General features: G+C 35.2%; 1 protein-coding gene across 1 annotated transcript; it reads left to right on the top strand.

The window, feature by feature from the left end:
- Positions 1–54,582: 54,582 nt before the first annotated feature.
- LOC149239348 (toll/interleukin-1 receptor-like protein) lies at positions 54,583–55,438 on the top strand. Its single transcript, XM_089369839.1, has 2 exons — positions 54,583–55,112; positions 55,216–55,438. Exons 1-2 carry the CDS (start codon positions 54,583–54,585, stop codon positions 55,436–55,438), a joined length of 753 nt encoding a protein of 250 aa, XP_089225965.1.
- The last annotated feature ends 88,741 nt before the right edge of the window (positions 55,439–144,179 follow it).

The raw sequence follows: 144,179 nt of genomic DNA, 5'->3' as shown, positions 1-144,179 counted from the left end.
TGACTGGGCCACTCCATGCCCTCACAGCCTGCAATAATATTTTCGATGATAAATTGCCCTTTGGTGAAACAAGTCTGCTCAGGTTTGATAATAATCATGAGAATATGCTTGATTATGAGTGTTGAGCTTTGGTAAGACTATTACATGAGACATTCAACGGAGTGATAGGCTTCCAGCTCATATTCACTTTGGAATCTTTAACATTGGGTATAAACTTGATAATGCCTTTGTTTAAGTTGGTTCTCAATGATTTCTGTGTGATGGATTCTTTGTAAACCTCTGCAAAATGTCTGGATTGACAAAGTACTAAGTAGCATTATAGAATTCACAATGGAATCTGTCTAATCCTAGGGCTTACCATCATCATTGTTCATGTTTGAGAGGGTAGCAGCTAGCTTACCCAAAGTCAAAGACTAGTCACACAGTATTCTTTGCGCTTCATAAAGTTTGTGACACAACTCCAAGACAAGGTTGCATGGACGTTCCTCATTTAGTATTTGCAATTGAAAAATCTTTTGTAGGGAGAACTGAGAAGTATATTGTTTCTCAATTTCATCTTTTAAGTAAGCCTACCCTTGGTTGATTTCGTAGTGGAGATTCTCTTCAAGTCTTCTTTTGATTATAGGGCCCCTAAAAAATTAAAAATCCTTTTGTAGGCCTATCGCCTGTTTTAAGCCATTGGATGATGGCCCTGGAATTGTGCCCCTTTGGCACTTTGAATCTTGACAATATTCAAATGACCATTGAGTGTGGCCACCCTGACTTGAAGTGCTTCATTGAAAAGGATATTCTGGAGGCATTGTCTTATAGATTCCCTTATTCTTTGATAACATTTACATTTTATTTGGATGGAAGCAATTTTCCCTCCCATAGGCTCTAAGGAGAGAGGTACCTCACAAGTTATATAAACATCTTCTTGCCAACCCCAATCAGAACTTATTCTTTAAGGTCTTTGGACAAGTTAAACTTCAGGCATGCTTTTCTGGCCCCTGAGGGTTGTAAAGTTTCTCAGGCCTGTGATAGTTAAAGTGAGTGAGAGAATAAGAAATATGTTTGTGGAAAGGCCAATATTGCATGGCTATCCCAGGGAACTTGATGCAAACACCAGGAAAAGACATAACTGTGTGTTTCTCTTCACTGAGAGTTTCTCATACCACCAGGAGAAGACAACTAAGGTGTTTATATGTACCGAGGATTGCTGGAAACACTTTCATCAAAAACAACTTTATTCAAAGAATAAAACAAAAAGGAAGCCCATGGTCAAGCTATGGGTAGTTTTCCAAAGCCATCTGAGACTCCCCTACCTCCTGCATCCATACCTTGATGATCATCCACAAAGGAATGTGGTCCATGAAATGGCCAAGCAATGCTTGTTGCTGATAATCAGCACACACAAAATTGTATTCAGAAAGCTAAATGACTATTGGAGTTCCATCAAGAAAAGATCCATTTCATTGTGGAAGACTTCCAAAATGAACTTCCTAGGGCATTTTGACCATTCAGGAATTTCTGTCCAGACACAGTTGCATCAACACTGGAATCAACAGTAACCAGAGCAGAATTGTCAATAGAAAGGTTGGATTCAAGGTTTGATTTAGCCATTATGGGCTCAGAGACTCCCCATGGCATGAAGTTAGGGAAATCAAAGCTCGCATGTGCCATCCAGGTGACAGGACAGTCATTGCATCATATCCTAAGCGTGTAAGAGCCAATATATTGGGTGATTTGTGGAGTAGGATTGTACTGAGTTTTTCTGAGAGTACTGTATTGCAGCATTACATGTGTTTGAAGTGTTAATGAAAGCCCCAATGTGAAACATATTGTAGCCGCCTAACATGTCAGTTATTTGTTACTGTTTGCATGGTATACAAAATGCTTGGAGAAATAATTTATCCATTATGGTTTGGCTTTATTCTTGTTTGCTTTTTATTGGGTTATTTGTCAAAGTTTTATGTCAGGAAAGGAGAGGAACCCGAACAATTATTCGAGAGAGCTATTTTAATAAATGCAAAATAAGAGATCTAGAATTTGTTCAAGAAATGCATCTCTTGGAACTGAAATCATGGAACATTGTTTCCATGCCATAAATTGCCAACATGCTTCACATATTTGAAGTAAAATCAAAAGGTGTATAAAACTTTAGGAGTTGAAGCCATAAAATTTTTTATGGTCATTTTGTTGAACTGTGTTTTAGCAATAAATGAGTCATTGATTGATATCTTTAAGATGAATTATTTGCTAAGAATTTGACCTAGTAGGTCTCATTAGTTCAACTAATATTGTGAGATTCATCGTTTTAGTGCTTTATATAGGTCCTGGACTCTTTCAATCCGTAAATCCAGAAATATAAATGCCGCAAAACTGTCATAAAACAATCTGTGATTGTTTTAGGTGTTCTAAACCAAAGCTATGACTATGTAACATAACTTTTATCCTTTTTGAAATCTTGAAACCTATAACAACACCCTTGCGACATGAATTGCTGGTTGAAATGTACTACAAACTTAAAACTGTAGTTTTGATTTCTCCATGCATGGATTTAGATGCATGGACTATTTCAATCATACCAACACTAGAAAAGCCTTTTTCTAAATTCTTAGACCTAGTATTGAGAGTTTGGAAATGAAAAGTTCTAAGTTATGCTGACAGAAGCCAGACAAAATCATTAGCCAGAGAAATCGATGTTATCAGAACTAGATTATTTTTGGTGAAACCATCCTGAACCAATCGGTTAGGGGTCCGTACTGGTTCTATTGAATGTTCCACACTGTAAATGGCTGGTTCCATACTGGAATTGGTGATAAATGTCAAAACTAACTGGTTCTGTACAGAACCGCCCAACTCCATTCTGTACAAAGCCATATAGCTGGTGATGGGGACGACTTGAATATTTAAAAAAAAATCGATAAAATATATAAAGGTTGAACATGAAAACCTAACCAGAGGCCCACCCTAATGCTATTTAAAGAGCTCCCCACCCTCCATTTGACTCACAATTCATTGCAGAAATTTGGAAATTTTGAGTTGAGTATCTTGGGTTGATTTGGAGAGCTGATTTGAAGAATTTGTTGGGCTGATTTGGAGAGTTTTAGAACATCTTTGTTGATGTATTTTAGTTTCAGATATGGATTGTACTTGGCGCTATTTTGGTTATATGCACCCTTGCTTGCTACATACATGAGAAACTTTGCATATTTGTGTATGATCGTTTGGATTCATATGGATGCACATGAATTTGTAATTTTTCCAAAAGTTGAATATTTTATCTATTTTTTGGTTGACTGGTTTTGTGGTCCAGTTCTGTTTTCATTTTTTGTTTAGTTTTGATTTCTGTTGTCGGTCAGTTCAATGATTGTTTCGATTTTGATATCACTAAGAGGAATTAATTGGATATTTTAGAACTGTTTGAAATGGATGAAGAAAGTCTCCAAAATTTTGGAATAAACCAGAAAACCATGCCATTGAAAAAATACACCTCAAGTTGGGCAAAGTAAATTCCAGAAAGGATAAGAAGATGATATTATGATGTTTATAGCAAGGATGGGAAGATGATGTCATCATATTTATCAGGAAGGATGAGAAGATGTCAAGGTAATGCCAGTAAATGACAAATATGATGATATGGAACTTTCTTGCTATCTTTCTAGCCCACGTAGCCTTACAAGTAGAGAATTGCTTACATAAAAATAAATTCTTATCAGCTAAAGAGTGGGACCCAACGCTCCATGAGAAGCATTCATCTCAATTTGGTGAATCGGGTGACACAGAATATTGAAAAACATCAGCTTATGACTGAATTTTAGAAAATAACACTAATCATTGTGCCCTAGTCAACCAATAAACTATAACTAATGCAGTAAAATGAACCAACAGGAATAATATAAGAAAGATTCCCAAATACTAACTGTCTCAATCAATCATTGTGGGGCACAAGAAGTAATTCAATTGAATTAGTTAATTAGTGAAATATAATTTTCTGTACCTTTTTTTGTGTCCCCTGTATTTCCTCTGCAATTAGTAGTTGTGCTTTTGCTTTCTCACATGTATCTGTTTATGCTCAATCTAAGTCACACATGACACTGACACTGGAACAGACGGACATGAGTTTTGGGCATGTAGACCATTGAAATGGGACATGTATATATATATATATATATATATATATATATATATATATATATATATATATATATATAGATATATATATATTTTGTTGGTTAGACCTATGAAGTTTTTTGTTTTTATTTATTTATTTTTCGTTTGGTTTATGTCTATGTGGTTGACAGACCCCAAAGATCGGTGACCGCTACATCCACAGAATATTTGTATTGGGAAGATACACCTGAAGGGATCACTTCTTGGTGGCTCAACCATAGAGGTCGTTATGCAATCTGCAGGTACCAAGCAATAATCTCATACTGCAATGTCCAGGTTTTGCTGGCATCTTATTAAAATCTTTTGTTTCTCCCCATGTAGGTTGACCATACCAATGTAAGGTTTCATTGTTCAAAAGTTTAGGGCCTCCTTAGTACAGCCATGCATGTCATATTCAGTGACTATGGCATACTTTGAGGTCGATTCAGTAATAAATTTTGTACATCAATAGAGTTTTGGCATTTTCTGGCTAAGCTAAGGCACCAACACCACAGCTGTTATGAATGATCTAGTCAAGTCTCAAGGGGGAGCCTCTTTTGTCTCATCACTATATGAATCCATGAAATGGTGGAGAGCCTAACAACCTTCTCTTTTAATCACTCAGGCTAGACCAAGTTGACAATCTGTATTCCTCCCTAACCAAACATTTGTCGTGTTTTTGCTTCCTCATAAAAGGAGGGCAGTCTAGGGTCTCTCCTGATGCAAAATTTACCTCTCGGAAGATTATGTTAACACCTTGTTTCAGGAGATTAACCCACTGGCCTTTGTTCTGTGGTGACTTTCCAAACCCAACAGCTCCTCCATAAGATTACTTGTACTGAATCTAAAACCTTTTAACTATGATTAATTGGTAGCACGTGCAATTTGCAAGGAAGGGTCACAGTTTCAGGTTTGGACCATTTAGTCAGGTTTATAGCTTAGATGGCAGTTTCATACTTCGAGTTAGACTATCTTTGACATATGTGATATAACTGACCTAGTCCATTTTTATGTCACTACTACAGCAATCCATGAAATGTGCATGCAAGGTCTAATATCAATGCTTAACTTGGCTTCCATAGTAAATGCTTTTGCTTTCTCACATATATTTGTTTATGCTCAATCTAAGTCACACGTGACACTGACACTAGGACAGACGGACATGAGTTTTGGGAATGTACACCATTGAAATGGGACGCATGTGTATATATATATATATATATATATATATATATATATATATATATATATATATATATATATATATATATATATATATATATATATATATTTGCTGGTTAGACCTATGCTTTTTTGTTGTTGTTGTAAATTTATTTATTTTTCATTTGGTTTATGTCTATGTGGTTCACAGAACCCGGAGATCGGAGACCGCTATGTATATTTTATTGGTAAGATCCACCTGAAGGGATCACTTCTTGCTGGCTCAACCACAGATGTCGTTGTGCAATCTGCAGGTACCAAGCAATAATCTCACACAACAGTGTCTAGGTTTTGCTGGCATCTTATTAAAATCTTTTGTTTCTCCCCATGTAGGTTGACCATACCAATGTAAGGTTCCATTGTTCAAAAGTTTAGGGCCTCCTTGGTACAGCCATGCATGTCATATTCAGTGACTATGGCATATTCTGAGGTCGATTCAGTAATAAATTTTGTGCATCAATAGAGTTTTGGCATTTTCTGGCTAAGTTAAGGCACCAACACCACAGCTGTTATGAACGACCTAGTTAAGTCTCAAGGGGGAGCCTCTTTTGTCTCATCACTATATCAATCCATGAAATGGTAGAGAGCCTAACAACCTTCTCTTTTAATCACTCAAGCTAGACCAAATTGACAAGCTGTATTCCTACCTAACCAAACATTTGTCATGTTTTTGCTTCCTCATAAAAAGAGATCAGTCTAGGGTTTCTCCTGATGCAAAATGTGCCTCTCGGAAGACTATGTTAACACCTTGTTTCAAGAGATTAACCCACTGGCCTTTGTTCTGTGGTGACTTTCCAAACCTCCTGATGCAAAATGTGCCTCTCAGAAGACTATGTTAACACCTTGTTTCAGGAGATTAACCTAATGGCCTTTGTTCTGTGGCGACTTTCCAAACCCAACAGCTCCTCCATAAGATTACTCTAGTATTGAATTTAAAGCCTTTTAAGTATGGTTAATTGGTAGCACATGCAATTTGCAAAGAAGGGTCACAGTTTCAAGTTTGGACCATTTAGTCAGGTTTCTAGATTAGATGGCAGTTTCATACTCCGAGTTAGACTATCTTTGACATATATGATATAACTGACCTAGTCCATTTTTATGTCACTACTACAACAATCCATGAAATGTGCATGCAAGGTCTAATATCAATGCTTAACTTGGATTCCACATTTGAATGGACTTCCCAAAAGATTGCATTCTTTTTATGTAATGATGCTTCAGGCATCTCTAGTAAAAACTAAGGGCTAGATGCCAAAGGTGTTTGTCAGATGTTGCTTATGAACGCATAGATAAGATTGGTGTATTTAATATATTCTCATTGCAATACTGAATGCTGGATCTAACTCTTCAATGGTCCATGGATTGAGTTTTAACTCGTTGAGATCTCTGTTTCTATGAAATGGAGCTCAGTAGCAGCATAACCCTTCGAGTGCTATTATTGATTAAGTTCTGTACCTCTTGAATTGGAATTGGGTTAGGTCACTACATAGCAACTTTGAGTTTTCTTCCAAGTCTAGGTACTTGTCAATGATTTCTGGCACATATGCAAGCTTTGAAAGTGTGAGAATGCGCAAGAATAAACTCCTGAGATAAATACCCATTTCATTATAAGGACTTCTCTTACATTGATGTCACAGTGTCAGCAAGGACATTTGCAGATATCTTGACACAAAGAAACAAGCAATCAAATTCCCCTAGAATGCACTTAACTTTCCATATGCCCAAAAGCAGAGGCAATAGCTAAGCTGGAATCCGATCCAGGAAAATGCCCCATGTTATCATCCTATGCTTAGTAATGCTTACAAGGAAATGGGTTGGGTATGTGTTTAGTTTAAAGTCTGTACAATAAAAAAGAAAGAATCTAAAGGTAGCCCCAGCAATCTGAACAGGGAACAAGATATCAGTTTACCATGTCAATCTAATAATATAGCATGTGTGGACTCATCTTGATATTGCTGCCTTGATTTTAATGGTTGTTTCACTTGTCAAAGTGAAGGATATTCCCTTCGATTATGTGTAATCAATGGGCCAGGATCTTGAGCACTAAGGAATCAGATGAACTTGCAGCTGATTTTATCTCACTAGAGGTAGCACTGGTGTATTCTAGCTGTGTAGGTGTCATTGGATGAGGTTGCAACTTTTCACATATTACAAAAATACGTCAATATATGGCAAGATATTTTGTGTGCCTGGTGGTAGAGGGAGTAAACTCCTTTAGCACCAGAAGACACAAGTACAATAGACAATGAAGATGACCAGTTTTTCTATCTTACTGATACAGAGACCCAGTTGTTACCATAGAAGTTCAGCGGCTAATTTAAGACTCCTGATTATAATAACACTTTCATCATGATCTCTATAAGGTAGTAACTAATAATCCTTTGCCTTGTTAAGTGAGGAAGCAAGAGAGCTCAAGTCCTGAAGTACCCTGAGAATTGTAGCACTAGACATTTGACTTGAAAGAAGCATGGCTTCTGCCTCAGCAAAAACACTGGAGTTCACACACTACAACCTTGGTCAACCTTTTTTATAGCATTTGGCAATTTGGTAATGAAAAGATGTCAATGGGGAGGTGGCAATTTCACTAACTTAATCAATACATCTACATGATGAGAATATTCAAGGTTTGACAAACCTTCACATGCCAGCAAGAATGATAAAAATCTAAACTCTGTTCCAGGAACACTGAGCAGCATTGTTCATAAAATGCCATGTCTCACCTCTGCACAAGCACAAAACTGAATCATCACTGTGGTGTACACCTGTGCTGAAGAAGCCACAAATGCACATCTAGATGCACACTAAATAGATGTGCTAATACCTTCCATTCATCCAATGAAGGTAGGTTGGCCCTCGGAGTTTTTTTGAGATTGCATGAAGAGAATACTAGTACTTTGTCTCTGAATTGAGGACCATTCAGCATAGTTGGAATGGAGAAGACCGAGGAGGTATAGGAATGAGTTTGTCTATTGGGTTTTGATGTATAGAACAATCAGATGACATGTGTTCTCCAAAAAATAAGTAGAAGCAGGCCTGTCTGGGAGACTGCCTTTCAAAAATTCACAAGGTATTGTTCCTATCCGTTAGAAAGCACATTCTCAGGTGCTCGAGAATAAATAATAGCACAGTTAGTTGGATAAACAGGTCTAATTTACAGAATCTCACTCAGATCTACTAGTATCATTTACGTGATTTAAATAATGAATGTAGGAGTCTTAATACTCCCAACCACTTAACATAAAAGCGACTAAGGCGGCCAGAGAATAATATCCCATGACTCTCATCATCATGCCATATGTGCCTAGGTCTAATTGGAAAAACACATATATTTTCCTATAACTAATTGAGCATGGTAGTCATTGCAAGTTATGGGCTATGGTCACTACCCTGGTATTGAAAGGAGTACAGTTTGTTCACCTTAATTGCACACATATCAATGCATATGCATATTTGAAACTTTAAGCTAACAGGGTTGTAAGTTGTAACTATTGCACAGGGATGGATATATATATATATATATATATATATATATATATATATATATATAAGGAATTCCAAGCCCATGAGTACATGATCAGCCTTGCTATAGAGCAGAGATTAATAATGTATATATATGTTATGATTCTACTACCATGAGTCTGCTTTATGTGATCCAACCGTAACACTAATAACCTTCCAGATGGGGTGTTGCATAATTTCTAGGCAGGTTAGTAAGTCAGCATTATACATGGAACCCATCATATGCTTATCAATAGTCTATGAACCATCAGCTTAAATTCAATCCAACACGAGTAAACCATGCTCAAGCATTTAGTGATCATAACAATAGGTTATATAACATGAAATTTCATGGCATATGCTAAATGGCATAGATACTTATCTTGAAGTATGGACCGACAACTGAGTCCGAGACTGCAACTCTCCACCCAACCTTAGATTGGGCTACACTATGGTCTTTCTTGCAATCCAAGACTCCAATCACCCTCGAGCCAGATTCCAGAGCATGAGTGAGGGATTTGCTCAAAAGATTAAAACCAGATCCGCCAGTTGAAACAGGGGTTCCAGATGTCCAAATACCTCCACCCATCAGCTGAGACACGAAAGTCAGATTGTGCACAGGGACCTTCAAAGATGTCAATGTTGTAACAATGCAACTTATTTATTAGCTTCTTATGAGCTATCGTGCTCAACTCCTTTCTTCTTCTACTTTGTGTTTTTTGACTTCGTTCAACCACTACATCAAGGCAAATCTATGGGAATGCACTCTCATAGCATAGCTCCCTCCAACAATGCTAGAATTCCTCGTCACTATTCACTCCAGCTCGTACTCTTCGCTCACACTATGGATGCATGAATTGTTTACATAGATCTTGGTTGAGCTCTTCTTCTCTCCCTAGCCAAACTTTCAAATGCCCTCCCAGGTTATCTGCATTCTATTGACAATCCAACTTGTGTGATGTTCAATTAGTTTTATTGAAAAGTGTAACTAGGTTCGGTCTTCATAATGATATGTGTAATTGTGATTTTATGAAAAGAAGAAAATAAAATTATCTATGTAAGCACTTGAATCATGGGTTTTATGATCAAGGGATTTTATTTTAGTTAAGGTTCCCATTGTGAACCTTTAGGTATTGTTATCTAGTCATAGAAGCCAAATTGAGTCAATGTCATGTATGAAGGACCCTTCTTGGGCATGTTACATTTTTGTACGAGTCCTTACATGTATAAGAGGGCCCTCCAAGATCAAGCAAAGGCACCTCCTACAAGTCAGCTACAAGATGGAATAAATAATCTTCAAAAAAGGACATATTGGCTCATCCTCTCTCAAGTTAGCTTAATTGACTGGGGAACAACTATAAATAGGCAGCTCAGCCTCATTCTAGAAGGCAAAATTTCGGTGAAGAATTCGGTATGATAAAGATATGCGAAGTTCACTTAAAAGGAAGCCTAATCATTAGCAAAGAAGGGAGAGAAGTAGAGCGAAGTCTTTGGCATCATTTGGATATGTTTTTGGGTCACTTTGATCTCACACATGCGAAGAAAAGGGATTGTCCTTGTTGCAAAAGAAGCCGAAATATTGTAGTCCCATTGGAAGGTTAAGTTAGGGAAGAAGCAAGGGTGTATCTCAAGCCGAGTTGACAAACAAGTAGCCTCCACCTAAAGCAAAGGAAATTAATGTTACAATCCTGATGATTCACACGTGCTAGGGTTTCTGAAGTAAGCTAAGTACAACATAAAATCGAAGTCTAAAGAGTAGCTGAGAAGGAAGGAAGAATTAGCAATTTGACCATCATTGACTCAAGGACGGAAAGGGTCAAGCTCATAAGCTTTGTGTATTGGTCTTAGAGGGCTCTTGGTCAAGGGTCTAGGTTTCGTATTCGTCTATTGAAGTCTCTATAAGAAGAATTCGTTTGGATTTTCCTCTGAAGTGGGAGAGCTTTAGGCCTTGTTTGATAGCCTATATTCTGTGTCTCTTATCTCTTTATGGTTTATGCATTGGTAACTGTTTGATGATGAATAACACTATAATAACATAAGTAAAAGAAGATCCTAACCTAAGAAGTAAAAAACATTCACAAGCAATTATCAATCGAAGAGAAATCACTTAATCTCAATGCTCTAGATTTCACAAGAAGTTTTTCTCCAACATTTTCAAGGGCTCTCGATGCTGTTTGTTCACCATTTAGACCTCTGTCAAACTTTCCCCAAGCTTCTTCGAAGGATCTCCTCTTTTGTTTACGACATAGTGTCCTCTACCATTGCTATTTATTCTCAATTTCTCTTAGGAGCTCACTACCTCCACCCTCTTTGCTGCTCCTCTCTTGCCCGTGTCCTCTCGACACTCCAAATTATGTGTTGTTCCCCCTTGTCTCCTAGAATTTTCTATTGTTACCACAGGTGGCCAACAATCCTATATGCACCTAGTCACAAATTGGTTCCTTGCTACGTGGCCAACTTTCCATTGGTCTTGTTGTCCCATGTTCAGTTACTCAAAGGCATACTCTTGCCCTCATCTTTAGCTGATATTTTTACAACATGTCCCTTGTCCACACTTGTCAGCCTCCATGGATGCTATCAAACAATCAATATCCTAGACAATTCCCTCCCTCCTTAACTCTGGGATGTGTCCCTAAACTCGACACATTTTTATTTAAATTAATTTACAATGCTTATAATAAATGGGAAAGGTAACGGGTGTTAAATGCAAAGTGCATGTATGTGTATATGTTTTGGGACCAAAGTATTGGTGGGCATATGCTTTTATATGTTTTGAGGCTAAAAAGTCTGGTGTTTATGCACACCAATAAACGCATTAGCACTGTAGACCAAATAAGATGAAAAGAGTATGGGGGGTAAGACCCCATGTGCATACAAAGCGGGTTTCATATAACTTAATAATTATGATAAAAGTGCTTCGGCTTCTAAAGAAAGTCCATGACATGACTTGAGGGGTTCTAGGTGTCAAAAAAGAGACATGCAAATAAAAAGTATGTGTGTGGGAGCTACTAAGGGTTAAAGTTGTTACGTGCTTATTTGTGCTGAAGGAATTCTAACATTCGTTAGATTTCTTTCATCTTACAATGTTGTTATTAGCAATACACTTGTGTTTATGATAGAATGAAATCTAGCATGTGTTAGATTTCTTTTGCTTCATAATGTTGTTGTTGGCAATAGGCTTGTGTTTTTGCTAAAAGTAAATATAACATATGTTATATTTTTTTCACCTTACATTGCTTTTATGTGCTTATGTTTGAGCTAGAAGGAAAGTTAGCATGCACTAGATTTATTTCACAATGCAATGTGGTGGTTGGAAATTTGGTTGTCTGTGCTAGAAGGAAATATGCTAGAATTCTTTGACCTTGCAATGCTGTTATTGGAATTTTGCATGTGATTGTCTTAGAAGGAAATTTAGCACATGCTAGATTTCTTTTATTGCAATATTGTTATTGGCAATATCTTTCAGTTTGTGCTAGAATAAATTTAGTGTGTTATATTTCTTTAACCCTACAATGTTGTTATGTTCTTGTGTTTGTGCTAGAAGGAAATCTAGCACGGGTTAGATTTCGTTCATCCTGTAATGTGCTTGTGTTTGTGTTAGAAAGAAATCTAGTATGCGCTAGATTTCCTTGCCTTGTAATGTTGTTGTTGTCAACATGGTTGTGTTTGTGGTAGAAGTAAATCTAGCATGCACTATAATTCTTTCACCTTACAATGTTTGTGTTTGCTTGTGTTTATACTAGAAGGAAATCTAAAACACATTAGATTTCTTTCACCTTGCAATGTTGTTATTGGTGATGTGCTTATCTTTGGGCTAGAAGGAAATTTTGCATGCACTAGATTTATTTCACAATGCAATGTTGTTGGAAATATGGTTGCTTGTGCTAGAATGAATCTAGCATGTGTTTTGTTTCCTTCAGCTTGCAATTTGCTTGTGTTTGTGATAGAAATTAATCTAGCATGCACTAGACTTGTTTAGTCCTACAATGTTGTTATGTGCTTGTGTTTGTGCTAGAAGGAAATATAACATGCACTAGATTTCTTTCAAATTGAAATGTGCTTGTGTTTGTGTTGGAAGAAAATTTAGCATAGGCTAGATTTATTCTACTCTACAATGTTGTTGTTTCAATGTGCTTTTATTTGTGGTAGACATAAATCTAGCATTTGCTAGATTTTTCACTCTATAATGGTTATGTGATTGTGTTTGTGCCAACAAGAAATCTAACACATTAGATTTTCTTTTACCTTGCAATGTTGTTATTGCTAACATGTTTTTGTTTGGGCTAAAAGGAAATCTAGCTTGTGCTAGATTTGTTTTGTCATGTAATGTTATCATTGGAAATATTTATATGTTTGTTTTAGAAGTAAATATAACACAGACTAAATTTTTCTCACCCTACAATGTTGTTATGTGATTATGTTTGCATTAGAAGGAAATATACTATGCATTATATTTCTTTCACCTTGTAATGTTTCTATTTGCAACGTGCTTGTGTTTTTGATAGGAGTAAATCTAGCATGTGTTAGATTTGTTTTGTCTATTAATGTTGTTGTTGGCAATATGTTTCTGAATTTGTACTAGAAGGAAATCTAGTACACATTATATTTTTTTCACAATGCAATATTAATTTTGAAAATATAATTATTTGTGTTAGAAGGAAATCAAATGCCTTGCATTGTTTTTATTTTGCAATGTATTTCTGTCTATGCTAGAATTTTTGAAAATATAATTATTTGTGCTAGAAGGAAATCAAATGCCTTGCATTGTTTTTATTTTGCAATGTATTTCTGTCTATGCTAGAAGGAAATTTATCATGCACTAGGTTTCTTGCAGTGTTGTTGTTGACAATATACTTGTGTTTGTGATAGATGTATATTTAGCACATACTAGATTTCTGACACCTTGCAATGTTGTTATGTGCTTGTGTTTATGATAGAATGAAATATAACACACATTAGATTTCTTTCACCTTACAATGTTATTATATGCAATGTGTTTTTGTTTGTGCTAGAAGAAAATCTTGTGGGTGCTAGATTCCTTTTTCCTTATAATGATGTTATTGGTAATATGCTCGTGTTTGCTCTAGAAGTAAATCCAACATGTATTAGGTTTTTTTAGCCATACAATAATGCTATTTACTTATGTTTGTGCTAGAAAGAAATATAGCATGTGCTAGATTTTCTTTTACCCTGCTGTAATGTTGTTGTTGACAACATATTTGTGTTTGTGATATAAGTAAATCTAGCACATGTTAGATTTCTTTCACCTACCATTGTTGATACAAGTTTTTTTTTTTTTTTGGTTTATCTTATGCTTAAATTTCTTTCCCCTCCAAATGTTGTTATTGGAAATGTTCTTGTGTCTGTACTAGAAACAAATCTAGCATCTGCTACATTAAATTTTCTTTGCAATATTGTCGTTGGAAACATGTTTGTATTTTTGCTAAACGTAATTCTAACACATGCTAGATTTATTTCACCCTACAATGTTGTTATGTGTTTGTTTTTATGATAAAATGAAATTTAACGTACGATATATTTATTTCACCTTGCAATGTTTTTATTTGCAATGTGCTTGTGTTTGTGATAGAGGGTAATATAGAACATTTCTTTTCACAATGCAATGTTGTTGTTGGCAACATGCTTATGTTTGTACGATATCCCATTCTTAGACCACATATTCCATATGAAGGGCCTTCAAGTAATTTGAGGGTTTAAGATTTTTTATATTGTAACAACAGTCTATGTAGGTATGGACTAAACCTCATTGTCTCTAAGAAGCAAGGTCAATTTTGATAAGCATGGAGATGTCTTAGGAAATATTATTATTGCAATGTTTTTATTGACAATGTGTTTGTGTTTGTGCTAGAAGGAAATTTAGCATGCACTAGATTTACTTTACAATGCAATGTTGTTGTTGGGAATCTTCTTTTATGCAATAGAAGGGAGTCTAGCATGTGTTACATTTCCATTGCCTTGCAATATTTTTAATGTCAACGTGCTTGTGTTTGTGCTAGAAGGAAATCTAGCTTGTGTTAGATTTTTTTTTTTTTGGTTTGCAATGTTTTTCTTGGAAATATGCATGTGTTCGTGCTAAAAATAATTCTAGCATGTGCTAGACTTATTTCACAATACAATGTTTTTATTGGCAATATCCATGTGTCTGTGATAGAAAGAAATCTAGGATGCAAATATTGATTTTGCTTTGCAACATTCTTGTTGGCAATATGCTTGTGTTTCTGCTAGAAGTAATTCTATCACATTCTCTATTTCTTTCACCTTACAATGTTGTTATGTGTTTGTCTTTGTGCTAGACGAAGATCTAGAAGAAAATCTAATGATTTCCATACTTAATGTTCTTTCATTGTATTTTGCTTTTATGGTTTCTAAAGCAAGCTAAGACTATACATGACTATAAAAGATAAATTTTGTGTAAATATGATGTTGTAGTTTCTACAGTTGTTTTTTTTTATTCACAATGTAATGTCTTTTGGAAATGTGCTTATGCTCGTGCTAGAAAGAAGGCTAGTAGGTGCTAGCTTGCCTATAGTCACGATTAAAAGAATATAATAAATTATTTGGGGGTGCCTTTTTTCTAATCAACACCATGATTAGATATTATTGTGAGTTATACACTTGTTATTGTTCTTGTTCATTTTGTTACACATATAATGATGCGAGTGGTTATAGTATTTATAAATTCATACTTTCTTCAATAATTCAAAATTGTGATAATAGTGTTTTTTTTTTTTTAAGAAACCATGGACTATGAAGCTAGTGAAAATTCAAAGGAAGCATCAAAGGAAAAATGAAGTTGAAAAAACACGACACCAAAATCTGTAAATGGTATGACAATTTTAAAATAAGTTTATACTTTGTTACAATGGTTAGACATTATGCTAATAAATGGTTGTTGATTAGTTTATATTTACTATTTCATCAGATCGATGATAAAATGTTGTGCTCCTTAGACTGTCCAATTACAATTTTTTCTAATAAACAAATTCTCTTATAACTTGATCAACCTATTTGGGATAAACATGACATTGTTTTTAATTGTTACCAACTAATAAAGTGTTCTCCAAGCCAACTTGATTTTGAGAACTACAAGAGAAATAGTTTACACAGTTTGACAACAACTACTCTTCGGCCCCTTCAGGGGTTGACCATGGAAGAAATTGCTTCAGTAGTAAATAAGTTATTGGATGGAACCATTTGGTTTTCTATTCTACTTAATCATCCAATAGATGTCATAAAACTAAAATCTTATTGTTCTAAATTGAAAACCAATAGAACAATATTGGATGCAATGGTTACATATTGTCAAAGTCATGATGAGAAATTGAATGAGAAGACTCTTACCACATTCAACATTCTTGAGCATTATGAAATTAACGATATCATATTTTCCAATTTTTGCAACATGGTGAAGGGGTCTACTTATGTAAAAGGAACACATAATACAAAGATAGAGTCCCTTTCTCAGCAAGCATGTGGACTCCTTGACAAAATGATAAATGATCAACAAGTGTTTAATAGGTTGACAACAATTTTGAATTTGGTTATCATTGTTGGGGCCCTACTCTTTTGTCAACACTTTTGCACTCATTTCCAATGTCAGTTGCAACCAATTTTACATACTCACCTTGTTGTTCTGGATACACTGGCTTTGAGAAAAGGACCTTTCCACAAGGGATATTATATTGAATATTTTCGACGACTTATCAAAAAAAATGTGTTGAATGACTTTACTACAATTCTCTTAGTAGAACTTTGGTTTTGTAATAATGTACGCGAGTCTTTGGAAATTTCCATAAAGAACTCCAAGTTCAACTATAAAATGACTAGTGGCATTTACGAATATAAGTCTCAAAACAATTATAGTTATGATATAGTCTTTACTATACATTTATTATTTCAAAATTAAAAATTTTGGAGGCTTCAAAATACTCTCACACATTTGAAGACATATTTGATAAAAATGGGAGAGATTATGATTTATGAATGGATTTATTGAAAAACACCAACAATGTAGTGATGTGAAAGTGGTTATTTCTCTTTATGCGGGAACAAAAGGCTGCTTGTACATATGGAAGAAGAATTGCATGTGTTGTGTAAACAGAGTCACAAAGGATAATCATGTTGAATAATTACAAATCTTTTCAATTATCAAATCTAGGATCCATTACCTTTTTGGAAAATTCAGGTACCATAGTTCATTTGTTGTTTCTTTGTAATACTTTGGATAGTATTTATTCGGGCTTCTTAATATTCAAAGTGTTTACTAAAATGATTAATGATGGAGATTCTAAAACAAAGAATAATGAAAGTGGTAAGCAAAAAAATAATCAATATAATGCTTATGATGTTGAAAAAAGTTTAGATATGGAAACATGAGGAGGAGAAAAAGTTATCATACCATGTACATATTTTGTTTGGTTGTCGCTCTTGTTACTTTTTGAATTTATTTAATTTCCATATTCATAACATTTTTGGATGTCTATTATAGGGAATTATGAGAAGAATGAAATTAATCTAAATTGATATTATGTGTTTAATGATGGAGATAGAAATTGGTATTAATCATTGTAACATTTTTTTTAATCTAAATTTTTATTTTTATTATTGTGATTCATAGCATTTCATATGTTGATTATTGTAGGAAATAAAGAGAATGAATATAGTGACCAATGGAATGTCCCACAAAACTACAATCAAGACCAAAATATTATATGGATGATTAAAGATGATTCGTTTTTTGTATAGTTGTTTAATGAGTTTTGTTCATTGTCACAATTTATAATGTTTTTTATGTTTATTATAGCGACAAGCAAGGAGAACAAAAACATTGATCAAATGAATGTGAAACAAAGCTTTAATCAGGACAAAATATAATATCAAGTACTTATAATTTGTCCACTTGTTTTTCTTATTATTTAATGATTTTATTCATTTTTAGAATTCAAAATATTTTGTGTTTAATTTAGAGACAAATAAAGGTAACAAAGATGATGATGAGGTGCAAAGTTACAAATATGAAGATAATATCATATAAGATACTTATAACTTGTCTTATTATTTATTTTATTATTCTTCAAACTCTAATGATTGTAACTACCATAACATTGTACATTTTTATTATAAGAACAAATAAAAATGATAAAATTAACAATCAAAATAATGTTAAAGGTGTGTGTTTGTGTTTCTTTTTAAAGGTTGCATTACTAATGTTTTTCTTGGTATTGGTATTTGATTGAAGGTTTAGTAAGAAGTACTATTGGTATTTCATTGAAGGTTTAATGTGTTTACTCTAGGTTCTATCAAGATGATAAAATAAATTATTATTTCATCTATAAATAGTGGAACACCACTCAAGGTAAGTGTATTGTTTTAACAATTTTTTAGTAATTTTTGAAACATGAATAAAACGGTTTGACTAGATTATTTGTAATTATGTTGCACCTAAAATAACTAAAAAGAAATTTGTTATTTTTGAACTAAAAGACATTTTTTTATCATAGCATTGATGATGAAGCAACAAACAAATGACATATGGAGAAAAATGGAACTAATGCTAATTACACATTAGAGAAGAAGGTTATTTTGGATTCATTCACATGGAAAAACATTTTTTGAAATGTGTTTAAAAAATTAATCTCTTGACATTTCAATTTGGACGACAACTTTGAAACAAAGCACAAGAAGAGTTTTAAAAAAACTGGGGTTTTAGAAACATTACAAGATAAATTTGTGTTGATGTGGACTGCTTAAGATTGTAAACCACAAAATGGACATAAGGTCATTGACAATCCAACCAAAGTTACATACTAAATCATTGAAAAAAATGTGGGAAATGCATACCCAATATGATGCAACCAATATTATTATAGTGGATTGTTCACTTGAGAGAGAAAGAGAATCTCAAATAAAATGTGATTCTTGCCCCCCCCCATTCATTGGAACAAATCAAGAGGATAATTGGTTGATCGATGAACTATGGAGAATGTTGCATAAACTCAAGAAGGCTACAGATGTGTGAGCTACTTTGAAAGATGTTCAATTACATTTATAAGTACTTTAAGATGACTGATGTCTATTTCATGCTATTATATGTATGTCATCATGAATTATTGTTTTTATTTCACAACACTAATAAAATAATTGTTGATTTGGTTTGTCATTACCTAAAATAAAATATTTTTGTGTTATTTATTTTTGGTGAGATATTATCTTGATAACAATTATTCATTTCAATGGCCATTTAATGTTTTCATATCAAAATTTCCCATGCTATACAAATTTTTACAATGGATTACATTATATGTAAAATTTAATAGATAACTAGTATATTTGTTTGAATTAAATCATTACAATTATTTGTTTCAATTGTGGTTTAAGTTATCATTGTACCTCTTAGAAATTGGTAATGTGAAGGATGGCCCGTTGCATTCTTATAACTTTTTTATTCCATATAAGTTGAAAAACTATATTAGGTTCTACGTAGCACCAACAATAAACATATAATTTGTACTAAAAGAAACACCAAAAGCAACTAAGGTAGAGGCTCTAAAAATTAGCATATATTAATTAGGTTTGAAATTCAAAAATTGTAATATATTGTATGTGGAAATTAATATATAATTAGTTTGTTTACTTGCCCCGATCGGGGTGGAGAACTACGGCCAATACAGGGCAGTGATGGGATGGGGAGGTGGTCGGCAGGCGTCATACAGAACGACGACCATTAATAGAGTTGAGGTGAAGGGTGGTGGAACAGTACGCAAACCAAGGAACGAAGCGAAACAAATCATGGCGAGGGTAGGAGAAAGGTCCGGCGGTGATTATCTGCAGCTTCAGATGCTAGGTGGCGAAACTCATTTAAGAAGAAACGCAGGCGGAATGACAGACAACTGGAAGGCAGGGAAGGTGGAGAGGGAAGAATTAGTCTGGCAAAGAGACGTAAATCAACGACTAAGACGCTGCTTAAGTATTAGGATGGAGGGAGGAAGAAGGGGAAGACAGGAGGAGGAGGGTGAAGGGAAGACCATCGGGAGAGAGCATGAACATATGACGGTGGCGACTGATAGCTCTGACGAAAAGGATATGGAGATAGGGAAGGAGGATAGTGGGGTGAGGGTGACCTTTGAAGTCGGACAAAGCAGTAGAAATAGCAACAGAGTTAGGCCGGGGAAAAGAGGGAAAGGAAGGAGACGCAGAGGGCGAGGGAGAACGACGCATGAGGATTATGGTGGAAGGGAGACTCCAGTTTTTGATCAGCCGAAGAGAGGACGACGCTCTATTGGGCAGGCAGCTCAGGCAGCGGAGGCAGCCTACAACAAGGAAACAAACGCAGACGTAAGGAGGATAATCGATGCGTTGGAGAACAGAGTGTTGGAAGAACCTTCAGACCTTGAAATGGAAGAGTGGGATACCCTGCTGCTGAACCCTGGGAACACGAGAGGGAGATTAATGCTGTACAAGCAAGCATTACATATGTATTGGGTGATGAAGCATCTGCTTGCCAAGGCCATGGAGCAAGTTGCAGTTGAGATGACAGAGATTGCCCAAGGGGTGTTGGACATGAAGAAAGAGATGGCCAACCTGCAGTTTATGACTCGGAAACAGGACATCAAAATAGAGGAAATAAGAGGTCTGCTGAAGGACCTAATAGAAGCAAAGCGAGAAGACGAGCCCAAGCAAGAAATTACGGTAGATTGAAGTGTCTGCCCATTCACTCTTTCTGTTTTTTGCATGCTGTTATAAACTATAGTGCTCTTATGTTTAAGGTAGCTTGTCAAGTCTCTGATTATAGAAAGCTAGGAACAAATTGCAGACATAAAACTGTAAGGATTTTTGATAGATGATGGTTATATGTGGCATAAATAAACTGCTCCAGACAATATTTTTGAGGTACCAACAAACTTGGTTTCCCTTCGGGGCAGGTTGAGGTTGCCTTTGCATGTATATTTTATTTTCGATGTATATAATAGAAATGGAAACACCGTAGCTTACAAAAAAAAAATAGTTTGTTTACTTGCACTAGACCATTTTAATTATATTTTTTAATCGCTATTAAAGAAATCATTATAAGTATTAAAAATCAATGATTTAAATGGTGGGTCAATGCGTTCTTAGAAAAATTTTATTCCATACAAATTAAATAAAGGTATTAGATTGTATGTATAAATTAAAGATATCATTAGTTTGTTCATTTTAATGGAGCCATTGTATTTGTATTTTGTGAATGCTATTAACTCGTTGTAAAATTCCCTTTGCATACAAATGGAAATAATTCATAATAAATGTTAATATCATTTTTAAATTTGTAAGTGTTTATGTCTTTAAGCAATGAAGTGTAGATATTTTAATATCATACATGTGGTTGCAATGTAGACGCAGATGGGCATTACTACAAATCAAAAGACGTTGATATTTGAAATGGAAGGAGTATTGTTCCAACCATACACCAAAGATGAACAAAATTTTCATATTCAAAGGGAACTAGATTGATAATTTGGTGATAGGTCCTATTTTTTTAAGGCCTTTTCAGTCAAAAGTATTAAAATGTTTCTTAAAAAATTATGATGTCACAATATGGACATTAAATGTCATTGACAAGTACATCCGAAAAGTACTTGAAAAATCAAATATTGATATAGAGGACTTTAAATTTGCATGGGACAGGTTTCATTGTCACTTGCAAACAAAATTGGAAGTAGGGAGAACAAGACAATTTATGAGAAAAAGTTGATTGATGTGTGGTCCAATATGGAGATGATTATGAAGAATCAAATGTATTATTAATAGATACAACAAAGCATACTTTTTAATTCATTGGATATCGATCAAACCACGTCTTGATAAAAATCCTATACAGGAAAAGAGCAAGATACTTGACTTATGCAAGTTTTATTCCCCTTTCTTAAGACGCTTCATTGTATCAAACAAAAACACGAGTACATTCAAATGTTCAATAGAACATGTACTTCATTGTAGTGGATGGAGATAATTTCCTTTATAAATTTGTTGAAAAGTACATTCCAATTTTTCAATGCATTTTGGACATAGTTTTTGTTGTATCAATTTGTATGATTTTATATTTTTTGAAATATATGGGAATTGGCAATTATATTAATATGTATATTTCTTATTATTTATAATTTTTTTGCAATGACTTTGTTGTATATATATATATATATATATATATATATATATATATATATATATATTTAAAATCTAAAATGTGTGTGTGCGTGTTCTGAAATGAATTGTTTACCTTTTAAATTATCTTACATGGACCATCAAGACATGTTATTTTTGATGATTTTTGTTTACTTATATGCATCAATATTCATATATAAATGTGAAATATGAGTTTTGAAATAGAAATCCTTGCAAACAAAGGTGTAATTCTTACTAAATAAATTATAATAATTTACTTAATAAATGCTATGTGCACTCACTATTCACTATTAAAGCTAATGGGAAATGTGTCATAGGTGAATGATTTGAATTTTTTGAAGCATAAGATATGTGATTTCTCAATTCATATTTTTCATAAATTTATATGGTTAAATCAATTAATGATTGTAGCTGCAATCATATCATATTGAAAATCAACAAGGCACAAAGTAAGTTATTCATTTTTTACATATAAAATGCACTAATATGAGTGCATAAATATGATTTGTAATTTTTGGGATAAAAATATATTGTAAATAGTTTTGCATTTCTTCGAAAAACATATAATTAAGATGATGATTGCTAAGTGGACTATCAAGGTTTGGTTAGACACTGTCATGGATGAATTATGTCTTTGAACTGCAAGGCATCTAATTTTATTACTTAAAGTTATGTTTTTGTAAATTTGTATTTTAAATAAACTGAAATCATATCATTTGAGCTAGAATTATATTGACTTGTACTTAGTTATGTCCAATAATATGAGTGTATAAATGTGATATATAATAGCCATATTCTATGATGCATTTCTTCCAAAAATAAGTCTTATAATTTCTTGGTAATAAGTATTAAGTGGACACTTTAGGCTAATGGGTGATGACACATAGGTGAATACTAGTTAAATTGTAGGGCATTCTATTTTTAATCCATAATTCTATCACTTAATTTATTAAGAGTATTAATTTCATATTGTATTGTTTTGAAACAAAACTCCATGTAAAACAAAATTTTCTTCTTAATAAAACATGGAATAATTAATTAACAATGTGTTAAGTGGACCATCTAGACTCATTAAAGAGATGGGTAAAAAATGGTTGTATTTAAACTTTTTGCACCATAAAACATTGATTTTCCCATTCATATTAACATTTTGTCATTTTCAATTCTTAAATAGTTTATTTGTGGTTTAAATAATTTCATAGAATCCAATAGGACTTGAAGAATTCTATTTGTTATATGGATTGATAAAAGTTTATAAATGTGATGCATTTTTGAAATGTAGCTTTATATATATATAATAAGTAATTGATAATGAGTTCTAAGTGGTCTATATAAAACCATTTATCGACTTTTATTTTCCTATCATGAGGTTTAATATAAATGTATAAATGTGACATTTTTTTTTGAAATAAAACTCCATGTAAAATTACATGATTTTCCTAACAACACATGGAATAATTAATTGGTAATGAATGTTAAGTAGATCGTTCAAGTTCATTTAGGATATGGGTCATAAATACATGTAATTAAAGTTTTTGCATCATAGACATTTGATTTTCCCACCCCTATTAACATTTGGTAAATTTCAACTCTTAAATAAATTATTTGTAATTGAAATAATCTCATAGAAGCCAATAAGACACGTATGTATTAAATTCTATTATGTATGTATGTATACATGCAATTTATTTTTGAAATAAAGTTCTTAATGTAAGTAAAAATATATTTTTTAGAAAATTAATAATTTAAAATCAATTGTTGATGAGTTCTAATTGGTTTATTCTATTTTGAATTGGCAATTTTTTTTAACTATGCATTTTTAAATCAATTATTTCTATATGTAATCATGTCATATAAGTTAGTAAGTCAAGAAACCATTAATTGATTTTTATTTAACTATCATGTGGTTTAATATGAATGTATAAGAAACCATTAATTGATTTTTATTTAACTATCATGTGGTTTAATATGAATGTATAAATGTGACATTGCTATTTCTAGAATAAAAATCCATGTAAAAAATGCATTTTCTAATAAACATGGATTAATGAATTCACAATGAGCATCAAGTAGATTATTTAAGATCATTCTATAGATGAGCCATAAATGGATGTCTTTAAACTTTTGCACCATATGACATGATTTTCCCATCAAGATTAACATTTTGTAAATTTCAATTCTTAAAGAAATTATTTGGTACTTCAAATAATCTCATATAATCCAACAAGACTGAAAAGCTATTTATTGAATTCCATTTAGTTATATGTATTGATATAAGTTTATAAATGTAATTTATTTTTGAAATAAAGCTCTTAACGTAAGTAAATATATACTTTTACAAAACTAATTAGAATTAATTGATAATGAGTTTTAAGTGGTATATTTAGACTATATGAAAATTCAAGTGTCATAGATCAATGCCTTTTAATACATATTTAATCTTCAAAATCAATATCTTAACGATAATTTATTTGTATTTACATTAAGTATTTAATAATTAAAGAACACGAGGACTTATATAAATTTCAACTAAAATCCATGAGTTACCTTTCATAGTCATTTTTTCCATATTAAAAAATCTTTTCATTTTCTCCTCTTAGTGAAAGTAATGGTCAATCATGGTTTTCCATACAATTGAGACTAGCATTTACATACATCGAGACTATAATTGGTTTTGACAATGTTTACAAGGAGATATCAATATCCACACTATCATCAACTGCATTAATATTTGAAAACCCTTGCCTCCACTACTTACAAGAAGACCACTAATTCTTGTTTACTTCAATTTGTGACATTGTCCATCGCAATGGAACGACTTGAATACCCATTTAAGAGCTCTCATTTGATGTCCTTGGCTTTGAGTAGAGATAGATCAATGGTGCCTAACCTTCTTGAAATAACTAGATAAAAAATGCCTAACTTTTATAATGGATGCCTAGATGCTACGAAGATGAATGATCATCCCCTCATTAGTGCTTCATAAAGGCATGAAGGGACTGTAGGAAAATTGAGCACAAAAACATTTTACTAGGTTTTTAGTAGAATATTTTCAATGCAACGCAAGGGACACACATCCTTTCCATTTACACTAATATCCTCACATCACCATCATTCAATCAATAAATCCGTCGTAGGCTACGGGAAAGGGGGTTAGAGTCACCAGACACAAAATTCAAACATCGAGGAATCTAGTCCGTTATCCATAACTATAATATCTTCATTGTATGTTAGACATACTAATATGATTTAGATTAAATCAATTGCTTCTAAGAGTTTGAGTTCACACTCCTATTGTGTATTGATACTATTGTACATAACAACTCTGTGTTTCACCTATTCATGATCTCTACTTGGTCTGAAATTACTAAAATTATTTTTATGTTGAATTAAGTTAATATGGCGATTTACAAAAGAATGAATGTTGTTGAAGGCCTTGTAATAAAAAACTTCCAAATTTAATGAAATATGTGTTATATATAGGATGTTCAATTCCATTGTCTTCTTCAACTAAAACCATTGAGATGGTCGTATCCGCTACAGCCAGATACAGGTTAAAGTCATTTTGATAATCAAGACCATACATTAATGATGCTTTTATTAAGGATTCCCTTAAAGAATCAAAGGAAGCTTGCGCGACCTGATCCTAGACGAAGGGTAGTTCTTTTTTCAATAGACGAGTATAACCTTTAGCAAGTTCGGCATAATTTCGAATGAACCTCCTCAAAAAGTTTACTTTCCCTTGGAATTTCTGAATCTAAAGCAGATTTGAAGGTGGAGGCAAATCAATGATTTCCTGAACCTTACATGGGTCGAGATGAATCCCGTCCTTTGAGACCACAAAGCCAAGTAAACGACCAGAACTGAAATAGAACACACATTTGTGTGGATTGAGTCCTATCTTGTAGTGTCAGCAGCATAGAAATATCGCTCTCAAATGCTGCGGGTGATCGGTCCGCTTTCGCGAATGAGCCGGAAGATCGTCGAGATATGGTTGAATGATGTTTTTGATGTCATGGAAGGCATAATTCATTGCCCTATTAAATGTTTCCCCCGTGTTTTTTAAACCAAAGGGTAGCTTGCGATATGCAAATGTGCCCCATGGACAGATAAATGCAGTCTTTGACTAGTCCTGTGGGCAGATATTTATTTGATTATACCTGGAAAATACATCCATAAATGAAAAGATTTCACATCCGGCGCATTCATCAATTATCTGATCAATGAAGGGTGTAGGGTAGTTGTCTTTCAGACAAGCTTGATTTAAATCCCTATAATCGACGCACACTCTAATCGTTCCTTATTTTTTTCATTACAGGAACAATATTCGATACCCAATCGGTTAGAGGAACTGGGTAAATAAAACCAGCATGGAGAAGTTTTTCAACTTCTGCCTTGATGGAAGCGGCTTTCTTGGGGTGCACCTGCCATAGCCGTTGTCGTACCGGTTTGACATATGGATACATCTTAATTTTGTGTTCAACTATGCTCAAGTCAATGCCTAGTGTTTCGTCATATGACGAAGCACAAACATCTCTGAACTCCTGAAAAAGAGCGTGATATATTTCCAGTTCTAAAGGAGAACATGATTTGTTGACATGAATATTCTGTACAACATCTGTTTTGGTCGAGATATTTATGGCGATAGTCTCTTCAATATTGGACAAGTTTCGCTTGGAATCCACCGTGTTACAATATTTGATAGAAAATAAAAAATTGATGGATGATGAAGGTCACTGGGAGTATCTTCCCTGTAATCCGGAAGATGGGAATGATGGTAATAATCTTCCCATGGTGCCCCATCAATCATCATTGACTTAACAATTCCTTCGTCTGTAGAATGTACTTGCGACAAAGGATCTGAAGGGGTACCATATTCCTTAGACCTATCTATCCAAATGCTTGATGAGTGTTGATTTGGGTTTGCCTCCGATGCCGAAAACATTGATTGCTACAATATTTCTATTGGGCTTGGAGGGAATACCTGGAGATGATCCATGTTAATATCGTTTTCAGAGATCTTTTGAATAGAAGATATCATATTGCAGGTTCCCACCGTTGTCACTTCCGCTAGATTGATTGGAGGCAGTAGGTAAAAAGTCCCCATTAATATAGGGTCTTTTAGTAGGCCTACTCTGATATTTTGAAGCAGATGAGGGCTCCCATGGATCATCTAAATGCTTCCCGTAACTTGTGAACTTTTGGGGAGAAATGTTTGCTAGTCGACGATTGTAATACCTCCTTGGAAGGGAAATGCAATCTTCCTGAAGTAGGTCGACACAACGGCAGCCATAGCATATATCTAGGGCCTTCCCAGTAGGATGTTGTAATTGAGGTTTCCGTAAATCACTTCAACATCAATTTCTACTGATTTTCCCCCCAGTTCGACTTGCAAGTTACTTAAAAGCCCATATGGGGTGTATGTTCGTCCATCATATGATTTTAATGTCGTCGAAGATTGCGACAAGGGTGGCGATCCTAAAATTTTCCAGCAACTCATTGACATAATACATGTAGGTGCCCCCTCATCAATAATTGTTCAATGAACAACTTTGTTGAGGGCTTTCACTTGAATCAGGAAAGCTAGTTGAGCTGGTAACTGAGGGTCATATCCTTTTTGATTAAAGGAGACAAGATTGGAATCCGTTGGGTCAATCCCACCTATCGCTAATAATAAAGCCTATTTTTGGGAGGGGCAATTTTGCAGTACCTCAAGTGTCGACATAGCGGATGGCGATTGGGCCAGATCCTCCACTATATTATAATGTTGTGCTGCTCTGGCACGAGGATTAAATGTCGATTTGTGTACTACTCCCTTTGGTGGCTTTATCATTAGTTCAGGAATGATGGGTGGCACAACTTCGATCGAAGTTGTTGTCGAACTACTAGGTCGATCGTTGGCCTTGTTGTCCAATAGCTGTGGATTCTCGTAATCTTTATTCCTTGTCGATATCAAAGCATCATTTTGCTACTTCGAAACCGACAACATTGGCAGTTGGGACGGGGAAGCATTGTCACTAGCAACCAGATTTGTTCCTGGATTTGGAAACGGGTCAGTCAATACCGCCGAGGTTTTTGAATTCTTGAAGAATTTTCTAAGCTCAGCTTTATATGGACATTCTCTTGTCCAATGATCCTCATCACATATAAGGCATGGATGATTTGGTTTCCTATCTCCAGAAGGGTTTGCAGAAGACTTTTCAGGGGACGACTCCTCTTGTTTCTTCTTCTTCCTTTTCTTTTTCTTCTTACCTCCTGGTTGCTTGGTTTCTTTGCCTTTGTCAGTCGATACAACATTTACTGCCGAGGCGAGAAGTTCTTCATTTTGATTTTGACCTAAAACTGTACGAGCCTTCTTCGACTTAGCCTTTACGGTTTTCGTGTTGGTCGTTCCTATCACACCGTCCCCGGCATGAGAGTCTTTGTTTGATTTAAGAGAGGGAGGAACAGAAAATTTCGGTCTAGGAGCATCAGGGATTTTATCGTAGAGCGTGCCAGACTGAGTATAGATCAAATCTAAATATTGTGCACGAGAAATGACTTGATCTTCAGTGATGACTCCTCCCTTTGCCACATCTTCTGTAATAGAAGGTTACAATGACTTAATAAACCATTCAGCTAATAGCTGATCAAGAACATATGTTTCTACCATTCTACGATGATGTCGCCACTAATGAATATGATCAGATATGTGAGTGGCCATCGTTTGCTTGAAATTGATAAGAAGCTCTGTTCCTGTTTCGTACCTTATGGGTAACTAAAAATGGGTTAAAAAGGTTGTGGCTAGGGTACTGAAGTTATCAAACGAAGCTCTAGGAAATTAGATATACCATTTTGCTGCTGGACCAGTTAACGTTCTTTGAAAAAGGTGAAGCCTAATCGAATCATCATTTAGAGTGTTAGATGAACACCACAGATGAAAGGTCATCACATGATTTGACGGGTCTTCACCCGGATTTCCATTAAATTTAGGAATATCTGACTGAAGTTTATGAGGAATCGCTCACCACCAAGGGGCGTAAACGATTGGATCATTTGTTAGCCGATTTAGATCTGGTAACTCTAAAGTTTCCATGAAGGGCAACTGTTGATTCAGGCAACGAAGCATACCCAGGATAAGATGGGATTTCCTGAGCAGTGGGTCTTTGCATACCAGCATAGTGCATTTGATGCTGATAACTTTGATAAGGTTGATGGGCATAACCATTACGAAATGGTTGATGTTGACCATTCTGAATATACGGCTACCAGTTACTTGCAAAGACTTGGTGCTCAGATCCTTGGTAAACTTGTTGGAATTGTGGTTGTTGATATTGCACCAGCCATGGTTGTGAGACCGTGTGCTGTTGTCCAATACTAGCTGTTTGACCAAGATGAGGGGTAATGGTACCCATTTGAGCCTGGGCCACTCCAGTTAAGGAGCCACTAATCAATGGTTGTGGTGGCGTCGCAGGGACAAGGGGCTGTTGGATTGCAACCTGAGAGGCTTGAGGTTGGCATACAACAAGAAGCGCTTGTACTTGTGACATCGTCACAATAGCCAGTGTAGTGGTGATATTTGACATAGGCAGACTTTGTTGCATTGAGTATACAACTCTTGGTTGTTGAGGCAGTATTGGCATCCAACCACTGGATGTAATTCCAGCATGACCTGAATTCTGTTGCGAACTCTCGTATGTTTGTTATCCCGAAGGAGACAATGAAAGGGAATATTTCCCCCCATACGACGGTAATCCGGTGCTTAAGGGAATGATTTGCCTTTGAGGACTAGACTGCCCAAATTGACATTGCGAAAGATCAATTTGCTAAGACTTAACATAAGACATTCCAGATATTATTCCAAACGAACAAACGGGAATAGACCATACTGTCGAAATAGTCCCTGGATGGATTCCATCTAGTGATTGAGAGCTAGTTGCGACAGATGGTACGCCAGAAAACATTGTTGGAGTGATAGCAGGAAGTTATGCCACTACTGTGTCAGATGACACAGTCCTAGATGTCGATGGTTGTTCAGACATATCTAGTCTATCCAAAAGATTTCATAGCGATTCTACAGGAACTTCCAATAATGGTAGACTAATTTCTGATGAAGAAGGATATAGGGTGATTCCAGCTCCAAAATGCGATGGAGTACTAGATGGGGGATCCTCCTCAATCTCTTCTATAGCAATTGACCTAGGTGGGAGAGGTAGACCGTTAGGTCCGTAAAATATTTCCAGTGCCGAAGAAGCTATAGATTCTGCAGTGACAGATGCTTGGGGAATAACACCTTCCAAATCAGCTGTAGATGGAGCCGGTTCAGGTATAGAAGTGTTTACCCTCACACTAGGATCAATCCTACTGTCCTCTGGTGGCTGCAAAGCTTCTTTTGTAGAGGCAGGGATACCAGAAATGTTTGGAGTAACTGGAGTCTTCAAGGGTGTTGGAACACTTGTTCCAACTAGACCATGGGATTTTGAACTAGTTAAACAAGTTTGCCTTGTCCGGAATAGTTTTGATTCTGGAGACAAAGACAGTTGAATCATAAGCCTCCGTGAATGACGAGGTTTCAATTGAATTTCCTCCATGATTGTGGATTACACGATCAACTAAAAATAAAGGGAAAATGATTCTGAATTAAATGAATTTTAGATGCTTTGGCACAACTTGTTTTTTCAATTTTTAAGAGTCAATAAAAAACAAAAGATGACTCTAGTCGCCTTCGATTTTTAATGAGCCTGAAGTGACAAGTGCTCAGATGGACCTTTTCCTTTAAGGAGTCTGAAAAGGAACGAAAGAGACTACTCTGGAAATCTAGACAGAGGGATTACCAAACCAATCACAAAACTGCAGAATACTTTTTATGGTACGGCAGTCAATCTTCCCGAATGCTATGTTTAGTGCATTGCGATCGATAGGGTGGCAAACACAACTTCCTATGGATAAAGGATATAGATTATTGTGGTCTCCCAATATATACTCAATAGTACATGGGACCACAAGTCCGTATTGGCACTTTTCGTGTCAAAGAGGAAGAATCAACCAACCAACAGTGAAAGCGACAGTTACCAGGCTTTACGACGCCGGAATACGTCTCTAGCCTAGATTTCTAAATGTTGTGCGTTAGGTTCCAAAGCATTTTTATGTTCATTGAATTTATTTTAAAGTTGATCTTTCTTAAGAAATTTTCCTTTCAGGTTCACCGCGTGATGTTGATATAGAATTCCTAAAATGCAATCTAAGATGATAAACAATCGTTTAATCTTTTTTTTGCAATGAAAATCCTAGCTACTAAAGAAAGAGAGATGATATTCTTTCAACATAGAGCAGAGAGCACACACTAGATGCACTGTCCTAAATCAAACCAAAAAGCAGTCTAAATGCAAATGCACATGCATGTATTTGTTTTCAGCTTTCTTAATGTGTGAATGACAAGAAGAATGCTAAGTACAAATCTGAATTATCTTTTCAAAGTGACAGTACTAAGAAATTTCTCTTCAAAAACGAAAGGAAGATAATGACGACAGTTTGCTATTTTGAATTGAAAGCTACTTTCGACACTTGAAAAACTACTGATTCAAATCAAATACAAGAGTAACTGTATAATCGACCATCAAGAACAATAGAATTATTTTCTTTGAATGAAAACGACACTTGCGACACTTTCAAATCAAAAGACGACAGTTTGATTATGCTACTTTTTGTAAAAGAGAACTGTAAATGGTGCACAATACACAAAAAACATTTACAATTCTTTGCACAATGGAGGCGGAGTGATGGAAAGGGAGGGGGTTTCCACAATGGTATACTGATCACAGACAGAAAAACTCCTAAATAGAGCTAAAGAGAGTGAAGAAAAACCAAAGTCTAAAGGCAAAATTAGCCTTTTCTGATCATCGCACCTGTTACACAGGGAATCCAGTATGCATCCCACCTACTGCACACGGGAGGTGCGATGCATACAAACTTCCTTGAAGAGAGGGTGCGATGGTACTAGGACGAGACTTCTACTTCATCTTTGGTCATAGTTTGCAGCTCATTTCAGGGATTTAGGCCGAGCAAGTGATGTTCAGTAAATATAAATCACAGGGGTTGATCTAATGAGGTTACTAGAGCCACCACTAGGGCAACTAGAAGGTTTGCAAATTGATTGTTCATTTTATAAACAAAACCCGGAGATAGACTGAAGCAACATTGATCTACTTTGCACTTGCATAGAAAATGCAGTTCGAAGGCTAGTTGGCTTGATGTCAGGCTCCGTCTGTAAGTTTATAAAACAAACAAATATAGACAAGAAAAAATCTATTCGATCCCCAGTGGAGTCGCCATTTTGTTATTGGGAAATCTAGTGTCCACTCGAAACTGCTAGTCCCACTAAGACTGGTAGCTATCTTAGAAACAAACAAACTAAAACTACTTTCGCTTTCCTTTTTGATAAGTAGATAAGAGGGGAAAAAAGGACACCAACCTCAGTCTTGCGCTTTATTCCTTGCTTGGTTCCTCTCCCTTCTGACAGATCTCTGCTGCTTTTCCTTCGTCTACCCAGCTTCAAAGAGCACCTGTGGAATCAAAACAAAATAATACTATCAAAGAACAGAGATCTACAATCATAAACAATATAGGACCAGATATATATTGACCACACAAATGCATATATCATCAACTATACAAGAATGTGGAGGAAAACTTGAATAGCTTTATTAATATCAAGAATAGAAAAGAGGATTACAACCAATTGTTCGGACCCAGCGTCATCCTCCCAGCATGAAAGCCCTTCTTCACCTCATGAAAAGCTTAGATCACCCAACACTATGATATTCCACTAAGAAACCAACAACACTTCCTTACAAGATACAAAATTCCAGCCTCTGGATCTCTGGGATGAGGGATCCATATATAGATGATTGCAGGGGGGTGAGTCAGCTTCTGGGATTTTGATTAGTGTCCTCTCTTTGATAGTCCTTGATTGAACTTGGAGATTGATGATCTCTTACTCATCCCGGGGCGAATTGAGAGAGGCAAGTGTCACAGGAGAAGTTTCTGGAAGATTCCATGACGATCCACCTTGCAAATTGTCTCTGCTATTTGTCTACTCTCACCCATCGCACCCTACATAAGGGATTTCCAATATGCATCACACCCTTTTCACTGAGCAGGTGAGATGCATCGCACCCTCTGCACTGGGCAGTCTGTATGGTCTAGCTTTGACCAATTCTGAGCAGTTTTTTGTGGAGAACTTCTGGGAGATGATATAATCAGTTGAACTTGTTCCTTTAGTGTGTGAAGCAACACTTTTAGGGACTTAGGAGCCCTTGGTTTATGGACATGTATGATTGGGGTTGCAGTGCCCAAAAATGTCTATAACATGCGGGCCTCCTCTCCTAACTGCACCCATATTTCAGGATTATTTTCAGGCAATGTTGTAGGTCCTAGACCAGCCACATTCCTGTGTGGAACACTGTCCGTTCTCCGCATAATCTGTTGTCGTCTTGATTCCTATTCTTATCACATTAGTGGGTTGACAATAGGTAATAAAAATAAAATAAAAACAAAAAAAAAGAAAAACAGAAACTGATTATTCTTACTTAGTATATTTGCCAAAGGCCACAGTTTGGTAGCCTGGGCTCTGATACCACTTGTCACAATTCCACGTCAATACATATGGGAAAACATTAAATTATATATATATATATATATATATATATATATATATATATATATATATATATATATATATATATATATATATATATATATATATATATACAACAAAGTTACAATTGTTATAGCACTATACAATACTCATTATGGTGTAAGTACTACCGTATATAAATGATATGATTTCTGAATAAATTCTGGGTTATCGGTTTTTGGATTAAGTGACACTGTTTGTTGGCTCCATTTATTATCCATGCTATGGGAATTCCCTCCATACCACTTGCTGCCAGTCCCAATGCTTTTGCGATCACTCTGATCTTTTCAACAGACTTATAACTTAATAGATTGTTACATTGGTGTTGATAATTTGGTTATGGTATTGAATTCCTGCTCCGTCCTTGGTATGTGGCATGGGTAGGCCTTTCCTACCACAGCTGCTCATCTCGGGTCTCTCTTTGCATCGATGGTGGAAGACCTGGGTTCACGATACTAGGGCTAGGGGTCATTCTGGAGAATTTTACATCCCTATATGCGGAAACTATGCCTCATTTTACTCTTTCTTCCTTGGCACCTGCTCCAGTTCCTCTTCCTTTTCACGGGCTTGCTCAGTTTGTTGAACTAGAGCTACATGGTGAATAGATGATTCTCAATAATCGGGTCATGGTTTCCCTCCGGCGAATGTACCCTAGGTAAGCATGGCATACAGATGCGATTCTGCTATGTTTTTTTTTAACAATTAACTGATTATTTCCGACTATTGCAGCTCTGTTGCTAACAATAATTGCGGTGTGTTTTATTCTATAGGAGTCTTGGCTACAGGTCCAGAGTCTGCAAGCTGTTACCATATGGCGATCCTCTTGAACGATTTCATCGCCCGAGGGTTTTTCCGGGTAAGAAAGTCTCTGGCCTGGTGCTTGTTCGACAGGGATGGTTCTCTTGGTTGCTTGAGGCTAGAGCTCCAACTCTCCTAAGTAATACTAGTTTTCTTTTTAGTTATAAGCTAATTGTTATCAGGCGAATGCCTTCAGTTGTTTAAGAGATGTATGCATGGACTTTTCTTTGTATAATCGAGGGTTTTAGCTTCCAGCTGTGGGTCTTGAGACTATGACCGCGCCGACATATTTTCCATGTTTAAGTTTTTCTGTGAAGGATTTTACATTTCTCTAGTTAAGACCTGATAGTCCAATTTTGGCAGATCTGGGGTTCAATGCCGTGTACTTTTCCTTAATGTTCTACGGTTCTGGTTCCATATGAAATGTAAATTTGAGAATCTGGTTCGACTTATATATGTTTGCTACTTTTTAAACTATTCTTGATATTCTTGTTCTTAGTTTTCAGTACAGTTTGGAATGGTTGGAATTCGCTGCATTATTATGAGTCAGGGTTTCGCTTATTTCCCTTGCCTATCAATTACTCAGCTCTGTGTTAAGTTCGTTTTGGTATTTGTCATCTGCGAGAAGGAATGTCTACAGTCCTCTGTTTTTCATTGTAATATCTTGTACTTTTCAATTAATTTGTTCGGAAATTGATTCTGTCGGTGTTGACAGCATGGGGTTTCATTCCCATATAGGGTTTAGGGAGATCCTGCCAAGCTTTAGGGTTTAGTAATAGTCCATTCCGCTAGCCCAATGTGGCTTAGGGTAACTACTCATAATATCCATGTTATATCGACCCTTCTTAAGCATCATATTTCAGCTCTCTGGGGTTTAATGCGGGGTTAACTAACCTGCGGGTTTGACTCTTACCTCAATTGGGCACTAGCATTCTCTGTAACCTTAGTCGATTTTCTGCTATGCAGTTCTAATTTTGCATAATCAACAAAGAGGTGGTTCACCGGTTCATTAACATAGTGGTTCGGTTAAAATCCATTTTCCAGCATTAAAAGACCTGTGCAATTCATTTCTACAGCTAGTATGTTCCAGATTATGGATAATTATCTAGCTCCGACAGATAATGATCGCTACTGTAAAAGATCACTAATACTTAAGGTAACCAGGTGGACTCGACTCTAATGTTTTGGTTTTCGATAGTTAATGAATCAAGTAGTAACCCTACTATTGGTATTTCCAAGTATCACTTCAGTCTTAGGCATTCCACTACATATTTTACATTCACAGTAAAAGACACATATAATTTTAGTTTTATGCAACAGATTGGTTTTTCCAGAAAATTCCACTTACCTGAATTGTTTATAAGTAAAGCACTCCAATGACAGAGGTCACCTCTGTTCTCCGCTGCTAGTCATCCTCCCGTCCATGAGATTCGTCTTTCGGGACCAAAATCTCCCCCTAGCTTGCTCGCAGGACCACAGTCTTCTGCAAGTTGCTCGCACTGAGTGCTTATGCTATCTGGTCATCACCAGACTTAGCAATTTTTCCCTTTACTGCCTGACATTTTAGTGCAGTTTTTCCTTCCCCCCGCTTCCTTTTCTTTGGAAGCCTTTCACAGTCAGGGGAGGTAGTTAGGGTTTATTTTTTTTGGCAACTGCCTTTTCAACTTCCTTCCATAAGCAGTTACAAGATCTGCTAATACTGAAATCATTTCTCATTTTCAATAATTAACAATATTATTCAATTCAAACAAGTACTAACAATAATTATTCAGTTTGTTCTTACTGCAGTAAAAAAAATAATTACAGCTTTCTGGGGACATCACAACTAGCTATTTCAGGTTGATTACTCAGTTGACTGGATGATCATTGAGTTAGATTTCTTTCCTATTGCACAACTCACCTTCCACTAGTTCCTCCAACAATTAAAACTATATTAACTGAAAAAAACCTGAAATAACTGACTTTGATTGCTACAAACTAATAATCACGCTTGCTTAGTTGAACTCTAACTCCTCTAACTCTAATTTACTGATCTAAGTGAGTGAAAAGATCAATTTTACACAATTATGCTACATCCAACATATCTACTAATGTGGAAATTTGAATTTTCTCAATTTTACCAAGGCAAAATCAAATTGAGACATTCTTGTTGCATTTTTCAGCAATCCTTCTCAACAATAGAGGGATTATCAACTACCTGTATCTTGCACCTGTGGAACTCAAACTTTCCTCTTGAAAAAGACTTTGTCAAAATGTCAACATCTTGGTTTTCTATCGTAATGTATTGTAGCAATATTATTCACCTATACATAAAATATCGTAAATGGTAATACCATATATTGAGATGATTAGATCGATCATGACATACCATATTCTTAAAGAGCTTAATGCAACTCTGATTATCACAATAGATCACAATTTGATCCATCATCTGACTAAACAATCCCACAAGTATATTTCTCATACATATCACCTCACATGTTGCTTGACTTCCAGCCATGCATTCATTCTCTACCGAGGTCATTAGCATAGAACTTTGCTTCTTGTTATACCAAGAAACTGTTGCAAACCAAACATTGAAAATTCTACCTGATGTACTCTTTCGATGTGATGGAATCCATAACCAATCTCAATATTTGAAGCCACACAACTTCAATCCCTTTGTCCATATGTACCATAATCTAAACTTGGTTGTTCCTCTGAGGTATTGTAAAACATGCCTAGTTATCTTCCAATATAATTTGGTTGGACTAACCATATCTTGGCTCAACTGGTTTACTACATAGAACATATCTGGTCGTGTGTTCACAAGATACATCAGTGAACCCACTAGTTGTTGAGAAATGGTGGCATCCACTTCTTCACCTAAACTAGCATCCTCCTTCCTCTAGGTGGTCCCTAAAGGCGTCTCCATGGGTTTACAACTCTTCATGCGAATCGTTTGTAGTATATCATTTGCATACTTACCTTGAGACACAAATATTACACCATCTCCTTGCCATACTTCCAACGCGAGGAAGTAGTGCATGAGACCCATGTCCTTCATTTCAAATTCTCTTGCAAGGTCCTCCTTGCAAGATCTAATCAACTTGTAATCACTAGTTAAGATCAAATCATCAACATATAATGCAATTATATGCAATTTACCTTCTACCAAGATGTGATAGAGGTTTACATCTGCTTCAATTTTGGTGAAGTCCAAATCAGTGAGAGAACTATTGATCCTAGTGTACCAAGCACAGGTTGCTTTTTTCAGACTATGCATAACTTACTTCAGTATACACACATGCAACTCCTAGAAAAATGTTTCTAAACCTTTGAGTTTCTTAATGTACACCTCCTCCTTAGTAACCCCATTGAGATATATTTTTTTTTACATCCATCTGGTGGACCTTCCACCCCATTTGTTCAACTAGTGCAAGAATAGATATAGTGGATTGATACATTTCTTCAGGAGAAAATGTTTCCTCATAGGAAATTATCTCAACTTCAAAGAATCCTTTGGGAAAAAATCTAGCCATATAGTTATCTATGCTTTTGTGTACTACATTCTTAACCTTGGAGATCCAGTTCGAACCCACAACTAATGTATCTGTTGGTCTTGGGACCACTTCCCAAACAATGTTCTTTACAATGGATTTATATTCTTCCACCATTGCATCAACCCATATATGTTCCTCTACTGCTTCCTTGAAAGAGGATGTCTTAACCTCTAGAAGCTCAGTCATTAGAGCCATATAGAAAGTGTATTGTTTGGGTGACCTCCTTTTCTGTGCAAATTTGAAGGATCTCCCACATTCTCCCTAGCATTCCTCCACAAGTCTATCGACTTCCCTAGTTCTTTTTGTCCCTTCTCTGGATGGTTCTGCTTGAGATTATTTCTCCACTCCCTTCTCCTTTATTTGTGGCTACTCCGCAACTTCCTGAGGCTTCTCCTCTGGAGCTAAAATCTCTTGTTCTGGTGGGATATGAAGCTCCCATGCAAGAGAGCATTGAATCAATCTACCCTCATCAAATTTTACATCCCTTCGCACAATTGTCATTTTGAGGGAAGGTAAGTAAACAGGTAGCTGGGAGGAGTTTCTTTGTAACACAAAAATACTCCGAACTCTGTTGTTATCTCAATCTTCTTCCTTAATTCTTTGGAGACATGGCAGTAAATAGAGGCTCCAAAAATCCTGAAGTGGAACACATTCAACTTTCTCCCTGAGAAATAATCCTCTGATGTAATCATAACAAGAATCCGATGAGGACTCTCATTCTCATTAGAGGAAATTTGAGCCTAAAAGTGGTCTCCTAAGGAAAAATTAAAAAAAAATTAGTTAAAATAATAAAGTAAGAGTTATGAATTTTGTAGGGAAAGGAAGAAAACTAATTTTTTTGATAGTATTTTTTGCTTATCTCCTTAGAGGTTTACTCAATTTTTCATGTTTATATACTCGTTAGATGAAAAATTATATTCCACATCCAACGAATACCCATTATTCATTCTTTTGAGAACACCCACATTGACAAAAAAGAAGATACATTAGAAAAAGGTGTTGAACATGCGTTTTTTATGTATGTTAAATTTTTATCAACGTGGGTATTCTCAAAATTATTCATAATGGGTACTTGTTGGATGAAAAATTTAGTTATGAATCCAATGAGTGTCAATACTTGAAATTTGAGTAAACATATAACGAGATAAGCCAAAAAATAAATTAAAAATATCAATTCTTTTATATTTTCCCTCCAAAATATTTACATGTACCTCTTTTTAAATTTAAATGATTTCTATTTTCTTACATATTATTACATGGAAATCGCATGAAAATTTCATGGGCACCTTTAGGCCAAAATTTCCTCTAATGTTAAATACACTATTGTGTTACATGCCTTTGCCCACAAATGTAGTTGTAGTCCTTGGTAATGTAACATAGTTCTCGCTGCTCCCATAATGATATTTTCCTTCCTCTCAGCCACCCCATTCTGCCATGGGTTTTGGGGTGTTTTGATCTCTCTTTGAATGCCTTCTTTCACACACAAATTCTCCAATTCATTTGACACATAATCACCACCATTTTCACTCCTAAGAACCTTCATCTTCTTGCCAATTTATTTCTCAACCAATGCCTTGAGTTATATAAGCTTGGATAATGTCTCATCCTTATTGCACATGAAGAAGATCCAACAGCTACTTGAGAATTCATCAATAAGCATAGCAAAATAATTGTGTCTAGTAGTGGAGGCTATCGAGAAAGGTCCACAGACATTATAGTGGGCTCTTTCTAGGACTACATGTGCTATTCTTTCCTAATCGTGGAATGTGGATTTTCCATGCTTCCCCAAAGAATAACCTTTTCTAGCACCCCGCTGCTCAAATTCTCCTTTAGGGAGGCCAATGGTTATTTTTTGTATAATCTTCAAGGCTCCATTATTAAAATGTCCTAGTCCTTTGTTGCAAATTTCACCGACATTGCGAGTTTACACCTTCTCTACCTTATTGCTTAAAGCAACATAGTCTTCCACAAAAGGTTTATATAGGTTCTTCACATGAACCATGATCTGCTTCACCTGTCTAGTGGCTATGTGTGTCAATAATTCTTTCCCTTTGTTGAAGATCACATCATAACCATAGTCTTCTAAAAGTACTACAAAGATGGGATGTTTCTTTAGGCCTAGAACAAACATGACATCCTTCATTCTGAGAGGGGATATCAATTCCCTCTGAAGGGTGACTGTACCAATCCTAGTCGCATTGTACCTTCTATCATCCCGCAACTCAATGTGCATCTAGAGATATTTCTCCTCTAGGTCACTGAAATGTTGCCTACACCCTGCCATGTGGAACAATTCACATGAGTCAAGTACCACACACTCCCCATCAAAGTGCTCTTCATGCATGCAATAATGGTGAAGTTAATCTCGAGCTATGAAGCCAAGGATTTTCCTACTTCTCCTCTTAAGGTCTTCTTTCTCAATTTTTCGTGTGGAAACTTCATGGCATAGTGCCCGAATTCATGTCAATTGAAACATTTATTTTTTGACAAGTCTTTCTTCTTCCACCCTTCGATGGATTCTGGTTTCGATTGAGATTTCTTCCCTTTGCCCTTATTTCCCTTTCCATCCAATGAATTTTTTTCTTCATCGTCATTATTGGATGAAGTCCCATCTTTAATGTTTTACCTTATCTCCTCTTATACCAAATTGGACCATAATCATTGCCAATTCTATAATTTCTCCCTCTTGTTGATGGAGTTTTGGTAGCTATGCCAACTTTCGGAAGGCCTAGAAGAGCTAGGTTTACCAAGTCATCTTCTGCAACATTACCACCAACCCCTCCAAGTTCTTCACCAACTTGTGTGAACGTACCCAGATACTATGGAATAGTTTCATTCTTATGCATATTGATATTTCAAAGTTTATCCTTGAGTGCTAGTTTCTTGTGGTCACTATTATTCTTAAACACCTTTGTTAGAGCCTTCCACATTATGAAAGGAGTTAATTTCCCATGGATATTTGAGACAATGTGATCCCGTACTCCCTCCAATATTATTATTTTCCCCTTGGCTACATATATCTTCCATTGGACTAGATTTTGTGCATCATATACCTGTGGTTTTGCAACCTCTATTTTCACATATTCTAGAAATCCATTGTCATCCAACACCACCTCCATGCAATCATTCCATGCAATGAATTTATATTTGCCTTACAAGGCATAGTCTATTCTCAGCCTGTTGAAGGTCATCTTCCCAACTCTCAAGAGATCCTGCCACACTGAACTGCAAAGTGGATCCTCCTATGAAACAAAGTTGAAATTATTGTTCTAATGTGAATCCTTCTTTGATGCCATGTACAAATTAAGGTGTGATTTTAACTTCTCATGAACTTTTAATCTAAATCCCAAGACATGATCCTACTCTATTGCTCTGTTTAATTCAATTCACTATTTAGAACATCAATCACAAACATGCAATGTACACATGCACAAGATATTTTTCAAGGGAAAGCAATCTGCTAAAAATCCCTTATCTCTCCTTTTATTAATACGATGAATAAAGATGCGTTACAATTTCTAGCATAATTTGAGCTCAACTTGCAAGTGAACAACCTATATCTATGATCATTGAGAAGCTCTGACCTGGACTTAGTCAATTTTGTCCATTACTTTATCCCCTATTTCCTTCCACAAATATTGAGGAATTAGGCCCCTATAATTTAGGAATTTTCTCCAAAATGCTTGTGCAATTCCAAAGATTGGTCATATGACAACATGCAAAACATGTATACTCAAGACTATTCTATAACTAATGTTACACTGCCTTGGAATCTGCACCACAGTTGGGGAAATACTATTTTCTCCATGTAGTAGCTATTTGAGGCTAATTAATCGGTTAACTGGATGATCACTGTGTTAGACTATTTTCCCACTACGCAACTCACCTTCCACTAGGTCCTCCAATAGTTAGAACTAGTTTAACTAGAAACAACTTGAAATAACTGACCTTGATTGCTAGAAATTGGAAATCACGCATGACTATGTGAACTCAAACTCCTATAACTTGAATTTACTGGGCCAACTATGTGAAAAAATCCATGACACACCAATTAATTTCATCCAAGTTATATACTGACGAGAAAATTCAAATTTTCTCAATTTTACCAAGGAAGAATCATATTGAGACTTTCTTGCTATATTTTTCAACGCTTAGATGCAAACCCCCAATAGTAATAGTTCTTTAGTGTTTTTAATTTATTGAATACCCCTCCCATCATTTGGAATTAATGAATTTCAACTTGAGAGAGTCCTAAAGTGGATTGTTTTTATTTTTCCTCGTGGGATGGTGGTCTAATGACTTGGTAGACAAAATGTTAGTATACGAAAGAAAAGTGTAGAGTACAGTAGTTGACATTTCATTATTATATTGGGAAAGAATGGTTGAAGACCATTTTAATTTATTCTTAGTTGCTTGGTGGCCTAGTGACTTGACTTTTGGGATATTGAAGTTTAGGTATCCGGATATAATTTATTACTGTATCAAGAGATTAGGTGTTAAGAGGATGGGACTTATGAGTATAAACCTTCATGATATCGAATGATAGGTTATTAGGCATTCAAATATTATGATTTTGGGACATTAGATGTTAAGTTTCCATCGTGATAATGTCATAACATAGTATTTTTCTCATGTGGCATGCTAGTGTGGTGGCAACAACCATGCTAGTATGGTAGGTCGATGTGTCATGTTGAGGTTGAAAGTTAATGTATGATGGTGAGACATGGGGAAAAGGACTGCTACATGTTCTTCATGTGGGAATGGTATAGTTGATGCTAACATTGCATAGAAGGAAAAACCTTCTAATGGGCATAACTTTATGTTTGGAGCTTCGATTTTGATGAAATTCATATCATTGAAAGTTGTTTATGAGTAGGAGATAATGATGGTATAAATAGTGATTTTTATTGTAGCTGATGTAAGAATAATTATGAAAACCCCATCTCCATAAATTAACCATATAAGTTAGGATTGGATGCCATGTATCCTTAATTTGGCATTAAGGGATTGTGTACACTATAATATTTGATTTTTTCATATTTGACTACAAATGATGAAATGGCTAAAATTTAAGCTATGAGGTCATATAGTCCTCACTTATGCAACCCAAAATGTTGGAATAGTCCCTTAAAATTTAAAGAACATTAATGTCATTATATTGCATAAATGTCAATAATCACAAAATTAATAATTTTTAGTAAGTCATTTCTTTCATTACTCTTAGTTTAATGCAATTATTTTAATGGTTTTATTGGAGATAAAGAATACATGAAAATCATTTTCCAATTCTTTTAAACAATCTAGTCAATAAAGTTTTATGGATATCATTACATTAGGAAAAGGAATTTCGTAATGAGGTAATTGATAACGAATAAATTATATGTTTCAAGATCATGATAAAATAAAATAAATTAAAGGAAAAAGATATTATACCTATAACAATGAAGTAAAAGGTCACACGATTATGACATCTCTCATCACATATCCATAGATGGTGAGAAAATAAAAAAAGGTCATATAAGCACCTGTTTTACACCTTTTCTTACACATAGTTGCCTATGAATCTAAACGAAATGGTCACATGTCCTCGAAATTCCCTCTTGATCATGTTGAAAAGCAAAGTTCGAGCCATTCTTCAGAATCCCTAGAATATCAATTTCATTATATTGCAAATATTTCGGTTACTCAATTTTTTAGGTATAGATATTATTACTCTAATTTTTTCATAAATTCCAAAATTATGTTTCTGTAAGACAAATCTCACCTTTACCGGTTAAGAAATATTGGAGAAAAGGGTGTCCGTTACATGTTGTACATGTGATAAATTCAATAGAATATAAAAAGACGAAAATTGAAAACCAACTAGTGCTACGAGAGTACGAAGATGTCTTCACGAGGAAATATTCTGACTACCTCCCAAATGAGACATTTAGTTTATAATAAAACATACACTAGGAGTAGTGCTTATGTCGAGGGAAATTTATTGAATGAGCACATTTGAGTCATTGGAGTTGAAGTTACCACTAAAGAAAATGTTGGAAAAGGGACACAACAAGCCCAATGTGTCTCAATGCATGGTGTGAAAATATCCTGTTAGAAAGAAAGATGACACTCATGGGTTATGTGTTGAATACGCATAGTTGAAAAAGATAACCATTTGAGCACAATTATCCATTTCCTTCAATTACTCACCTTTTTTATTAACTTAGAGGATCTATAATATATTAAACAATTGGCTTAAGGTTTGGATAGCATGAAGTTAGCATAAGGATGAATATATTTATAAAATCACATTAAATATTAAACATTAGGTTGTTTGTGGTGGTTCCATCAACACTAAAAAATGCAATGGCTATTTGCTATTTTATGGGCATAAAGAATAATATATTTGGATATATTTTCATTTGTGTTTATTCATGACATCTTAGTCTAATGAGAATAATGAATAATACCTCATGATGGTAGTGTAGGTGCTGACAAAGAACAAAATTTATGCAAAATTCAGGAAATGTGATTTCTTTCTATCATGGGTCAATTATTTGGATCATCTCATTTTGGAAAAGGAGGGGAATTACATCCCAAGTTGATCATGAACTCTCTTGTCCCTCAAAGTGTATTAGACTTAAGATACTTTGTCATATTGGAAGGATATTATAGGAGTTTTATTCAAGTATTTTCCAACATCAAACATCCAATTCCTTTGATGCAAAAGAAATGAGGAAAAATCAATTAGATTGAGGAATACATTTTTAACAATTCAAGCTAAAAAATTCCCCCATCCAATTTAAAGACTACAAAGCCAAAAAAGAATCTCTTAGTTTGTACATATGTTTGGAAGGAATAATTTGATGAAGAATTAAAACTAAAAATTGCCCCCATCTTATGATATTACATACCCAAAAAATGATTTCTTACCTTATACATATGTTTGAAAGGAATAATTCAATGGAAGAGGGACATGTAATTAACTAAGAATTCAATAAATGAAATTAACAAGGAAATCACTACATAACAGATGATTTAGAAATTGCAACCATCATTCATGCATTAAAAATGTGGAGCGAATATCGATGGGGTCTTGGATAGACGGTGAATCGAGTGATCTCTTAAGGCACTCCTTGATGTGAAGTCACTGGTTCAACTGATCTCTTAAGGAACTCCTTGATGATCCAAGTGATATATTGGACATGATGAAATGTAGTCCTCAGAAGCTTAGGAAAAACAAAATATGTGGAGTGACTACTTTCTTGGGAGAAAATTCATATTAATGATAGATCAAAGTGGGCTAATGTACTAGTTTGATCATACTCAATTGAATTCCATACAAGTTAGGTGGATGAATGTTCATATTGAATTTGACTTCAAGATATAGCACATCAAAGGAAAGGAAAACAGTAGCAAATGCACTTAGATGGAATCACACACAATACATATGGTAATAATCAATTTTCTAATTAGATATACATAAATAATTATGCAACCTTTACAAGGTGATGAACACTTCAAATATGTATCGGTATTTTTGGTGCAAGAACCCAAGGGGCCAATGTAAAAAGAGTATCAACTAACATAAGATGACATATTTGTCTACAAGGCTAAACTGAACATACAAAAGTTAGTAGACTTGAAGATTGTCATAATGGAAAGAACTCCATAAGAGGCCTTATTCTACTCATGGTGGTTATTGATATCTGATAATGCCCACAAGGAAATTGTATTATTTTCCTAAAATGAAAAAATAATAAATTGCTTAATGCATTATTAAATATTTGGAATATCAAAAAGTTAAAATTGAAAATAAAAATATAATAAGATTGTTTCCACAAATACAAATTATAGAGCAAAGGTTGTATATATATATATATATATATATATAGATATATATAATCTATGACAAATACCATTTCCCTTCCATAATACCCATTGCCTTTGTATAATATAACCAAAAAATACATGGTAAGCATTCTAAATAAAATTCAGTGAGGCATTATACAAAAATTAAATAACATAATACATAGTACATCTCAGTAATGATTTGATGCACGAATGGTCCTAGATTTTAATTGCTTTCCATCTTGTAAATCACAATCTTAAAGTTTACCACTTTAATTATGAAAAATATTCCCCCTATTTTTAATGTTATTGATTACCATTATTAAGAAAAAAACTCATGAGTGCAAAAATAACATTTAGAAAATCCCATTTACATGTAATAAAAAATATTTACAACTCTAGAGAATCTTATTAATATCACTCATCTTATATATTTATCCATTATATCGTTTTATTTTTTTGGTAAGATGCTTGACCTCTCCCTCCACTTTGATTTTACATCCCATAATGTCATAATCACTTATCAATACATACCTAAGATTGACTATAATATGTTCAAAAAGCACTTGAAACAATTTCTCTATTAAATAACCACTGCACGCAGTGGTAGTCCCTGCCGGTTTGATAAGAGAATCAGGAAGTTTGATAGGAGATATACCTATTGTATTTTGTAAGAGATATACCTACTGTATTCCGTATTCTAAGATAGAGAAAAGGTAATGCTATCGGGAAAACTAGTGTCCATTCAGAGCTGCTAGTCCCACTAAGATGGTTAGCTATCTTAGAAACAAACAGATTAAAGTTACTTGTGTTTTCCTTTATAAGAGATAGATGAGAGAGAAGCAGAGAGTACCAACCTCAGTCTTTCGCTAGTCTCCTTGCTTGTTTCCTCTCTCCCTTGATAGAGCTTTTGCCACTTCTTTCTCACTTGTCCTGCTTTAAAGAACACCTATAGAGTCACGACAGCAAAATACCATCAAAACATAGAGATCTATAACCACAAATAATGTAGGATCAGATGTACATTAACCATATAGATGCATATACAAACAAAATTCAGAGATATACAAGCATATGGAGGAAAACTCAAATAGCTTTATTGATAGAAGTAGTAGAAGAGAGGATTACAACCAGGCTATTTGATCCAGCATCATCCTCCCAGCATGAATGCCCTCTTCACCTCATACAAAGCAAGATCACCCAGCAATGTCTTCAAAGAGAAACCAACAACACTTCCTTGCAAATTACAAAATTCCAGCCTTCTGGATCTCTTGGATGAGGGATCCATATATAGATGTTTTTTAGGAGAGTGAGTCAACTTCTGGGATTTTTACTAGTGTCATTTCACTGATAGTTCTTGGTTCCACTTGGAGATTTTAGATCTCTTACTCATCCTTAGGTGAACTTAAAGAGGAAAGTGTCATATGAGCAATTTCTAGAAGATTCTCTGGGTTTCCACCTAGCACACTGCTTCTGCCATTTGTATGCTCTCGCTCTTCACACCCTATAGAAGGGCTTTCCAGTATGCATCGCAACCCCCGTGTGTAACAGGTGAGATGCATCGCACCCTATGCATGGAGCAGTCTGTATGGTCCTGATTTGACCAGTTATGAGTATTTTTTCATGGAGAACTTCGGGGAGATCATGTAATTAGCTGACCTTGTTCCTTTAGGGTATGAAACAACACTTTTAGGGGTTTAGAAGCCCTTGGTTTATGGACAAATGTGATTGGGGTTGCAGTGCCCAAATATGTCTATAACAGTTGCCCCCTAAAGCATGAGGTCGTAAATCCTTTTGATGTTAGGTGAAATGCTTTATAATGAGGATCAGAGGTATTTCGAACTGGAAGGTGACCTGTAATAAGATACAACACAATACGTTATCTTCATAATATTTTCATGATCTAGCTGAGGTGGGCATTCCCATGCTCATCTTTATAAATACATACTCATGTGCATAAGACAGACAATCGTCTGTGTGCCAGACTGATGATTCTGGTAGAGCCATCATCCTTTAGTTTGGATGATTATCTTTGTAGCTGTGATGTACATTTGATGTCTTTATTTTCCTGAATATATCGCAGCCCGGATGGATGAAACTAGATCCAGGGTCTTCAAACTCATTCAATCTTCACCCGATGTACAAGTCGATCCATGTGAAAATATGTTCTGATGTCAAACATGGAAAGACATCGCCTGATTACCAGCCAATGATGTAAGCCGTTAACAGGTGTGGGAGGAATCACGGATAATGATGATGACCCTCAAGGTACTACAGTACAATTCACGTGGTGTGAATACATGAGCTGATGTCGAACACCATGTAAAATCTTTTGGTCGAAGGCCATTGATGTAAACCTGTTGCCGGAAGTGAGAAACTTGCCATTGAGGCATGCAAGCTTCAAAATACTGAAAGGTTTGTCCCTAAGTCAACTTCTTGGATAATGAGCTGATGTCGACAAGAAGTGACCCGTCGTAGGAGGGCCTTAATGAATCCCACATCTACGACACGGAACGGAGCTAATGATTTTGTGGAGGTGAAAACGTTCTATTGATACAAGGTTCAGGGTGGTGGTCATGAAAAATGGAGAATGAAGGTATTGCAGCGGATGAGACATTAGCTAGGTTGGTGAATTCTTTGAGTGACTTCTCTTGAACATATTGGCGACACTGAAATCAATTGGTAGCATTAACCCCAAGGTGGATGGTACGGTGGACCAATGGTGATGTGACCGGTGAATGGAATAACCCAACCCAACTCAATCATGGTGACGGAGTGAAAGTGTCATGTTCAAGAGCGACCTGCTACCAATGAAGCTATTCAAGTTTTCTTCAATTTTTCCCCAGTCATCGCTGACCAATACCTTTTTATTTTTGTCAAGCTTGAGGAGGATAACATATTCTTGTTCTATAATTTTCCCTTCGAGCAAATTCGTCGCTATGTTTTAATGAGCCTAACGACAGTGAAACTCACTCTTGTCTGCATGGAGAAGTTTGTCGCTATCATTTTAATGAGTTTAATGACAAAGATAGCTCGGTCCTTTTCAATTTTAGAGAGTCTAAAAGGGACGGAAAGGCAACTCAAGTGGTCCTTTTTCATAATGTAATCCCTTAGGTCAGAAAAAGTGTAAAATAATACGAAAGGGGTGACTTTTCGATAGTTTTAACGAGCCGAACAAGACAAGTGCTCGATCTTTTTGTGTAATAATCCCGCAGGTCCAAAAAGATTAAAATCTAGAGGAGGGATAGCACTTCTGGTCTCTTTAATGAGTTAGAGAGGCCAATTGCTCGGCACTATTTTCATATTTTACGAGTCAGATGAAAAGACCTTAAAGGAGACTCGTTTTTTTTTTAGGAACGAGTGATATTTTGGATAGCAACTAGTTCTAGGTAAGGTTTGGAACATTCCAATCATGGCAGTGGGAAGAGGGTGGCTAATAGAATCACTAATTGCAGTTGTTGCTCGAAAGGGTAAACAATCAAATGGAGGCATATGATCGGCTAAAAAAGAGTGGAGGTGATGGTAAGAAAATGACCAAGGTTCAAAAGCTGACAGTCATGCGATCAAAAATGGTTATTTACTGGAGGTGGGGTTCATTTTTTAATGAGCTTGAACTCTATGGAAGCATTTTCTCATTACTAGGTTTATTTTTTGACGAGCTTTGAACTTTGCGTAAAACTTCTCATGGCGAGGTCTATTTTTTAACGAGCTTGAACTTTCCGTAAAACTACTCGTGGCAAGGTTTATTTTGTAATGAGCTTGAACTTTGCGTAAAACTGCTCGTGCCAGTCGTATAATAAGGATGTCTCATTGATAGGTTCATTTTTTAGGGAGCTTGCCCCATTCAAAACTTTTCTCTTGAGCCCTTTCGTTATGCAAGCTAGGAATGACCAACCTACGAGTCTAAAGGGTCGAGAGCCTATAAACTAAGAAAATAAATGGTCGCTTTTCACTTGCATGCAAAAAGGTTTGCATGCCCCCAGGTATAACGAAATAGAGTTTCCACACTACTACATGTAGGGGGTTTTTAGACAATATTTAAGACAATATTTGAGTCAATTGTCTTAACTTAAGACAAAATGAAACTTGTGTATTGTCTTAAATATTGTCTCTACGCGGGTGTCTCAAAATATAATATCTCAAAAATTTGTCTCTATAAAGACAATATAGAACACATATTATTATTGTCTCTATAAAGACAATTTGATTTGTCTCTCTAGAGACAATTTCATTTGTGTCTCTTTAGAGACAATTACATTTTTGTCTTTTTAGAGACAATTCCATAATTCAAACTATTGTCTCTCTAGAGACAATATAAAAAATTATTTAAAAAAAAATAAATGTCCATAATTCAAACTGTTGTCTCTCTAGAGACAATAAAAAAAATTGTTTTAAAAAAATAAATGTCCATAATTCAAACTATTGTCTCTCTAGAGACAATATAAAAAATTATTTAAAAAAAAATAAATGTCCATAATTCAAACTATTGTCTCTCTAGAGACAATATAAAAAATTATTTAAAAATAAATAAATGTCCATAATTCAAACTATTGTCTCTCTAGAGACAATAAAAAAAATTATTTAAAAAAAAATAAATCTTCTCAAACTATTCTCTCAGATTTGCTCCTGCGAAAAATTATTTAAAAATAAATAAATTTGCTCAAACTATTGTCTCGGATTTGCTCCTGCCAATTTATCTGTGTATCCATCTCTATCTGCCTATCCATCCATCCATCCATTCAACTATATGCATGTTTGGATATACATATGTAAGCCTGCAAATCTATGTTTTATAGTGTGTGCTCTCCTAAAATTTGGGATATGCGTGCACATTGCATTTATAGGGTGTGCCTTGGGAAGTATGTATCATAACTGCTGTTTGAGGTAACCAGCCTATATGTTTGTCTATGTTCCCCATTGTCACTCGTCAATCTATGATTTGGAACCGGGAAAACTTGGCATCTATAATAATACTAGTCATTCTATCTAATGGGAATCATACTAACTAGGAGACTAATATGTTTGAATCGTAATAAGATAGCCACATATTACTCATATGCCACTAATACAGGGTGTTATGACCTATCAATAAGCCTAACCTGAATCCAAGTATTACGGTAATTACAACACATGTATTACCATGTTCATAAGCAGATAAGAGTACTTATAACAACAGACCCAACCTATCGCTATCTATCCCTATTCAATAAGCTTAAGTATAGCACTAACTATGGTTTAGCTAATAGATCCGTAATGATTGAGCTTTATATTCACACCTACTCCATATGTCCTAGTTGGAACCATTGTTCTCCATCTCATTTGCAAGGAGAAAAGATATATCGAACTGGTTAACATTAAATAACAAGGACTTGACAATTACTGTACAATAAATAAACCATGCTCATCCTGATTCAGGGACCAAATAAATTCCCTAGTCCATTAAATCAGAGAAACATACACCAGAGAAAATTTAGGAAAACAAAAATATTCGATAATACAAAAAATTACAAGCTACACAGGTAGCATCCTCAAAACTTTCAGCGCTCTAGTTGCACCTCTGCTTCAGTTAGGTCTTTCTGAGCTTTCTTCCTATGATAAAATATTGGGTAGTCACGACTGCAATAAGGATAGGACATCAATGTAAGTATAAAAGAGATATTAGTTGTAAAACAAAAAATACATCCTATTAATTAGAAACAAATACATGATCACACAAATGTTACAAAATACATCCATAATGTAAATTTAAATCATGTTATGAAAATGTAATACTTGAAATATAACATTCAAAAACCTTGTGCAAAGAACATCTTGGTGCAGAGAGCCTTGGCACCGCTGACATTGTGTCCATAGTGTACCAAAGAGCATTTCTAATTCCATCACTGACATTGATCAAATATTAGTGTCATGTGATAGAAAATCTAGGTGAGAACAATAGACACAAGGCCTACTTTAAATTCTCCAAATAAAGAGTAACGATATTAGAATACTAGCTTACAATTTGCAACTGTTTTCTGATACAATTTTGCTTCTCTTCCTTTGCAATGTGAACAAAGTGTCTGATCTTCTTTGCTGCAATGGAAACATGAAATGAGGTAACATCATGAATTTTAGTATGAAGCAACCTAACCAGACATTCTTATTATAAGAAAGCTAGACAGTTTCTTACAAGGAGAGCAGACATGGAATCATGCAACCTCATAGATTTTTCCACATCAAAAGGATGAACCCTAGTAGCTTTCTAAAGCGCCAAACTGAAATAATAGTTACTCTCAATTGTGCACTACTATGCGCAAGGAAACCACATGCAGGACACCCTCTACCTGTATTAACTAAATACCTGATAGGTGTTTTACAACCAATACAACTGAGTTGTTTCTTGTCAAATTTCATAATTCCACTATTTGAAGGAGTTGACATGGAAACTACTCGTGTGTGACTACCATGAAGAAGCTCCTTGCTTGCATTCTTCAAAATGGGCTCAAATATTCTCAACAGTGGCTATAGAGCAAAAACAGTCACTAATAAAAAACACTTAGCTGGAAAGAATTACTATCTATAAAGATATATTTGAAACACTGGTGAAATTTTCAAAAAGGTCATAAAGTGCAAGTGATGATGCTTTGGTCTTTCACCTTGCTCAGTTGATTCTCCAGATAATATTGTGGATCAATAGGGATGTTATTCTCCAGTACGTAAATTGGATCCTCAGATTTCTCATATGCTTGAGCCCAAGTAAACACATTAGTCATTATATCCATAATCCCTCTGTAAATTATGCCTACAAATAAAACATAACAAAATAATTAAAATAACCATTTTTTAGTGCAATATTGAGACTTATGCTGAGCACAGAAGGGGTTAATTGTTACCTTGTCACCTTTTGCAACATTTATGATGACATATAGAAAACGATCACCCACAGTTGGAGTAGTTGCAACATCCCTCTGTAAACCAGGGGCAACTTGGCTTTAAAACACGACATCAATTTAAAAAATCCAACAATGGACTCATTGTCAATAAAAAGAAAAATGTTACAAGAGTCTTTAGATGCACTGTAGTAATAAAAATAGAGAGATATGATTGAAATGGAACCAGAAGGCATTGCACCATTCATTATACTTGTTTTGAGAAGTTATTTCTAGTATTTACCTTCCGCATGCTCTCAGCTAGTTCCACGTGTGCTGCCTTTACTGCATAGTCGTCTCCAGTCTTTGTCAGACCCTGACTCAACAAAGAGATTGTTAGCACAGGAAAACAACAATGCCCTTAAGAATATGCTGATAGCCTTGATAAAGGATATGACCTGCAAACATTTGTTTCTGCCGCAGCTAAATAGTAATCAATTTTTCTTAGCATGAGATTAAAAATGCAGATATATTATATATTGTCATGTTTTGATTCTCTTCAATTGTATAAGAGCCTCCCTTGACACTTCTTCCTCCCATTGCTAGCAGTAAATATTGACTGAATCCCTTCCAAGTACAAAATGTAGGGAGAAGAAACATGATAGACTTAAAAACAAAACTTCCATGGCCTGCCCCAACTAGGTATATAGTATATACTTGTAACACTTGAAACCAGGAATATGTAATAAGTGACTTGCTCGCAATGTAAATCTCCTCTTCCCCCTATCATATTTTCTCCATTTCAAAAGTAACAAATGGTCAAACAAATTTGGTCATAAACATGCAGAAGGATTCATTGTTCTCACCTTAGTTATCACCAAAAGTGACAAATCCATTTTGTTCATTAACAAGTCAGAAATAGTGTTCTTGACATACTGCACTGCACCAGGTATGTCACGATCAATGAGTATTTTGTGAAGGCACTCTGTAACCAAGTTCTTCACCGGCAGGCAATTGTCCCTTTGCACTGTTTCAATTCCTGTTGATATGGAATATTTAAAAGATCAGGAATATTTAATAATTAAGAAGGTATCAAATAAATTATTTTTCTAAGAGCATTTTGAGCCTTCACAAACACTAAGGCCTGTCTTTGAAACAAAAAGATTAGGTTTGTCACCTTTAGTATCCATTTTGTCATAAGCATCTGGCTTTGTCCACAACAACCCAGCATATCTTTTCTTGCTCATCAACAAGTATGGGTAGTATATTTTTTCAAATTCTAGTTTAATAGGTTGCATAAAAGCATATGTTAAATAACACACTGATTAGATGCCAAAGATGCACCAAACAGATGCAGATAAGCCACAGAAAAGCATAACTGATAATCTTGTCTTGTGCATATTTACAAAGATCTCATGGAAGTGAAATGTCAAAAGAAGATTAGTTTTAAAAAGAAAGGTGATATTAAAACGTTCATCCCTACAAAAACATCATTAACAACTCTAGAGGCTTCACGGACATTTAAAATTCTTGACACTGTACCTTTGTAAATGTACCACTAATATAATTTGAGGCTTCCCTCCCTAGCATCATGGCCTCTTCTATATTTGGTACACCAAACTGTATCATAACTAAATCTGTATCTCCATATACAACCTAGATTCAAATATAAAAATATAATATCAAGATTTACAGTAGAAATCTCGGTTAGGATCAAATCACCCATTATGATTTCAAGAACTTGGACGATCACCAATACAACAAGTGTACTTCCTGTCATTACTGATCCAGTTCAAAGGTTACAAATGCCTTTAGTTGCTAAATAATAGCCTACCTCAGCATTGTACTGGTAATGGCTGCTTCCTCGTCTACGATTGCTCATTCCAACAACAGTCAGTGGTATGAGATATTCATAAATCACCGCGGAGTTGACGTGAAGAAAACCTTCACCAGGTCACTCTACAATCGCCTTCGCTCAATTGAATTGAAGGCCTTTCTGGATGAGGACGAGTTGCAGCGGGGATACGAATTTCCTTCTCAAATAAAACGTGCTATTGAGACTGCCTCAGCCTATGTGGCGATCTTCTCTCCTCGTTATGCTGAATCAAATTGGTGCCTAGATGAGCTCGTGCTGATGTTGGACTCAGGGGTTCCCACAATTCCAGTGTTTTATGGTGTCACGCCCGCGGAGGTTCGATGGGCGCGGAGTAAATGGGGAAGATATGCTCAAGCCCTACAAAACCTCGTAGAGAAGAGAACTTCTGACCCTCAAACTAATGAAGAGAAGCCACGATTTGACTCCAAGACTATTGAAGATTGGAGAAATGCACTTTTTCGTGTTGCAAACATTAGTGGTTTCGAGCTGGAGGCGTGCAATACTGGGTGAAAACTAAACCTTCACTATCAATGATAGTATTTTATGTTTGATAAATAGACATAGATTTTTGTTTCTCACTGTTATATTTGTTTTCTTCTGAATAACTAGCAAGGAGCTGGAGATGGAGCTGCTAGATAAGGTGGTTAAATGTTTGTCGGAAATAGTGAAAAAGCCAGAGTTGCCCGTGGCCGACTATCCAACAGGCTTGAATTTTAAGCTTCAAGATTTTGAAGAGACAGTCTTGTTGCAGCAACAGCAAAGGGGGGAGTCTCAGATATTGGGGATAGTGGGGTTAGGTGGCGTAGGAAAGACAACTTTTGCAAAATATTGAAAAAAGATGAGATTTTAACCATGTTTTTCATGTGGCCCCATACCTTTTAAAATTGACAAATATATTTGGTGTAAACATGCTGAAACCTTTGCAATGCTCTACTAGGAATGGAAAAGAGTATATATCAAGACTATTGCATACAAAAAAAATAGTACCAAAATGATAATGTTGATGTCACTAAGTTCTAAACATTGAAAATAGATACAATGAAAAGACAAGCACCTAACTCAATCAATATTTCCATACTATTGAAATATATGTCCCCCAAATCTAGACTAAATGACCTAAATTCACTACCTAGTGATAGATAGAGAAATAAGTACTTTGAGGCCAAATGTTCTAAGAAAAAACTAGATGATAACATGGGTAAAAGTATGGAGAATATTGTGAACCCATATGTTAGAAAAATGAGATAGGGAAACTTGTAGTAGAATTAGTGTTGGTATTATTCCAGTATGAATGTCACTAATAAATTTAGCTCCGATTGTACTCAAATGTTTTTATAAATATCCTCCATAATATTCCAAGGAATTTAATAAAAAATTTTGAGATCAGAACTAGTTTCAGAAATCAATTTCAAGAGACAAAATCCAATAGTCCTAAGAATAAAAAAGACAGTCCAATTCCTTCCTTGTATTTGGGGATTAACACTATCTTCAAGTTGAAATAAATTTACATTTTTCCAATTCCCAAGTGAAATTTCAGATCCATGTTAGAAAATTTTTAAACTCAGATACATGTAACCAGTATGATGTTTGCACCAAAAGAGCCTAGGTTCCTTCTACAACATTCATGGAAATGAGATGAGCCATTATCTCTTTCATGGCACATTAAATAAGGAAACGAACACAATCTCATGTAAATCAAGATCTAGAATGCACCTAGACATAGGAAACTCAAGGATGAATATCTATCTTGAGTTCACACAAATGGTCGATGTATGCATTATTGTAACTCTAAATATCCAACCTAAATTTAAATAGATTTGGCTAATGTATATGTTAATTTATAGAAATGTACTTCAAAGAAAACCCAAGTGCCTAGAGAGGGGCTGATATAATATATCTCCTTGTTTAAGCACCTGATTTGGCCTGGACTCCAGTATTCCATCCAAAAGTTCAGGAACTTAGAAAAAGTTACAATATATCCCCTTGTTTAAGTATGAATGAATCTCTTCTAGAAGACAAGGATGTGTGCAATCAACAAATTTCCTTGGATAATCCATTGAAGAGGCTTAAACATGCCGAGGGACCAGAATATGATACCCTAGTGAAAAATCTTGAGCTTATAGAAATTGATGTGACATCAGAGACTGAATATTTGTCACTGCATGTCCCACTTGGAGACCATGTTTGTGTCATGGAGAAGGTTGCTACGGTTTTGGATGGGACAGATCATTCTGAAAGTATTCTCCTCACATAAAATCCGAAAGAATCTGGAGAAGTAGCTGAGGGTTATACTATTTTTGATGATATGAATGTTCCTAGTAAAGGGGATTCAAGAAGAACCAAACTTGTAGACAGAATACCGACTTTGAGCAATAGATTACAAAATTTGCAATTGGACTTACAAGGACCATTCCCTATATTGTTGATAAAGAAAATTTCCATATTATATGTGATTTTATCTTGCTGGTAAAAGCAAGTTGTGTGTGATATGGACCTATTTCATGCTAAAGAATTAGAGTCTAGTGCCAAACACATGATCACATATCCAAGCAAAAGATCATCCCAGTGCATCTCCTAGAATGGTAGATATCAAGTGACACAATGTGGCCATTTATTGCATAGAAGTTGAATTATATAGCAATGAGCCAATGGAGAGTGCATTTTCATAAAAGGATGACCTCATTTCTCAAAACACACCCAAAGGAACTAGGATTGTTACAATGTTGTATGTTGGGTTAGGGTGCAACACTATCATGTTATAAGACACAATTGCATATAAAAGGTTATACTCCATTATTAATTTAAATTGTGATGCTAATTTACAACTAATTATTGAATTTTTTGCATTACAACACTAAAAAGAAAATATAATTGAGTGAAAAAGGTGGAACCAACATCACAAGAAAAACCCAATATGGTATGATGTCCTCTTGAAGAAACCAACCATGTCAAATGTGAGAAATATCAAGAGAGGATGAATGTAGAAAAACCCCTAAATCTTGCAGAAATGGTGAGGATCCTAAAGTAGAAACACTCCTAAATCTTGCAGAAATAGTGAGGATCCTAAAAGAAATACTCTAAAGCTACGTGATAGATAATGAAAGGATAATCCAAGAGAGAGAAAGACCATTAGAATTGAATGCATTGTTGCTAGAAAATCTATCTGAAATTCAGAAGCAATTGCAACAAAGACCTAATGATACCAATGATTAATTTCAAAGATAAAGATTCATTGAGAGGTTAAAAAACACATATTATCTACAAATAAAATGAGGAAAATCACCTCCATAAAAATACACCATGCTAAAAGGATAGATACATCTAGTAACAAATCATTATTTGATTTGTCTAAGGTTGGGATAGTCAATTCATATGAGCTTCTTGGAAATGGTTCCAAGAGTGAATTACATAAGAAAAATAAAAATAAGCATTCTTGAACAAAACTTCCTTGAAGGAGAATAGATTCAAATCACAATAATGCAAGACTTTAGGAAATGGTACCAAGATGAGTTTCTTAGCCAAGATAAAACTATAATAGAAATATATAAGTGTGAAAAAATACTAGATAGCTACTTGCAAAACAAGAAACAATAGAGAATAAAACCACTAAGAAATTAACTAGTGAACAAGAGAGACAATTCAAATTTCTAATAAAATCTAATAATATGTTATTGATGAACATGAATGCAATATATAGACTCTGCTAGAGACCAATTAATTCCTGAGTATTAAATGCGCAATTAAATGGCACCAATATAGTTGTAGTAGTGGTAAATTTTAGAGTTGCGGTAAGATCAAATCAAAGGTATTGTAGGCCAGCATGGTGAAAAGCAGTAACACCCTTTGATTCGGTAATAAATAAATAAAAAAATTTGGACGGAGACATTACATATTAAGACAAAAAAACTATTAAAACTATTAATTAAATAGCATGAAATTTAATGTTGAAACAACAAAGATCCAAAAGTTTTGCTGAAACAACGAAGTTGGTAGACTCCCTGTAAGTAAGCCTCTATAGTACCATAAACTCACAAAGTGCATTGGATGACCAGAAAAAATTACCTGTGGGTAATTTACACCAAATTAGTCGTCAATCCGGGTCAGTTGCTGACAGTCGAAGGAATAGTCTAGAGACAGGGGAAAATAAACATAGATGAATAACTTATTTACGGTGGAAGGATGGAAAAAGGAAACTACTAGTTGTTAAAGCCAAAATGAAGATGCGTTGAAGCCTTCGAAATGATTAACTTGAGGATAAAAAACACACATTTTTCTGTGGTTTATTTATTTATGATAAATTAATTTCAAACAGAAAATAAGGGTTATCAAAACATAAGCTTGCCCTCCTTGTATCCTGTAACTGAAAAAAAGAATATACAATCGACCTGGTAATTCTATATACATGGGGTCTTGAGCAAAGAAACTTGTAATTCACACAAACAAAAGAAAATAGAACCAATTATACAATATATATATAAAACTTGGATTGAAACAAAAAAGAATTACAACAAAAATTGAAGGAATGCACAGTTTTAGCCTTAGTACCAGAAAACTTAACAGAACGCTTACATTTGCTAAAACCCACATCTTTATGATTGTAGATAAAATTGTTACACCAAAACAAGCCAAAATGTGCCATGCAACAAATTCAGGGAGCAAACTTCTCTAGAAAGATCTGATCAACTTATAGTATACATTAATAATACCAGCCGTAGATATTAAGGGACGCCTCGTACTCAGACAGAAGAACAAAGGAGGAAAATAAAAATAAAACCGTAAGGGCAAGATGAAACCCTAATATGTAGCCTACCGAATTTAACAACGTTTGGCATTACAAACAACAGAGTGTGGCTGAATAGGTAAGAATAGGAAATACCCGGGAGCTGAAATAATAGCATCCAACCCTGCCTCCTCCCAGTCCCACCGAACTCAGTCCAAGAGAACCTGCAATTCAAAGGAATGACAATAAAATGAGTAAGGAATAGTTAAAGGAAGTATATGTGCGAAATCATGGAGGAAAGCAAAAAAATATAAGGGATTTACCTGAGGGGAGTCGGTTATGTCGCCATAGCGGAGGAAGCACTTTTCGGGTTCCATCATTCCAACTGAGCTTAGCCCAAAATCAAATCTAGGAAGAACATATCATAAGGAATTGGGTTATTCCTGTAACCAAACTGGAACCCATTCTACTAAATTTCTTGCAGAAACATTGTACCTCTTCCATTCGACTCAATGTAAAGGAGATAGCAAGGCCAAAGAAATATACCTGAGTGACGAATTGCATAACTTTCAGTGTAAAAACCAGGAAACCAAACCCTCGACAGTGGAACCTCCTCCTTCGAACAGATGGAGTGCAAATGACTGACTGTAGCAGGGAATGGGGTAGTTGGTTACCCTAAATCCCCTCCCATGCACCCAACCTGTGTGATTAAGGGTATGGAAATAAAAAACAATGATTGTGACCAGGTGGAAGGGTTGTAGGTCACCTCGGTTCTAGCAAAACTGAGAACGGGTAATGGTACACCCACGCATAATATTATGTAAATGAATCAAATCCAAGTTGGGTTGGCAAAACACAGATCAACAACACGAAAAAATAATCCAAGTTCCAAACACAAAGTTACAAATTGTCAAGTTCAAGGCTATGCATTCAATATCACCAGGACCGAGACCTTAGGGAAAAATTCACATCAGTTAATCAAATCCAAGTACTTGATATAATAATTATTAATGTGTGGTAGTGGTTACGGAATATTGGAATATGTAATGTTGTGTTAATTTTATTTAATGATTTTTTTCTTATGGTATGCCAAGTGGATGTTATAGCGAGGTTTGAGATGATGGTCGATATTTATGTTGTTTTATATCATGTGTTAAGTTGATATTTTTGAGGTGGAGTTTCTTGTGCGAAAGTAATTGCATGTTTACTTAAACACATGATTCAAATCAAATTTAAAGAAATAGTGTTAGTATTTATTGAAGATGTTTTTAAAAAGAAACATGACAAAAAAAATTAAAGAAATGATATTAGTATTCATTACGCCATAAGGCGTTTCTCTTTGAAATGAACTCTCCTCTAATCCTTGTTGTCCTGGGTATACACCATCGGATTAGGTGTTAGACGATTGAAATAATTTCCTTCATTAATCTCATAACTAACTCGGTTACCACTCCTCAACTAACTCGCTGATTAATTTCATAACCTAACTGAATTCCAAAGACCAGGGATGTCTCTGAAAACTAAAGGTTAACGAACAGTTACTATCCATTTGAACTGAACAAGGGTTCGAGCCGGCTTGCTTTAGTATACAGATTCTTCATCCAGACGAGACATTAGTGGAAAAAGACATTGGCAGTGTTGAGATTGAAGAGCATTCTTCTCTCTTTCTTTTGCAGGAAACATCCACCCTTCTTATTTCTTCCACAGGGATGAAAATTTTTGATCAAAGGGAATGCTAGAACAATGGAATTGTTCCTGCGCAACAGCTCCCTGGTTAAAGACGGGATCTTTCTTTTGCAGGAAACAGTCGCCCTTCTTATTTCTTCCATGGATGAAAAGTGACAACAACTTTTGATCGAAGGGAATGCTAGAACAATTCCACAATAGCTCTCTGGTTAAAGACGAGATCTGGTAACATTTTAAAGATATTTTCTTCCATTTGAATGCATTGTTTTCAATTCCTTTCACACTTTGACGAAGTTGGAAATAAATGTCTTATGAACGAGGTTTCAGGTGGGTGTATGATAATGATAATGATTCCTACTATCTATGCTAAAGCCTAAAAACTGGAAATACATATGTTGTTCACAGGCTCATTTGTGGTTATTTTTCAGTGTTTTCAGGTATTTCAATTTTCAGGTAGTTGCTATTGAACAAAATGCCTTTCACATCCCATAAAGCACTCTCCTAGCAAGTGTGAAAACACTTTCAGAGCAACCAAAAACTAACATAACTGGCCAAGGATTTGAAAACCTGCAGAAGGTTTGAGGTGATCAATGAAAAATGGCTACGATTGTTCGGTTGTGTTAGTTGTTAGCTAAGTTAGTGCTGACTATTTACCTTTACTCAACTGCCTACTGGTTTAGGTTCCCCTCTATCATTGTTTTCAGACATATTCTTGTAACCCTTGTTTATCTTAAAAGTTCTCTATGGTGCAATCCTTGAAGGCTCCATTGTTCTAGTTTTTTAAAATCTGGCCTGCAATCGCGCAATATTTCCTAATTAAAAATATTAATGGATTATGTTTTTGCACTGGACTTTATAGCTTTTCATAATGTTATAAATTAGTTCCTCGTAGAGTGGGCCAAAGTCTCTATCGGTGAAACCAATGTCCTGCATCTTATCTATATAAAACTATATCTAAACATAGTGATTTCTTTTTGGTTACAACTGTTTCTACAGAATTATAGACAGGAAAGACGGTGTTAGAGTGCGTAGCATTTCCATTTTTTTATCTTAGTAAATAGTATAAAGCATAAGTTATTTTTTTTACTTTTTGAATTTTACCTAAATCTCTTTTAAGTGGTTGGGAATTAATCAATGCTATCAAATTATCTGTTACTAACAACATTGCCTTTTGATCAACAGTTATACCCTAAATGGTTCCAAAATGTATCTGTTCAATGTAAAACATTAAAACTAGGAGAAGGCAGTCTACTATAGCAGACTAGCTGCGACCTGCCACATATGATGAGACAACCATGTCTGTGTAGGCAAGAGAAATACCGAGAACAAAATGGAAGCGGAATTAAGATCTACGCTGGTTGGAAACCTAAAAGACTCGAATACAGGTATTATACCTATAAGCATAACTTAGAGCCTCGGTGGAAATGTAATACAATTAAATAAATGAACCAGAACATACTGCTGGAGAGGCAACCTTTATTTATAATCCTTTCAAATGAAGGTAAAACTGAAACAAACGCCAAACTGTAACTTCTCGAGCAAAAGTGTTATAGTTTAAAGGACTGGTTCCTCTTAAAAATAACCAAATATAAGCTGCCGTAGAAATTGAAAAAATAAACAGAGTCTGTAATCTTTGCAATAACCAAATAAAAGCTGCCATAGAAACTGAATTTACAAACGAAGACTGTAATCTTTGCTAAAGCTAGTATATATTGCCATACAGAAGAACTAGTGATAACAAGCAGGGACAAGATCCTGTTCAAAGAGCACCGAACCGGTTAAGTATATTAGAGACCCAAAAAGAAAATAAATATTAGATCTGTGATAAACAAAAAGAGCGTAAGGGAAAATCTGTGCATGTAGGTTCTGTGACCGGATGTCGGTGCATCATCACAGGCCAGCCTTGGACAGAGGCCACCCATGTGAATATAAGCTACATTGATGAATTCGAGAGGCAAGAACCCTCAAACCAACTGGAATCCGAAACCCTGCGACCATGGTCATGATTCTGGGTTCCAGAATTCATGGTCGTCGCAGGGGAACGGCTAGGTTAACCACTACAGAAGATTAGAGGAAAACTATACATGCAAGCCTAGAATTACCAAAAAGATTCAGGCTGCGGTGTTTCGTAAGAAAAAGTAACGCAGAACCATCTTTTCTACGTATCTCAGGACAAACGTGTTGAAAATAAAATTATTACCAAATAGAAAGCTTATTCCGTAGAGGAACACAAAACCCATAAGTGCTATATAGAGCAAAGAAAATACAGACGGCCATAGCTTAATCATGAAGAACTTTCGACAAAATTACACGGATACTCCTGAGGAGAAAACAATGTTTAGTCTTTTACAACAAAAGTCACGGAACCTCCAACGTTTAAAAAAAAACATATTCAGGCTCCTGCCCATATAAATGAGCGAGCCAAGAGAACCCAAGAGGTAAAACAGAACTAATTGATGTTCTTTTACAACTGTATTACAAAAATTAAAGGTAACCCCCGCCGGTAGTGAGCAAGCTTGGAGAAGCTAACCAGGAAGAGGAAAAAAATAAATAAAAACGAAACCCTCGAGGTCCAAAACTGAAGAAACCCTCTTAAAAGGCAGGGCAAGGCAAAAGAGATGTTAACAAGCAAACCCGAATATCTCTCCATAGCTCAGTCTGTACAGGGGACAACATACCCGTAGAGACTGCTTACTCCATATGCGACTGGAATGCTGCCCCACCTATACAATCGATAGCGCTTTCCGGTCTCACCGCTTCCAAAACCTGCGTGAACCATTTACCGAAGTTATGCGGCCAATTCCATAGCAAGAAAGGAAAACGAACTCAAGAGAAGAAGTGCCAGAAAATAGACAGGGTAAAGTTTATCCACCTGAAAGTGAGCAAAGTAGACCAAAATCCAAGGTTGAGCACCTGCAGTATTTGCAGATAGCAGTAGGCCTCCAAGCTTTGACCCGAGTAATCCACATCCATAACAGGAACCCAAAGCCGAGCTCCGATCTCAAGGGGCGACAAATGAACCCTCATTCCTTGCCTAGGAGATTGATAACCCGCCAGGAGCGCCTCCAGCCATTCGATGGAAGGGCATGGTTCCTCGCCGTCAATGAGTGAGAGGATCCCGAGGAAGACAGACACGTCTGCATTGCCCATTAAACAACTTCGCAAAGAGGATTATTCCCATGGGACAATCAGGGTAAAGATCGAAGAGGAGAGTTGTGTTGTCATGCTCTGAATAAGTGAGGATGCAATAGATTTCCTAGTGTTCACAAATATGTATGTTTATTACTTCATCTCATAACTGAAATCTCACAAGAAAACGTGACACATATGTATCTAAGTTGGGGCAAGAGGAAATAAAGAAATTGAATTAGCCAAGAGTAAAAAAATTGCGACGATATAGTAGCAATAAAGGTTATTTTAGTGAACAATATAGTACCAATACCAACATCATTCGACAACCTGGTAATTGGGTCTTTTGGCTGAAGTCTGAAAGAAGGAACCAGTGAAGTACATTGGTCAATTGGAGGAGCACCAAGGACCACACTTTTTGTCAATGGCACCAAAACTACCATTGAAAGTACATCCAAGAGAAACCAACATACCATGGGGAAATAAAATATCCATCTTGCATATAAATAATATGTCCAGTAAAGACAAATAACATAGTGTGGAAGACAAATATCCACACAATCAAGTTAATCTATTGTGATAATTTGATAGTCATCCATATAGTCATCCAATATATTTCATAGACTTGTGAGTAGAAATTGCATTAAAGGAGTCGAGAGGGGTCTCCCTTTGTAAACAAGCATCCATAAGACAAGTCATGACCCAATGTCTAGCATGATTGAGTGGGTCATTGCACAAATCAGGACACAATTTTCTTACATGACGAAGTGGAGATAAGTTCTTATTAGTTAGAGGAAATTATAAGCATGCAAATATAAGACAAATAAATACACAAGCTTCTACTTGAATAAAGGATTTATATTATGTAATGCCCTCCTCCCACATTTACCCAAGATAATTGGTCCACCGGGGTAATCATGTGATGAAGAGTTACTATGATATGATTAAACTCCCTAAGTGCAGTTAAGGAAGTGGAACCGACTAACCAACTCTTTATAGACCTCCCTCAGGTGCTACAAGACCCCCAGGAACCAATCCACTAGTCTCGGTCCCAACCCTTGAGTTAACCTAGCCTTTCAACCCTATCCTACATCACTTGGTCTATGTGACACTATACCCTACATCACTACATAAATGACACTTCAAGTGATACCTGTAGCCATTATTGCAGGGAAGTTAACTTTTAAAGTGATAATATCTCTCTCTCTTTGTGTGTTTTGAGATAAGTTGATCGTATCGCTTCGATAACACTCAAGGTGTTGGGTTCATCTCAAGTGATACCCATAGCCATTATCGTAAGGAAGTTAACTTTTAAAGTGATAATATCTCTCTCTCCCTTTGTGTGTTTCCAAAGAAGTTGACCCCATCGCTTGGATAACACTCAAGGTGTTGGGTTTGTTACAGATGATATTAGAGCAAATTACAACATTATCCTAGTGTTGGAAATAATTAGGCTTAAAGGTTAAAAGTTGCCATGGTTTTTGTTATGGTGATGACTTGTAACTAAACACTAAATTGATTGCATTACAACAATGAAGAAAAGGCATAAGCATGTGATAAGAGTACAAATGAAGTTATAATATTGACAAGGTTGACATCGAAAATGGTTATTTTGATTATTTGAAGGTTAGTGTTTCATTTCATTAAAATGATACTGCAAGTACCAAAAACAACAACATGAGATAGGATTGGTGCATGGAATCCACCATCCAAGACACCTTCATTTCAACATTTGCATGAGCTCTAGTCTATTCCAATTCACTTGCATGAGGATAAGTTCGATATATCAGTGGACTAATCAATATGCGAGCTAGTCTTGAGTCCAATAGATGCATGAAATCAGGATTGACACCTCCAATGGGGTGGGTTTAGAGATTCCCATATAGGCTATGATGCCTTATGGGAGTGGATTAGGTCTAGCTTTGTTTTAAAGCTTGATTGCATGAAGACAAGATTGAAGGGTTAATAAAACTGGAGAGTTGATAAGTGTGAAAAAGCTTTTGTTTTCTCTATTTGGATAGTTCCACATCATATAACTTGTTGAACTAGAATGGAATATCCCCATAATGGTATTTTGTTCCAGTAAGTGCTCTACTTAATGGATAAGTGTTACAAGAATCAAAATATGACATTTTCTTAGCATACTTGGTTGAAGTTGGGTTTTCAAGCTAAAGTAGAGGAGAGGTTGTGCACCCTGCGAAGAAGTCTGAAGTTGCAACTAAATCTGAAGGTAGTCGCTGATTTTTCTCAGGAGAAGAATAAGAAGACTAACAAGTGTCTTGTTCCTTATACACCACACCAACATGCACACAACCATCTGGCCCTCTTCAGTGTTTCCATGGTTATGGTCAATGTTTTCATGGTTATAGGTAGCATTTAATGTTTATAAACTAATGCTAGCATTAGTTTCAAATCTTGGAAATATGAATCAAATAAATGAATGGAAAAAATATATTGTATGAATAATATCAATGATATGGTTTGTCTACCTTGGGAAGAGGCCAAATAAGACCATCAATTATCTTATTGGTCCTCAAAGTTAAATTGATAAATTGATAGGTTGAGAACAACAATCATTTTATGAACATGGTAAAGTTCATAAGAACTTTGGATTAATATGCACAACTACATTCTATGTTGCACTACATTCTTTAGAATCGGTCAGTTTAGTAGAGAACTAGTCACTTTGGTGTTTTAAGGTCAGTTCAATACAAGACCAACCTTAGCCAATCTGAACCACCAAATTAGACCAGTACAACTCTAAAACCATTAGGACCAACCAATTCCACTAGTTCTAGGTTAGTTCCAATAAGAGTGTGCCCTTCTCATCTTCCTCTCAAGTCATTTTGTTGGATCCTTCCAAGAATGGTGATTTGGAGAGTGCCATAAATTGTCGCACTGTTGTGAGCACCTAAGATCATAAGTAGTTAAGCCTTGACAAATAGGAATTTTCAAGGAACTAGTACAGACATCCCAAAACATATTTAGTGAGGATGTGCATGCAAGGAACTATTACAGACCTCCCAAGATAGTTAGTGAGGATGTGCATGACCAAAAAGTATCAAAAAAAATTATCCACCCTCAAAAACCTTGCCCAAAACATTGAAGTGTGGTGCAAAACAAATTGTTGGTAGGCTATTAATTCTACCAACAATCATTCCCTCTCCAATTTCACAAGAAGCTCCTACTCAAGCTACCTCCTCCACTATGGTTATAGTAAGTTTTTGCAACTGTGTGAGCTACAAGAAATTAAAACTTCCTCAGAATCTCCACCAACCTTAGGGAACTTGACTTCTCTGCATGCCCTAACTATCTTGGGTAGATTGATCAGTTAACTGGATGATCACTGAGTTTGACTGAAGTCCCACTGCTTAAATGACCTTCCACTATTTCCTGCAAAAGTTAGAACTAGTTTAACTGACAATAACCTGAGATAATTGACCTTTATTGCTACAAACTAGCAATCACATATGGAGAACTGAACTCTAACTCCTCCAACTCGAATTTACTGAGTAAACTACGTGACACAAGCCATGTCACACAAGTTAACATCATTCAAGTTGTCTATTGATGTGGAAATTTGAATTTTTTCAATTTAATCAAGGAAAAATCAAATTGAGAATTTCTTGCTGCATTTTTCAACACATAGTTCACTAGAATGTATTACTTTCACTATGAACTTGGCATAGTTCACATGTTAAGTTCATAAGGTTTTGGGCTGATGTGGTTCTATGTGTTGTGTATATAAATAATAGGTGTCCATCTCATGCTATCAGAAACAAGGCTCCCTATGAAATGTGGTATGGCCACATTCCTTCAGTGAGGCATCTCAGGGATTTTGGTTCCTTCTATTATGTCTTAATACCTAAGGAACAGATAAAAAAAACTTAGTGCAAGGAGTCACAAATGTATCTTCTTTGGATATTCATACGTCCAAAGAATACCATCTCTATGATAAAGTGAATAAGAAGTTTATAAATCTAGAGATGTGATCTTTCTTGAGTCTTCCAAGATTGACAATGTTGTTGAGTGGCAGCTTAATCGTTTGGATAGATTTGAACATGCAAAGTATTTTCAAGAGTTTTACAGTGAGATTCTACATCTCCTTCTCTTAGCTCTATACTTTCTATGAAGAGCCTTGAATAAATCAGGTTGAAGGAAATTCCTTCCCCTGCTTTGTCAGGAAAGAGCTAAGAGACTACTGGCAGCAGGTAGCAAAATCTGACAAGTAGTGAGGGTACATGTAAGATACAAAGCAAGGATTAATGCAAAAGAGTGTACTGACTATATACATATCATCAAACATATTTCATCCCACCTAGGATTCCTTGCATCATGCCTGGTTAGTCATAAGATCATGTTGGTCACAACCTCCGTAGCTTAAATAAACAAATGGTAATACTCTTCATCTTCTAAGTTATGTAATAAACAAGTGAAAGGGAGCAAGACATGAAGAGGAAACACATGGAATGAATTTCAGTTCTTGCAACCATGCATGTCATTGAAGACAGAATGATTCGACAATGATAAGAAATATTTTAAGCTACACTAAGAGGTGTATTTCAAAATATGTGCTTTGTTTTCCATACCTAGCCTCCCAAGGGTTATGCATCAGATGGATTCTTCATGCGGTACTGATATTCTCTCATACCTTTGGTTTCTTGGTCTTCTTATTTTTCTCCTTAGCTCCTTGAGAGTCATCTATCATGTCATCATTCTTCATGGCCCCTGAGAGACATAATTGTGTAGTTTCAGCGGGCAATGACTATTGCAGGATGAGGCACTAGGGGGACACATTTACATAGTTTTAGGATGCAAGCCACTACTATGGGATGAGGCCCTAGGAGGACACATCTATGCAGTTTCAGGATGCAAGGTAGACTGGGTAGTCAAGGGACAAAACTACACAATTTCTTGAGACAGTGGGTTCCGGCTGAAGGAAGGAGATTGGAGGAAATCACTTTGTAGTTTTGAATGCTAAGGGAGGTTGGAATTTCTGCACATTTCACAGTTCCAACAGGCAAGGGAAAGTCTTGAGGGTTACATATGTGAAGTGCAGAGTTCAGGAAAGTTGGATGAGGTTAGGTTGCTAAGGAAACTCCAAAATTTGGCGAAGTGTGGGATTAATGAAACTGATGTGAACAGTGATAAAACTTGACTATAATCACACACTTGAAAACTTAGAGATACAACATAGACCATCCAGAACATATAATGCATACTTCTCTTAATGCAACAACCTTTGTGGCAGCTTACGATAAGTGTGACTCTGATGATAGACTTTGGGAGGATAAAGGCAACACTTGTGTAAGAGTGTGTGAAATGAGTGTGAAACATGTCTATGTGGTGAGGACAACCCATTCTCATAAATATTTCCCCTTGAAGAAAAGCTAACCTCCCTTTGCATGACAAGCGATAACTCCCATGCCCAAAGATGACACATTCTATGTAAATATAAAAGCATGAACGACTCTTAAGATCGAAAAGGGGAGCTTGAGATCATAAACTTACCAATAAGTGACTAAGAAACAATCGATCACAATATCCATAGTAGGTTCCAATATTTAAGTGCAGGCCAAAATTTTGGAGGGTGTTGCAGTTGCTACAATAGAGCCTTCACCTTCTTGCTAGCTTCTTTTTTAACCAGTGCCTTGAATTATACGAACTTGGATAATGTGTCATCTTTCTTCCACATGAAGAACATCCAACACTTTCGTGAGAAGTCATCAATAAAAATGACAAAATATTTGTATATGGCAGTGGAGGTTGTCGAGAAAGGTCCATAAACATGATAGTGGATCCTTTCTAGGACTGCATGTGCTTTGTTGTCTCGATTATGGAATGTGGATTTTATGTACTTCCGCAATGTACATCCTTTGCATACTGTTGGGTTGTGTTATATTCTTTCCACGACTAGCCCACGTAGTTAATCGGAGGGTTGGAGGGAGGGAGGAGCCCACCTTTGTTGCGCCGATTGTGTAGCGGGGGGGGGGTGGGTCACAGGGGGTTTGAGGCGTAACTGTAACCCCACTTTATGGGGTCTGAGGCAGCGCCTCAAAAAATTTTGGTTTTGGTCCCTATGTTAGGATGGGCAGACCCACCTATGGTTTTGTGCATGATTTTCACACATGTTTTTGGACGTGATGGTTTTCAGTCCATGGTATTAGACGTGATGGTTTTGGGTCCATGGTATTGGATGCTTTGGCATGTAGAAATATGTATTATAACATTGAAAGGAACATAATGAAAAAATCAAACTGGTAGTCCCGGTTTCGGCATCTAGGGGAAAATATCTGTGTATATGTGTTTTATGTGTTACGCTCTCGCATTGTTTATTTTCTGTGTTTTAGAATTCGTATGCAAGTAATTTTTGTACGAGATTAAAACCTACACATACATCCTACTACTTAAGTGCTCTTTAGGGAGGCTAGTGGTTATTTGTTGCATAAAATTCGAGGTGCCATGATGCAAATGGCCAAGTATTTTGTGCCAAAGTTCATCGACATGCGACCTGCACTTTCTCCGCCTTAGTGCTTAATGCAACATAGTCTTCCACATCTAGATTATACAGGTTCTTCACATGAACCCTGATCTGCTTCACCTGTCCCATGGCTATGTGTCTTAGGAATGCTTTTCCTTTGATTAATATCACTTCACAACCATGGTCTTCCAAAATTGCAACAAAGATGAGATTTTTTTTTAGGCCTAGAACAAACATGACATCCTTGAGCCTAGTGCAGGAGCATTTGACACTCTTAATCAAACAAGCAATCCAAAGCGGAGCAAGGAGGACAACGTGGACCATCCGTTTAAACATGGGACATTTCTATTAAAATAAAGCTAGTTTGATAGAATGGATAAAGTCTCTAGAAGACTTATTCAATGTAATCTGCCATATGTATGTATGCATGTATATAGAATTAGGGACAGTTGAGTGATTCATGGAGAGGATTTGATCGGATCCTTTCAGTAATCTGATCCAATGTGTTTATAAATGATGAAACTGCGTGTTCAATAGGAAAGAGTTAGAACAAAGTAAATTTGTGAGAACAGAGTGATCGAAATGCAGTTGAAGGGGAATTTGTTCCCAAGGCTGAAATGCCTTAGATCTATAATCATATCGTGTATAATATAAAGTGTGTTCAGTGTTGATATTGTGTGGATTTCAGTGTGTGTATATGTAATAATGCCTTTTCGTGTTATCTGTATATATATGCGATGATGGCTTAATTCCTATGTTACGATATCTTTGATCGACCATTGATCACTATAATGATCGACGGTGACCCATTGATTAACGAAATTATTTTTATATATGGTGTGTCATGTGTAGACAGAGTCAGTGGTAGAACTGTGTTTTAAGCGCAGAATCCATCAAATGGCGGACGAATGAGAGAATGCACAGGATCCGTTGGATCTCATAGATCAATAGTCCAGATCAAAATACAAAGGAACTTGAAGGAACCATCAAAACCGTCCGATGGAATAGATCGACGGTCATCACACGGTGGAAGAGCACGGAAGTTATTTCATGAAAAACGTGGTTTCGAAACAATGGAAGTGGTATTTTGGGTGAGCGAAAAGTGGTAAGTGATATTAAAGGGTGAGAACCAGATTCCACTTAGTGATTGACGTGTAGTAGCGAGGAGGAGAGAGGAAACTGCTTTATCAGGCAGTTAATCCTCGTGCTATTTGTCCACCTGAAATCGATGTGGACCATCGGATCCACTAAGTGCAGATCAACGGTGGAGGATTGATGCGCCAGTTTGAGTATTCAGAGTGAATGTTGACCGTTGGATCCGAGAAAGTAATGGACGGCAAAGATTGGTGAATGGAGAGCGCAGCGGGATGCCGATGGACCAGATGTGGGGACCCAACGATTTATGAACGTGGGTTCATTCTTTTTGAAGTCTAGCCATGCTTTCGACTATGTATTTTCCCGTGTATTCCTGTGTATTTCCAATAAAGTGTTGTGGTCCCGATTTATACAGAAAAATCGACTAAGTCATATGGTCCTGGTTTTTAAAGGCTAAGGCCACGAATAATTCTTCCGGTAAGTTTGTGGGCCAAAACCCACAGGTCTTAGGGTTGAATATTGATATGAAAGGGGTTTTGGCCTTACCCCAAAATCATTTTTCATCATTTGGAGACAGTTTTTGGAGACAGTGGGTTCCGGCTGAGGGAATGACACTAGAGGAAACCACTGTGCATTTTTGAATGGTTAGGGAGGTTCGGGTTTCTGCGCATTGCATGGTTCAAACAAGTAATGGAAAAGCTTGAGGGTTACATATGTGAAGTATGTAGTTCAGGAAAGTTTGATGAGGCTAGGTTGCTAAGGAAACTCTGAAATTTAGCTAAGTGTGGGATCAGTGGAACTTATGTGAATAGTGATAAAACTTCACTACGATCACACACTTGAAAACTTATCGATACAACATATATCATCCAGAACATATAAAACATACTTCACTTAATGCAACAACCTTTGTGGTAGCTAACGACAAGTGCGGCTTCGATTATAGACTTCGGGAGGATAAAGGCGACACTTGTGTAAGAGTGTGTGAAATGAGTGTTAAACATGTATCATTCTCATAAATATTTCCCCTTGAAGTAAAACAAACCTCCCTTTGCATGGCAAGCGATTACCCCCATTCCCAAAGATGACACATTCTATGTAAAGATAAAAGCATAAACGACTTTTAAGATAAAAAATGGGAGCTTGAGATAATCAACTTACCAATAAGTGACTAAGGAACGATTGATCACAATATCCATAGTAGGCTCTAAAATTTAAGTGCAGGCCAAAATTTTGGAGGGTGTTGCAGCCTCTACAACAGAGCCTTCACCTTCTTGCTAGCTTCGTTTTCAACTAGTGTCTTGAATTCTATGAACTCAGAGAATGTCTCATCTTTATTCCACATGAAGAAGATCCAACACTTCCATGAGAAGTCATCAATAAAAGTGACAAAATATTTGTGTCTGACAGTGTAGGTTGTCAAGAAAGGTCCATAAACATCATAGTGGATCATTTCTAGGACTGCATGTGCTTTGTTATCTTGATCATGGAATGTGGATTTTATGTACTTTTGTAATGTATATCCTTTGCATATATCCTATTGCTTAAGTGCTCCTTTAGAGAGGCAAGTGGTTATTTGTTTTATAATATTCGAGGTACCATGATACCAATGACCAAGTATTTTGTGCCAAAGTTCATCGACATCGCGACCTTCACTTTCTCTACCTTAGTGCTTAATGTAGCACATTCTTCCACATCTAGCTTATACAGGTTCTTCACATGAACCCCGATCTGCTTCACCTACCCCATGGCTATGTGTCTCAGGAATGCTTTTCCTTTGTTGAATATCACTTCACAACCATGGTAAACCAACCACTCAGTGAATGCTAGTAGACAGACCCCTAATCCTTTACCTTTACCTTTTTTTACTATCACCTCATATTGAAATTTTGAAGACAAAATATTTCTTTTCTCTTAAAAAATTCTCTTAAAGTCCCCCTCCGTGTAGTAGTTCCAAATGCAACAATAAACAAGTTGTCTCTAATCATATCAGCATATATGAAAGGGACATAAGAGGAATTGATGTCCGATAGATCTTGTCAGTAAAACTTGTCGCATTCTTCTTAGTCGACTACCCAACAAAACAAAGAGCCCAACAAATCATTGACTTTATATAAGATAACGTGAATGGTAAGTAAAATAACAACCTCGGTATAGGCGCAAGACAATAGCTGTCTACAAGCTCGCTGACTTAGGGCGCGTTGTCATAATCAATTTTTCAGTTGTAATTAGATAATATCATCCTAAATTGATGTGTTTGTGTCTTAATTGTTAATTGTATTAAACATAGGTTTTTTTTTCTAAGTAGTACTGATCTATTAATATAATACAAAAAACGTTACAGAGAAACCTGATCTCAGAGATGTTAAGCATTAGTCATCATCACAAAATGCAACTGTTGGTATTAGACTGCCCCAACAGAGGGGAAACGAGTCCAAGAAGCTTTGAAGACTGCCCCTGTTATGGGGGAAACCAGCCATTGAACGAGAAGAACTATTTCAAAGTAAACCTTGGTTTTCCAAAATGAATAAAGAGGAATGCAATCCTGAACCAAAAAGATAGGGACATAACCAAGTAAAAGTGTCCATTTCCACCTAGCGGAGAGTCAACCAGCGAATTCAAGACACTTGGCGTGAAGACATAACACATCCAGACCAGAAAACCACGAATCATAGAAACATATCCGCTTGGAAGTCAGACACCTTTGCGAGAGACCAAGAAACACAAAAAGTGAGACGAATCCACCTGGGAGCTGGAGACCTTTGCATGAGGCCACGTGTTAGGTTGGAGATTCCTCCAGAGTCGCCTCTTCCTCAATCCGGTAGGCAAACTGATACCAATCGTTATCCTCTTCAGACGCACCGCGACCTTGAACAGTTGGAGAATCTACAATGCCTTCAGCATCCATCTGTCACTTACCAGTGTCCCCAGTGTTATCTTTGTCATGCAAAGCCTTACTGCTTTCACCTTGCTACTTGTTGTTGATCCCATGACTACTTGTCTCTTCCCTATTCTCCTTGTTCCCACGACTGGACATAATAGCTTGCATTGCAGAGTCTTCCTTGAAATAAATTGTGATGGTAGCAGTGATTGTAGGCCTGTTTAGTGAACTGCAGAAATGAAATTGTATGCTGTGAGGGCCAAAAAGAGGAGGGAGTGGGAGATCCATAGTGTGGACAACATTGTCCCTCCAACCTCTCCCACTTCTGGTATTCAGGTATCTAGGAGTGGGGTTAATGTGCGAGTTGGGAAATTCAGTAGTTGAGTCCGGGGAGTCAGAGGTTGAACTGGTAGAAGATTGAGAGCGGTTAAAACCTCCATGCGAACCTCCATGCCTATTGCGCATGCGGTGCATAAGGCGAGCCATGGCTAAATTAATAGCGGAAGAATTGGAATGAAGGCGACGATGAGCAGGAGCAGGGGTGGGCGAACCACAATCAAGAAGACAATGATAGCAATGCGAAAATTGAAAACCATTACCAAAATTCTGACAAGGGAGAATTAGGTAGCGACTGCCTGTAGCAGTTTTGAAACACGGTTCAGCCGCTTGCGGAGGACAAACACCATGGAGAAGGGGAGGAGTAACAAAACGGTTTGCAGGGGCCATGGTGTTGAAGGAGGTGAGCTCGTCACAGCTTTTAGAGTCAATAAATGTCGCTTGTAAGGTGTTTTTAATCCATCTGCGGTGAGCTCTCATGACGAGGCACTTTGCCAGATGGCTTCCCAACCCGTTGGCGATCCATCTTGTCATTTAAATGCCGTTGTTGACACCCGCATCTGGGTGCGTTTCCTCTGCATTTTCCCTTTCCTTTTGCACTAGATCATTGAAATATTGCAATTGATGACTATTGGCTATAGTGCTAAGAGCTCCTACATGAAGAGTCTTACCACTTTCAACGCCAATGTTTGCTACGAGGTCTGCTACTTTGTTACCATTTCGACGAGTGTGCCTGATTGTAACTGCTCTATGAATGAGTAGCCACTGGTCAATCTATTCTAGCCTTTACACCAATCTCCAACTGTTACCCACTTTATGTGTTGGAGTTCCCTGTAAGATCTGGTTGATCATGTTAATTAAGATCTGAGAGTCCCCTTCAATTATGAGTGGGAAGAATATAGTGTTCTGAGCCAGGAGAAGTCCTTGCCAAATTCCTTCTAATTCAGCTAAGTTGTTTGTATCCCAACCTATTGACCCCATGAATGTTTGGAGAACATTCTTGTGATTTCTAAATATTCCCCCAAATCCTGCTTTATGTGGATTTCCCTTTGATGCTCCATCAAAGTTGAACTGTACCATGTGTGGTGGGAATGGAGTCCATTTGTTAGGTGTATCTCTAGAGGGAGGGATTTTCCTTAGGTGTACCTGCTCATGGTTCCACTGAAGGTTCCAGTTTAGCCATATATTTTGTTCCTGTGGTGTGGATGGGAAATCATCATCAAGCCATGTTTGGAGCATCAAGGTTTCTCATATGTTTTGACATATATTGATCCATATAACTTTTATGGGAGAGGAATGGTCTTTGAAGATGTGGCTATTTCTCTTTTTCCAGATTGTCCACATGAGGAAAGCTGGTATTAGCTTCCATAAGGTGTTTAAGATTTTGCTTTTATAAGGGTGAGGTGCCCAACAATGAATAGTGCTGGTTAAATCCTCCTTATTTTGTCCATCTCTTTGACATCTGAAGCTAACCTTCTCCCAAAGTCGGGTTGCTAACAGACATGAGTTTAGGAGATGTTCCTTAGTTTCTTCTGCTTGTTTACAATTTGGGCAGATGGAAGGTCTGTGAAAACTCCATTTCGTTAGATTATCCCAAGTAAGGATTCTATTTTGGTACAACAACCAGAGAAAGGTTGAGATTTTTGGCCAAATTGGTGGTTCCCAAACTTTGTGCTAGAGGCTATCCTTGACAGTATGGTCCCTTAGTATTATATGATATGCTTCCTGGGAATTGAAGGTACCTCTCATTTCATAACCCCATCTAATGATGTCTTTCTTATCTGATTGCAGAATTTTCCTGTTTGAGAGTTCCGTATCCAGGCTATCTTTGATGGATTGCATGGCTTGCCCAAGAATGAGGTTCGAGCATAACCATTGCCTATAACCTTGGTTGTGAACTTCCTCCCAAAGTTGATTTACTTTGATCGTCAGATGCTCTACCCAATCCTGAAGCTAGTGGGGCGTGAGTAGGTCCTTCAATTTTGGTCTTTGCTGCCAGGAGTCCTCCCAAAACCTCGCATTATCTCCATTCCTGATTTCCCAAAAACTGTGTTGTTGGATTAGATCTTTATGTTGTTTAGCAGCATTCCAAATTAGAGAGCTTGTGCCAACTTCTTTGAGCTGAATTAAATCATCCACTGCTCTATTATGAGCATCCTTAGCTGTCCAGAGGATTGCCTAAGGAGTATAAGGGTTCGAGAGCCATCTCCACCAGATGCGTGCTCCCATGACCTCGTTGTTGTGCTGAGGATCCCATAATCCAGTGCCTCCAGAGGATTTTAGGTGAGAAACTGTTTCCCACTTTACCAAAGCCCATTTTCTTTTTTTGTTTCGTATTCCCCCATAAAAAATCCCATTGAAGATTTTTGATTGCTTTAAGAACCCATTTGGGTGCTGCGAGGACCGTGAAGAGGTAGAGCGGCATAGATTGTAGCACTGCCTTAATTAGAACTAGGCGACTTGCTATATTGAGAGCTCTGAAGGTCCATGAAGAGATACAGGCTTCCAATTTTTCTAGGAGAATTTTCTAGGATGAGTGCTTTAAGGTAGAGGCTGTCATTGGAGCTCCCAAGTATTTGGAGGGCAGAGATGCAATCGAGAAGCCCAAAATTCCGGCTATGGAGGCTTGAGTGATGGGAGGTGTGTGAAGGAAGAAGACTCGAGATTTTGATTTGTTAATGCAGGCGCTAGAGGCATTTGAAAAGTCAGATAAAATTGATTTCAGCTTACGGGCTTCCTGGACCAAAGGATGACCAAATAACATATTGTCATCCATAAATTGTTGGTGGGTGAAAGCAGGGGTATTTCGGAAAGAAAGGCCACGTAATTGCTGGTTTTGAAGGGCATCTTTGATGTAACGTCCAAGACCTTCCACCATAATAACAAATAGAAAGGGTGAGAGGGGGTCCCCTTGTCGGATACCTCTAGACGGGTGGAAGGGGGTGGACGGGGTCTCGTTGACAAGAATTGAGAAAAAGGTAGAAGTGATGAGACTCATAATCCATCTTATTCAAGGGGGGGTAAAGCCAAAGGCTAGCAGTATTTTTTGAATATATTTCCAGCTTAAAGTATCGAAATCTTTTGACAGGTCGATTTTAGGAGCATACCTGCCTTTTTGGTTTGCTTTAGGTAGTGAATGATTTCATGAGTGAGAATTATGCCATCGGTGATCTACCTTCCTTACACGTAACTTGATTTCTAAGGTGATATAAGAAGAGGAAGCAGGGGCTTTGGGCATGTGGCGATCACTTTGGAGATAATTTTATACAATACATTGCATAGTGCAATAGGTCGGAATTTGTCCGGAGTCTGGCTGTTCTCCTCCTTAGGGATGGGGGCGATGAAGGTGGCATTCAAGGATGGAAGCATCCATCTGTTAACTCTAGACTCCTTGACTACTTGCCAGACTTCCTCCTTGATTAGATCCCAGAAGTTGTGAAAGAAGTCCGAAGTGAAGTCGTCTGGTCCGGGTGCTTTCCCAAGTTTGAGCTGTCTCATAGTTGTCTCCACTTCCTGTAAGGAAATAGGCCTGAGGAGTATTTGATTGTGTTCCTCATTTACGATCTTAGGAATAATATTGATGATCTTCTCTATAGCTGGCAGCCGATCAGTCTCCGTTTCCTGATGCACCCTCCGAAAGTGGGTGAGGAGTTGCTGTTCTATATCTTCATGCTTCTCTAGATGTTCCCCTTATCGATTTTGGAGGATAGTAATGCTGTTGTGCATTCTTCGTTGGATAGTGGTATGGTGGAAGAACTTTATATTGTGTTCGCCCTCTTTAAGCCATCGGATCCTTGATTTTTGTCTCCAAAGAATCTCTGCCTGTCTTGCTCTTTCTGAGATCTGCATTTGTAGTTGATGTTCCTATTTTGCTATGGTTTCGAATTTGCCTTCAGCTATGATTCTCTGCTGTAATTTTTGCATTTCTTGTTCAAGAGTGTTTTGCACCTGAAAGATATTGCCGAAGGTAAAGCGATTCCACTGTTTTATCTTTTCCTTGATATGTTTTAGCTTTTGTTGGAGCTTGTACATTTTTGCGCCTTCTGGTGGTGTGAAATTTCTCCATGTCTCTGTTATCAGGTTATGAAAATTAGGGTGATTCAGCCAAAAGGCTTCAAAGCGAAAGGGCGTAAGAACATTGTCTCCCGGTCTTTGCTAGTGAAGTCTAATAGGCCAATTTTCCGAGCCAGAGAGTGGCAATATCGAGGCCAAGAGATCCCCACCAAGATGTATTGCGTTTTCAGAGATCAAGAATTTGTCTAACCAAGATGCAATTTGGTGGGCATCTGCATGCTTGGTGTTCCAAGTATAAACGCCATTATTGAATTTCATATCCATAAGCCTGTTTTTATGAATGTAGTTTTTGAACTGTGTGCTTTCACAGTCCAGCTTGATCCATCCTCCTATTTTTTCCTCCAATCTTGTAATCATGTTGAAGTCCCCTCCTATGATCCAAAGTGGGTGGGATCTTTCTGAGTTGATCTGAGTTAGGGTGTTCAATGTGTCTACTGTGTTTGTTGCCTCCTGGGGGAAGTAGATATTAGTTAAGTTTCCATGAACATTTGTCCCTGTTAAATGAAACTTGGCCTGAATAAAGTGCTTACTGGCATGTATGTTGGTAAGTGTTATAGCTCTATCATCCCAAACGATGGCTAGCCCTCCTGAGGCTCCCATGGCTTCCACCGCCACTTGTCTACTTCCTCGCCATGCTTTGGCAAGGATTTGATCCAACGTTGTGGAATTACACTTGGTCTCCTGCAAGAAGAGAATTTGAGGCTTTTCCTATTGTAGCATGTTCCTTATTAATCGTCCCTTCCCTGGGCTGTTGTGCCCTCTGATGTTCCATGAGATGAGATTCATGATTCACGATTGTGAAGGTGATTGTCTATAATTCTTATTCTTAGAGTTTGATCCTACCTAACTTACATTGAGATATATCACCACCCTCGGGGAGAAAAATGCATATGCCATATCTAAATGTTGGTATTTTTGTATTCAAATGCTCCACCTTATTGTGATATCAGAGATATTATTTTATTTCTTCAAAGATTCACTTAGCTCTCTCGAGACACTCATAACTTATGAGTAACAAGTATACTTAACTACCTTCTTAGAGATTAACATACACCAAGTTGCTTGCCTCTTACATCCAATCCTCCAACACTACCAGGAAGAGGCCCCATGGCTAGCTTCAAAGGTTACATAAACAAAATTTCAAAATCTTAAATTACTCCCTTAACATCATGATCATTACACTTTTCTTTATGGCCTTAAATGTTAGAAATGCATCTCTTAAGCAATAGGAATACCTCTTTCTTTTCAAGCTTCATTATCATTACAAATATGTTACCTACTAATATACGCCTAATGATTTTTTCTTCATATTTCTTCTTTTAAATCATTTTTTTCTTTATTTCTAGTGTATTTTAATATTCACATTCTCATCTCCATATATTCATTCTTAATAGTTTTTTTAATATTCACATTCTCATCTCTATATATTCATTCTTAATAATTTTTCAAACCAACAGTAGTTCTTATAAATATTAAATATAAAAGTGGTCATTGTATTAAATATAAAGTTTTGTCTTAAAATATTTTTGTCTCAAAATGCTTTTGTTTTAAATATAAAGTTTTGTCTTAAAATAATTTTGTCTTAAATTGTTTTTGTCTTAAAATAATTTTGTCTTAAACTATTTTTGTCTTAAATATAAAGTTTTGTCTTTAATTTTTGTCTCAAACTACTTTTGTCTTAAATATAAAGTTTTTTCTCAAAATATTTTCGTCTTAAATTATTTTTGTCTTAAACATAAAGTTTTGTCTTAAAATATTTTTGTCTCAAACTACTTCTGTCATAAAATATTTTTGTCTTAAACTATTTTTGTCTTAAATATAACGTTTTGCCTTAAAATATTTTTGTCTCAACATATTTTTGTCTTAAAGTTTATATTTAAGACAAATCAATTGATATTAATTTTTAATATAAAATAACTAAAAAAAAAAAATGATTTTTTGAGACAAAAGATTTTTTTTGAGACAAAAGAATTTTTTTGTCTCAAAAAAATGTCTCAAAAGTGCCCTTGGTGTAGTAGTGCCAAGTTACCATACGGAAGTTCTTGCATTAGCAAGATTGTTTCATCCACATGTGTAGACAAAAAACACTTCCTTAGATCTGTCCATCGAAATGGACGAAGGTGATTCTAGCTACAATCACCTAACCTTTGATGGAGGAATCCTTTTCTAGACTGATCCATTATCCTAAACGGACAGGATTGTCAGACTAGTCATATTCCTACGCGAAAACCTATCTAATATCTGGGGTTTTTCTGCCAAAGCAGACCACGGCACATGCCTCTTGGGTTTCAGTCACAATCACTGAATTACTCGCGATCATCAGGTGGACGGACTGGAGATTGATGAGACATTCCTTGTGCAAAAAGACCAGTTAGGGATGGCATTTGACTAATAGTTGTGTTTGAACCAGGGAACGAAAGTTGGTCTATGAGCTGGACCACTCTGCCTTCATGTGGAACCAACATCACTCGAAAGAGTGAAGAAATGATAGCTCCCATGCTATAAATGTAGTCACGCCCAAGGAGTAGATTGTAATCTAGAGGTCCTTGGACTACCATCACGTTTAGATGAACGGTTTTCCTTCTCAAAGTCATAGGAAAATTTGGAAGGATCCCTAACGATCGACTAGTTCTTTTGTTGAAGCCTGTCAAATTTCGAATCTCAGGCATAAGCGATGGCGAACCAAGCACTTTCCAAGAAGTTGAGGAAAGGATACTCATAGAAGCCCCTTCATCTATAATAGTACCGACCATGATCATTCTGTAAGCTTGTACTATGATTCAGAATGGTACATTAGATGGTAGGCGGGGTCTGCCTAGAAGATTCCAATTGAAGGAAATGACTAGATTTCTTGGAGGTGGGACTAAATAAACAGCTGAATACATCTCTGACAAACTTCCTTCCTGTGGTAAAGGAATGGGTAGATTGCCCCCAAGTTCATCGGAGTCTGTGTTTACGAAAATAATTTGAATGGTGTCATTCTCATTCTCTTTGGTGATAGTATCATTTGAAGGTGGGTCCTCTGAAGACAAGATTGGGCGACTACCGTCTTGACCTATTGGCTTTGGTCTGGTGTGGACTCAGAGGGTCCATCTTCAATGATAGGTGCTTCGACTGACAACAATGGTGTGTCAGTCGGATTTTCAACTACTGATGGACTCGGTAAGAGTTTCTTGTATCCAGGAGGAAGTCGCTGCAGTGATGCAGGACAATTATCCAAGACTCTTTTAGCTTCGTCTAAGAAGGCACAATGATGGAGGGCATGATCGCCTTCACATAGTCTACAAGGAAATTTGGATCTTCCATTTTTTCCATTGACTTCATTTTCACTAGCTGATGGTGTGCTTTCAACATGATCATCAGTGGTTGAGGACACCAGATGGTGCAAGCGGGGAGACTAGTCCCTCAAGATCCGTGGAATGCAGGGACAATCTCGATGATAGTGGTCTCCCTTGCAAATGACACATGGAGATTTAGGTTTGGAAGGTGCAGTGTGTGGATTTTCACTAGATGATGTATGGTTGGACCCTTTTGCTGTTGGGTTCTTCTTCTTCTTCTCCTTCCTTTTCTTCTTCTTCTCATTTACTTGGTTTTCAATGTTACTAGCTTCACCCAGCGAACAGGAAGAAGGAGAGGGAGAAACAAACGAAGTAGAAGGTGGGGGAGAAACTTCATCTAGTTGCTGATTTGATTGCTGAGGAATTGTAGTGTTTTGAATGACAGAGGTCGAGAAAATCCATACAGGCAGGCCAATTGTGAGTCCTGGAAGGGACAATGTGGCCATGTGTGGAGCACCAACATCCCCCAAGAGGAGAAGGGACTAGGATTTCCCCCAAGGGGAAATCCTTGATTGGTAGACTCCATTTCTCAACCTAAAGACCAACGAGGGAACAATGACGTTATTCTGATTAAAATAAATTTTATGATGCTTTAACACAACTTTCTTTTTCAGTTTTTAAGAGTCGAGAAAAAGCTAAATATGACTCTAGTCGCCTTCAATTTTTAATGAGCCTGAAGTGACAAGTGCTCAGATGGACCTTTTCTTTTAAGGAGTCTAAAAAGGAATGGAAGTGACTGCTCTAGAAATCTAGACAGAGGGATTACCAAAACAATCACAAAACTACATAATACTTTTTATGGTACGGCAGTCAATCTTCTCGAATGTTGTGTTCAGTGCATTGCGATCGATAGGGCGGTAGACACGACTTCCTAAGGATAAAGGATGTAGCCTATTGTGGTCTCCCAATATATACTCGACGGTATGTGGGATCACAAGTCTGTACTGGGACTTGTCTTCTCAAAGAGGAGGAATCACGCAACCTACGATGAAAGCGATAGTTACCAGGCTTTACGACGCTGGAATACGTCTCTAACCTAGACTTCTAAATGTTGTGCATTAGGTTCCAAAGCGTTTTTATGTTCATTGAAGTTTATTTTACAATTGATCTTTCTTAAGAAGTTTGCTTTTAAGGTTCACCACGTGATGTAGATATACAATTCCTAAATATGCAATATAAGATGATAAAGAGACATTTATTTTCTTTTTGCAATGAAAGTCCTAGCTACTAAGGAAAGAGAAATGAAATTCTTTCAACATAGAGCAGAGAGAACATACTAGATGCACTTTTTCTAAATCAATTTTAGCATGCAGTCTTAATGCAAATGCACATGCATGTATTTGTTTTCCACTTTCTTAATGTATGAATGTGAAAAAGAATGTGAAGTACAGATCTGAACTATTCTTCTTTAAAAGTGACAGTACTAACAATTTTCTTTTCAAAAAACTAAAGTAAAGCTAAGACGACACTTTGTGATTTCGAATTCAAAATTCTTTTGACACTTGAAATACTAATGATTCAAATCAAATATAATGGAAAAAGTGTAATCGACTATCTAAAAGATGAATGCTTTGTAATATTCTTTTTCTTGACTGGAAACGAAACTTGCGACACTTTCAAATCAAAAGACGACAGTCCAATTAAGCTAATGTTTGCACAAGAGAACTGTAAATGATGAAAAATACATAAAAAACATTCACAATTCCTTCTGATGGAGGCTGAAAATAATGTAAAGGGAGATGGTTTCAACAGAGATATATTGATCACAGATAGCAAAACTACTGAATAAAGCTGAGGACGATGAAGAAAAAACAAAAATCAGGAGGTAGAAACAGTCTTATCTGATCATCACACTTGTAACACAGGGAAACATGGATGCATCTCACCTACAGCACACGGGAGGTGCAATGCATCCAGACTGCCAAGAAGAGACAGTGTGATGGCCCAGGGACAAGTCTGACCTTGGTTTTTGCTCACAGTTTGCAGCTAAGTTCAGGGGTTTAGGCTGAGTTAATGATAGGCAGTAAACACAAAGTATAGGGGTTGATCTAATGAGGTTATTTGAGCTACCACCAGGGCACTTAGGATGTTTGCAAGCTTAGATGTTTAGTTAATAAACCAACGAGGAGATTGACTGAAGCAGCATTGATCTACTTTGCAGTTGCATAGAAAAAGCATTTCGAAGGCTAGCTAACTTGACTTCAGGCTCCATCTTTGGTTTATAAAGAAAAGAACAGTAAAAAAACAAGCAAACTATTCGTTCCCCAGTGGAGTCACCATTTTGTTATCGGGAAAACTAGTGTCCATTCATAGCTGATAATCCCACTAAGATGGGAAGCTATCTTAGAAACAAACAAAATAAAGTTACTTGTGTTTTCCTTTATAAGAGATAGATGAGAGAGAAGCAGAGAGTACGAACCTCAATCTTTTGCTAGTCTCCTTGCTTGTCCCCTCTCTCCCTTGATAGAGCTTTCGCCACTCCTTTCTCACTCGTCCCACTTTAAAGAACACCTATAGAGTCACGACAACAAAATACCATCAAAGCATAGAGATCTATAACCACAAATAATGTAGGATCAGATGTACATTAACCATATAGATGCATATTCAAACAAGATTCAGAGATATACAAGCATATGGAGGAAAACTCAAATAGATTTATTGATAGAAGTAGTAGAAGGGAGGATTACAACTAGGCAGTCTGATCCATCATCATACTCCTAGCATGAAAGCCCTCTTCACCTCATACAAAGCAATATCACCCAACAATGTCTTCAAAGAGAAACCAAAAACACTTCCTTGCAAATTACAAAATTCTAGACTTCTGGATCTCTTGGATGAGGGATCCATATATAGATGTTTTCAGGAGAGTGAGTCAGCTTCTAGGATTTTGATTAGTGTCATTTCACTGATAGTTCTTGGTTCCACTTGGAGATTTTAGATCTCTTACTCATCCCTGGGCGAACTCAGAGAGGCAAGTGTCATATGAGCAGTTTCTAGAAGATTCTCTGGGTTTCCACCTAGCACACTGCTTCTGCCATTTGTTTTCTCTCGCTCATCACACCTTACAGAAGGGATTTCCAATATGCATTGAACCGCTTGTGTGTAACAGGTGAGATGCATCGCACCCTATGCATGGAGCGGTTTGTATGGTTCTGTTTTGACCAGTTCTGAGTAGTTTTTCATGGAGAACTTCTGGGAGATGATGTAATCCGCTGACCTTGTTCCTTTAGGGTTTGAAACAACAATTTTAGGGGTTTAGAAGCCCTTGGTTTATGGAAATATGTGATTGGGGTTGTAGTGCCCAAATATGTCTATAACAGGTAAGTACCTGATCGACTACCACTGAGAATTACTTGGCTGCACTTTGAAGTGTTCAAAAGTAAGATTAGTGTACTAATTTAAGGCTTCCCAATGAATTTGATTGTCAAGATTAACTTTTGTGAAGATCAACCTTTTGTGGTTCACATGGACCAATGTACTGATTTAAGGCTTTCCAATGAATACTATTGCATAGATTAATTTTTGTATAGATTAACTTTTGTGATTTACATAATTTTAAAACTTTTAAAAATTTTCAAGATTTATTTTGTGATTCACATAATTTTGATTTTTTTTTTTTAATGCTATTGCATAGATTAACTTTTGTACATATTAACTTTTGTGATTTACATAATTTTTAAAAATATTCTAAGATTTATTTTGTGATTCACATAATTTTGTTTTTGTTTTTTATCTACATAATTTGTATTTGAAAAGATAGCCAGGCTTGGTCCAATGAATGCTATTGCATAGATTAAATTTTGTACAGATTAACTTTTTTAGTTTCCATAATTTTAAAGTTTTTGTATTTGAAAAATAGCCATCTCACTTGTGATTAACTTTTGTACATATTAACTTTTTTGGTTTACATAATTTTAAAATTTTTGTATTTGAAAAAATAGCCATCTCAGTTGCATGTATTTGAAAAGATAGGCATCTAAAGGAAAATAGGCAGTTGCACGGTTACAAAAAATTTATAGCTTCATCGGGTTTCACACAAGATACATTTTTTCTCATGTCCAAGAACAACATAAATAATTCCATGTGCAAACATACTACAACCATAACTAAAATTGGACAAGACAAATAATTCCATGTGCAAACATGCTACCACCATTACTAACCAATTTAAGTGGCAAAAATTTTTAGAGTTCAATGCGATAGCATGATATTGAATTCAATAGTACGATGTGAAATCTGGCATGATATTGCATTCAATAGTACGATGTGAAATCTCGGTAGACCCAACTATTTTAAACATGCACTGGCCAAAAAGCATACAAAAGTAGTATTGACAACATATAATGATAAAAATGTATACAAGGGCACTGTTGACAACGTGCACTAATAAAAAAGTAGTGAGGGGAATAATAGACCATCCCAACAACTCCCCTGCGCTGCATGCATATTCAAGATAGCTCACAAAAAAGAGAGATTGAAAAGCCAATTCAGATTTCCAATGAGCATTGGAATAGACCATTTTGAAGGAAAGAAATTTTCACATGCTAAAGTGTCTTTGGGGAAGCATCCATTTAAACTCTTCAATATCACTGTGACAACACTATTTTCAATCTTCCAATATCATGGGTCAAAATGTATACAGAATGACCCAAATGATTGTAAATCAAATTTCTCTAGAGTAGAATCACATGATTTCAATTTGTTAAGGTATTCAAATATTTACATCTAATGTTAAATTAGAAACCTTATTTACGCTCACATATTTAATAAAATCTATATAACTAATATCAAACGTTGTTGAGCTATTGCGAACATAACTCAATGTTTATTAGTCAATGTCCAAAACTATCTAAAATTAATATATTAACTATATAAAATCTTTGAAAACTAAAATAAAACAAAAACACAATTACCAAAGACATAAATTATGGAGACCCCACATATAAAGAATAACATTCAAACACGCTAAAACTTGAGAACAGGTAAGTACAATGGAACACCACCACGCATCTTGTCAAAGGTAATTGCATATCATATCCTATGTCATAACATCCGGTGTTGAAGAGTGTAAACATAACAGCTGGTTTCCTTGAATGCCATGCCATTCATCTTTCTATTTCGACAGTTGGAAAGTTGCATGCAACTAATTTTACCAGGTTGCTCGTACAAGCATGGCAGGGGGCAAGGTTTAGGCACTCATACAGGCATGGCAGGGGACAAGGATTAGGCACGTCAACCTATGTAATTGCCCGTCGGAGGGCCATCACCATCTTCATCTCCAAGTGGTATGCTGGATCAAGGGCCTGGACTACGACACATTTAAGTAACAGGGTAGAGATTAAATGGATGTGGTCCATGCACTAAAGCAACCTGTAGTAAAAATGGACTATTTGTATTCACAACTGCCTTATTCTCCAACAAAGATGTTCTTCAACGAGAACAAATGATCTATAAATTCAGCTAAATGATCTATAACTTCAGCTAAGTATATAGAAAGGGCCATATACAAAATTAGATTTCTAAATTAGTAAGCCAATCTATTTATTGAGATCAATTTCGTTGAAGAAGAGTTCAAGATACCAAATGCCAGAAAACTTGGGCATATATTTGAAATTCAAGTAATAATGAGATCTAACTAAATATTTCTTCAGTAATTTTCTCTAATTCATATTGGAACTCGACAAAACAATGAAAACAACTATCCAAAAACAATCCTTCAACTCAATAGGTAATGGTAAAAATTATTGTAGCTTTCATTTTCTTTATAAACGAAAAGTGTTCTCTGCCCACTCACAGGATGTCTTCACCCAGGCCTGCAGATAACGTAGCATAGATGTTGGGTCCCTATAATACTAGTGATTACCCCATTACTGTTGTAGTTATACCCCTTATTTATATTGTTGTGCCCCTATTACCCCCATATTGTTATTTCTGTGCCCCATAGAATCCCTCTATTGTTATTTTTGTGGATTTATATTATTACTGTTAGGTCGGCTGGATTATATTGTCACTCCTTAGACTCCTATATATAGAAAGGAGGTTTTGTCATTTGTATCATCCAAGAATTGTTCATTTATGTAATGTAAAGGAGGTTTCCCCCTCGAAGAGGCTGAATTCTAAGGCGTTGATCTATCTTTTCTATCTTTTCTTGAGCTGGTTTCATAACATTTGGTATCAGAGCTTTGGATTCTAGGGTTTCGCTGCTCCAAACAGGTCATCGTGGCATTTTCACTATAACTTTTTTTCTGTGACGTTTCCGAAGTCGCAAAAAAAACCCATTTGAGAAGAAATCGTGCTGAACCTTGGGGCCAAATTTCAGAGATTTTCGCGTGATATTTGCGGAGATATGATCTGAGGAAGTTGGTCTTTTTGCAGACTCCTGAATTACATTCAAAATAGGTGACCTGGGGAAAATCGTCATAACTTTCTCTCTGGGGATTGGATTGAAATTTTGTAAGAAGGTACAGAAAGAGGACGGACTGTAGTTTCTTGTGTGTGTGTTTTAGATTCAAAGGTTGAAACAGTGACTCGTGGCACGTCGTACAAGTTTGCTCTACTGAACTAGTCTAAAAGCAAGTCACTGTGGGAGATTTCACATAACTCTTCCTTGGAGAATCCAATTTGGCTCAGACTTGTGGCATTGGAAAGAGGACGTAGAAGGCTACTACAGGTAGAAATTTCAGAACTGGATGATCTGAAATTACAGAGATACATCAGATTCAATATCAGGCTTCTATAAAGTGAAAAAAGGTGTGTAGTTTTTTTTTAAATTTTTGTGTAAGCTTGGTTTAACGGAATTCAAAGGGCATAGTAAAGCATTATTATCGGTAACTGATGCCCCGAGGAAAGAAAATGCAAACACCTAGTAAGGAACCTGAAAGCTCTAGCATGACTCATGAAGAAGAGGAAGAAATGCTACATGATATATCAAAATTACAAGAACAAGTGCAACAAATGTCACGCTCACAAAAGCTAACAGAAGCTAAGATAAGTGGCGTAGAATCTAAGATAAATGGCGTGGAATCTAAGATAAAGGGCATGGAAGATAAGATGGAGGATTCGATGGAAGATTTGAAGATAGATTTGAAGACAGACATGGAAGAATTGAAGAAGTTGCTACAAGAAAGGGTCACTAATGGTGAAAAGGTAGTAAAGGAAACTCATGATGAGAACAAAAGAAATGTTAATCATGATTCCATAGACGCTAATGTTGGATCGAAGAATCACCATATTCCAAAAATCGATATGAGGAAGTTTGATGGCAAGGATCCCGCCACATGGATATTACAGATGGAGCAATTCTTCGATCTCAATAATGTGCAAAACGCACAAAAGGTACGTATGGCAACTGTATATTTGGAACCAAATCAGTTTGTATGGTATCAATGGCTTTGCTCTCGTAAAAATTTTATCACTTGGGCAATTTTTACGGAAGAATTGATAGCACATTATGAAGATACAAAAAGCAACACTTTTTTTAGCCAATTGATAAGTCTCAAACAAAAGGGTTCAGTAATGGAGCACATTGAGGAGTTCCAAAAATTGAACATAAGGGTAAAAGATATTCCAGAGGAGCATAGGATTGATGTGTTCATAGGGTCTTTAAAGGATAATATCCAACATGATGTTCGCCTTTGGGAACCTGATTCATTAGAGAAGGCATTCAGGTTAGCAAGAAAAATGGAAAGCAAAATTATGGCAACCAGGAAGCATACCACTCACAACTATAAAGACGGAAGTGTTGTTGCCCCTAGTCTTCCACAACCTATAAGGTTGACACCACAACAATTGGAAGAAAAAAGAGCAAAAGGGCTTTGTTACAGTTGTGATAGCAAATACACTAAAGGTCATAAGTGTGCTGAGAAGAAATTATTCTACATAGATTGTGAAGAGGAAGAAGAAAAGGAGCAAGAAAGGTCAAAAGAAGAAGATATACTCCAGGAACAAAGCCTAGATGAAGAACAAATAAATCCGACCATATCTTGTAATGCATTGGCGGGAATTACCACTCCTCAAACCATCAAGATAGAAGGACAAATCAAGAAGAAAAAGGTAATAGTGTTGATTGATTCAGGAAGCACCCACAATTTTATTCATTGTAGGGTAGCAAAAGAATTGAATTGCTTCCTATATCCAGCACCAGAGTGTCAAGTGATGATTGCAAATGGAGGAACAATAAATTGCTCTGGAAAGTGCCATAATATCAAGCTATCCATGGGAGAATATGTATTGACTAGCCCAATGCTTTCCATTCCAATGGGAGGTGCTGATGTTGTACTAGGAGTCCAATGGCTACAATCCTTGGGTACAATAGCTTTTAATTTTCAAGAACTTTTCATCAAATTTTCTACGGAAGGAAAGGAAGTTGAATTAAGGGGTATTGCAGGGAAACCAGGAAAGATAATCAGCTCTAATGGCATGACAAAGCTTCTAAAAAAGGAGCAAAGAGGTGTAATTGCACAATTATGTTCGCTAGATGTTTCCACATTGGAATCATCTATTTCTCCAGATCTCCAAAAAGTCCTGGACAATCATTCCAAGGTATTTGAGACTCCCAAAGGTCTCCCACCTATGCGTGATCATGATCATGCTATTCATCTGATTCCAGGAAGTGTTCCTCCAAACATCAGGCCGTACAGATATCCCTATGTCCAAAAAAGTGAAATTGAACGTATGGTTGCAGAAATGCTAGAGGCTGGTATAATTCAACCAAGTCAAAGTTCTTTCTCAGCTCCAGTAGTATTGGTGCACAAGAAGGATGGATCATGGCGCATGTGTCCGGATTATAGGGAGCTCAACAAGCTCACTATTAAAGATAAGTTCCCCATTCCTGTTATTGATGAATTACTGGATGAATTGCATGGATCAATTTACTTCACCAAGTTGGATCTTCGTTCGGGATATCATCAAATCAGAATGAAGATTGAAGACATTCCGAAAACGACATTTAGAACTCATGAGGGTCATTATGAATTTTTGGTCATGCCTTTTGGCCTTACCAATGCACCTTCAACATTTCAAGGTTTGATGAATTCAATTTTCAAACCATTCCTTAGAAAATTTGTGTTAGTATTTTTTGATGATATACTAATCTACAACAAGTCTTGGAAGGATCATGTTGAACATGTTGACAGGGTGCTACAACTATTGGAGGAGAAACAATTATATGCAAAAAGATCCAAATGTTTCTTTGGAGTCCAGGAGGTGGAATATTTGGGTCATATTGTATCTCATGAAGGAGTTAAGGTAGACCCTAGCAAAATTAAAGCCATTAAGGAATGGAAAATCCCCACATCCATAAAGCATCTGCGAGGATTTCTTGGGTTGACAGGGTATTATCGCAAGTTTGTTAAGAATTATGGGAGAATAGCAGCACCTCTAACAACATTATTGAAGAAAGATTCATTTTCATGGACTCCGGAAGCAACAAAGGCCTTTGAACATCTTAAAGAGGCAATGTGCCAAGCACCGGTCTTAGCTACACCGGACTTCACAAAAACCTTTATTGTGGAATGTGATGCTTCAGGAAATGGAATTGGTGCTGTTCTAATGCAAGATGAAAGACCCATTGCTTTTGAAAGTCGTCCAATCAAGGGAAAGTTTTTAAGCAAAGCTATTTATGAGAAGGAAATGTTGGCAATACTCCATGCACTTAAGAAATGGCGACCCTACCTAATGGGAAGACACTTCAAGGTAAAAACGGATCATGATAGCCTTAAATACTTTTTAGAACAAAGATTATCCTCTGAAGAGCAACAAAAGTGGGTCACAAAGATGTTGGGTTATGACTTTGAAATCATCTACAAAAAAGGGAAGCAAAATGTGGTGGCAGATGCACTCTCAAGAAAGGATGAGGATGTGGAAGCATTGTTGTGTGCCATTTCTATTATCCAACCAGATTGGATAAACGAAGCAAGGGAGGAATGGAAGAATGACGAAGAAGTGTGGGCACTTATTCGAAAGCTACAACAAGATTCCAGTACTTCTGATACATTTAGCTGGCAAAATGATTCGTTATGGTACAAAGATCGCTTATACCTCTGTAAGAATTCCCAGCTAAAACAAAAGATTCTTATGGAATTGCACACTTCTCCCTTAGGAGGGCACTCAGGATTTTTAAAAACTTACCACAGGGTTAAGAAGGAATTTTTTTGGGATGGCCTTAAATCAGATATTCAAAAGTTTGTGGCGGAATGTTTGGTTTGCCAACAAAATAAAGTTGAAACAATTAAGACACCGGGTCTATTACAACCTTTATCCATTCCAAGCCAACGTTGGGAGGAGGTTTCAATGGATTTTATCACAGGTTTACCCAAGTCTGAGGGAAAGAGTGTCATCATGGTGGTAGTTGACAGACTTACCAAGTATGCACACTTTTGTGCATTATCACATCCATTTAAAGCCAGTACAGTTTCTACTGCATTTATGGAAACAGTTCAAAAGCTACATGGAAACCCAAAGATTATTGTAAGTGACAGAGATCCCATTTTCACTGGAAATTTTTGGACAGAATTATTTTCTTGTCTTGGTACTCAGTTAGCTCATAGCTCATCTTATCATCCTCAATCTGATGGGCAAACTGAGATAGTAAACAAATGTTTGGAAGGATATCTTCGTTGCTTTGTATCTGATAAACAGACACAATGGGTCAAATGGTTGCCTCTGGCTGAATGGTGGTATAACACTTCCTTCCATACAACAACAAAAATGACCCCATTTATGGCACTTTATGGGTATCAACCACCATCCATCACATCATATTTAAGAGAAAATTCTAAGGTTCAGGCAGTGGAACATCACATCGAACATCAACAACAAGTCCTCCAACTCTTAAAGGATAACCTCGTGTTGGCACAAAATAGAATGAAACAACAGGCAGATCAACATCGCAGTGAAAGAAGTTTTGATGTAGGTGATTGGGTATTCCTACGGCTACAACCATATAAGCAAATGTCCCTAAAGCAAGCTAAGAAGGATAATAAATTATCACCAAAGTATTATGGTCCGTACAAGGTGTTGCAAAAGATTGGTACTATGGCATACAAATTGGAGCTTCCTGCAGCTTCTCGATTGCACCCAGTTTTCCATGTTTCATGTTTAAAGAAGGTTATAGGTGACAAGCTCCCAATTCAAACAATATTGCCAGAACTTGACGAGGAAGGAAAAATTATATTGGAACCGGAAGCAGTCACAGAAACAAGAACTCGACAGCTACGAAATCGATCAATTTCAGAGTATCTTATCAAGTGGAAGAACTTATCCGCTGAAGATTCCACATGGGAGGATGAGAATTTTATGCAGAAGTATCCAGAACTACTCAAGCGTTGAGGACAACACTTTTTTGAAGGAGAGGGGCATGTTGGGTCCCTATAATACTAGTGATTACCCCATTACTATTGTAGTTATACCCCTTATTTATATTGTTGTGCCCCTATTACCCCCATATTGTTATTTCTGTGCCCCATAGAATCCCTCTATTGTTATTTTTGTGGCTTTATATTATTATTGTTAGGTCGGCTGGATCATATTGTGACCCCTTAGACTCCTATATATAGAAAGGAGGTTTTGTCATTTGTATCATCCAAGAATTGTTCATTTATGTAATGTAAAGGAGGTTGCCCCCTCGAAGAGGCTGAATTCTAAGGCGTTGATCTATCTTTTCTATCTTTTCTTGAGCTGGTTTCATAACAATAGATCTATTTACATCAAGTTCATGGCTTAACTTGGACCCAAATGTTATATGCATAGATCTATTTACATGAAGTTCATGCCTTAACTTCGAACCAAATGTTCTGACTTAGCAGATATCTTGTATTCAATTACATCAACCTTATTGTCGACCACGTCAATGAATTATTGCACGTAGATGTTTTTTCTGAGGAGATCTTCATTCAATGAATTTTATTTTGACAAAAACATGAAAAATTAGCACATGCATGAAATTTACTTTTAAGATATTACATCAATTTTTTTTAAGAAAAAATGCTATATAATAAAAACTTATTATATAAATTATCTTATTAAAAAAAACCATAAAACTTATTTTAATAAATAAATCATTGTTTTATATAAAATTTATCACGATACAATTCACATGTATATGTATATATTACTTGTTTGAAACCACTGCAATACAATTAATCATAGTCAACATTATGGCGTGTACAAATTACTTATTTGAAACAAGTACAATACAATTAATCGTCCTAGTCAACATTATAGCATGTACAAATGGAGCCATCTGGGTGAAACCTCATGAACAAAGCAGTATCTCGAATACACAAATACAGACTTCAACGTATTACCTCTTGGCGTAGACACACGCCCTCATGCATGCAATGCTTGGTTTTGTATTTTCTATTTTTTATCTACTTATTTTAATATTTATTATATTTAGATAAATTTATATGTATCTTTGTATTTATTATTTATTTGAATAAAACAATAAAAAATAATAAAAATGAAAAATAAATAAACATTTGGGTTATATGTGGGCAACCCACGTGCCCCCTTGGCTTAGAATCCATTGCTCCGAGACAGATTTACAAAGGTTGTAATATGCCCAGACTCTTATTTTCTCTCCCGTAGGGCGTTGCCGTCGATATCTCTCGAGAGAAAAGAATTGATTTGTCTCAACAATATATACATAATTGCCAGGTCTATAGAGGAAGACACATATTCAACCATTTGGGTAGATGCTTGAGGTGGAGGAGAGGAGCTTTGCATTGGTGGGCTACAGGGTTTGAATGTTGTTGTTGCTTGAAATGGATGAGGGGAGATTTTCTTTAATGGATGCTAGCGGTGGAAATCCTTCAAGGCTTTTCAAAGGTAACCAAATCCCTATTCCCTAGTTGAATTGAGTTATTTGGTTTTCTTTGTGATGAGGCGAGATAGTTGCTCTACTCTGCGTCACACCCAAATGTTCTATTGACCATTATCTTTGTGCTTCGAGGTATTACGCTCAATGCTGGTAGCATTATCATTCTAGCATAGAATGAGGTATAAATGTTGATGCCTTGAAAGTATAACAAATTTCAATGTATTTTTTTTCTTGTGTTCATACTGTAACCCCGAAGGCTTTAGTGTATCAGGGAGTCGAACTTCCCTTTTTCAACTATCGGCTACAAAAATTACCTGTCCATACGTTTCATTCAAGGATATCTAAACATGTGTTTTAGGTTCCTTTGCTTTGTGTGCGAGGGTTTCTATTGCCATACATGAACTTGAAGGTCAAGATTCCTCTTTTTCCCTATTTTTTTGAATTGTGTTTGAAATAAATTTAATGGAATTTTTGAATAAACAGTTGTTCCCTTCGACGAAATAGTAACATGTTTGCCATCAAATGAGCTCATTGCTTACATCTAACTACCGCTTGAATTGTTCTTTGTATGTGAGTACAATTTTTTTCTGTGAATTTGCAAGCTCTCAGTTTACCTTTTTGGTTTGTCTTTTTTGTCCTGTTTGCTCCCTCTTTAAGACAGAACAAATATTCGAAGCTGTTATCTTGGCCAAAGGAAAAGCACTGTGTAAGTAAACTATTCTATTACCTCTATTACCTGTGTAAGTATAATTTCAAAAGAGAAAAATAATATTACCTGTACAAGTATATTTTTTTAGGAGAAAAATAAATCCAAGAATCTATTCAATTCCATAAAACCACATGACTATGGCAATGGATGTTATAGTCTATTTTGTATTGTTCTTGCATGTAGTAGGGAGATTTAATTGGAATTAAAATCATTGTTCTATTTTGTAGTTAAGATGATCAAGATAAACTAACTAAATAAATGCATATGGTACCAGGATGATGAAGCTTATGAGTTCATAAAAAAGTAGGCAGAGATGTTTACCTTTAATTGAGGTGACTACTGCAAATGGTTTCTTTGCTTGGACCTGAGGTGACTACTGCAAATGGTTTCTTTGATTGGAATGCGAGACATTCTTACTACCTGCAACTTGCTATCAGAGTCTCTCAGCACAAATTGAAAATGAAATGAGTCATATCTACAACTAAAAATTTCATTGATCTTTTCAGAGAAGAATGCCTAGCTCCAAATGTATATTTATCTCTGAATGTAAACCTATGGCGAGTTTAAGATGGATGAGCATGTGTGGCAGGTGTAAGCAAGCTGTGTGGCGTGTGGCAAGTGTAAGTGTCAAGTGGAAAGTGTAAGCAGCAGGCAAATTACTATAAATGTTCAAGTATTTTTTGAAACTATTTACATAACATTTTATGCGGTGGGTGGAAACGAGCCATCCAAACTTTGCTTAAAATTCACAAAGTGAAAGGAGCCATCCAAACTTTGGTTAAAACTTTTTTTTGGATCTGGAAATTCAACAACCCGACAATAAGACCTCCAATATAAAACTTTGGATAAAAGCAAAAAAACATCAAAGCTCTAAAATAAAACTTAGGATAAAAATGAAGAAAATCTGATCAAGTCAAATTAATAAGGAGTCAACACCGATTCGAATGCTATAGTCCCTGCTATATCAGAGGTAAGGACTAATAACCACAAACTAATAGAGGCAAGGACTAATAACCACAAACTAATACAAAAATTTAAGTATCCATACCACTAAATGAATAAATGATGTTCAAAAAACACTAAAACCAAAACAATTGCTCTATTAAATAACCACGAGCTATTACAAATATGTATATTCCAGGTGACTATGTGTGAACTCATGTTGGATTTAGAGCTCTTGGAGGTTACAAGGCTTCCCATAAAGAGGGTAGGTACCACTCCAACAACCTAAATTCAAGGTCATTCTACACTTACTTCAACAAGTTGGATTAAATATTCCATACACTTACTTCAACAAGTTGGATTAAATATTCCATACCCACTAGCATGTATGTTTATATTCCACGTAGATAGAGCATGTCTGATAATAGAAAAGGGGAGAAAAGTGAAACAATAATTATGAATATACCAAATCTCGGCGTATTATACCGAGAAGTTCCACACTCTTTGCTAAATGATGATTGATTTCTATAGTGGCTATTTCATTTAGGACTAGTTACATCACAACTATTCCTGGATTTTATTCCCAATGGGACGTTTTTTATTTAATTGTTCCTCATAAATGGATAACATTAAATTTGACATTGAGATAGTTGTATAAACCAATAGTTTTTTGGTTTTTATAAATATACATTATTATATATTTAAGATAATGACGTTTTAATTTATAATTTTTTAATCATATTGGATAAAAGTAAAGATTTTTTAAAAATATTTTAAAATTTTTAATCTAATTACTAATAATTATTAGTAAGATGATTAGGATTTATTTTCTAAAAAATATTTATAAAATAATTTCAATGTTAATTAAAAATTAAAAATTAAAAATTAAAAATTGATATTTATTTTAAATATCACTATATTTTTTTGTTTTTTAATTTAATTAAAAAAATTATCATATTGACATGTATTAAATTATATTTTTATTTTAGTTTTATCTATGCATTAAACTCTTAATACTTATTATTACTTTATTATTATTTTTTTCTTATTTTTTATAAATAAATATATATTAAATTATTAATATTTAATCATTCTAATAATTCTAATAATAATAATAATAATATGATTTTTTTTTAATGTAAAATTTTCCCTTTAAAATAAATTTTTGAATTTTTTTTAATTGTGAACCCATGAATACATCAATTATTTTCTTTTCATATACATTTTATCATAAATTGATTAAAAGAACTCTGTGTTTTAAGTCATTAATTTAGTAGTTGTAGAATCCATATATACTAGTACCTTTATTGTGTTGTTAGTGGTATTTTATTATTGAATATGATGTATTTTGAAAACAAATTTTGTGTTTAAATGTTATAGGTTTGTATATGTAGTGAGTTGAATAATCAAAATTTTTATAAAAATAATATTAATTTTATATTTAAATATTTTAGGCTTGTAATTTAATTAGGTCAAATGAATAGTTTAATATAATATTAGTTAATTAATTTATAAATAGTGTAAATATTTGTATGTAAATTCAATATTTAGAAACAAGTTATTTGAAAATTTAAATTATAGTATAATCTAAAAAGTTATAAAATTTAAAATAAAATAAGTATAGTTATTTAAAATTAACCAATACACTTACATTTTATTATATTTTTATAATTACAATAAGCTTTTAATTTAGTTTTGATTTTTTTAGAGAGTTAAAATATATGTGATTGTAAAAAAAAATAAAAAAAATATTAAAACTAATTTTTAAATATACATATATATATCTATAGTAATATTAGAATGAAATTTTTTGGAGAATTTATAAAATTAAAAAGGATATTATTATTATATTAGATTCAACTATTTCATAAATGTTACAAATGGTATAATTACAACATATTTTCGAAAATTTACACTTATTAAATTAGAAAGAGAAAAAATTTATTGACCAAACTATTTAAACTAAAACCTTTTGAACTTATATATACTTTTTAAAATTATAAATATTATTTTAATTAATTACAAACAAACAAACTCACTATAGAAGCTTAAACAAACTCACTCAGCCTCTACAAACACACTGGAGAAGTTGAAGTACTTACTCTTCCAATTTTTTTGCTCATTTTTTTATTCCAAAATAACCAACAACCCTCATTACCACCCATTGAGCTACCCGGAGACATTTTGCTTAATTATCTTTATTTTCATTTTCTATAAGTTTAATCTACTAAGGTGATATGTGAGTTTAATAAATATTTTGGTTTTTTACTTTAATAAGTGAGATCGCAGGCTAATTTAAAAAAATATTTATTTTATTTTAATTTAATAAGTAAAAGGTTGGTTTTTAATATTTATATATTTTGAATTAATTATAGGGAGAAGAATTTTTATTAGATATCACATATATTTAGTTGATTTTTTTTTGTATTTGAAATATGTTCTCATATTTTTTATTTCTATTTCAAACAAAATAGATAGCTGCTTGGAATATCTACTTCACTAAAAATTTTAGGTGTCTAAAATAAAAGATTGATATTTTCCTTAAACCCTAATATTGCACAAATTTCGGATATTGCACACGTACCTCTTCTTCTTTCTAATTTCATAAATAAATGTTCTTCCTTTTTGATAAATGGTTTGCTCCTTCACCACTTACTACTCATCCTCCATTCTAAACTTCTGGATCCCTTTAACCACGTTCTTTCATCTTTCCAACTGTCCACCTCCTTCTGGAAGCTTTTGTATTGTTGCCATGATCTAGAGAGTAAATTTCCAAATTTATCATTTTCCGATAAGTTAAATTCAAAAAACATAAATGAAAGCGTGGTAAAAAATATTTATATTATTGCCATTAAAACATTTTCAAGGCATGAATTTGTATTAAAAGGGTGATGATGTTGTATCGAGCATCAACCAACTCTTATTATACCGCCATGTGCATTTATTATATTAAATAACATTAATATTAACTTCAAATTTAAATAGTGGGTATTATTTAAGTGATGTTATTATAATTTTAAGTTGTTTTTCTTTGACACAATGATAATCATAGGTTCCTTCTTGGATAGTACTAGTTTCATTGTAATTGTTCTTAAGTTGCTTTTACATTAAGAAATCTTCATTTACCTTCAAATTGACTAGGAATTCCTTTCTAGTCCTGAATAAAAAAAATATGAATTAACGATTGTAACATCCCTCGTGAAAAGTTAATGTTGGTAAATAGTAAAAGTAATTTTGAACAAAGACCTTATTTGAAATATATATAACTCTGTTGCTAGTGTTTGATAATTAAAGAATTGTGTTAACATTATTTGATTTGAAATATGATTAATCATGACCAATAACTGTGGAGGCAGTTAAAAATAAAACCCTAACTACCTTCAGGAGGTAGTTGAGTCCCCAGAGGAAAAGGGGAAGGATTTGCCAAGTCTGGTAAGGATTAGATGGCAGGAATGAGGTTATGCTATGTCTGGTTATGATCAGATGGCATAGGAAAAAGGAAGGATTTTTCTGTATGCGCTATGTCTGGTTAGGACCAGATAGCGAGATCTGGTAAAAAAAAAAACCAGAGAATCTGCAGCCAAGAGGGCCTGCAAGTGCTTAGCGGTGGAAGATAGTGAAGAGTCTTCCTACGGACGGGTGGATTGACAAGCATTACAAGTAGGTTTGCAAAGAAGCAGGTATGGCCTACTATGTATATATTTATTTACTGAAATGTCTCTTGTATTGTCCTGTGCGAAGAAGATATATTGTTCTGTGCTAAGAAGATATATTGTTCTGTGCTAAAAAGATAGATACAGTGGAAAACATTTGACTGTTATTCTTTAATAGAAAATGAGAAAAGAACATTAGCTGCTGTAGTATAGACAGAGACCGAACACATTTGCATTCTGAAGAAACGAACATTAAACCCTTGCATTCCTCATTTGGAAATAACAATAGAAAAACAGAATAATCAGGTCATTGCTACTTCAGCGATAGCAAGAAATACGAACAGAGGTAATGCTGTAAACCCTCTACTTACTGTACATGTCGAAGAAAAGAATTGGAATTCTATACGAACAGAAAGAATCGAAAAAGAAATGAACAGACATTCTTTGCAGAAAATTGTATTAGGCACCTAAAGGCATAACATATATTCATAAGGTGGGACTGGTATGTTCCGCAAACCAAATGTATATAGATAAGCTGTTTCATTATTTGAACAAAGTAAAGAAACATATATATATGTTAAACCCCGGTCAGGAGGACCGTGAGAATCTCAGAGAGTGAGAACAGAACCACACTGTAACATTCGCATGCGCGGATTAAATACACAGATATACGCATTCACGATTAATAACTCAAACAAAAAGTAGGCATGCCGAGGAATGCATGGTAACCGTGGTTACATGCATTCTCAGCCAAGCTTTCTAGTAAACCCTCACACAGAATAAGTTATTCTAGCTGGGCTGAAGCTTGTGCTAGCCAGCAAGGGCGCCATAGTCGAAACATAACAATAACAATTCATCATTAAACGGAAATACAATAACAAAAAATTTTACTCAGCGGAAAAATAATATTGTAAGGCAAACTTGAAACTGTAAATAAAATCCATCTGAGGAGACGGTTAATCAAATAGAAACATTATGAACAAAATCGAACTTACGGGGTTACCCGCATCTTATATATATAATATCTTAACAAGTTTAAGCCAGAATCAAACTATAGTTCAGTCCACGACCACAGTCTGCAAAGAGAATAAGCCTCATGGCTAAAGAGTAGATATACATGCTAAATAACTCAAGATTAAATAATCGAAGCTCAGCACGCAGTGCTTCCCGACAATGGTGTTCCGCCTAAGCAGGGCAAGAAACCTGACTGCTGTCCAGAAAGAGCCCTGGACTTGTGCAGGGACCGAACCTGAATAGATAATGACTGTTATCCCTGCTCAAGGGAGGAAGGGTTCAGTCATTGCTTCGAATGAAGTGAATGTAGGAATTCACGACAGTATTTAACATACCTGGTAATGGGCTGTCGACAAAGTGTAGAAACCCCGTGCCTTCAATGTTCGGCGATGAGCCATTTACCTGAAAACACCATTCTTTAATAGATTTAGAACCTGTGAAAGATATGAAAGGTTTGTAACAAATAAAAAGGGAAAATTATTACAGCATATTACCAGATTGGAATCGCTGAAGCGATGTAAACCGTAACTGTAAGCGGGGAAAAAGACCCATCGAACACCATAGCCGCATACCTGAATCGAAGCACGGTATTGACGGCAGCTGAAAGGTTTGCGAAATACGCCCAATGTTACAGAGCTGCAGCGACACAACTCATGCACAAATGAAAATTAGAATCCGACAGAAGGGGAGACCTGTCATTAGATATCCTATTTCCTTTTACCATTTCTTGGCATTCTCCCATCCATCGATTTGCCATGAGCCTTGATCGCCGTTCGATAGTCGGTGGGCATCGAAAGCCTTTGGGCGCGAAAACAACATTACCCGAGGTGTTAGACCGTAAACACTTGGAGCACCGGGCGCACATGGCCGAATGCCATCGAGCCGATTATCCTCCCAGATGGACGACGCTGGTTTGGACAACTGGTTCCCGATGCCGAGGCCGAACAAGTATAATAAAACTCAGAAACTTCGGGATATGAAATCCGAGTGGTGTAGCTGTTGCCATTAATACGTTATCGCAATCTTTGCAATGAATATGAATCGAAACATACATGGTAGCGGAACCTTTACAATGGTTTATGTAAAATGAACGTGAATATATGGCTTTATAACCTTTATGCAAATGAGAAATATATGTACAGGTTATTATTAAATGCATACGAGTATATGTATATCCACATATGTGTAGAGATTAAACTTTAAATCATGCCGCAGTATTGTATTTACATGAATATTAATGTGGAGAGATTGCATAGTCTTCACAAGGTAATTAATACCGTGAACCATTTAAAAATAATTTTTTTTTTACTTAGTATGAGAGTGTGACAAATTGGTATCAGAGCCCAGGTTTACAACTCTGTGACCTTTGGGAAAATTTCGAGTTATGCAGCAATATAAATATACAGTGTCATGACAAAAGTTGAGTGTGCTAAAAACAAATTATATCTGTTTAATGAGTTATTCTTAAGCAGGTAGCAGCAGAATGAGGAGAGCAAGTAGCGCTCCCCATGGACATTTGGATCAACCTGATAACATGAGACAACCTCAGGGAAATCCTGAGCTTTGGGTGCAACTGGGAGCAGAAGGCCGCAATGTTGATTCGACATTAATGAGGACAGTTCAAGAACTAAAGAACGAAATGGCCCGGTTGCGTGCAGATAACGCAAGATTAAATGTGGAACAGGAGAGGATTTTGAAAATTTTATCCGATAAGCAACATCAACAACAGTCACATCTGAGGCCTGAACAGCCACGAATAACAGATGAACACAGCTATCACACTGAACAAGAGGAAGCAGAGGACAGAGCAGAGACGCGAGGAGAGAAGTCTGTCAATGCTTCTGAATATCAGACTCCAAAAAGACCACGGATGGAACTACAAGGGGAGTTTCGGAAGATTAAACCATCTCAATTCGATGGGGAATCAGAAGAAGCTGCAGAGGCATGGCTAATTAATATGAATAAGTATTTTCAAGTATACGAATATGATCATCATCTTAAAGCAAGATTGGCTATATTCCAGCTGCAGGCCAAAGCCACACTATGGTGGGAGGAGGTCAAGATGGTGTGGGGAGTGAATGAGCAGGATGTGACCTGGGAAATGTTTCTAAGACATTTCAAGGAGAAGTACCTGACAGAACGCTTTTACGATGAAAAAGCGCGAGAATTCCATGATCTGCGGCTTGGACAACAGACCATTGACGAGTTCGTAACTAAATTCACATCCCTGCTTCGTTACGTGCCATATATTCGTGAGGAGAAGGCTAAGGTACAAAGGTTTGTTAGTAGCCTACCTCTGGCAATGCGAGAAAGAATAGAGTTTGATAATCCGAAGACGATGGATGAAGCCATTCGGAAGGCAAGGCTATGTTATCAGCAAAACAAATCAAAAGGAGAAAATTCTGGGAAGCGTTGGACAGATAAGCGGGGCAGCAGAATGCCTATGGGAAGTAAGGGAGCTCGCAGCAGCTTTCAAAAAGGATTTTCGAAAGGAGCCAATACTAGAAATCCAACCAAAAATCAGAACAGATTCAAGCCTCCTGCAGAATCCAAATATAATGAACAGCAAGTTAGATTGGACAATGAAGGCTCAGCTAGACCACCTGTTCAGTGTTGGGGTTGTGGCGGACCCCATTATATTAAAAATTGCCCTCATCGGAAGGACAGCGATCAGTTGTCCCAGATCTATGAAGCTTCAACAGTAGGAGATGTGGCTCGATCTATGCCCAGAATAAATGCAGCACTAGAGGATCGACAAGCTGATTACCAGTCAATGATGATAGAGTTTGAAGGTAAGATCTTTGATCGAACTGTTTCTATTTTAGTAGATCCAGGAGCTACTTTAAGCTATGTAAGTCCCAAAGTTGTGGAAAGTTGTGGTTTGCAAACCACTAAATTTAAAAGCCCTTGGCTAGTACAGCTGGCCATTGGGGCCAAAAGACGAGTACTAACTAAAGTCAGCAGCTGTCCATTAAGGTTAGCTGGCCAAACAATAACAACTGAATTAAATGTACTCCCTCTTGGTTCCTATGATGTGCTAATAGGAATGGATTGGTTGGAACGGCGATGGTCTGTAATTAATTGTAAAACGAAAACAGTCTCTTACCGAGATGAACTGGGTATGGGAAAAGAGATTCAAGGCATCCAAAAACCAGTACAGATCTGGCCGATCACGGCCTCACAGCTGGTTAAATGTATCCGAAAGAAATGCCAGATTTATGCAGTACAAGTGGGGTATGCAGATTCTGTGGATAAGATTGCAATTGTTGAGAATATACGGGTAGTGCAGGATTTTGCAAATGTATTTCCTGAAGAAATTCCAGGGCTGCCGCCCAAAAGGGATTTAGACTTCACCATTGAACTGATACCCGGAGCAGCCCCAGTGTCCCAGGCACCCTATCGTATGAGTATGCCGGAGTTAACTGAGTTAAAAATGCAACTACAAGAGCTGCTGGAAAAGAAGTATATCCGTCCCAGTGTCTCTCCTTGGGGAGCTCCTGTGCTATTTGTGAGGAAAAAAGATGGGACTCTGCGGATGTGCATAGACTATAGACAGCTGAACAAACTGACAGTTAAAAACAAATATCCACTACCCCGCATTGATGAGCTGTTTGATCAGGTAAAGGGGGCGACAATCTTCTCAAAGATCGATTTAAGATCGGGTTACCATCAAATCCGAATTAAAGATGAGGACATAGCCAAGACAGCTTTTCGTACTCGTTATGGACACTACGAGTTTGTGGTACTGCCTTTTGGACTAACTAATGCACCCGCGACATTCATGTGTTTGATGAATAGTGTATTTCATCAATACCTAGATAAATTTGTATTGATCTTCATTGATGACATACTTATATACTCTCGGAATATCAAGGAGCATGAGGAACATATGAGGATAGTGTTACAAACATTACGGGAGCATCAGTTATATGGTAAATTCAGCAAATGTGATTTTTACAAAGAACAGATCCAGTATTTGGGCCACATTATTACGAAGGAGGGTATAGTTGTAGACCCCGAAAAGATCAAAACTATAATGGAATGGCCAACACCCAAAGATGTAGCAGATATTCGATCCTTCATGGGGCTGGCTGGATATTATCGACGGTTTGTAGAAGGTTTTTCCAGAGTTGCCTACCCTATCACCTCCTTGCAAAAGAAGGGAAAAATATTTAAATGGACAACAGAGTGTCAACGGAGTTTTGAACAGCTCAAACATTTACTCACCACTGCACCTGTGTTGTGTGTGGCAGATCCCAAAAAGGAGTATGTAGTCTGCACAGATGCTAGTAAGGAGGGCGTGGGTGGAGTGCTAATGTAGGAAGGTAAAGTAATTGCATATGAATCCAGAAACTTAAAAGAACATGAGCAGAAATATTCTGCCTATGATCTGGAATTAACCCCGGTAATTCATGCATTAAAGATGTAGCGCCATTATTTAGTGGGGAGAAAATTTTTACTGATGACGGATCACCACAGCTTGACTAGTTACTTTAGTCAACCAACTTTAAACGCAAGACAAGCAAGATGGGTGGACTTTTTGGGAAATTTCGATTTTGAAATTAAACACTTAAAGGGAAAAGAAAACAGAGTAGCGGATGCATTGAGCCGAAAGGTGCACTGCATCTATGAAATTGGTATTAGTCAAGGATGGTCCACCCTTGACAAGGAAATTGACGAGGCTGTTGCACAAGATCAGAATTACTTGCAAAAGAAGCAGTTGGTACAGAATTCAGATACCCGCTTAATTCAACAAGGGTACACCTTGAATGCAGCCGGAATTTTGTGCTATCAGAAGAAGATTTATGTACCCAATTAGAGCGGTATTAAAGAAAAGATTCTGGATGAATATCATAAGAGTCCTTATGCAGGACATCCTGGTTACCAGAAATTAATCACCTCGCTAAGGAAGGAGTACTGCTGGCCAGGCATGAAAAATGATGTGATAGAATACCTGGCGCGCTGTTTAGAGTGTCAACAGGTGAAGGCTGAACACCAGCACCCTGCAGGATTACTACAGTCATTGCCCATACCAGAATGGAAATGGGAGACCATAACCATGGACTTTATTACCGGGTTGCCGAAATCCAAAAAGAACAATGATTCTATAATGGTGGTAGTGGATAAACTCAGCAAGTCAGCTCACTTCATACCAGTTCAATCCACTTATCGTGCAGCTCAAATTGCAAACATTTTCATGCAGAATATATTTAAACTTCATGGGTTGCCGAAAGTAATAATATATGACCGTGATGTTAAGTTTACCTCAGTTTTTTGGAGGACCTTATTTGAAAGTCTAGGAACTCAATTGAACTTCAGCACCGCATATCATCCACAAACTGACGGACAGACTAAGCGGGTGAATCAAGTAGTGGAAGACATGCTGAGGTCTTATGTGATGCAGCAACCTACACGATGGGAGGAGTATTTACACCTAGTGGAATTCGCTTATAACAATGGTTATCATGCATCTTTGAGGATGAGCCCATTCGAAGTGCTTTACGGCCGGAAATGCTGCACACCCTCCAGTTGGGGTGGATCGGAGGACAAATTTTTGCAGGGCCCTGAGATGTTGGAAGAAATGGAAGTCATGGTGAAAAAGTTTGAGCTAATCTAAATATGGCTCGGGACAGGCAGAAGAGTTTTGCAGACCAGAAGAGAACATTTAAAGAGTACCAAGTGGGTGAGCATGTGTACATCAGGATACGAGCGAGAAAAAGTACCCTTGAATGGAATGCTTGTGCCAAATTGGCACTGCGGTTTTGTGGACCATTCCAAATTCTGGCACGGGTAGGGCCGGTAGCTTACCAGCTCGCCCTGCCCAGCCATATTCGGGTTCATAATGTCTTCCATGTATCAGTTTTAAAGAGATATGTTTATGACCCTAGGCATATAATAAGTTGGCAGGACATTCAGGTAAGGGAAGACTGTTAATTATGTAAACTGAAATAGAATACTAGTAAGCAGCTAATCTGATTATTATGTGTTTCAGGTGGAATCGGAAGGAGAGTTCCTAGTTGAACCAGTGAACATATTAGATCGGAGAAGAGTCGAGCTGCGGAGAAAGGTCATCAGCCAGGTTAAAGTGCAGTGGCAACACTTCGGGCCTGATGAGGCCACCTGGGAGAATGAACAGGTTATGAGGGATACTTACCCCAGATTGTTTTTGAATGAGAAACAACATCAGGACGATGTAGGCTTTCAGGAGGGGGAGATGTAACATCCCTCGTGAAAAGTTAATGTTGGTAAATAGTAAAAGTAATTTTGAACAAAGACCTTATTTGAAATATATATAACTCTGTTGCTAGTGTTTGATAATTAAAGAATTGTGTTAACATTATTTGATTTGAAATATGATTAATCATGACCAATAACTGTGGAGGTAGTTAAAAATAAAACCCTAACTACCTTCAGGAGGTAGTTGAGTCCCCAGAGGAAAAGGGGAAGGATTTGCCAAGTCTGGTAAGGATCAGATGGCAGGAATGAGGTTATGCTATGTCTGGTTATGATCAGATGGCATAGGAAAAAGGAAGGATTTTCCTGTATGCGCTATGTCTGGTTAGGACCAGATAGCGAGATCTGGTAAAAAAAAAAACCAGAGAATCTGCAGCCAAGAGGGCCTGCAAGTGCTTGGGGGTGGAAGATAGTGAAGAGTCTTCCTACGGATGGGTGGATTGACAAGCATTACAAGTAGGTTTGCAAAGAAGCAGGTATGGCCTACTATGTATTTATTTATTTACTGAGATGTCTCTTGTATTGTCTTGTGCGAAGAAGATATATTGTTCTGTGCTAAGAAGATATATTGTTCTGTGCTAAGAAGATAGATACAGTGGAAAACATTTGACTGTTATTCTTTAATAGAAAATGAGAAAAGAACATTAGCTGTTGTAGTATAGACAGAGACCGAACACACTTGCATTCTGAAGAAACGAACATTAAACCCTTGCATTCCTCATTTGGAAATAACAATAGAAAAACAGAATAATCAGGTCATTGCTACTTTAGCGATAGCAAGAAATACGAACAGAGGTAATGCTGTAAACCCTCTACTTACTGTACATGTCGAAGAAAAGAATTGGAATTCTATACGAACAGAAAGAATCGAAAAAGAAATGAACAGAAATTCTTTGCAGAAAATTGTATTAGGCACCTAAAGGCATAACATATATTCATAAGGTGGGACTGGTATGTTCCTCAAACCAAATGTATATAGATAAACTGTTTCATTATTCAAACAAAGTAAAGAAACATATATATATATGTTAAACCCCGGTCAGGAGGACCGTGAGAATCTCAGAGAGTGAGAACAGAACCACACTGTAACATTCGCATGTGCGGATTAAATACACAGATATACGCATTCACGATTAATAACTCAAACAAAAAGTAGGCATGCCGAGGAATGCATGGTAACCGTGGTTACATGCATTCTCAGCCAAGCTTTCTAGTAAACCCTCACACAGAATAAGTTATTCTAGCTGGGCTGAAGCTTGTGCTAGCCAGCAAGGGCGCCATAGTCGAAACATAACAATAACAATTCATCATTAAACGGAAATACAATAACAGAAAATTTTACTCAGCGGAAAAATAATATTGTAAGACAAACTTGAAACTGTAAATAAAATCCATCTGAGGAGACGGTTAATCAAATAGAAACATTATGAACAAAATCAAACTTACGGGGTTACCCGCATCTTATATATATAATATCTTAACAAGTTTAAGCCAGAATCAAACTATAGTTCAGTCCACGACCACAGTCTGCAAAGAGAATAAGCCTCATGGCTAAAGACTAGATATACATGCTAAATAACTCAAGATTAAATAATCGAAGCTCAGCACGCAGTGCTTCCCGACAGTGGTGTTCTGCCTAAGCAGGGCAAGAAACCTGACTGTTGTCCAAAAAGAGCCCTGGACTTGTGCAGGGACCGAACCTGAATAGATAATGACTGTTATCCCTGCTCAAGGGAGGAAGGGTTCAGTCATTGCTTCGAATGAAGTGAATGTAGGAATTCACGACAATATTTAACATACCTGGTAATGGGTTGTCGCCAAAGTGTAGAAACCCCGTGCCTTCAATGTTCGGCGATGAGCCATTTACCTGAAAACACCATTCTTTAATAGATTTAGAACCTGTGAAAGATATGAAAGGTCTGTAACAAATAAAAAGGGAAAATTATTACAGCATATTACCACATTGGAATCGCTGAAGCGATGTAAACCGTAACTGTAAGCGGGGAAAAAGACCCATCGAACACCATAGCCGCATACCTGAATCGAAGCACGGTATTGACGGCAGCTGAAAGGTTTGCGAAATACACCCAATGTTACAGAGCTGCAGGGACACAACTCATGCACAAATGAAAATTAGAATCCGACAGAAGGGGAGACCTGTCATTAAATATCCTATTTCCTTTTACCGTTTCGTGGCATTCTCCCATCCATCGATTTGCCATGAGCCCTGATCGCCGTTCGATAGCCGGTGGGCATCGAAAGCCTTTGGGCGCGAAAACAACATTACCCGAGGTGTCAGACCGTAAACACTTGGAGCACCGGGCGCACATGGCCGAATGCCATCGAGCCGATTATCCTCCCAGATGGACGATGCTGGTTTGGACAACTGGTTCCCGATGCCGAGGCTGGACAAGTATAATATAACTCAGAAACTTCGGGATATGAAATCTGAGTGGTGTAGTTGTTGCCATTAATACGTTATCGCACTCTGTGCAATGAATATGAATCGAAACATACATGGTAGCGGAACCTTTACAATGGTTTATGTAAAATGAACGTGAATATATGGCTTTATAACCTTTATGCAAATGAGAAATATATGTACAGGTTATTATTAAATGCGTACGAGTATATGTATATCCACATATGTGTAGAGATTAAACTTTAAATCATGCCGTAGTATTTTATTTACATGAATATTAACGTGGAGAGATTGCATAGTCTTCACAAGGTAATTAATACCGTGAACCATTTAAATTTTTTTTTTTTTTTACTTAATATGAGAGTGTGACAACGATCTTGAATTTAATTCTCTTACATTTGTTCCATAAATAGATTATTAATATGAAAAGTATACTCCAAAACTTCAAAGCAACAAACCATCATGATATAGTGATCATTTATTATATTAAATAACATTAATATTAACTTCAAATTTAAATAGTGGGTATTATTTAAGTGATGTTATTATAATTTTAAGTTGTTTTTCTTTGACACTATGATAATCATAGGTTCCTTCTTTGATAGTACTAGTTTCATTGTAATTGTTCTTAAGTTACTTTTACATTAAGAAATCTTCATTTACCTTCAAATTGACTAGGAATTCCTTTCTAGTCCTGAATAAAAAAATATGAATTAACGATCTTGAATTTAATTCTCTTAAATTTGTTCCATAAATGGATTATTAATATGAAAAGTATACTCCAAAACTTCAAAGCAACAAACCATCATGATATAGTGATCGAATTAGTGATGTCTTAAACTTCACCACCAAAGCCTAATTCTTTAATTTTTTTTAAAGGTGGTCAGTAACTTGTTCAGATAATTCCCGAGTTTGAGACATACTAAATAATATAACTTCTTATACGTTACTGCACCTGTAAATGCATGCGTTAGTGTGGTACTTGTAATCGTTTTCAAATGTAACTCCTATTCATTACTCCACCGGTTTGCTCACTCACGAGTGTTGGTTGGTTATTTAAAATTTATTGCGAAATGTTTATAGGATTTAGGATTTTGGATCGATAGTGATTTGTTATTTTTTAAATCACTTTTTGAAATTTATAAGTTGAATTTCTCACCTCGATCCTAATTAAATAATATATTAGACATATAAAAATTAGTCCTACTACATTTACACAAAAAAGTTACTGCACCTGTTAATGCATGAGTTAGTGTGGTATTTGTAATCGTTAATCGTTTTCAAATGTAATTCCTATTCATTACTGCACAGGTTTTCTCACTCATAGTGTTTGTTGGTTTTATCTTAGTTAAAATTTATTGTGAAATGTTTATAAGGTTTTGGATAAATAATGATTTGATATTTTTTTTAAAGCACTTTTTGATATAAACTCATAAGTTCAATTTACCCCACCAAATTTACAGAAACAAGTTGAAGAATCGATTTGTCCATAGCCTTGAGTAGATACTTGATTTATCAGTTTATTGGGAGCTATAATTTACACACCAATAGATCTGTTTATTCATCTACCCGTGGGAGGAGAGAACAAAAGTTGCGGTTCTTTTAAAAATGAGATTTCAGTCCAACAAAACTCACTGAATTTGTTTTATAATATATTTATTATATTAAATTAGCTAGAATTTTTATTACAGTTTGGAATTAAATATGAAATAATTTAATATAATATAAATATAATTGATTATTTTATATATGATAGTTTAATTAAATAAATGTATAATTTAATATAATAAATTATTTATATATTAATATAATTAATAATTTAATGAATATGTAAATAATTCATATATAATTTAATATATGATAATTTATAGTTCAAATATTGTTGATATCTAATTAAATATAGTTTAATATAATAATTTATAATTGATAAATTTAATATAATATGACGTATAATATAGTTGAAAGTTGATATAATATAATTGATGTAATATAGTTTAAAATATGTTTTTATATATTAATTTTATTATTTGAGAAATATTCTACAATTTATTATAAAACTTATTATAAAGGAGATATGTAGGTGTTACATGTAACGTAAAAAAGATTGTATGTAGATATTTTTTAAATATTTTGTTTTAATTTAGTTTTATATCATTTTTTAAATTTTAATTAAAGGTAAATTTATTTAATTAGTATATAAAAACTTAATAGTTAAGATAAATTTATAATATAACAAGATTCATAATCATGGATATTCACCTTATTTTACCATTAATATTATTTGTTTATAAATAGGCTTTGTTACAATACCATAGGCTAATATCATGGCTGACCATGAATACCAAATGGCCAAAAGTCATAACTTCTTTCAAAATAAAAGATTTTATAATTTTTTTTTAATAACCATTTTTAAATTAAATCTAAAAGGGAAAAGATATGGATTTATTTAATAAGCCATAAAAACTTAATACTTACAATAAACTTACAATATAACCATATTCATAGACATAGATGTTCAAACCATTTTGTCATAGATATTGTTGCAAATATGCATTGTTAGGACTCGATGGACCAATACCATCACTTATCATCAATACCAAATACCAAAAAAATGATAACTCATTTCAAAATGAGAATATTTTATAAATATTTTGTTTTAATTGAGCCAAAAGGCACTCTCGAGCCCAATATGCAAGAGATGTTGTAATGTAGTGCCATGTGAACATTTTGATTCAATCAAAAGAAAATAACATAAAATAAAAATAATATTAAAATAATTTTTTGAGTTGAGGCTCATGATATTTCCCATATTATTCATGTGGAACATAACTTATTCAAAGGGGAATTAAGGTAGCCTATATTCATCATAACTCTATCAAATAATTAAGGAGATAAAACCTCTTAAGATGCAAGTATCTTAAAATGAAAAAAAGATTTGATCCATGTCACTCTTTAATAAATCCATAATTATAATATATCGCGTTTTTATAGTATATATAATAATAAATTAAACTTCCATAATTAGTTAAGTTTTTTAATACAGTTATATATATATATATATATATATATATATATATATATATAAATAATGTAATTTAATATCATATTTTTTTTTAATTATTGCATGAAATATTTTAATACATTATAAAATAGTTTGACCCAATATAATTTTAACAGAATGCTTCTTGAATTGTTTAATATATTTATTATAATTTTAAGTTGAAATATTAATATAATTTAGACCTACTTTATAGTTTAAAATATTTTGTTTTCAAATTTAATGTAATTTAATTTATTATTATTTTTTATTCTTGCATGAAGTATTTTAATACATTATAAAATAGTTTGACACAATACAATTTTAATGATGATGATGATGATGATGTTTAACATAAACTGACACCAAACTTTGGTCTATAGGACCTAAAGAAACAAATTATTTAGTTTGAATTAAGATTTTATTCATATGATTAAAAAGCTTGGAGAGAAGCCTCTGAAGCTCACTATAATTTTGACAACGTAAAAGGCTAGGAAGGTCAATATTGCAACAAAGATTTTGAAACTCATATCTAATGCAGTTGTACGCAGGGCACTCTAAGAGAAAGTGATTTTCATCCTCAATGTTTGTATTCTCACAGAGATGACAGAACCTTTCCATCCATGGTGTTTTAGGAAGTGCCCAATGACCCATTTCACTATGGAGCTCATGAGATTTCATTCTAATATTGGCTATATTAATTTTCTTCTTCGAGCTAGTTAAAATAGAGAGATACTTTTGATCTTCTAGGGTGGGGTTGATGACCTCCTTATAATATCTTAATTTTATTTTAGCTGCTAAACCTTTCTCACACCACAATTTTTTTCTTTGAACTTAGAAGTAACAATATTTTTAATGTTATTAATGTTTTGCAATGCAACATTCCCGTCGATCTCCCAATGGTTTAACCAGACCCTTGTGTCTTTATACCAACCTCGTTTGAGCCTTAGGTGGCTTTAGCTGGAATTTAAAGCTAGCTTAGGAAGTCTATGGTCTCCTATGTTATTGAGTTTGTGCTTGTACAACAAAAGCCTAGTCATTGCTAGGCTCTCGATGGGGGAAAGACCCACTTCTATAAGGAGAATAGGATAGGGTGTGTTGCTTTTAATTTTGAGGTTATACGTTATAAAACGCTTCTGGATTCGCTCAATATTTCTCCAAGATTCTCTAGAGATGCTACAACCCCAAACCTCACATCCATATAAGATAACCGGATTGACTAAAGTTTCAAAGAGGAACTTCTTTCTATCCCACATTACGTGGTTTGTCGTTTTACAATTATTTTCAAGACAAAAATAAGCTTTCCATTCCCCATTAATCCTTTTCTCAATGCTATAGTTCCAGTTGAGCTTGTGATGAATATCAATTCCTAGGTACTTGTAGGAAGACACTTCCTCCAAGTTACTATTGTCATACATAAAATTAGCCTAAGTGTCCTTCTTGGATATGATAATCATAACTTTTGTTTTGTCAGTGTTAACCATCATACCCATGGTAGAGCAGAAATCCTTAAGAAGTATAAATTGCTTATGAAGATCAGATGGGCACCTTGCAAGAAGAACAATATCGTCAGTGTAGAGAAGAAGGATGATGACTATTCCAGCTAAGATCGTGCTAGCACAACTTGTTTCCTATAAACAACCTTCAAGCTTGTTGATGTAAATTCCAAATATGGTAGCGGAGAGGGGGAAACCTTGTTTAACTTCGATATTACACTTAATATCTTTCGGCCACCCCTCATTTCTCTTTAACTTGGCAATTACATTCTCGTATAACATTATAGTGGCAGCTCTCAACTCAAAAGGAACCTTTAGCTCTTCTAATCTATTCCAAAGTTTGTTTCTAGGAACTGTATCGAAAGACTTTCTAAATTCCACAAAGAAACAAAAGAGATTGGATTTATCATTGCGGCATTCCTCCACAATGATCCTAACTGTAACGAGGTGGTCTGTTGTTGAGTGTTGCCTTTTAAAACCCGCTTGGCCTTTAACACACTTACCTTCAATTTCAAGCCATATGCTCAACTTCCTATCCAAAATAATACCATATAAGTTGGCTAGGAGAGGGTTGATCATATTTGTCCGATAATTAGAGGGGTTATTTGTATCCCCACTTTTAAAAATAGGGATAATGAGGCTTTGAGTCCATGGTTTAGGGAACCCTTGCTTGAGTGCTTGATTGAAAAGCTTGTGAATGTGGGGGATGAGGATAGGACCTCCAATTTTTAATATTTCCGCCTGGTAACCTTCAATGTCCTTAGATTTCCCATTAGCCAAGCGATTAACCCCAAAATCAATGTCTTCTAATGAGAAAAATTCTTTCGTTGTGAGCAGGGTTTCAAAGTTTTCCATGACATTTAGAGATTCATAAAGCTTTTTAAGATAGGAATTCCAGTCGTGTAAAGCAATTTTATTATTATCTTTAATTTTCTTAGTTAGAATCTGCCTCTAGAATTTCTTAGGAGCTACCTTAGAGAGGTGTAAGATATTCTCTTGTCTTTAACGAATATAGTGCCTTTTTTCCTTTTAGTTAGGGCTTTGTATATTTTTATCTTGCCAATTTTAAGAGATCCATCAACAACTTCCTTAATTTCTCTCTCACACTTTTACAATCTTTGTCATACCATGGGTTGGTTTTGCTATTTCCTTTTTACTTGAAACTTCAATTGAGACCTTGTTAATAGAATATGAGAGTGTTGTAATAAGATTATGATAGAGATCTTCTATGTTGCCTATACTAGATAAAGGAAGAAAATTAGTTTTTAATTCATTTAGAAAGAGATCTTTTTTATTTCTATCAAAGATTAACTTCTTTTGGCTAGAAGGATTATCTTCTATGGAATCTTTATGCATGAAAAAATTGAGAGTTATAAGTAAAGGCCTACAATGAGAGTTAGGCTCGTGGTCGTTTAAGATGTTAAAATTTGTTATTTCGTTGTATAGAGGGAGATCGGAGATAACATAGTCTACCATGCTGCTACCAAGCCCATGGATGTAGGTCATCTGGCTAGAATTGGGCCACTTCTTTAGACCATTGCAAATTATGAGATCTTGAGCACTATAGAGCTTGACTAGCTCCAACCCAAACAAATTCTCCCTGAGGTCTTCAGAGCTCCTTTTGTACCGGCTAGCCAGAGGAAGGTCTTCATCTAACCAAAGAGGATTAGGGTTGGAATAATTGCTTAGAAGTATAGCTTAGTTGCTTGAAGTTCAAGCATTAAAGTAACCCATTAAAAGGATATTGCCTTCATCCCTTAGGCTAGAAATATCATTCTCTAAACCATTGTAAGGACTATTTTTATCTAGATTCTTTTTCTTATAGAAGTTAGAATTGATGGGGGAATTACAAATTGCTATGTAGGTCTTTCTATCATAAACGTCAGTAATTTCGATCCAACTATATTGGTTGTAAGAGTCATTTTTATAAATCCTAGCATGGGGAGAGATGTTCTTCTTGAATTGTTTAATATATTTATTATGATTTTAAGTTAAAATATTAATGTAATTTCAACCTAGTGTATAGTTTAAAATAGTTTGTTTTCAAATTTAACGTAATTTAATTTATTATCGTTTCAATATAGTTGATAATTTTAATATTTTTTAATATATTTAAAATATAAAATATAATGCAAACTAATTTAGTGTAGTTTATAATTTAATGAACTTTGACTATAAATTCAAATAGCTTGATACAGGAATAATTTAATATATTTTAATATGTAAATTTATTGCACTTCAACGCATTTCAATTTTGAAATAATTGTTTAATACATTGTAATTTAATATGACAACTATTTAATTTATTTAGTATGGTTTCAACTTTGTTGTTTAATATAATTTAATATAGTTATAGTATAATATAATATTCTTTTAAATTTTAAATAATTTAATTTAATATAGTATTTTTTTAATATAGTTAATAATTTTAATATATTTCAGATATTGAATGTAATGTAATCTCATTTAATACAATTAATATCATTTGTATTAACATCACTATTTTAGTATTTATATCTTATTGTATGAGTTTCAACAATACAATTAATATATTATTTTAATAGATTTGATATCTTCAATATAAATTAAATTTTATACTAGTCATAATTTTAATATATATAAACATAGTGCAGTTTTTTTCACTTTCCATGAATAATGGTCCACGGTTTCAACGTAATTTACAGCTTAATATAATTAATTTTTAAATTTAATATAATTTAGTTTAGAAATATTTTAATATGGTTGATAAGTTTTATATTCTTTAATATACTTGTCCTTTTGAAGGTAATATAAACTAAATCAAAAATATTTTAATATACTTTATAATTTAATGTAAATTTACGATACTTTAACAGGTACGGATTTTAATATGTAAATCAACTATGTTTGAGTATTGTTAACAATTTAAATAATGGTTTAATATTAAAATTGATGGTTTCACGTAGTTACAATATAATTTAATATAGTTAATTTAATTTAATTTGGTATTGTTTTAATATAGTTAATAGTTTCAATGTATGTGTCATTTTAAATATAATGTAATTTAATTCAATATAGTCAATATCACTAATAGTTTTAGTGTACAGTGAGTATCATTGATAATTCTAGTTTTAGTGTATAGTGAGTATCACTAATAATTTTAGTGTTTTTTATCTTTTTTTTCATAATGGTCGATTTTTATTTTGGTTTAAGGAATTAGGAATTTATTACCTATCAAGGTAGTTGGAACACTTTGTCATTTGAAATTGTTGAGCTAGCCTTGATTTGGCTTCGATTGTGGCAACTTACAAGATTTAGAATAGTTTGTAATTATGTGAATGCTATTTTGTAAATATTTTTCTTGTCTTTCTATAACCATTGTTCTCTATGAATTTTGATTTCTAACTCCATTATGCCCAAGTAAACAAATCTCCCTTAATGGTCTTACCTTTATTATAAAGAATATGTATCTTGTTTTCTTAATTCCTTTACTGATTCAAGATACACAATAGGGTGCATATTTGAATCTATGATTTTTTTGTATATGCCTACAACCTTCTCTCATTCAATAGATTATTTTATAATGAATCATTTTTCAAAGACATTTAGAAGTCCTGGGTATATTTACAATAGAGAGTGAGGGTTATTTTTTTTATTAGAGAAAGTTAGCCCATGAAAATATCATTGGGTTGTCTTCAAATACTTTTAAAAGGACATAGAATCACCTTTTTCATTTTTAGTAGCATTAATATGGAGTTGAGAAAGAGAAAACATCCTCGTGGTTGTGTAACTTCCCTCAAGGAGGTCATTTTTTATAAAGGAATTTTTATTAATTATATTTAGACAAACACTATGAGGATTACCATCCATTTGTTGGATGTTTTAAAAAAATGTGGGGTTTTTCATTTGTTCCTATCATTGAAATATGATGTATTTCATTAGGATTGTGGAAGAGCCAAATTAATTTTCACATCAATAATAGTTCCACCTTAGTTTTCCTGATTGAGGATGGTGACAATTTGGTTTTTGCAGAACCAAGTCATGGACAAAGATTTGACTATTTTGAAGATGAGTAAGGATTCAGTTGGAGCTTGTTTGATGAATATTATATAGATATTAGTAAAAAAATCCCCGACTACCTTCTCTTGCACACAAGTCATGGAAATATTCTCATGTATAGTTACATGAAACTCCCATTAAAATTATATAGTTTGTTTACTCAATTTTGTTCTCCAACAATTACTAATGATGTATCCATCTTAGAGAACTCCAAATTCCATCTTCCATCACTTGCGATCTTATTGAGAGTTAGAATGTTTTCCGACATGTCCCAAATAGTAATTTTATATTAGGTCCCTATGACAATAGTGTAGCCCCTTTATTGTTATTGTTAGTGTAGCCCCCTATTTTTATTCTTGTGCCCATGTAGCCCCCATATTTTTATTATTATGCCACATAGAAGCGAGCTATTTTTATTGTTGCATGCTTACTTTGTTATTTTTATGTACACTCTAATTATATTATGACCCCTTAGACTCCTATCTATACCAAGGAGGTGTTGTTAATTGTATCATCCAAGAATTGTTCTTTTATTTAATGTAAAACTATATTTATCCCCTCAAAGAGGCTTATTTTGAAGTCGTTGATCTATTTATTATTCTATTTTGTGACATAGTTACATAACTTTTGGTATGAGAGTTTTGGATTCCAGGGTTTCACTGCGTCAAGCATGAGATCTTGGAATTTTCACTATAACTATTTTTCCTATGAAGCTCCAGAAGCTGAAATTTTGAAAATGTGGAGGCGAAATATTAGTGAATGTGTTGTAGAAATTTCAGATCTTTGTTCACTATATTTTCTAAGATATCTTCCAAAGAAGTTAAGGTTTCTGCATGCTCCACAATTCAGTCTCAAACAGGTGACCGAGGGAAAAATTGTCATATCTTTCCCTTCAAGCATCAGATCTAAATTTCATAAAAAGTAATAGAACATTCATAGATTTTAGTTTCTCATGTACCAATGTTAAGGCCCAAGGCTCAAAAAGTGACACATGGAATTCCATAAAATTTCCTCTACTAAACCAGTCCATAATGAGGCCATTATAAGTGATTTGGCATAAATTTATCTTGAAGAATTGAACCTTGGTCTGGTTTATGGCATTAGATAGAAGACTTATAGGGTTGCTACAACATGGTATTTTAGACCTTGGGAGGGTGAAATTGTAGATATAAAGCAATTTCATATTGAGCTCTAAAAGCAAAAGAAATGTGCGTATCCTTTTAAATTTTTTATGTAATGTTTGCTTAAAAAATCAGTTTTAAGTGATTCAAAAGGGAAAATTTAAGTATAGATATTGTTTCTTGATTCCAAAATTCCTTGAAACAAGAAAATGGATACACCTAGTAAGCAAGCAAAAATATCTACTATGGTGCATGAAGAAGAGGAAGAAATGCAACATGATATATCAAAATCACAAGACCAACATCAACACAATTTTCTCTCGCAAAGAGTAACATGGAGGTTTTTAAACTAAAAATAGACACGATGAATGCCAAGTTGGAACGGTTGACAAAGTCGTTGCAAGAAAGGCTTCCCAATGTTGACAAAGTGATCCATGAGAATCATGATGAAGAGAAAAGGAATATCAATTATGATTTTAGAGACTCCAATGTGGGGTTTAATAACCACCATATTCCAAAGATAGATATGAGGAATTTTGATGTCAAGGATTTGGTAACATGGTTACTAAAAATGAAGCAATATTTTGATATACATGATATGAAAAACACATAAAAGGTATGCATTACATATTTATATCTAGAACCCAATTAATTTGTATGGTATAAATGGCTTTGTTCTCATAAAACACTTGTCACTTGGTCAATTTTTATGGAGGAAATTATAGCACATAATGATGATACAAAGAGAAACAACTTGTTTAGCCAATTGATAAGTCTCAAACATAAGGGTTCAATAGTGGAGGACATTGAGTACCTCCAAAAATTGAGTATTAGAGTAATTAATATTCTACAGGAGCATAGGATTGATGTCTTCATAGGGACTTTAAACGATAATATTCAACATGAGGTTTGCTTTTGGGAACCTGATTCACTGGAGAAGGCATTTAGGGTGGCAAGAAAAGTTGAAAGCAAAGTTTTGGAAACAAGGAAGTCTACCACTCATAACTATAAAGATGGAAGTGTTGTGACTCTTACCCTTCCACAACCTACAAGGTTAACACCACAAAAATTGGAAGAAAAAGGAGAAAAAGGGATTTTATACAATTATGATAACAAATACAGTAAAGGTCATAAGTGTGCTCAGAAGAAATTATTTTACATAGATTGTGAAGAGGAAGAAGAAAAGGAACAAGAAACATCAAAAGAAGAGGATATACACAAGGAAAAAACCCCATAGAAAGAAGAAATAAATTTTACCATATCTTGTAATGCATTGTCGGGAATTTCCACTACTCAAACTCTCAAGATAGAAGGATATATCAAGAAATAAAAGTTAATAGTGTTGATTTATTCGATTAGTACCCATAATTTTATTCATTACAAAATAACCGAGGAATTAAATTGCTTTTTGTATCCATCACCAGAGTTTCAACTGATGGTTGTAAATGGAGGAACTATAAATTTCTCTAGAAAGTGCCATAAAATCAAGCTAACCATGGGGGAATATGTATTAAATAGTCTAATTAATTCCATTCCAATTAGTGGTGCTGCTGTTGTACTAGGAGTCCAAAGGTTACAATATTTGGGGACAATAGCTTTTAATTTTCAAGAACGTTTCTTGAAACTTTTTGGGAAGGAAAATAAATTAGATCAAGGGATATCATAGGGAAACCAATGAAGATAATCATCTCTAATGGAATGAAAAATATTTCAAAGAAAGAACAATAAGCCATAATTTCATAATTATGGTCACTAGAGGTACGAACATCAAAATTATCTATTTATATAGATCTCCAAAATGTCTTGGACAATCATTCGAAGGTTCTTGGGATTACCAAAGGCCTCCCACCTATTCATGATTATGATCATTCTATTCACTTGTTATAGGAAGTTTTCCTCCAAACATTGGGATTTACAAATATACTTATGCCCAAAAGAGTCAATTGAATGTATGGTTGCATAGATGCTAGAGGTAGGTATAATTCAACCTACTCAAAGTTCTTTCTCTACTCCAGTAGTATTGGTGTACAAGAAGGATGGATCATGGCATAAGTGTTCATATTGTAGGTAGCTCAACAAGCTCACTATTATAGATATATTTCCCATTGATGAATTGTTGGATGAATTACATGGAGCAATTTACTTCACCAAGCTAGATCTTCATTCAAGATATCATAAATTAGAATGAAGACTGAAGATATTCTGAAAACAACATTCAAAACTCATGAACGTCATTGTAATTTTTTGGCCACGCCTCTTGGCCTTACTAATGCACCTTACACTTTTCAAGGTTGATGATTTCCATTTTCAAATTGTTCCTTTAAAAAATATTGTTAGTATCTTTTGAAGATATACTAATCTACAACAATTCTTAGAAGGATCATGTTATTCTGTGAGAAAACTAAATCAATATTCTTTTATAATTTTCCTCCTTAGACTCTAGTAGCATCTGTTGGATTAGTGCCTAGATTTTTACTTGTTCTTTCTGGTCAAGCCATTCTCTCCCATTGTAACCTCTATTGTCGAGTTTCATTTCTCTCTTGCAATATCCTTTCTACCCTTTCCACATGACCTTTCTCTCCCCGTCATGTTATTTCTAGTGGGTTGGAATCTTTTAGAATGATGGAGGTATTTGATTATAACAATTGTCAATTCAAAAATTGTGATTTCTTGAACTAAAACTGATTTTTAGTTGATTTTGTGACAGTTGGGTCGCCTCATTACTTACGTGTTGGATCCTTTTATAATTCCAAATAAAAATTTAGTGGAATTAATAATATTTTATTCATAACAATATATTAATGTTTACACCTATCAACAATATGTCCAACCTTAATATTTCCCTGATGAGTATTATTCTAATTTAAATGTTGGCAATAAATTAAACCATTTTTTTGTGTAAATCAGCTTTTTATATTAAGACACAAAAACATATTTACAAAAGGTCTGCTCGTGCAGACAGAAGCCTGTAACGCTACTTCGCATACACATCAACTTGACCAAAAATACCTCCTCCAGAACCCTGAAGAAAACGGGCAGTCGGAAAGGATAGACTATCCACCTCGGCCCCTAAGAGAAGACAAGAAGAGAGCAGTGCTAAGCAAGAAGTAACCAAAAGAACATAGTAAGAGCAGAACAAAGGATTCAACCCAACGTGGGTAGAATCAACTATTCGGCCTTTTTTCCTTTCTTTTTACCAACTTTGACCCAACCAAGATGACTCTGCTGAGCTGGCATGATTTGCAAACTGAGCTGGGCTGACAGAGAGGTATCCTTGTCTGAATCTGATGGAGAGGACTCATGAGTTCTTTTCTGTGAGTTAGGTGGGACAGTAGATTCCTCAGGACCAGTCGAGGGTGGATCATGTGCCAGCTTTGTGTCCATACCTTCCACATCCCCTTCCCCTTCATCTCAGCTGGAATCAAAATCATCCATGGGGGGAGGATCATGAGGTTTCCAACTTTTGGATTTCGTCTTAGGATTGGCCTTCTTCTTTTGGGCAGGCATCGAGGGACACGAGCTCTGAAGGCAATAAATTAAACCATAATGTTTAGTAGAAAATTAATTACATCAATGGTACTACAACTTGCTAAAGTTAATAATTAGTAACTAAGCCAATCATAGTGAAACAATGCTAACTATTGTTAAGCATAGTGAGCCATAGTCAACCATGGTAAAATATATTTAAAGATGATTAATCATAATCAAATATGCTTAATCATGTTCAATAATAGTCAACTCTAGTCAACCCTAATTAAACTCTCAAATGTAGATTTGAGCATCTAATTGGCAAGAAGAAAACTCAACAATGCAATTTTTTCCATGCTCACTAAATTCTTGGAACATGCATTTGACATAACAACACCTACAACCATAGTTAAACTAGTTAACCAAAGTCAAACATATTCAAACATAAATAAATAAATCTATCCAAGCTTAAACGTAGTCATCTATCATTAACTAGGGTCAACCATAATAAATTATTGTCAAAAGAATGGTCAAATGTAATTAATCATCGTCAATCATAGTCAAACATTTTTAATCATATTCAAGCATTGTGAACCATTATAGACTATATTCAACAATAATAAACTACAATCAAGCATCTACCAAATTGAAACAAGGTAAATTAAAGTATTTACCATATTCGACCATGGTCAACAATGATTAACAATAATGAACCATTAAAATATAATATATGTGTGTGTGACTACTACATATATGTGTGTCTATGTGTCACTAATATTAATATTTTAATTCACAAATTTACCAACTCCTCCGAACATATAAGTCATAAACTAGCATATTGATATAATTAAACATCGTGATTGGACATTAACCTATCGAATTACTTAGAAAAAATGATAACCAAAATCAGTAAATGTATATCAACCACATTTAATTATATGGTTTTCCTATTTTATAATTCAATAGATAGGATCCTTATTAATCTACATGTTTTTCTTAGAGTATCAAACCAACATTGAGAATATAGGATAATAGAGGTGGAAATGATCATATTTTCATTCTCCTTCATGCCACGATATCCTTAAATTCAATATGATCCGTATTTGGCATCCCAATTCCATTTATTAATTCTTTTGTTATCATGGACACCTATGACTATAAGGTCAACATGATTTTATAGTGGTGTCCCTTTTTATTTGTAGAGCTCATGTTCCAAGAATTTGATGGCATTGATCCTTGATGTCATCAATGTTCTTTAAGTGTCTTAAAATTTTGTTTTATTATTTTTTCTTTCTAAAATAAATGCTCAAAAGACACTTACATACTAAGAAATGATCAAATGTTTTGATCAAATGTTTTAATTACATAATTTATGCACTAATAGATATTGCCAACAAATAAATGGACCATCTCTTCCACTATTAGTTATCCTTCCCCCTTGTCCTAAAAGGCATTTCCATATCCTAGTATGGGACAATATCATATGCATAACACTAACATCACAATACATGAGGTCGAAAAATAAAATTAAAATATTTATAACAAATTAGATCAATAATATTTTATATTGACTTGTGTGTATTTATTTATGTCCAAAAGAGATATAAATTTAAACATATATATACAAAAATCTATTAGTAATAGATATGTTTTTTTTAGAATAATCAATGCATTAGTTATATATATATATATATATATATATATATATATATATATATATATATATATATATATATATAAGTTCTGGAATATTGAGTTTTTAATTATACACATTATAACTTTACTATAACCATTATAAATGATGATAAATATCACACCTCAATGTATTTCATCCATCTTCATTCTTGATGAATCTTAGCTCACTAAGTGTCTTTGTAACAGCCCTCGTGAAAACTCCATGTAATAAAAGTTAATAAAGGAAAAATTAATAACCATAGTTGATGGGACACTTATTCCAAGCTAAATGTTGCGCAAGGCATCCTAGTGTGGGTGTTCATCAATTTATTATGGCTAAGAAAATTGACAAAGGAAATGACTAAGGCTTTCGAAAGTAAAAATGGAATTTTTGGCACATTTATTTATCAAAATAATGAAAATTAGGAGAAAAAGGAGGTGAAAGGTCACATGTTTCAAGTGAGGAGGAAAGTCAAGGAAAATAATTGAAAATGAAGAAAATAGAGGCCTCATTAATAAAAAAGCTAACGAGGATCAATTGGTAACCTATTGTCAGTTTAATTTTGGAGCTCTCTCTCTTTCTCTCTCTCTCTCTCTCTCTTGGACACTTAGAGTTTTGTTGGAGCATTTTGGAATTGGATCAAGAAAGGAAAAGAAGGTAAGAGTAAGCAAACATCAAGTGAGGAAGAGAAGGATCAAACAACTACAACAATATTCTTTGCAGGTATCAATTTTTGTGTGTATTTTCCTTGCTATATTTGGCATGCATGGTATTGCATGTGGTTCTTTTTTATTATGGCATGGTTTTTCACAGGTGTGACGGTGTTTTTCATCCTAGCCTTGCCATTTCCTGATAGCTATGGTGTCATGGGGTCCTCATGTTTTGGTTGAGCTAGATTTTCGAAAGGATTTGAAGCTAAGTGGGGTGGATCTCCGATTAATAGAGTGCATGCCCTAGTGGCCCTTGAACCAGAGTGTGGATCATGGTAAAAAAAATGGCATAGTGACCCCTCAGCTAGAATCTAGGTTGATGTAATGCCAAGATTGTGTTGCATCAGTGGGCATAAGAATCCTTTCTGGTGAATGGTAGGATATACTGTAAATCCAGGAGGTGGTTTTCTCTCCATTGGGGCTAGTAATCTTGGGTTTGGGATATGTGGTAAAGCCTGGAGAGTGGGTCTCAATTTAGGGTGTAGTCATTCGGGTTTGGATTGCAGTAAAGCCTAAGAGACTATGACACAAGAAAATTCCTCACTGTGTAAGTGGAGAAATCTAGTGGCATCCATGCTTGTTTGGCCTAGTGATTGGGTGGAGATCATGCTAAATCCTGTTCTGACATGTTTATTTAGTTGGCCTAGTGATCTCGGATGGATCACAGTAAAGTATGGTTTCTATTGAGAGGGAAAGGTGGTTTAGCCTTGGGATGCTCTTATTGGTTCTTTGGTTTGAGTCCCACACTTGTGTTTGGTAGATGGAATGGGGGTGAATGGATGAAGAGATATTTTTCTCATCCATTTTATGGTCGGGTGGAATGTGGTAGCCCCATCCTAGGTTTGGATTTTGTATCATCAATATGAGGTTATTTCTTTGTCTATTTATATAAGCAGTATACTGATTTATATGTGGATCATATGGTTGTGATTTCATTGGTATTTTTGTTTCTACTATGCTAGTTATATATGTGTTTCATGAAAGTGGCTACGTATGGATCTCATCATGATTTTACTTGTAAATGAATAGAGAATGAATGTATGGCCTAATAGATGATAATGCAGAAAATGATATAAGGGAATAATGGTTCTTAGCGATTCTCAGATAAGTATGAAATCCCTACGCTTAAATATGTTAGTTACACATGTAGATTACATATTTGTGATATGTTTGACGAAATGCCTATCATGGCTAGTAGGGGTCCTATTAAGGGGTTGTTCAACTATTTTATTTTCCATCATTGTTTCCCTATTATTTTATTTTTATCGATATGGCATTCAATTTTGGGTAGTGACTTGGGCTTTGGACTTGAAAAGGTGGCTCAAAACTAGGGGATGCTGACACAATACTAGAAAAAATAGTCCCTAGACGTTGGCATGCCCATAGAATAAGAGAATCTGGAGCCTCCCACATGCAAGAAGACCTATATCATGAAAGCATCCAGTGGTTAAGAGGTAAAAAACTTTAGTGGTACCCAAAGGCTAGCTGCCTGAAGTGTTGGTATGGATCACAGGGGTCCTATAGCTAATGTGGAAGGTTTGTATGTTGTGTTTCCATTTCCTTAAAGTGACATAGGAGGTTGCATCTAAGAATAGTAGCCTCCCATCACATGTTTACCCCGGTTGGCCGGTTACTATGGTAGATGTGGGAGGAGGGTGTTACATTGTGGTATAAGAGTGTGGTTCACCCCTCACACTAGATGGGCTATTTGTGTTGGTCATACACGCATGTCAGTTGCATGTGTGTCTCTTATGCTTGCATTCCATGTGTTTGTTGTATTGCATGGTGTTGATCATGGTTGCAGTGAGGTCACCATGAGGAAGCTGATGTTTTCGTTGTGGGATGCACTTTCATGAGTGTATGACTGGTGACATGTTGTTATATGTCACATACATGTATCCGTTTTGTATTCTTAATTACATTCTTGTATGGTTGGTTGCATGTATCATTCTTGTAAGCTTGGTTTCAAATATTGTTTGCTTATGGTTGATTATATGCATTCATGTGTGTGTGTGTGGTCGATTACGGATTTCTTAATGTTTTTTTGTAAAGAAAACCTACAATTGTGTAATTGTTGTTGTTTTCATGGATGCAGTCATGGTATGTGTATTTGATATGGTCATGCATTGATCAGTGGATTCCATCTAGAATGATTCTTATGTGTTTATGCACTTCTTTTTTATATGTCTATATGCTATTATGATTATGTTATACATGTATCACATTTAATTTTTGATCTTGCAGACAAGGTATCCTCCCCGAATTATGCTAAGTTATGTTGGTTTATTGTGATTTGGTTCAACTGACATAGTACACCTTATGGGAAAGAGACTAATGGCTAGAGAGATGGTAGACTACAAATACTCTCCTTATGAATGAGATGAGAAACAAAGTGTTGGTCATTGTTCCGATTTGGAAGACACATTGAGAAGCTTGAAGGAATAAATAAGGAGTTGTAAGGTAGATAATGAGAGGATTATACAGGCACAAGAGAAGCAAGCAGAGGTTAATGCTATACTTCTTTAGATTTTGTTAGAATTGATGTGACAAGGGCCACTCCAAATTAGGCATGGACAGGAAGACATAACTAATGGGGCATATAGCAGTAGGTATCATGGAGGTCACGTTCCAGATAGAGGTGGAACATTGTTGGATATTGGTGATAGGAGAAGTGATGGATATAGGGGCTATTCTAGTATTGGTTCTGCTAGGCACCATGATTGTCATCGCTATCATATGTATAGGAGGATTGACACTTTCCACATGAGTTTAAGAAAGAAAATCCACCTAATTTTTATGGAAATGTGAAGAAGCTGAAAGATGAAGATGCTTGGATACCTGGGATGAAAAAATTATTTGAGTTTCATAATTACACAGATAACATGAAGGCCAAAGTACCGATATTCAACTTGAAAGGAATAGAAAGCATTTGGCGAGAAGTTGTGAAGTGGGTTAGAGACATCAGGACAGATGAATTTAGTTGGCATGAGTTCAAGAGGCTTTTCAGGAAGAAATACTTGTGAGAAAGGTACTATGACAGTAAGGCCAAAGATTTATATTAGCTAAAGATGGGATCAATGATAGATGAAGAGTACACGACCAAGTTTTTAGATTTATTGAGGTGTGTACCATATCTTAAAGATGAGAAGGATGCAATGATTTTTCAGTGGATTTCCATTAGAATTTAGAGATCGGATTGAGTATGATGAGCCTTAGTCACTTGAAAAAGGTATTCAGAAATTGAAGCATTGCTAGGAACAATCAAAGTGTAAGAATGAATCTCATAAAGGATGGAAAGGGAAAGACAAAGGTAAAGGTAAATGAAAGCTAAAAAGAACAAGTCCTAAGAGTGCAAACGAGAAACAAAATGTGGGACCACAAAATACGTTCAATACAACTAGACAGGGACATGGGTCACTCAGCAGCATAGAGGTGATAGTATTGGTCATTTGTAGTGTTGGACATGTGATAAGGAGTATCTTAAGAGATATTTCCCACAAAATCAGGGTTGTAGGCCTCAGATATATAGTGCACAAAAGGCATAGACTGTTGAGGATGTTGGTCAGAGCGTTCCTCATATTTATGCAACAATGGATAACAAACAGACAGTTTATCAAGCACCTATAATTGAGATGGACGATACACTTTGTGATCAAGTTATTTCCATTTTGAATGACCCTAGATCTAATTATAGCTATGTTAGTCCTAACTTGGTTGATAAGTGTGGTTTGACTAAGGAATTACATGCAAATTATTGGTTAGTGCAGTTGGCTACAGGTACAAATAAGCGAGTTCATCATTGGGTAAGAGCATGTGCATTTGATTGGAATGGTATCCCTACCGCAACACATTTGAATGTATTACTATTAGGATCATATATTATGTTTTTGGGGATGGATTGGTTGTACCTGCATAGGACCAAGGTAGATTTTTATGAAAAGGCCATTGAGTGTGTGGATGACAATTGGGAATCAAGAGTCCTACAAGGAAAGAAGAAAGCAACATCAGTTAAGATGGTGATAGCTATGCAATCAAAGAATAGTCACAAGAAAGAGTGTGTCTTATTTGTAGTGCACATTTCTAGTGAAAAGGGTAAGGAAGTTGAGGATGTAGATGTTTTGAGAAGCTACCCAGTTCTACAACAGTTTTAGGATGTATTTCACGAGGATATTTCAGAGTTTCCACCTGATAGGGAAGTAGACTTTTCTATTAAGTTAGTGCTAGAAGAAGCTCCAACATCAAAAGAACCTTATAGGATGAGCACACCAAAGTTGGATGAGTTGACGTTGCAGTTAAAGGAAATGTTAGATAAAGGATACATTAAACCAAGTGTATCACCTTGGGGTGCACCGGTATTATTCGTGAAGAAGAAAGATGGGCCTCTCAAATTATGCATTGACTATAGGAAATTGAACAAAGTGATGATTAAGAACAACTATATGTTATCGAGGATTGATGACTTATTTGATTAGTTGAAGGGAGGAGGAGTGTTATCAAATATTGATTTGAGATCCAGATATCACTAGGTACACATCAAAGAGGAGGACATTTACAAGAGAACTTTCCAGTCTAGGTATGGGAATTATGAGCTTTTGGTAGTTCCATTTGGTTTTACTAATGCTCCAGCTACATTTATGTGCTTGATGAATAGTGTTTTGCATCAATACTTGGATAAGTTTGTTATTGTGCTCATTAATGACATATTGGTATATTCAAAAAATGAGGAAGAGAATGTCGAGCATTTAGCAGGAGTATTGAGGTTATTGAGAGAGCATTAGTTGTATGTTAAGATCAACAAGTGTAGTTTCTTTAGTAATGAGGTACATTACTTGGGACATGTTGTTTCTAAGGAGGGTATAATAGTGGATCCAGAAAATATAAGGTTCATCATGGAGTAGGTAGCTCCTAGAAAGATAAATGAGGTGAGATATTTTTTGGGCTTGGCAGGTTATTACATGAGGTTCATCACGAACTTCTCATAGATTACTTATCCCATTACATAATTACATAGGAAAGGTAAGAAGTTTGAATGGACAGAGGAGTCTGATGCTAGGTTTGAGAAATATAAGAATTTTTTGACACATGCACCAATGTTAAAGATTGTAGATCTGAATAAGGAGTTTGTAGTATGTGCAAATGCTTGCAAGAGAGGACTTGGTGGATTATTTATGCAGGATGGATAGGTGGTATGCTATGAGTCGTGGAAACTAAACGAGTATGAGAAGAACTACCCAAGATATGATTTGAATTTACCATTGATCATACATGCATTGAATATGTGGAGGCATTATCTTCTTGGCAGGAGGCTTTCACTGATCAGTGATCACATTGAGTTGAGGTATTTATGTGACCAACCGAATTTGAACGCCAAGAAAGCTAGATGGTTGGCTACAATAAATGATTTTGACTTTGAGATCAGGTACATCAAAGGAATGTAGAACAAGGTGGAAGATGATCGCAATAGGCAGATACGCGTAAATCACTTAGCAACTATGAGCTCCTATGAGATAGACTTATAGGTTAGGATCTTGCAGGCAGGTCATTAGAATGTCAGGTATATGGAGATTGTGCATAGGTTGCAGCAGAGTACTTGTACAGTTACATTTGATAGTATAGGTTCAGGTACATGTGGTAGTATAGGTATAGGTATAGGTGGTTGTACAAGTACAGGTATAGGGAACAATATAGGTACATGTACAGGTACAGGTATAGGTGCAGGTGCACAGGATGTGAACTATTATCTTGCGGCAGATGGAATGGTTAGATTCAGAGACATGATATATGCGCTAGACAGTAGTGAGTTCACGAAGATTATATTGAGAGAGTTTCATATGAAACGATATTTAGGTCACTGGGGTTATCAGAAGACATTGCCTGTAGTGAAGAAATTTTCTTATTAGCTGAATCTGAAGAGGGATATAGTAGAGGTTGTGGCTAGGAGATTTGATTATCAGCATGTGAAGGTAGAGTGTAAAGATCCAGATGGACTCCTACACTCGATTTCAATTCCATAGTGGAAATGGGAAGTCATTTCCATGGACTTTATCATAGGATTGTCGAACGAAGTGAGACAGCATGATTCCATCATGGTTGTTGAGGACAGGTTGACAAAGGTTGTACACTTCATTCTAGTGAAGTCTACATTCTCAGCCTGTGATGTAGCACAGTTATTCATTAGAGATATACTTACATTGCATGGTGTTCGAAAGAATATTATACCATACACAGATGTAGAGTTTACTTCCAAGTTCTAGAAGGAGTTATCTTCCAATTTGGGCACAGAGTTGGCCTTCAGTACAACTTATCATCTGCAAACACATGGACATATAGAGAGGCTCAGCGAGATATTGGAGGAAATCTTGAGCATGTAATTGATGCATTAATAGTGGAAGTGGGAGGATTATCTTCCCTTGGTTTAGTGCGCATACAACAATGGGTATCAGGAATCTTTGAGGATGAGTCTCTTTGAGGAATTATATGGATGGAGTTGTAATACTCCCATCAGCTAGAGTGATCCAGTGAACATGGTACTTATTGGACCAGATATGTTGGTAGACATGGGACAATAAATGTAGGTAATCAAGAAGAATCTAAAGGAATCACATGATAGGCAGAAGAGCTATGCATATTGGAACAAATTTTTCAAGGAGTTTCAGGTTGGATAACAGGTGTACTTGCACATCAAACCAAAGACGAGTTCCTTACATATTAGATCATGTGCCAAGCTAGCACCATGGTTTTGTGGATCCTTTAGTATTGTTGAGAGGATTGGGCCACCATATTATCGAATTGCAATGCATCCGAGGGTGAAATTCCATGATGTTTCCCATGTGTCATTGCTTAAGAAGTATGTTAAATATGCTAATCATGTGGCTGACTAGTATATATTTGAGGTGGATCCAGATGGAGAATTCTAGTTGGAGCCTTAGTTTATATTGCAGAAAAAGGTGTTGATGCTCTGGAACTGAGCAATCAAGAAATTTAAATTGTAGTGGAAGAACTTTGGGCCCGGTGAAGCTACATGAGAGATGGTGGATTAGATGCAGGCTATGTATCCTTCATTGTTTGTCGATTGAGGCAAATAATTTTTGGTATGGTGTTTTGGTATATGTTTGATGATGTTTTGGTATATGTAGCTCTGTATATAGATGTAAATACCTCCATGAGATATTTTATAAAGCCCCATGGGAAGTATGTTTTATTTTCAGTGGTTTTACTAAGGTATAGGTGTGGTTGAACACCGAGGAAAGTGTCCCCCAAGGGGGAAGGTTTTGTAACAACCCTCACGAAAATCCCATGTAATAAAAGCTAATAAAGGAAAAACTAATAACCACGGTTGATAGGACACTTATTCCAAGCTGAATGTTCGGCAAGACATCCTAGTGTGGGTGTTCATCAGTTTATTATGGCTAACAAAATTGGCAAAGGAAATGGCTAAGGATTTGTAAACGAAAAATGACATTTTTGGCACATTTATTTATGAAAATATTGGAAATTAGGAGAAAAGGGAGGCGAAGGGTCATAGGTTTCATGTGAGGTGGAAACTATAGGAAAATAATGGAAAATGAAGAAAATAGAGGCCTCATTAATAAAAAGGCTTATGAAGATCAATTGGTAACCTTTTGTCAGTTCAGTTTTGGATCTCTCTCATTATTCTCTTTCTCTGTCTCACTCTTGGACATTTAGAGTTTTCTTTGAGCATTTTCGCATTGGATCAATAAAGGCAAAGAAAGCAAGAGGAAATAGAGATAAAACAAGGAGGAGAAGGATTAAGAAGCTACAGTAGTATTTTTTGCAGGTATCAATTTGCATGTGTATTTTACTTTCTAGTTTTGGCATGCATAGTAATGCATATGGTTCTTTGGTTGTTATGGCATGCGTTTTCTAGATGTGATAGTGCTTTCAACCTAGCCTTGTAATTCTAAAATAGCCATGGTGTGATGCGGTTCTCATGTTTTGGTTGTGGTTGATTCTCAGACGGATTCAAAGTTGAGTGAGGTGGATCTCCGAATGATAGAGCACATGGAATACTAGTCCTTGAACTGGATTGTGGATCATGGTAAAGCCACCGACCTAATGACCCTTGAGACATACTGTGGGTTGGTATAAAACCATGATTGTTTTGCCTCGATGAGCCTAGTAATCATTTCTGGTGAATGGTATGATATACGTTAAGCAAAGAGGCAGGTTTCTCTCCATTAGAACTAGTATTATCAGGTTTGGTATATGCAATAAATCCTGGAGAGTGGGTCTCGATATAGGGCCTAATGATCTGGTTTTGCGTTTCCATAAATTTTGAGAGACCTGGAGACATGTAAAGTCCTCAAGGTGTAGGTGGATAAATCTGGTCTCATCAATGCTTTCTTGGCCTAGTGATTGGGCGAAGATCATGGTAAAGCCTATTATGACATGTTTACTATGTTGGCCTATTCATCCGGGATGGATCACGGTAAAGCTTGGTTCCTATTGATTAGGGTGAGGTGCTTTAACCTTGGGATTCACTGGTTGATTCTTCAGTTTGAGTCCCACATTCATGCTTGGGCTATGGCATGGGGGTGAATGGATGAAGAGAGATTTGGCTCAGCCATTATATGTTCATGTGGAATGTGGTACTCCCATCCCGGGTTGGATTTTGTATCATCTATATGAGGTTATTTATCCTTGTATTTCTATGAGGTAATCATACTGATTTATATGTGGATCATATGGCTATGATTCCATTGGTATTTATGCTACTATTATGTGGGTTATATATGTGTTTCATGATAGTGGCTATGTATGGCTCTCATCATATTTTTACTTCTAAGTGAATGGACAATGTATATATGGCCTAATAGATGATAATGAAGAAAATGACATGAGAGAACAATGGTTCTTAGCGATTCTAAGATCAGTATGAGATCCCTATGCTTAAACTGGTAATTTACACTTGTAGATTACAAATTTGTGATATCTTTGATGAAACTCCTGTCATGGCTAGTAAGGGTCTGGTTAGGGGCTTCTTCAACTATTTTCTTTTTCAATACTATTTCCCTGTTATTTTATTGTTCTAGAGATGTCATTCAATTATGTGTTGTGACTTGGGATTTGGGCCTGAAGAAGTGGCTGAAAACCCGAGGATGTTGGCACAACACTAGACAAATAGTCGCTAGATGATGGCATACATATAGCATGGGAGCATCCAGAGCCTCCTGGATGCTTAACCTATAACATGAGAGTGTCTAGAGGTTAAGTGGTTAAAAACATTGGGGGGACCTAGAGGCTAACTTCCTGATGTGTTGGGATGAATCATAAGGGTCTTGTAGCTGATGTGGAAGGTTTGTCTATTGTGTTTCCATCAATCCCATTTCCATACGGTCACATAGGAGGTTGAGTCTAATCATAGTAGCCTCTCATCGCATGTTTTGCTTGGTTGGTTACTGGGGTAGTGTGGGAGGAGGGTGTTACAATCTTCTAACGAACCACCTTCAATTATAGGTAGAATAAGAGTATTATAGCACGCATACGAAGCATTCATATGATAGTTACATATGCATACATTTCCTAGTATACACACTAATTCATTTTGAAGAATATCCAAATATATGATAAGTGAAATAATTATTAAAAATACTAAATTAAATACCAAACTATAATAGAGGGTAACGAGTATATTCAATTTAAAATTCGATAATATTTTGGGATCTAAATATAATTTTAACATCTAAGAACTATAACCCTAAATTCATATTAATAAAATACAAATTTAATAAATGTGAAAGGCAAGTGTTAAAAGAAAATTCCAAACATGTCAAATTTTATTTTTACATAAATATAATGAAATTACTTAAGCAAATAAAATTATAAAACCTTTCCAAACTAATATATTATCCAAGTACGATTAGGAATATTATTAGGAGTATTGTATGAACGACGCAGTTGGAAACATTTTAATGAATATAATATAAGCGGTGCTCCTGAAAAGTAAAAGTTTTATATTAAATGACTCGAAAAAATACCTTGGATACAAACAACATATGAATTATGAAGGGTAGTAATAAATAATGTACATATGTCATTAACATAGGATTGGGAAAACTAGAATTCAAGATGGTGTATATCTAGAGATTGAAAACACTTAAAATCAAATGAGGGGTAGTTTAATTATTAAACCAAAAGGTTGTGATCGCTTAAATGGACGTGAGTTGACATGCAATGAATTATTTAAGATATCTTGTAAGGGAGTGTGGGAATCTTCTGGGTGAGGAAGAAACCACTCCAACATGAGGAGGATGTATGAACTAAGTTTAGGAGTGTTTATTTTTTATGGGAAAGGGATAAAAGGAAGAGAATATGAATACAGATGTGAGTGGAGCCTAGGACTTGAGATACCATGGAAATACCAGAAAAGTTGAGCAATTATTCTTGGAGATTTGGGAACAGGGTTAAGGGACTTTGATCGTGAAGTCTTTTGGATTTGTGAACTCAAGAGGCTGATCCCAGGAATGTCGGGAGGAATTGGTTGGTTTTATAAAAAATGAAGGGAGCTAGGAATAACAACAGCAAGAGATCGACAATAGGCAAGGAACCAAGTATAGACATGCATTTAATTTCATATATTTTATGTGATATGCTGCTTCTATATTTAATAAAGAAAATTATTCCCTATATATCTACACTAGTAAGACAAAAAATTATCAGACCTCTTTCTACAATAGTAACACTCATTATCAAATATGACCAAAAAACACACAGTAGGAGTTGTGATGGAAAGATAATAAGGAATGAATACAAAAAGAGAATTACAGTAGGAGTTGTGATTTTAGAGCTTGAATAACTTTTATTGGTAAAATTATGTACACCTCTTTGTGTGAACATGAGGTTTAATCTTAGGATATATTTTTGTTTTACATTTCATGGTGTTATTAGTGATTGATATATAGGCATGAAAGGAGCCATAACACTAAAAATTAATTAAGTATCCTCTCAATGCAATTACAAAATATCATCTTAATGCTTATGAGATCAACAGATTCATGAGTTAGGGTTTTGATGCATAACCCCTTTTATATGGGCCTAGTATAAATCCCATTAACTAATGTCACTAGAGACCTTTACAATATTTAACAACAATAAAAGGTTATATCCCTTAGGATAATTACTTCATTAATTAATTGAGAGTTAGTACAACAATCTTAGCTATTATGAGTGAACTCATGTTGGATGTGTGTCTTACTTAGAAAAGGGGTGCTTCTTGATGTGCACCTTAAAAAAGTGGTGATTATGGGAATCACTCTATTAAATGGAGATTTCTGGGTGTCTCCTACATAAAATGGGTTATCTTAGGTATCTCTAGACAAAAGGGTGATTTTGGGCATCCTAGGAAGAAAGTGGCCTTTTTTGGTATCTCTCAATTTTCTTCCCATTGAATATATCTATATCTATATCTATATCTATATCTATATCTATATATATATATATATATATATATATATATATATATATATATAGATATATATATATATATCTATATCTATATCTATATATATATATATATCTATATCTATATATATATATATATATATATATATATATATATATATAGATATAGATATATCTCTCTCTCTATATATATATATAGATAAAACCTTATTTAAATTTCATCTTTCTTATTCACTTTCACTCTTCTATCTTTATTCTATTATCAAAGTTTATTTTCCATTATTAGTCCCTGCCAAGGACTCTAACAGTCAATTTTCATATTGACCACTAATACCTTAGGATTGAACAATGCAAGTCGTAATGTTTAACTTTGAAAAATAAATATATATTTTTAAAACATTTTATTGGACCCTAAATTTGAAGGCCTTATTATAGCCTTTGTGAAATGTGGATAATCACCTCAATTTATCTCCATAATTTTTGCATGTACTTGCAATATTTATTGCATGAATTTTAAATATTTGTGCAATGATTTTTCATTGTTAAGCTTCATACCTCATACGCACGTAAATAACCTCTTTACCATCATTATTTATGTTTTCTTGGATGCTTCAATATGTAGGAGTAAAAGTGTAAACGTTCAAACTTAGTACTATTTTATACCAATAAAAAAATTATGCATGTCCTTATCCCTTAGTAAGCAATTAAAGAATGGAGGATTTTCCTATTTTGAAAAAAAAATTGTTTATTTTATACGATGTTTTTAGAGAGATAAAAAATAATAATGTTTTTTTGATATATTTAAAACAACATGAAAAAAAACGAAACTTACCAAAACAATAAATTCAACACATATAATGAATGGATAATTGACGTACTTACATCCAATAGCCCTCTCCTTACAATTTTAGAATCTAAATGGTTTCCTTAACCATTTCTATGAAAATTGTTCTTTTGGATTTTTCCTTTTGTTTCAGACTATTATATTGGATTTAATCCCATTAGTACTACAAAAAATCAAATTCTCCATTGATAATAAGTATTGATATAGTACGTCATTATGGGTTTTTTAGTTTTCTTCTAGAGACATCTTATAAGCATCTTCTATTATTTCATTCATAGTGAAATAATATATGTACAAATTGTTTTATAGTGTTTGTTATGTTTATTTAATTTTCCAATCTTTCTCCTTATCATGACACTTTTTCATATTTTTTATTCTGTCATGTATGGTTTTGGGTTGTTTTGGTTATGTCATTTGTTTGATATATTTAATAATAGGTAATAATTTATCACAATTTTCCTTTTGGTAAACATCTAGGTAATTTATGAATTGTAGTCTTATAGTGTTTGTGGCTTCAAGAGATATGGAATATTGTAACAACTATAGATCTTATAATTCCATCATGCTCTATGGAAGAATTTTAACAGAAACATAGGTTGTTCAATAGATGTTTTATCTATATTTGTAGAAGAGAGAAGAGTTTAGGGTTTGGTATTGCTTTGAATGAATATATCATAATGTGAACCTATGGAAAATATGAAAAAAAACATTTTTTAAAAGGAGAATACTTTTCATTTTCTTGGGTTGTAAGGTCTATGAAATGTGTATTGATGTCTAGAGTGAATTTTCACCAACACTTCTATTTTTTTACATCACTCACATATGTGATAGATTTAAAAATAAATTTGTTAACCTTTTTACCAAAAATTTAACACAACAATTAAATATTAGGTTCAAAATGATTTGATGCCTAGGCTATTTAAATTTTTTTTCTCCATCTCAATATATTGCATTCCAAATTAATTGATGCAATGGAAACTTGAGATTTTGCAACAACAATTGTTACAATATGATTAGAATGGGTTGGAATCCTTATTCTTACATAGATTAAAATTTGAATATTTCTATTTACGAAATTTGAATATTTCTATTTACCGAGTGCAAAGTCGATGATTATGGTTATTTAGTGCCATTATTACACATCACCTATCTCAATGTTGGTTCAAATCCAATGCAATATGTCTTTTACAGAATAATACAAGACGATTGAAATCCATCCCTAGTTCAATCAACATTTTTTTTAAAAATAAGAACTACCAAAGAAAATAATAACAGAGCATGAAAGTATTTGATTTTGTGCGAAAGTCAAAGTTCCACAACCATGAAGTCAATATAAGCATCCTCAGGAAATATATATTCTTGAAATAAACAAGAAACATTGATTTAAAGACAATAAACGTGAGTTAAAAAAACATGATCTCTAGACATAAAATAAAACATAAATTAGTAAAAACTACATATGCATCCATATGGAAAAAGCTAGAATAGCACCAACAAGGACATTAACCTCTATCTCACAGAAATATTATCTAATCATACGAAACAATAGGGCATAAAATGGTTCACATATTCTCTCAAGTGACAACATAGAGATGGTTCATGTTATTAATTAGAATGACCTTAGATTTCTCCTCTTAAGACCATATTAATTAGATTACACTTTCTCATATTTAAAATTACCTTCTAGTCTGTAGTCACTTGTGGTCATTGTGATTGATATAATCTTTCTGTAGTCCCTCATGGTCATGAGATTGATATCATCCTTCAGCTGCCGTGGATTTTAAATATTTGTGTCATGATTTTTCTTTTCTAGGATTCATAGGAAACCACCTAAAATTAAAATCCTTGAAACATATCATCCTCAAGTAAATAACCTATTTAACATTAATTATTTCTCACCATATTTTAAGCAAGTGTGTGCATAAAAAATTAATATGAATTAAATTCCTGCTAGTATTTATGTTTCTTTCAACTATTTAACATGAAAGAGTAAAAGTGTAAATGTGCAAACTTAGTAGGGGTTACTAACCATACTGGTTACTATCCACCAAACAATTATGCAAGTCTTTATCCCTTAGTATGCAATTAAATTTTCCACTTCATATATCAATTTTCAATTTTTCTAAAAATATAACATTCGTTTTAGTGGTACAGAGTACAATTCCCTGCAACACTTGTTATACTTGTTCCATGTATGATATTAAGCATTCGACTTAATATTAATTTGTTTTTGACCAAAAAAAAGCACCTTATCCATAGTTTAACATTATGGATTAAATTTCATGATTTGCTTTTAATATTTAAAAATATTTTTTTGGAATATCATTGGCTCAAGTCTTATTCTCTAATTATTATTATTGTAGCATTTCACCACACAATGTCATGTACACAATTGCACCATCTTTCTTCCATAATTTTTTCCATAAGAAACCACCAAAATTTAAAATTGTTGAAAATAAGTCATATTGAGGCAAATAACATATTTACCATCAATTAATAGCCATCATAAATTGCATAAAAATGGATAGGAACAAGATGTAGATAAATAAACTTACCAAGAGTTGTTACTACCCACCATTAATCATGTTTTCTCCAATATAGGAGTAAAAATGTAAATTTTACTCAATACCAATGAGAAATAAGTCAAGAATTATTAATAATAAAATGGTTATCAATTCAAATAATACATAACTAAGTAAATAAAAGAACTTTATTTTTATATTTTTTTTGTAAGAAATATATTCAACCTATATTTCAAGTATATATTTGCGAGGAACAATTGTGCTTTCAAATATATTTATTTATACTTTACAAAGAAAATGTAAAACATTCTAGAAAATCTTCTGGATAAAAACATTATAACTAGAATAAAACATTATTAGTTTTTATGGGTAAGATAATTAAAACTAACAAAATACCTCAATTTACCAATTAGTAAAACCTAAATTGATAAGATTCTAATCCTTCACACTAAATGAAAAGTACTAACTAGTATGTAACACTATTAAATTTCAGTTTTAACTTTTAACTATCCATTAGAAGCATTAATGACCTCAAACGTAATATTTGACTTCTCACCATTTACTATTTTCAAATTTAACAAATTTCGATTTATTATTTTAAACTTGAGTATCTACTATTTTTCTTAGTACTAAATAAATTCTAGAATAATGTCAAATTACAAAGATACATCAATATTTAAGTATTTCAATTTTATTTATTATAAATTCACATATTTGATTTGTAAACCATGTCAAATCTATTTATAAATACAAAACTATTTTATTATTTGGTATTTATATTGCATGATTATAAATTTACATAAAACTTGTTATAGTTAAATTTTTATGGTTATTATTGAGCTGAGAGACTCATTGAGTAGAGAGGCATCTTTCTAGTTGGGAGGTGCCTCTTTAAAATAAAAATAGGTATATATCATGAAAAAAAATATATTTTTTTATGGTTAAAATATTTTTTTGGTCTTATATATACCTTATATACCTTTCAAAAAGACAATTTAAGCAATGAAAAATTACACATCCCACTTGGGGGAGATCTAGAGGTGACAGTTCATAGTTGGGTGGAAGTGTTTCTTCCAAGTTAAAGCAGTGAAATACAGTGAAAATTTGACTTATAAAGTATCTGTATTTTTTAAACTTGTAATTGTGTTATTTGTTGAGGAAATTTTATCACTGGGCTATAAGCGCGAATATTCATGTGTTTGGCTATAAGCATGAATATTTTGTTATTTCTTTATAATTTTGTATATTTTTCTCTTTGGGTTATATTCCAAAAAAATCTATGAATATTCATGTGTTTGGGTATAGGTGTGAATGTTTTGTTATTTCTTTATAATTTTGTATATTTTTTCTTATTGGGTTATATTTCGAAAAAATCTATAAAATATAGAGGTAGGGATTGTGTGGGGATTTTTCTGTAAATTTATGTAAATTATTGAGGTGAACTGTGTTGGAATTAAGATGGTATTTATAAACGTAATTGTTGAATTGGTCCCTTCTTTATAGTTCCCTCTAGATCGCAAGAGAAGTGGTTATCCTAATGCATGATATAGAGAGTATAGAGGTGCGAATGATCGAAGCCATGATTATAGCACGCTAGAAAAATCGAGTGAGGTTTTGGTAATTTAGTAAATAAATATCCTACGTTTAGAACAACTAGAGTGCTTGCGATGTCTAACACAGATACATAATTCATTTCTTATTACCGTGTTATATTAACACTTGTTTCTCAACAAGTAGTGTTGTTAGATAACTCGAAATTGTTAATATCTACTATATCTACTAGGTGGCTAACTAACTAGGTTGGCATATAGTAGGTAGGGAAAAACATAGCAGTGACAATGGTCCAAGTGCATTCATATTACGATTAAAATGAAATTCAATAACAAAGAATCAATAACCAAGCGTGTTATGTATAGGAATGCTTCCATCTAGACTTAGAGAGGTCGTTAATAACTATAGACCTTTTTAGGAATATTTTACCCTTTTAATTATACTTTCTAGATAAAGGAATAAAGTCAAACAATATGAACCATAATTATGTAAAACTATAAATAAAGATATATTAAATTTTATGATAAACCTAGGCTCGGATTATCACTTTACATGTGAATTTTCTTTATACTACTCAAGGGTATTACATATAGTAAGTACAGAATACATCCAGCTATAGACCCAGAAATAAATTGGTGTAATAGAACCTAAATTTGAGTTAAAATTGATCATTAACTTATCCCTGACAAAGAAATGCTAGAGATTGAAATTTTCCATTGTAACATAAAACCATAGTGCTTATTATAGAACACAATGCTTAATTATCTAATGAATATACAAAGATGGAATTAATTAATTGGTATTAATATATTTATATAAATCAACTTGTTTACTCTTAAGCCACGATGAAAAAGCTTTAAATAACTAAAAGTAGAATGATGCATTGAGAATACATAGTGGTATAAAGTATTTGATACGAAATTACATAAATACTTTGATTTTACACCATCAATACATATAGTACAAATATATTTCAAATGGGAGTTAGAGAAGAGTACTTCAAAGAGAGAGACATTATAGTTACAAACTCCAGGAATGGAAAAATTATAAATTAAATAGAAATTAACTTGAGAAATATGAATAATGTAATAGAGAGTTACACTCTGAGTCATAACCTTTTCAAGTCTTTTTCCTTTGAACAACAAATGAATTATAATTATAATAATGCCTCCTAGTAACAACCATCCGAGTTTTAATGCCCCTGCGTGGGCGAGCTCCTATGGAAGTCTAGTTTCTGTGTGTGGCGCCCTTGTGTAGGCTAGTTTTGGGATGACTCAATCGCTCTCGGGTGACATGCCCAGAGCCTGACTCTCTTCTGTTTCACCATGATGTATTTTTGAATCCTGTACATAATCGAATAGTTTAGTCTTCTACCGAGAAAAAAAATAAACAACCATCCCAGTTGAAGTATGAAACATAGTCAAGTTTCCAATAGAATTCACTTTCAAACAAATGAATCTTCATGGAGTCAAGAGTAGACCACCGGCCTATATAAGTATATCACATAGTTAACTTGGTTTCTTGGCATAGGGTGAATGAAAATGTGTGAATTACTCATTAACGATTGTGTCATACCTATGAGAATATGTAGAAAAATAGGAACTAGTAAATACTTTCATAAATTTATGGGACAACATTAAGCATCATAATATTCTACTTATCCAGGTGTGAATAAATATAGGAATAAATCAGAATATTTAGTTACCTGGGATGGAAAGGATCATATAGATTTTCCTTGTGGTACCTGAGCAGGAGTCATGAAAACAAATAAAAACCTGAATGAGTAGTGATAATCAACACTTAAGAGAAATTTCAAAACAAGAAAACTAACAGTAAGAAAATCATACCTGGAGGGAAAAATTAATCACCCTCGTTAGAAAATAGGAGTGAACACGGGATTTGTGGCTAGATTGAGAACTAGACACTCTCCTTGAGTGCGGAAAATAAAAACTAGAATGGAACCTTAAATAAATGAGAATATTTGCCTCATACCGCAAGTGTAGAAAAACAAATCTTGCAGAGTAAACGTTTAGAGGTTACGTAGGGGCATCAGGAAATGTTGAAGAGCTAAATGTTTGTGAAGTTTCTTTACGCAACGACCATTTCATTGCATCCAATTTAAGCTATTGCTATATCAAAAGAGCTAGCTAGGG

This window comes from Pinus tabuliformis, chromosome 8, assembly GCF_031772625.1.
Source record: "Pinus tabuliformis cultivar Carrire ecotype Pingquan chromosome 8, CPIR1, whole genome shotgun sequence".
Taxonomy (NCBI): Eukaryota; Viridiplantae; Streptophyta; class Pinopsida; order Pinales; family Pinaceae; genus Pinus; species Pinus tabuliformis.
This window is presented reverse-complemented; position numbering and strand designations above follow the sequence as displayed.

What these genes read in the sequence shown, in the direction of transcription:
- LOC149239348 (XM_089369839.1), top strand. Translation starts at nt 54,583, where the DNA reads ATGGCTGCTTCCTCGTCTACGATTGCTCATTCCAACAACAGTCAGTGG. An exon ending in CTGGAGGCGTGCAATACTGG is followed by an intron (nt 55,113 to 55,215) that starts GTGAAAACTAAA and finishes CTGAATAACTAG; the next exon opens with CAAGGAGCTGGAGATGGAGC.